The following is a 126,771-nucleotide window of genomic DNA, read 5'->3' on the forward strand; positions in this document are numbered from 1 at the left end:
AGACTATGTATGTTAAAGTGAGAAGTGTGCCCGAAGAGTTCCCCTTCTACTTGAATGAATACCTTGTTGAGAGATTCCCTTTATTTTGGTGTTTTGAACCTATGCAAGCTTTAGATGCGGATGATAGGTCGGTTGACGATCAGCTTATTATGGAATTTTTGTTTGAAAAGTTGGGCCCCAAGGGATTGTTATCCGTGTCCGAGTTGTTGAAATGGGATACAGATAGGGTGGCTGTTCTGAAATATCTAAGTAAATTGATCATTTTTGATTCACTGTTTGTTTCCTTATTGCTTGTTCTTACTTTTTTGTTTTCTTGCATAGGTGATAAGGCGCCTACGATCACTACTGCTGGCTTAAAGTTATTCTTTAGTTAGCAAAAAAAGGCTAAAAAGGAGGGATCGACGACCAATGCTGAGAAGGACTTTGCTATTTGCCCTGATCCTGCTCTTAAGGCTAAACGAAAGAGAGGCCATGTGAGGGAGAAGGTTGCTGAGACTTTGTTGGAGAAGGGGGAGTCTTCCATGGAGCTCCGAAAGGTGGAGTCGGCCTATGAGTCTCAGAAGAAACTACATGGCTATTCGGAGGATGTACATAGTCGGTCTTTATGGGGTAAGTTATATCCTTTTTCTGTTATGGCGGATGAACTTTGCTGCTTTCCGGATGATATGAAGATGATTGAGGACATCGGGCACGTAGGAGTCAGCCGTTTTCTACAAGTGAGTGTTGTGACTTATATTTTTGTATGTTAATGTTGTCTTAGGTGATCGGTGCGCGCATCGTGGTTGTTGGTCGTGCTGAAGAGCTTGCTTTTGAGAAGGAGAATAAGTCTGCTTTAGATGTCGCCAAGCTCTCCATGTCTTTGGAGGAGAAGGAGAAGACCATCACAGCGCTTTCTTCTGATCTGGCTGAGGAGAAACGCCTTCGGCTTTCATCTGCGGAGGAGGCGAAGACTACTAAGGCCGAAAATGTATCCTTGGGGTCAAGGGTTAAGGAGTTGCAGAATGAAGTATATGAGGCTTTTGCACAAGGATTTGATTGTGCCGTCTCCCAAGTGCGGGTTCTGTTTCCTGATGCGGACGTGGAGAAGCTTGATGCAACCAAGGTGGTTGTGGGTGGACAGCTTGTGGAGGATGAGGCTGTCGCTGTTGATGAAAGCGAAGGATCCAGTATTGGTGACAAAATCGAGTAGGCTTCGTGTGTAGTGTTGTGGCTCTTTAGAGTTTTCTTGTTTTGTTTTTTGAATGATTCCGAGTATTGTAATCGGTCGTGGTACTTTGGTTTCCGAGCATATAGCTCGGCTTGACTATGACTTACTTTATAAAAGCTAATATTTTGGATAAATTTATGATTATGTGTCGGAAGCAATCGTATATATGTATTGAAGATGGCCAAAGCCATTCTCTGTTTTAAGTGAATTTGAGAGTAGTTGTTCTAACGTAGTACTTGTGCTTTTGAATGAAAGCGCATTGAGATATGCTTGAGTAACTCGATGATAGTGTTTGTTTGTGTTTCTCCGAGCAGTGTGCTCGTCATGCGCATGTTGACTTCCGAGTATGAAGCTCGGATTAACTTTGAATGTGTACTGTGATAACTGTTTAGATAAAAATTGTTTTGGTTTATAAGGTATATTGGTGAATTGTCAATAAGTAGAGCTGAGGCTCTAGTGTATGGCTTGTGTTTGTTTGAGCTTTTAAGATTTCACTAGAATAACTTGGTGATTGCTCGTGTTTGTTTGTATTTGTCCGAGTATTATGCTCGGAGTGCGCTCGTCGGTTTCCGAGTATGAAGCTCGGATTAGCTTTGAATTTTCACGTATGGTAACAGCCAATGTAAAAAATGTCTTGATACAAGGTACATCGGCGTGATGATTTGTGGCGTCCGGCCTCGTTAAAACCCTCTCCGAGTAAAACCCATGTATTTTGGGAGAAAACCTTCGGAGGGGAAAAAGAGTACCATCATTCACAAATTACAGACTACATCATGGCTGATATCTCCTTAGGGAGGAGATGTTCCATGTTCCTGGAAGTTGATCTCCTTGAAGGGTTTCGAGCTTGTAAGCCCCCTTTCCGAGATTTTGGAGAACTCGGAAGGCCCTTCCCAGTTTGCCGCTAATTTGCCATGTGCCGGAGGCTTCCGGGCTTCTTCTGTGCGTCTGAGTACGAGGTCTCCATTGTTGAAAGACCTGTGAACTACTTTTCTGTTGTGTCTTTGCTCTAGGTATTGTTTTCTGGCTCGTTGCTTTATGGCGGAAATGTCTCTTTCTTCTTCTACAAGGTCCAACTCGGCTGTCCGAGCTTGTAGGTTATTCGATTGATCATAGAGCTCGGTCCTTAACGTTGGGATGCTGACCTCTACTGGGATAAGTGCTTCTGCGCCATATACCAGTTTGAAAGGGGTCTCTCCTGTGGCAGATTGAATGCTGGTATTGTAACTCCATAGAATTTCTGGAATGAGGTCGGCCCATTCTCCCTTAGCGTCGCCGAGCTTTTTCTTTAACCCCTGTAAGATAATTCTGTTAGCCGACTCAACTTGTCCGTTAGTTTGCGGGTGCTCTATGACGATCGGATTTTTGACGGTTTAGAATTTCACTAATGAATTCTCGTTGCAAGTATAGTTTCTAAACCAACAATAATCCTTTCATACAAAAGATTGTTTGTCACAAGTAACAAACCCCTAATTTTATAAACCGAAGTATTCAAACCTCGGGTCGTTCTCCCTAGGAATTACAATAAAGTGCTTTGTTATTGGTTTGAGTTATTTTGGGGTTTTGGATAAGAAACATGAAAAGTAAATGGCAATGAAAATAAACTAACAACTATAAAGCTCTTGGCAAGATATGAGAACTAGAAGTTCTATCCTAGTTATCCTTCTCAATTGTGATGAGTATTGTTCATTGCTACCACTTAGTTAACCTTTACTAAAGAAAGGAAAGTCAAGTGGATGAATTGACTTGAGCCACAAGTCCTAGCCAACTCCCAAGGAAAGACTAGCTTTAGTGCACTCCAAACCAATTAGCAATCTCTCCAATTACCAATCAACAAAGGAATTAGATAACTCAAGTGTCACTAATTACTCTACCTAGGCCAAGAGGAACAAAATCTATACTATATCTAGAAGAGGCATTTCAACAAACACATAAAAGGCAATAAAAGTAAACAACATAAATTGCAAGAATTAAAGGGAGATCTAACTACAAAGACAAAAGATCAACAATAGAAAAGTAAAGAAGAACAATTATTATGAATTACCTCTTATTGAATTGGAAGAAAATGGAAGGAACAATAGTAGATCTACAACAAAGTATAAGAACAACATAAAGGAAATTACAAATAAAAGAATGGAAGAAGAATGAATCTAACAACAAGGAATTGAGATGAAGAAGTAGAAGAAAGCAAAGATTAAAACCTAGATCTAAGAACTAATCCTAATCCTAATCCTAATTCTAGAGAGAAGTGAGAGCTTCTCTCTCTAGAAACTACTTCTAAAACTAAACTATGACTAATGGTAAAAAGTTTCTAAAAGTATATTGATTCCCCTTCAATACTTGACTTAAATAGCATCAGAAATGAGTTGGATTGGGCCCACAAGGCTCCTAAAACCGCTGGGGACGATTTCATTAAAGTGGCCATGGACAGAATCGGCGCGCGCGCGCAAAGTGCGCGTGCGCGCCCCTGAACGCGAAGCAACATATGGCAAAATTTATATCATTTCGAAGCCCCGGATGTTAGCTTTCCAACCCAACTGGAACCGCATCATTTGGACCTCTGTAGCTCAAGTTATAGTCAATTAAGTGCGAAGAGGTCAGGCTTGACAGCTTTTTGGTTCCATCATTTCTTCATGAGTTCTCCAACTTTACATGCTTTTTCTTCATTCCCTTGATCCAATCTTTGCCTCCTAAATCTGAAATCACTTAACAAACATATCAAGGCATCTAATGGAATCAAGGTAAATTACATTTAGCTATTTTAAGACCTAAAAAGCATGTTTTCACTCTTAAGCACAATTAAAGGAGAATATACAAAACCATGCTATTTCATTGAGTAAATGTGGGTAAAAGGTGATAAAATCCCCTAAAATCAATACAAGATAAACCCTACAAATGGGGTTTGTCACTCTACTGAGCTGAAATGATGTTTGATGTTAAAGTTTGTTAGAAAGGTGGCGAGCTTATGATCTGTAAATTGTCTCCCGTTATCCGAGATTATCTCTCTTGGGATACCGTATCTGCATATGATATTTTTCCATAAAAAGATCGCACTTTTTCTGCCGTTATGTGTGCTAGTGGTTGTGCCTCTATCCACTTAGAGAAATAGTCTATTGAAACCAAAAGGAACTTTACCTGGCCTGGCACTTTCGGGAAAGGTCCGAGGATATCTAATCCCCACCTATCGAAAGGCCAGCTTACCTCTATGGTATGGAGTTCTTCGGCCGGGGTCTCCGAGAGGGTGGCGTGCTTTTGACAATTATGACATGCCTTAACTTTGGAGATGCAGTCCCGTTTTATCGTCGGCCAATAATATCCTGTTCGCAAGATCTTTGCTGCTAAAGCTCGGTCGCCGATATGATTGCCGCATACTCCTTCATGTGTTTCGGCCATGACATCCTCGGCTTCCTCCCAGCTGATGCATTTAAGGAGTGGTCGGGAGTGTCCTCGTCTGTACAAAGTGTTTCCTAGCACTGTATAGAAGCTTGCTTTTCTTCGAAAGAACGGCAAGTTCGACTCGTCATTTGGCATAGTGCCTGTGTTGATGTAATCGAGAAAAGGTGTTCGCCAGTCTGGGACCTGTGTAATACTCAGAATTGTATCCTGCTCAAAACTTGGTTTGTCAAGTGTTAGCTGGGACAGTGCCGATGTGTTTTCGGCTTGCCGAGTTGTGGCTAACTTAGATAACACATCGGCCCTGGTGTTTTGTTCTCGGTTTACATGAATAATATCAAATTCTTTAAATTTTGAAATTAGATCCTTTGTTATGAGCCAATATTTCTCTAACAAAGGATCTTTTACCTGGAATTCACCTTTTACTTGATGTACCACTAACGAAGAGTCGCAATAGGCTGTTATTCGAGGTATTTGCAGTTGTAGGGCAAGCTTTAGTCCAGCGAGTAGGGCTTCATATTCTGCCTGATTGTTGCTTGCGTTAAAGCGGAACTGTAGTGACTGCTCGGCCACCACTTTGTCTCCTTCCTTTAGTAGAATTCCTGCTCCACTGCCTTCTTTGTTTGACGCTCCATCCACATGCATGCTCCAGCTGATCTCTGTATATTGTGTATCGTTAGTCATTTCCGATATAAAGTCGGCTAGCACCTGTGACTTCAGCGTCTTCCTTGGTTCGTATTGAATATCAAATTCAGAGAGCTTGATCACCCATTTTATTAGTCGGCCGGCGAGCTCAGGTCTGGTTAGTATCTGCCTTAGCGGTTGGTCTGTTCGTACTATGATTGTGTGGCTCTGGAAGTAGTGCCGCAGTTTTCTTGCCGTAATGACTAGTGCCAGTGCCAATTGTTCTATCTTCGGGTACCTTGTTTCTGTTGGTTGTAGCACCCTACTGATGAAGTATACTGGGTTTTGCTTTCTCCCTGCTTCTGTTACTAGAACCGAGCTTATAGCATGGTTAGATATTGATAGATATAAATACAGCGGTTTACCTGTCTCTGGCTTTTGGAGGATTGGTGGTGATGTGAGGTGTTGTTTAAGTTTGGTGAAAGCGTTCTCACATTCGTCTGTCCAGCTGAACCTCTTGCCTTTAGAGAATGTCTGGAAAAAGTGGTAAGATCGGTTTGCCACTGCCGGTAGAAAACGTGATAGGGCGGCTAGTCGTCCTGCAAGTTGCTGGACTTCCTTTACCGTTTTGGGACTTGTCATGTTCAGTATGGCCTTGCATTTTTCTGGGTTGGCCTTGATGCCTCGAGATGTTAACATGAATCCAAGGAACTTCCCTCCTTGCACTCCGAACTCACACTTGTCTGGGTTGAGTCTCATGTTATATGCTCGGAGTTGTTTGAAGATTTCTACTAAGTCGTCACAGTGTGACCCCTGCGTAGGTGTTTTTGCTACCATATCATCTACGTAGACCTCCATATTGCGACCTATTTGGTGCTGGAAGACTTTGTCCATTAGCCTTTGATATGTCGCACCTGCATTCTTTAGGCCAAAGGGCATTACCTTGTAACAAAAATTCCCATGTTCTGTTATAAAAGTTGTTTTGCTTTGGTCTTCTGGGTGCATTAGAATCTGGTTATAGCCAGAGTATGCATCCATAAAATTCAAAGCTTTGAAACCAGATGCGTTATCAACTAATTTATCAATGCAAGGTAATGGGTATGCATCTTTAGGATAGGCTTTATTTAAGTTTGTAAAGTCGACGCACATGCGCCATTTACCTGAACTCTTCCTTACCATTACCACGTTGGACAACCATGTGGTGAAGCGAATTTCTCTGATAAAACCTGCATTGAGGATCTTTTGGGTTTGTTCGAGTGCTGCTTGTCTTTTCTCCTCTCCGAGGTTCCTTTTCTTTTGTGCGACTGGTCGGATTGTTTTGTCAATTGCTAGCTTGTGGCAGATGACTTCTGGGTTTATCCCGGGCATGTCATCTGGTGTCCATGCGAAAAGGTCGGCATTCTTGCGCAGTATGTGAATGAGTCTTGCTCGGTCTGTCCCTTCTAACGCTTCTCCAACATATGTGCATTGCTTCTCGTCTGCTGTTAGTGTGATTTGTTGAAGGTTGTCCATTGGCCGAGGTCTTTCACCGAGATCTTCCCTAGGGTCTAGGTCGGCTAGTGTCACTGAGTTGGCAGACATGTGGATTGCTTGAACCTGGGGCCGAGCTTCCTGCTTTGTTTGGACTGGTTTTAGGCCAGCATTGTAGCATTGCCGAGCTTCTTGATGGTCGGCGTGCACCGCAGCGATCTTGTTTTCCTGCATTGGAAACTTGACACACAGATGTAATGTGGACACCACTGCCCTGAATATATTCAGGGCAGGTCTCCCGAGTATGATATTGTAAGGGCTGTAACAGTTTACTATTAAGTATTGAATATCAATTGACTTTGACATAGGGATTTCTCCCATTGTGGTCTTTAGCCATATGTGTCCCATGATGGGGACTCTCTCTCCGAAGAACCCAATTAGCTCTCCGGAGGAGGGTTGTATCAATTTTTCTGATAATTTCATTTTTGTAAAGGTAGAGTAAAATAAAACATCAGCACTACTACCTGGATCCAATAATGTTTTTCTTACCAACAGTTCTCTGACCTGGATGGAAATTACCACGGGGTCGTCGAGGTTAGGGCTTGCTGATTTGAAGTCTGCTTGGTTAAAGGATATTGTGACGTCTGGTTCTTTGTCCTTCCTTGGTTGTATGGTTCCTTCGATTGCTAGCATCGCTCTGTAGCTTCGCTTCCTTGCCGAGCTTGTTTCTCCTCCGCCTGCGAATCCCCCTGATATGTGGTTAATGACTCCTCTTGGTGGATCAGGAGTCGTCCTCTCTTTTTTGTCGTCGGTCTTTGTTTGCTTATGTTCGACCCTGTCCGAGTTTCCTCCCCTGGCCTTCCAGGTCTCGATATATTTGTCCAAGAGCCCTTGGCGTGCTAGCCTTTCCAGGAGGTCCTTCACGATGATGCAGTCATCTGTAGTGTGACCGAACTTCCGATGGAAAGCATAATGCTTTGTCTTGTCCACGAACCTTTGATCCTGGTAGTTCCCTGCTCGGGCTGGTGGCTTTATGATTTTGGCGTTGAGGATTTCTCTGATGATGTTTTCTCTTCTGGTATTGAATCTGGTGTATGTGTTGTACTTTGACACGGGCTTGGAAGGTTTCTTACTGTCCCTGTTGCCTGGCGAATTGAAAGTTCTTTCTTCGTCTCTCCGATGTGGTTGTTTGTCTGATTTTTGGGCTTCTCGGAGTTCTTCGATCTCCATTTGACCTGCCGCCCTTTCTCGGAATTCCTCTAGCGTCTTTGGCTTTGTTATGGCGATGGTCTCCCGGAATTTACCGGGCCTGAGGCCGGCCTTGAGAGCGTACAGGTGAACGGCTGGGTCCAAGTCTTGGATCTCCATAGTAGCGTCAGCGAATCTGGTCATGTAGTCTTTCAGGCTCTCGTGCTGGTCTTGTTTGATGGTGCCAAGATAGTCTGATCCGTGTACTTAGATTCTTGACGCGGCAAAGTAATCGATGAATGATCTGGCAAGGTCTTCGAAGGAGGAAATTGATCCTTCAGGGTGTTTAGAGAACCAGAGTAATGCAGCACCGTCCAGGTAGGTAGGAAATGCTCGGCAAGGGACGGGCTCGTTCTTAGGGCCGTTGAAAAACATCATTGATTGGAACTTCTTTATGTGGGCTCGGGGGTCGCCGAACCCTTTGTATGGCTCCAGTGCGGTTGGGAGAGTAAAGTTTTTTGGCATCTGATAATTTGTGATCTCTTCGGAGAAGGGGTTGTCGAGGGTGAGCTTCTCCTTTGGCGGGGCAATGTTTAAAGGGTCTGTAGCACCTTGAGCCGAGCTTTTGGAGCTTTCTCCATTGTTCTGTGTGGACAGCTCAGCTATTCTTCGTACTTCCGCCTGAAGCTCGGCGATTCGAGCCAGGAGGTCATCCTGTGAGAGTTGTGGACTTTCTTTGTCAGCCATGTTCGAGGATCGGAAATCCTGCAAAATAGGGTAGAAGACTAAACAAAGGAAAAAGTGGGGTTAGATGTACTCCGGCCCCACGGTGGGCGCCAAGTGATTCGTCCGAACACTAGGGAGGCCGAGCTTAAGCACTTCCGAGCAAGTCATCAATCGGGAGGAAGAGCTTTACGTCGGCCAAGGTCAAACACCGCGGCGGGAATACCTGCAAAAGATACTCCGACGCTCAAGTTAGTAATAATCTCAGAGAAGAGAGAGAGAGTGATTAAGTGAGAGTGAAATAAGTGAATATGAGAACTGATAGTGGAACCTGATCTTGACCGAGGATATTGGCTCGGTTTTATAGGAGTTGTTTTTACCCGTTAGTGGATAAGTCTTGGTTTATAGGTTGGTTATGATATTCTGTTTTGGTGCTATAAACTAGTTAAGCACGTTTCTTATTTTTGACTGGGTGATGCTGTTTCAGTCCTGCTCTCGTGCCAAGCTTTTCGGACGGCTGATACGGGACCGAGCTTTATGATTCACGTGCCGAGATTATTGCGCAACCGAGGATAAGGGTGACGTATCAGTTCCAAATCTAGAAGCTCTTCTTATGGCTTGAAAAGACATTATTGAACTATTCCACAAACCTGATTTTATATATATATATATATATATATATATATATATATATATATATATATATATAATTATTCGTGCATGGCACGTGATAAGATTAAAATTATAACTTTAAATTATTTTTTAAAGATTATTTTAAATTATAATAATTTGATTAATAAAAAAGTAATATATTATGTATTATTTGTTTTTTTTAATCTAGTGTTAATCGAATTAATTTTAAAATAGTTATTAAAAAATATTTTTTAAAAAATGTTATTTTAAAAAAGTGTTATTAAAATAAAAAATATAATTTTAATTTTAATAATAATCGTATAATAATTATAACTTAGCCATATTAAAATCTATCATTATATATATAAAAATAGCATCAAATTAAAATATTTTCAAAAGTTGAAATGGCTAGGTCACATATTATTTGCGAAAATAGTTGATAACTAAAAAAAGTTAATAAAAAATAATAAAAAATTATCTTACATAGTATTTATTAAAAATATTTTAAATGATTTTATTTATGAATTATATATTTGAGAAAGCTATTTAATATTTATCATTGTAAATTTTAGACTGTTACTTTTAATGATGTTTGGGTGAAATTTAAAATAAATAGAATATTTAAGACTATTTTAAAATTTTTTGAGACACTCTAAAATATTTTAAAAGTTAAAGTATTTAAGGTTGTGTTTGGTTAGTGTCTTTTAAACACAAAGACATAAACACAAATACATAAGAATACATAGACATAAATATACACAAATTTTATTATTATATTTGGTAATAATATACAAGACACAATATCTAATTCAAATGTCTATTTTACCCTAAACATAATGGTCACTACTATTATCATTATCACTTGTTTCTAGTATCAATGCTAATTTTTCAACTTCAATCCAAATCAATATCATCAAAAAACTTAATTATTAGTTTAACAATTTAAATTAAAAATTGAAATAGAATGAAGAATTTTAATAATTATATTTTAAAAATTAAAAACTAATTGACAATTAAAATATAAACAAAAATAAAAGTGAGAAGTGATGAGGGTTGAGAAAAGTGACAGAAATAAAGAAGAAAGTGATAAAAAAAACTACAGATCTAGCCAAAAAAAAAAAAGCTGAAATAGATTTGAAAAATGGTGGTGATAAAGCAATGAGACCCATGGCAGTGATGCAATGAGACCCGTGGCAACGATGATCTGCAATGGCAAGCATGGGGCAACATGGTGACATTTATGACTGCCAAAGAAGAGACACGGAGACAAGAGAAGTTTTACGGTCAAACGTAAAAGAAAAGTTTTGCTGGTCAAATTCAAGAAAAAAGAAGTTTTGTGACCAGATTCGAGAAGTCGAGGGAGGAGCAGAAACAGAAGAAAAAAGTAGCTGCAGTGGACAATGAAAAAAAAAATGGTTACAGTGAAAGATGAAAGTGCGTGAAGGAGAAAAAAAAAGAGGCCGAGACAATGTAGAAGAAGAAGAGACTAAAAAGATAAAATAAATGAGGATAAAATTAAAATTTTAAAAAAATATTAAAAATAAATTTGTCCAAAATTAAATTTTAAATTGTGTCTCATCATTTTAACAAAATATAAAATACATATATTTTATGTATTTCTATGTATAACCGTATCTTTCTATTTTTATGTCTTACAAAATAAATATTAAACGTGTGTAACTGTGTCCATAACTTTAATAGACATAAATACTAACCAAACCTAACCAAACGAGTCTAAAGAGATCATAGACTCTATCATGTCCTAAAAAAAAAAATTCAAATTCTACATATATAATTCTATACCACTTTAACATCTCTCTATGCATATTTATATCCTTGCTGATAGTTAAAAATAACCTTCTAAATTTATTGTGATATGCTGTTTGTAACCGTATAATAAATGGAAAATACCAAAATGAACTTGAATACACATATTCTCTAGTCTATAGAATGTAATGAACAATGCTCAAAGTGGATGGACTCACCTCCATACACTCTCGAGGGAAATTCGCAAGGATATGCGTGGAAATTGATCTGCGAAAGAAGATGGTTCCGACTATCACAGCCCTTGGCAAAGAGTTCAACATTGTCTATGAAGGACTACACCAAATCTGTTTCAACTGCGGTAAGTATGGGCACAGAATGGAGTATTGTAATGAGAGGACGATCAGAACAGCCACTGAAGCTGCCGCCAGGACGACGGAGAACACCTGCTCTGGCCATCGGAAATTCCCTAACGGTCAAGAGACAAATCAGGACACACAGAATCAGGAATCGAATCTAGAAAGGAAAGAAAATCTTGCAGCAATTATTACGAATGACCCACCAATCACACCTGAAGTTAGGCACCAAAACAAGCAAGTTTCTCAAAATATGGCCACCAATCAAGAAAGCATTAATGAGGAGCAAAATGGTAACCCCTTTGGGCCATGGATGATTGTGAAGAGATATCAAAGAAGGAATAAAACCAAAGCTGATTCTGCGGAGAGAGAAAGGAAGGAAAGTTTCCTAAATTCAAGGTTCCACATCCTTGCAGAGGCAAATCAAGAAGATAATCATTCCATTGAAGAGCTACCCTCGAATGAGATCCAAGCTATTAATTCAAGAGATGACAAGGACGCATGTCCAGCAGGACCTAGCAAAAAAATAGCAACAGATCAGAATCTTAGAAGCGAAAATACTCACCATATACAAAAAAATCAACAGAGGCAAAAAAGTTCCATTCCTATCATTAGAGGAAAGCATACAGCAATAAGTAAGAAAATAACACCCGCCGCTAAGCAAATCAAGTAGTTCAGTCAAAAGACCAAGATCATCCAAAGCATCCCCATAAATCAGGAAAAAAATAAAATTATAGAAGCACACCAAAGCAGCCATGAAACTTCCCAAAAGAATCAGAAAGACAAGGAAAAAATACATGATGAATATTGGAGGCAATTTTCTTACCTAAACAAGGAGATTGCTAAAGCTGAGTATGTGCAACCAACTCTTCTAAGGGGCTCTTTAGATCATACAACTAAAGCGCTCATCACTAGTATCATGGGAGGTGGGTATAATAATGAGATCAGTAAGGAAGAAGGGAACAAACCTCCAAACCCAAGCGAATCCAGCTCCAAACCAAAGAAGGACAAAAACATGAATGAACTTGATCTCCAAAAGAGAGAAGTCGCTTACCAGAATGTAGAGATGGACGCTCAAGCCATCAACAGCAAGCCAAATGAGGCTCAGTGAATCCTTTTCTTTAAGGGAGTTTTTTTCAAAACTGTTTCCATCGTATTTTTTTCTCATGAATATTTTAATTTGGAATTGTAGAGGGGTATCTGCTAAGGGATTCCCCATTATTATTAAAGATTTAACCTATCGGTATAATTTGAATTTGTGTGTCCTCCTTGAAACTCATGTTTCAGGATCTAAAGCTGAGGTGATTATCCGCAAGCTAGGTTTTGATTCTTGGTGTAGAAGCGAAGCTGAAGGTTTTGCGGGAGGCATTTGGTGCCTTTGGAACAAAAAAGAGTGGAATATCGAACCTCTAAAAGTCCATAAGCAATTTATCCACTTGAATATCAAAAGCAACGAAAATCGAAACTGGTACTGCACTTGTGTCTACGGCAGCCCACAACCTGGTACCCGGAGTAGCCTCTGGGAGGAGTTAGAAAATTTTGCAGCGACTATCCAAGGACCTTGGTGCGTTGGAGGGGATTTTAATTCTATCATTTCCCTTGAAGAAACAGGGGGCAGTTTCAATCTCTCTCAAGACTCAAGAAGATTCCAAGATTGTATTCAGAATTGTGGCCTAAAGGACCTAGGCTTTTCAGGACCCCCCTTTACCTGGCAGAGGAATAGAGTCAAACGAAGACTGGACCGGTTTCTTTGCAATTTGGGTTTCAACGATCTCTTCCCATCAGCCGGAGTTAAACATCTCCCTAAGTTGAAGTCTGACCATATTCCCATTCTTTTAGACTTCAATAACTTAGAAACTAGAAGAAGAGATAAACCTTTCAGGCTTCTTGCGCCTTGGCTCCTTCATGAAGACTACCAAAGATTAGTCAAAAACAGTTGGATCAAACAAGGAGATCTTGTCTCTAATATTAATAATTTTGCAAATAAAGCTAAGGCTTGGAATAAAGAGGTTTTCGGTCACATTTTTAGAAAGAAGCAAAGAATCCTCCTCAGACTTGATGGAATCAATCAAAGTCTCTCTTTTAACAATAACCCTTTTCTAGAGAAACTCCATAACGACCTTTGGAGGGAATACGAAAGGATTGTTGTTCAAGAAGAAAGCTATTGGATGCAGATGTCTAGGTGCAATATCATCAATTTTGGAGACAAGAACTCTAAATATTTTCATCAAAAAGCAAATGGGAGAAGAAGAAGGAACTATGTCACATCGCTCAAGAACAATGAAGGAGAATGGATTGATGATGTGGAAGAACTCAAACACATGGGTGTATCCTTTTTTAAATCTTTATATGCCCCTGATAATTACTCTTTGGTATTTCCTAACTTTCCTATTGCAGGTAAATTTCCTAGAATGGCAGAAGATAACCTTGTCCACCTAGACAAGAACATCACTTTCGAGGAAGTCAAGCACGCAGTTTTCAGTATGGGTAGCTGGAAGGCTCCTGGGAGTGATGGACTCCCAGCAAAGTTCTTTCAGCATTCCTGGGATACTGTGGCAGATTCCCTAGTAAGTTGGGTTCAAATGATTTTTAGGAACCCAGAAAACATTGCTAGAGTGAACCAAACTCTTATCTCTATCATTCCTAAAGTTCTTTCGCCTGAGAACTTTGCCCAATTCAGACCGATCAGCCTATGTAACGTTTGCTATAAGATCGTTACCAAGGTGATAGCTGAAAGGATTAAGCCGACCCTAGGGGCTATCGTGTCTAATACTCAAGCAAGCTTCATACCAGGAAGGGTCAGTGCAGACAATATCTTAGTCGCGCAAGAGGTAATACATACGATGAGGACCAGAAATGGAGGAAAAGGTCTTATGGCGATTAAGATAGACTTGGAGAAGGCGTATGATCGACTCAATTGGGGTTTCGTCATTGAGACTCTTAAAGACATTGGCATCCCAGATAATATTGTAAATGTTATTTATCATTGCATCTCCTCTCCAACTATGAATTTGCTTTGGAATGGGTCTCATTCAGAAACTTTCATCCCAACCAGAGGCATAAGACAGGGAGATCCCTTATCCCCTTACCTTTTTGTCTTGTGTATTGAAAGACTTTCCCATTTAATTAACTCCTTGGTGGAAAAGAAAAGTTGGAAACCTATTACTCTATCTAGAAATGGACCTCAATTATCTCATCTCTGTTTTGCAGATGATCTCATTCTCTTTGCTCAAGCAAACAAAGATCAAGTCCAGAACATCAAGGAGGCTTTGAGTATTTTTTGTGAAGCTTCCGGTCAAAAAGTTAGTCTTAGCAAGTCTTGCGTGTACTTCTCTAAGAATGTCAACCACAATATTAGAGCAGAGCTCAGCAGAGACCTTGGCATTCCCCTAACCAACAACCTAGGAAAATATCTCGGAGTACCCCTTATTCACGAAAAATGTGGAAAGCAACACTTTCAGCCGATCATTGACAAGATGCACGCCAAGCTGTCCAGTTGGAATATGAAGACTCTCTCGTTAGCAGGAAGGAGCACTCTTGTTCAATCCGTACTCTCAACGATACCAAGCTATACTATGCAGACTATGAAGATGCCTAAGGAAGTCTGTAATCAAATTGACAAGATTTGCAGAGACTTTCTTTGGGGGTCAGACTCAGGAGATAAAAAGATCCATCTTATCAATTGGGACTCTATTTGCAAGCCTAAAGAGTTGGGAGGCCTAGGTTTGCGTAAGGCTCAAGAAACAAACAACCTTTATCTCATGAAATTGGCATGGGGTTTAGTCCATAATGACCAAGCACTTTGGGTAAAGGTTATGAAGACTAAGTATGGCTGTGGTGATAGCCCTATCCCCAAGGTGACTAAGAGATTAAATTGCTCGAACGCGTGGAGAGGGATTGCTAAAGTTTGGGACGACTTTCAACGCAATCTTGTTTGGCGTATTGGCGATGGTAAGAGCATCAAGATCTGGAAAAGCCACTGGATCCCTGGTATTGAAAATCTTAGCGAGCTATTGCTCAATCAAATTAGCGATGATAGGGATAACGAAACTCTAGAGGCCTATGCTACGGATGATGGCTGCTGGGATTTGGAAAAATTATCTCATGCCCTCCCAAATGAGGTTGTTGACATGATACGTACTCTGAAAGCTCCAAACCACTCCCTAGGTCGAGACTCTATCAGTTGGCTACCGGAACCACATGGAAGTTTTTCTATTAATTCAGCTTATAAGGCTTATTATGTGGAAGACATAAATCCTGATGAGATTTACAGATTATGTTGGAAAGCAAGAGTGCCTCAGAGACTAAAGACCTTTTCTTGGTTATTAAGCCACAACGCTCTATTAACTAATGCCAAGAGAAGGAATCGAGGACTTACTGATAATGGGTGCTGTCCCAGATGCCCAGATCAAGATGAGAGTCTGCTCCATGTTCTAAGGGATTGTCCTTTTGCCCGAAGTATTTGGTTTAGCAGCTCAAACAGAGACCCACGTGACCCGTTCTTTAGCCAGTCTCTTCATGAATGGCTTACGGATAATCTGAATAAGGTCTCTCGCACTGACAGTGGGACTTCATGGCCCACCTTCTTCCTCACCGCATGTAATCTCATCTGGAGAAAGAGAAACGATTTAATTTTTCAACAGGAAAACAACCCATACCAACAAGTCATTCCCGAAATCAAAGGAGTAGCTAGAAATTATGATGAAGTTCTAGAACTTACTGAGATAAGTAGAATGACTCTGAGAACAACGGCGTCGGTTTTGGTTGGGTGGAAACCTCCGGAAAATGGTTGGAGTAAAGTTAATGTTGATGGATCAATCCTCCAAGCTTCTAGTTCAGGGGCTTGCGGTGGAATTATCAGGAATTCCAATGGTCTGGTGTTAGCTGGTTTTATGATGAACATTGGCAAAGTTACCATTACAGAAGCAGAATTGTGGGCAATTTATATGGGCCTTAAGATTGCAATTGATATGGGATTTAATAAGATTAAGGTAGAATCTGACTCTACCTGCGCAGTTAGGTTGATTCAGAATAGCTCAACCTCCCTCCATGGAAGCACGACCCTCATCCGTGCCATCAATGAGCTTCAAACCAAGCCAGGAGAGTTTGAAATTGATCATATTCTGAGAGAAGCCAATTTTAGTGCAGACAAGCTTGCTAAACACGCCCATAACCTACCGGTGGGTCTTCATCAATTTGTTGCTCCACCCCCTTTCATTACTCATACGCTAGATGCAGATAGAAGGGGCATGAAATTTGCTAGAGTGATGAGTGTTTAAATTTTCTTTTGTTTTTCTTGGGCCTTATGCCCCCTTTTCCCATCAAAAAAAAATAGAATGTAATGAACTTTCTGCTTAACATAAACTAAGAAATAGGGTCAATATCAGAAAAGTAAAAACTATTAACAATGATTATTATATGTATGTGGTCTCCAAGTTAAGATTAGTTCATTGAAGAAATTAAACTGCCGTAGCAAGCAAGAAAAAACATACAATATATAATACAAACTAATTAACTAAACTTCCATATACAAACTGAATCTTGTTCTACAAGCATTGGGCAATATCTTGTGTAATATACACTTCTTTCCCAAGTTATTACATTGTGTTAGATTCTTTAATTATGAAAATAGCCGCCGTAATGTTTTACTTATCATTTGACCATATCTATTAGACTTATAGATTCTTTATAATAACTATATGAATAAATTAAACTGAAATTGCTAATTATTGCATATGAATTATGATGATAGCACTCATCTCTGATTATAAAAGTAGATTCATTTTTATGGTCCTCCTCCTCCATTGGGTTTATTATGTTCATTTTGTTTGTTTGGCCCTTCAATTATTTTCAGCTTTTCATTTTTTATTGACCACAAAGAAAAAAAAAACTTTTCATTCTTTACGAGATAATAATTTAATTGGTTATTCAATTTTACAAAAATAATTAAATATCTGTTAATTTTTAAGTTGATCAAATTAATTTCTTAATTTTAAATACTAAATCAAGTTAGTCTATTATTAGTTTTAGTTAATTTGTAATTTACATAAGAATCTTGCTAATGAATAACAAGTGCTCTAAAAACACACTTTAAAGATATTATAATTAAAAAGTTCACATAAAAATATAAATCAAATATTTTTTTTAAGTTTTTTTCTGCATTAGAAAAAAATTATATATTTTAATAGGGGTGGCAATGGAACGGATAGGGGCGGATTTTTGCTCTATCCAAACCCGTCCCGCCGAACAACAACTCATATAGAACTCGTCCTACTTCTATCCGCGAGTAGTAAAACGTTAAACCCTAACCCGCCCCACCCCTATAATTATTAATCATTTACTAATTATTTTACATAAATTATACATATTATATATTAAAATTATGAATAAAATCCAAAATAGTCCCTGACAATTACCTCGAAAGACAACGAGACCCTTAACAAAAAAAAATCTAATCCGCCCCCTGACAATTATTTCGAAAGGACAACGAGGTCTTTGTACCAAAAAAAATTCAGGTTGTTTTTTTTTGCATAGGGGCTAATCAGTCTAAAAAAAATATCAGAAACCGAATTTGGTATTTTTTTGTCTCGTTGTCCGTTCGAGATAATTGTTAGGGGACAGATGAGGTATTCACTCTAAAATTATATATATATTATATATATAGCGATGGCAAGTAGGGGCGGGTATTACCTAAACCCGACCCTATCCCGTCCCTCCCAAGAATTCGTCCCACTAAAAATTCGCTCCAATACGAGATGGATAATTACAGAAATGGAGTGAGTACCCACGAGTTCGGGGTGATATTTTCATTCCTATATCTTAACTTGTTAATAAGATTAGATATTTTAAAATATAAATAAAAAGTTTTTCTCTTTATAAAATAATTTGAGTTTTTTAATTTTTTTTTGTTCAGTTGGGTTGAAATTTGAAAACGACGAATTGTATCCGATTTCAGATTTCAGAAGCTATAAATTACATATGTAATGTAATCAAATGAGGCAACACAATCACCAGACTCAGTAATTCGAAGTTCAACCTCAAACAACAAATTAAAATAATAATAATAATTAAAAAGAAAAAAGATGAGTTTTCTTGGACGAAGTTTAGCTGGGAAAGAAGCTGCATATTTTTTTCAGGAATCCAAACAGGCGGTGGGAAAATTGACCCAGAAAAACCCTCTCCCATCTAAACCCAACAACCTCGACTCCGTCGAACACGAATTACTAGGTGGTGGTGGTGGTGGTGGCAGTGGCGGCAACGCCGACGTGCTCCCCGAGGTTCTAAGGCACTCCCTTCCTTCCAAAATTTTCAGAGACGAAACCGCAAATTCAACCAATTCTTCCTTCTCTGCTTCCAAATGGGTCCTTCATTCTGACCCAAAAATCCAATCTTTTGTTAACCCTGATGCAATCAACCCTCTTCGAGCTTATGTTTCATTGCCTCAGGTCACGTTCGGTCCCAAAAGGTGGAATTTTTAATTCAGGAGCCCTTTAATTTTACTAGCTTATGTGGAAGAATGGAATTTGAGGCCAGTTATGATATAGTTTTAGTTGCATAAAGTTATTTTTTTGAGTTTGAAGTCTTAAAAGGTTTAAATTTGAGTTCCAAAACCCTTTAACTATACTAGTTTAGGTGGAAAATTTGAGGGAAATTTGTAGCTAGTTATTATAAGTTTAATTGCATAAGGTTCTGCATTTGGTTAAGTAGCTAAGAGGGCAATGAAGGTGTTCTTAGCTGTTCAATTTTGTTTTTTTGGGGGGTGGGGGCATTCCCTGTTTGTTGCTAAGCTAATACTTTATGTAATTTTAGACTTATGGTTTTGTATGTTGTATGTTGCAGATGGGAACTGCCTAAAGCAGAAAGCACGATTTCAGCTTCAACAGCTAATGACTTGCGTCAAGATAGGCAAACCACCCATGTTAATCCGGAGAAGTTGAAAGCTGCAGCTGAAGGGCTTGCAAATGGTATGCATTTCATTCCTTTCGTTTCGTTAGATTGCTTATGTGATAATCAATAATTGGTAGTTGCTCTCTCATTTGGGAGTTCTGAGTTTGTCATGGGTGCTTGTTCATTCTATTATTATCCATGTTGCGGATGTAAATGGTAGATGTTAGAAGCAATTTTCGATTTTCAATAACTGTGGATAAGAAAATGTTGTTAACTATGGAATTTATTTTTGATGCAACATTGGTGAAAGAGTTTGTTTTGCTCACTGCTGAATATGTCTGTGGATGCCTCAGTATTTACTTGACAGTTAAAACTGAAACATATTAGCTTTGGTATCCATAATCCTCCATCACATCTTCGATCATATTGTATAGAGGATTGATAGTTTCTTTCCAAACGTGTGATTTTTCATGGTTACTTTTGATTAAGTTAATGAAAGATGCCATTTTGAAGTCCCTCTTTTTTCTGATGCAAATACTTTTTTTTTATTTTGTAGTTGGAAAAGAATTTGCTATTGCCACTGCAGTTGTTTTTGGGGGTGCTGCATTGGTGTTTGGTACCGTAGCCTCCAAGTTAGATATGCACAATGTAAGTGCATGTTAGTTATCTGTTCACTCTATAACTCTCTTTAGTCTTTATTATGAAGTGATCTCTCTCTGTACTTGGCATGCTTGAATATGCATGAATGATTTCTTATTGAATGTAAAACTAGTTAAGTAACCCTTTTGAACATGTAAGTGTCCTATTTTCAGTGATCATTCTTCATTTATTATCATGTCCATTGGCAAAGTTAGGACCATAAGATTTCCTCACATAAGCATTTGAAATTTTGAATGGTAGCTCTTGTAGTTTTCTATGTTTTGTTGATGGTTTTTCAGTCGTATAACCATATAGAATCTCTCCCACTTATGTATCCAAGACTTTTCATTGTTTTATCAGGCCAATGATATCAAAACTAAAGGAAAAGACTTTGTTGAGCCACAACTGGAGAGTATCAAAGAGCAATTTGTTCCCATGAAAACATGGGTAAGCTTTAATTTGGTAATTGCATTTTGTTTAATAACTATGGGTATTCAGATCACAACTTAAAAGTTGGGGTTTGCAGGCTGAAAATATGTCAAGAAAATGGCATTTGAAAAGGGAAGAGGATGCTAAACAGAATCCTTTGGCAAAGGAGTTAGCTAGAATGTGGGGTGCAAAAACATCAGATTGAATGTTGCAAGATTCTCTATTTGTGATTGTAAATGTTGAAGCTTATGAGAGTGAAATAATATAAAATATCGGTAATAAATTAAGAATAGTTGTTAATGGTGGTGGAATATTGTTGCTTTGTATTAATTCAACAATTCCTTTGATTGTAAGGTTTTGAATATGATTAGTAGTAAAGGTGTTTGTTCTTAATTAGATGTTAAATGTGAATATTTAAGGTAGCTGACTGCATTTGATTGGAGACTTGTATTGCTGGTGATTTCAACAATAATATTGAGACAATTGTTATATATCAAACTGGAAATTGTTTTATCCATTTTTGAATATGAATATTCATTGTTTTGTATGGTACAACTCAGAAGTATATTCATAAAAAGCCTAAATAACGTAAAGAATTGAGTACCCTCCTAATCAAGACCAATTTTAGAGATTCCACCATTTTTCATTTACAAGGATCAAGAGTGAGTGAAATGAAATGCACATTCTTGACAAGCAACACTTCTGAAATTGGATGTTAGGGAAAAGCAAACAATCTTGACAACTTCATATCTGTTTTTTGCATCTTTGAAGTTACTTCAAAGCTTGTAATCAAGACCAGCTCCATATTTCCAAGCCTCTAGATGCCGCCTCCACCGGAAACTCGTCTTCGATGGTAATGTATTCAAGAATGGCCTTCCATAAAAATGGAACATGTGAGAAAAATAGCCTAAGTGGTTTAGAAGTAAACTTGAGAAGAGTTATTACCTCACAACAGGATCAGCAAAAGTGGAGAGGAAAGTATAGTAACCAAGCATCAGAAAGTGTTTGGACCAGTCAAGAAGCACAGGAACACCAACCTGAAGATAGTGTTTACTTCATTGACTAATCATGCCAATTTGATTTTAGTTTGCATAATGTTTTAGCAATATTGATAACATTTGAAAATTTCATATAATACAATCATGATTACCTGTTTAAATATTGAAGGGAGAATTTGAGGGTTAGTTAACATAACTAGTCCCAATGTCTTGGAGAGTGGCCCAAACTGAACAACATCCTGTGGTATAAAAATAAGATTATATTTCTATTAATTCTTATCTCATAGCCCAAAAATTATGTTCAAATAGGTACTACTAGGAAAGTCCACCTGTAGAAATGGTCTTAGTACTGGATCTCCAAGCCTCTGCAAAAGTGAAATATGATATTGAAGCTGAAGAGTGATAACTGATAAAGATAAGCAATTCTAAGACATTAGAGAGATAGGGTACCTGCATACAATTAAAGTTGGTATAAAGAAGTTCATTAATGAAATCTTCAGGAACATTGGTGTGTTCTTTTGCTGACATTGCTCTTTGGAACAGCCATGATGCACTTAAGTTTGGCTGTGTTGTACAAAATTTTGGTCAACAAATTCCCTACACTTAGCTTTCATCTACATAAAAAATAGTGCAGAAAAATACCATGTATGGATTCAGAAGAGACAAGTCTTGTGACTCAAGATAATCACCATTCATTGCTTCATATATTCCTTCATTATAGCAAAGTGCAAAAAAGAGTTAGATTTAGCTGAATGTTATAGCAATGTTTATTAGCCCTTCACCATTTTATTGTTGGTTGCAACAATTTAGAAAGGCATACCAGATGAGAGTCTTCCAAGGTGCCTGGTCAAGCTTCCAAAACCACCAAATGAAACTGGCGATTGTATGCCACTAGCATCACCAAACTACATAAAATAAAGCTTCACTGATTCAACATTACTTGAGACAGAAGCTTCAGAAAGTGAGAAAAATGTAATTTTACCTGTAAAACTCTATTAAAAGCTGATGGTAGCGGGCTGCTAGGTGCTCCATACAATAGAAAGAAAAAAAAGAGAGACTATTAGCAGTGTGCTTGGCAAAATATATTAGAACTAAAAGATACAGGAGTTTGTTAAGGATATAATCAAATACGTATCGATACCTCTCGCGATATGTGGGAAAGATGCCATAAATAACTCTCAGTATCTCTAAATCGTCGAGCGAAACACCCTGTCATATGAAAGTGGCAAATGGAGTTCAATCAAAATAACAGACAGTTAACTATTTGTACATATTTTCAGATACATTAATCTTAGAAAGTACCAAAAAGTGACTGACAAAAAACTAGCCTGATATTCTGGCATCAGATCCCAGTATTGTTCCAATAATTCTTCCAATTTTGGTGATCCCGGTTGAGGTTCTACATAAGTGAACATGTAAGTGGTGCGATCCAAAGGACCTGATCCAGCTGGAAATGCCTGCGAAGATTTCAGCTAAACTTCCAAAAATAAACATGGGGATACTACTAGTGTTCAATTGATGTAATAAAACTTTACCTCCCAAAAGTATTGTGCTTTTGAGTTCCCTACTTTCTTTACTGATGAACTGCTATATATGACATCACTGTTAGAGTTTTTCTCGAAGCCTCGTGCGCAAGTTCCAACAACAAGGCAAATGCCATCGGGTTTCTTCCCGCATCTTATCTGTAGAATCATTGCAGGTGACACTGGAAAGAAGCTTCAGGTAAAAATGTTCTTAATATTCACTATCAACTTATGCAGATTTCATTAAATCAAGTTGGTAGATAGAACTTCTGGAATTGCTCTTTTTTCATTTTGCCAAATGAGTATTCAATCTTATTTTAGTCTTATGCAATGCTAGAATAGTCACAGTAAGAGAAAGGAGAACATACAACATATTAGATCACAGACTATCATGTTTTGAGTGCAGCAATGAGTAAATTATGATCCTGACCTGTTTTACAACAGGGGAAAAGTTCCCCATGGCATCGATTATAAGACGAGATAACAAGATTTCGTCCTCAGAAAGTTTCAGAACCTGAAAACAAAATGTGCAAACATTTATGATTCTTGATCATTGAATAAAAACATTACATGTCTTTTAAGGTGAAAATAACATTTACAACAGGTTAAGATAACTCACTGCAGCATCCTCATATACATCAATGCCGGCAACACTGCAACCCTCAAAGATGACTCCGCCAAGAGAGATAAAACGTTTCTTTACAATCTCAATTAGCTTTACAGGTCTGAAATCACAGATAACATAAAAGAGGCAAGGTGGTTTTCAGTTGAATATTAAGCAATTTCAATGAAATTACTTCACTGTAAGTAAAAAGCATATAAAACTTTTGTAAGCATTCAATAATGCTATATCCACACACAAAACTAATCACTACTAGCGTTCAGTAAGATTGAAATTCAGGACTTTATTCTAGTTCATTACTGGTATATAGATACCGAATTAGTCTAAGGAATGAGGACTTACGAAATACCAAGATTAAGAATGTCCTCAACCCAGATGTCACCTTTCCTTTCAAAGCCACATCTATTCTGTATAACTCATAGAATTAATCACAAAAAATTAGGTTAGACATGAAATGAATTTTTTGGAAATGTTAGGTAATAAGCATAATAAGTTGTCATACAATCTTTCAGCATGTTTAGATATGTGATGTATGTTCTAAGTGATGATCCTTGCTACACAGAAATTGGCAATTGAAGTGAACAAATTAAGAAATTACTGGATTGAACTTTGCGGCTGTGGCTCTATCAATATCTTCTTCTTCCAGGACTCCAACTTCCACTAGTTCCATAAGCTCCTTTCTTGATATGTTCCATTCTTGCTCCCTCTAATGATTAAATCAACATAGACAGCAAGAAAAATTCAGCTTGATCACTCAAGAAATTTGTTGACACTTTTTCTGACCAATGACTAATGTAGCTATCAATACATACCCCTTTTAATGCATTCCTTTCTACAATGGCTACTCTAAGGCCTTTAGCACACAAGGCTGTTGCAATGAAGATCCCCAGAGTGCCTCCACACACCAACACGTCGTATGAGCCTTGTGCTTTGTTGGCCAGATTGGACGAGCGAAACAAGTTTGGAACAGTAGAGACAACTTGCTGAGGTTCTTGCACAACTGCAGTATATGTCACAAGCTAAGATCACCAATTATAGCTTCATTTCTTTTAATTAATGCAAGAATTTGAATGCCATGATGAAATGAACCTTCTTGAGCAGAGCATATGTTAGACCATAACTGGTCTAATCTTTTCAAGGCTTCATAAGAGTATGCTCCCCCAGCACCACCAACCTCTCCACTCACTGAAACACTCTCCATTATCCTCTACAAAATAAATAAGTTTCCATATCATTCTTCATTTGGACTTCTTACAAAGAAAGCACAACATTTCATCACATCCAATGTAAATTATAGCAACCTCTCTTAAGAGTATGTAACAATATTCCTTGTTTTGTCAATGTTTACAATAGAGATCGTGAAACCACTCATCCCAAAAACTAAAACTAATAGGTAGAGTCGTAGAGACATATAAATGATTATATTTAACTCACGTAAGAGTTTTTTTAGATTTAAAATGTGAATTTAGTTGGTCATAGAAGTTCTAATAATATACCATGAAACTACTAATTTCAAAAGTTTAAAAAGATAAATGGGGCATGTCAAGGATTATATTATATGTAACCATATAACTTAACCTTCTAAGAAGATTAATGTAAGCTTCTTTAAACAAAGAAGTGTTATTTGTTATATCATCTAACATTTATCAGCAATTAAACTATTGAATTAGTACCTGTGTTCTGGAAGCAACAGCTTGTGGTCTACAAAGGAAGGTTCTTCTGCCATATTTTTTTTGCTGGAATGGATTCCCCACTGCAAGCTGAGATATTCCATTAAAGGGTTGGAGCTGAAACAATGACATAACAAAAGACACTAAAAGAAAAATAGAAGTATAATAAACAATAGAGTGATCAAAGAAAATCAGCACTCTTTCACTCTATTCCTTGTATTGCTCTCAGGTTCGTTTATATCATTAACATAGAGCAAGAAAGTTTGCGAACCACAGGTGAACACGTTTCCAACCAACCACGTCAAATATCCAAAAGTAGCAAATTTCAATAAAAAAGTAAAACTTTTTGAAATTTTAAATAAAAATTTGATTTTTACTAATTTATAAATTTTTAAACTAAAATCCCAATCTTAAATTCTTAATTTCTCTTTTTCCTCGAGAAAAGAAAATTAAAAAATAAAAAAGAAAGAAAATAAAAAAGGACAACCTAGAGACCCGGTTTGAAATTTTAGTTTTTATTTTTTAATATATAAAGGTTTCAACTTTTAATTTTTGGGGATAAACCTCAATACCCAGAGAGGGTTTATCATTCTTCAGTAGGGACTAAGAAAGAACGCAAGGTCTCGCTGCATCTTCAACCCTGCACTTCATTTGAACAGGTAAAGTCTCAACTTTATTCATAAATTTCGTTTTTTTTTTCTGTTCTTTTTAGTTGTTGTTCATCAGCTTCTGGCATATCAGACTCTGGTTCTTAATGGGTGTTCGTGTCCCTCTTTTTTGTGAGCTATGGGAATTTTTCTAATCAGTGACCACGCATTTGGGTACTTAAAACTCCCTCACCCGTCAATTTGTTTGAATTCAGCCTCTATACTGTAAACAGTGAAACGTGTAGATAATTTCATGTAAGAGTGAGCATTCTATAGCTCTTAATTTGAAGAGAATCCACAACAATTGGTTACAGGTCTTGATTTTCACATTGATTGTGAGAGATAGGTAGACTACTTTGTCAGTAAATGTTGGATTTGTTCTGATTTTGTAAAGTTGGATGAAGGTTTATTTTGGTAGTTGATTTTGTAAATATAATTCAATTTAGTTCTTGACATCTTAAAATTAGTATTTTACCGGTCATTTTAGTCCCGGCATGACGAATCCGTTGATATGTCACATTAAGTGACGTGTCATTGTGGATACGTGATGCCGAGCCTAAGATGACCCAAGGAATGCAATCTTAGGGGGCCAAAATACTCATTTTAAAATGTTATGGAGCAAATGAATCATACTCTTGTTTATGTTTCTTAAATTCTTCTTGCAGATTCAAGCAATTTGATACTGAAAGCGTGTCGAGTCTAAACTCTTAATAGGCATGGCAAGCCTGTTAACAACATCAACCTTCACATATTCTCCTCTCAACAGCCACACCAAAGATTATAGTAATAAGTCCGGAAATTCTTCTACAGGAAGGAGATGTTCCATAAAAGCAATGAGGATAGAAAAATCATTGGAAGAATTATACAATGTGAAGGTCGAAAGGAAAGTGTCTTCTGAAAGGCTAGCTCAACTTGGAGTCTCAAAATGGTCAGTGTGGAAGACCGGAAAATGCAAGTTGCCGTGGGACTGGCAGGTTGACCAACTGGTGTACATAGAAGAAGGGGAAGTGAGGGTTGTCCCGGAAGGAAGCAAGCGATTCATGCAGTTTGTTGCTGGTGACTTGGTCAGGTACCCAAAATGGTTTGAGGCTGACCTATGGTTCAATGGTCCATATCAAGAACGATATAGTTTTAGAGCATATGGTGACGATTATTGATGATGATGCTGCATGATTCTCACATAAAGTTTCTTGATGTCCACCATATATTGGATTGTGTTTTATTTGGGTAAATTACAGTAGTCTTCCATGATATTTGGTGAAACTCATTGTTACTTCGCTCTAATTGTTAGTGTTATATTCTACAAAGTATAAGGTATCAGTTGTATTATTCATCTTAATATTCAAGGGAGTTCAGTGAACGATTTTAGAAATCGAGCAAGTTGAATTTTATCAAATCTTAGTAGAGGTTAGTATAATTCGCCTTTTTTTCCAATGTTGGTGGTTTCAATTTCTGTTATATAGTAGTCTTTTCTTTAAAAATTGTGATGTAAATTTTATTCTTCATCACTTTTTGAACTAACATTTTCCAAGTTTGAATGTAATTGTTATAACTGCAAATGATAGTGTATAACTCTGTTTGAGCTACCAAAAGTTTCCCTTCATATGCATCAAAGATATTGCTGCCAAGAATCTTTGATTACTGTCCCTGCAAATAATTCCTATACCATGTTTATTATCACTAAACACAGCATAGTCAAAGTTAATTTTGATCCTTTGTCTTTATTTTGTCCAAATTCTTCTCATAGCTAGCTGTTTTTGGTCATATAATTAGAAGCTCAAATATGAGCAATATTTGGAAGAAAGAAACTCTTTTTGCAATATACACAATATTATATCATTACCAAATTGATTCTAAATTAAAAATATTATATTAATGTTAATAAGTATTTCTTTACCTATTTTACTGACTTTTTAATTTATAAATTCCAAGCAAAAGTGAAAACCTAAGTGACAATTATTAAAATAAGTTTAATCTTTATGATAATGTGATCCTTGATGTCATTGTTGAATGGAACATGTTATTTGAGTTTTTTTTATTTGTGGGTTGGTATTAAAACAGGGCAAATAGAAAAAGAAAAAGAAAGCAGAAAAATAGTTTAATTGTTATTATGCATACCAATAGAAACACTCATTTTATAGAACATAGATATGACTCTCATAAAGTCATGTGTCCTTAGAAATTTTATTTTTAAAATAGTTAAGGAAACTCCATGCATGGCACTTCATTTGGTAGTTGCATCATCAACTTTGAAGGGAGAGATAATGCAGGTTAACTTCTTTCCATTCTGGTCCACAAATGTCATGTTCATATGATATGTTCCCTGCAATACATGCATATATATAGCTTTAGAATTATTAGAGATATAACTATTTATTTGCCTCCTCTTATCAACCAAACTTTTGTAAAGAGTAATTTCATGATATGATATTAGAACTTTTATAACTTAAAGGTCTAGAGTTCGATTCTTATTGACTCCAGCAAAAAAGAATTTCGGCATAATAATAGAACCTTTGGAGCAACTGCAGGAAACCTCATGTCTAGAATGAGACCATGCTTTCCAGCAGAAACAGGACATTGCTTTTCCTCACAGACATTGCTTGCATATGTATACACAGCATCTACTTCATCACTTTTAAGTCTGTATTGTGCTTTCCCACCAGTAATTGCCTCATCTGCATCAATTTTATAATCAATACATTCATTCATTACAAAGATGGAATTAAAAACAAAGAAGTTGAGAAAGAGAAGCTTCATCACCAGAATGAAATGTGGTGTTAATGGTGAAGGGAACCCCTCTCACCACAGGGTTGGATGATGCCTTCACTGCACTCACTTTCATACTATATTTTGCATTCTTATCTGCAAAGCCAGATATAAAATTCAAGTAACAAGTATTAATATGTGAAAGAAACCGAACGTATAGAATGTTATTAATTGATATAATATATGTATAGTGTATGTTTGAATAATTGAATTTAACTTGGTTTGATTTATAAATATAATAAAATACACTGGCTAGTGGCTATTAAAGTAAAATATAACTTCTAATTACCACAGTATTTGAAGGTAAGATCTTGAGGTTGAACATTTGAAGAAGAAAGTGGGAAAATGATGGCTAAGAAGCAAAGAAGGAAAGTGAAAGCTGAAGCAGAGTGAATATTCATGGTTGTTGGTTATGTCTATGGCTAGGGAAAAAATTGTGGATGTGATGAACCGCCGGTAAATGCTTAATTTATACTAGTAGCCACTTTTTTTTTTCTTTTTGGGGTTCGAAACTTTATATGTTATAAGAATTTCAAGTATATTAAGTACATCGCTGTTTTAATAATTTTAACGGTTAATTTTAATTATAAAAAATATATATAATATATATTAATTAAAATCAACTTTTAAAATTATTGAAACGTCAATATTTTAGGTATATTTAAAAACTTTAATATTATAACACATGTTAAATGCAACAACTTGTCGGTGGTTGTTGATACTATAGAATGATTGTGACAAGTTAAAATTTCAATGGATGAAATCAAAATCTTTTTATAAAGAATAAATGAAATATATTAAAGCATGGATGCATGATAGAGGAAATTATTTTTGTGTGTGAGATAACATTATTGTGAAGGAATGGCTATCTATAGTGAAGGGTCATACAACTTCCTGACATAGTTCAAACAGTTGCTTGGCTCATGTTCATTAAAATTCTATTTTTCTTTTACATTGATATGTCATTTTAATTCTTGATACATTTGTTCCCCATGAGAGCATTTTGAAATGTGGATAATATGGCACAGTCAAAGAAAGCTAAGGACTGATCTTGTGTCGGTGAATGTTAACTTAATGAATTTAATTTTCATGTAATGTTAGTATAAAAATATTTTACTTAGATAATTATTAAAAAATAATTTTTAAATTTATTACTTAAAATATCATTTAAATGTATGAATTTAATTGGATCATTGTATAATTTTTTATATTATTAATATATTAAAATTAAACTTACTTAATATGATATCATAAATATAAAATTACACTGGTGTAATAGAGAAATAAATGAATATTTTGGTTAACTTTGATTTTATCATAAGTTTTTTTATTAGATGTAAAGAGAAATTTTGAACTAACCATCTTATGTGAATATCTCTGATATTGATTTGACCATTAAAAATTTCTAATAAAAAATATTAAAAGCACCAAGAAGATTTTAATATTGATCTCCAGGCCGAAAAAAGATTGGGTTGGGTTTAAAATGCATTTACATCCTATTTCTACTTAACTAGCAGTGGATATAGGTGATTCATTAAGTGAAAGTTTAATTGAGCTGAATTTGACACTTGGTTGTAGATTTGGAGGCTTCAAGTGCCGAAAAAGTATAATTTTTGTTAGCTTTGTCTGCATAATGGGATTTCCACGGTTAAGTTTAGGTTTTATCGTGATCTTAAAACGTCTGATATCTGTTGTAGATATCAACAAGCTTTTGAATTTTTCTTCATTGCCTCAGGGACTATATTAAAGTAAGAGAAATTTTGACTCTTTTGGATACGTATTTTGTTTGTCCAAGTTTGAACAATTGATTAAAGTGGGATGCCAAGTAAAAAAAATATATTTTTTTTTGTTTTATTCAACTCTTTGATAGATTTAAAAGGATAGAAATAATGATCTCTACAACCCTGATGATGGTTAGAATACCAGCAGAGTAATTAGTATGATCCGAAACAAAGAAATTATGGACTAATCATCTTATGTGAATATCTCTGATATTGATTTGACCACTGAAAACTTCTAATAAAAATTATTGAAAGCACTCGAAGGATTTTAATATTGATCTACAAGCCGGAAAAAGATCAGGTTGGGTTTGAAATGCATTTACATCCTGTTTCTACTCAAATAGCAGTGGATATAGAAGTTTAATTGGGGTGAATTTGACACTTGGTTGTAGATTTGGAGGCTTCAAGTGTCGAAAAAGTACATTTTTTTTGGCTTTGTCTGCATAATGGGATTTTTATGGTTGAACTTAGGTTTCATCATGATCTTAAAACGTCTGATATCTATTGTAGATGTTAATAAGCTCTTGAATTTTTTCTTCATTGCCTCAGAGACTGTATCAATGTAAAAGAAATTTTGACTCTTTTGGATATGAATTTTGTTTGTCCAAGTTTAAACAATTGACTGAAGTGGGATGCCTAGTAGAAAAATATTTTTTTGTTTTATTCAACTCTTCGATAAATTTAAAAGGATAAAGATAATGATCTCTACAACCCTAATGATGGTTGGAATGCTAGCAGAATAATTAGTATGATCCGAAACAAAGAAATTATGGACTAATCATCTTATGTGAATATCTCTGATATTGATTTGACCATTGAAAACTTCTAATAAAAAATGTTGAAAGCACTCGGAGGATTTTAATATTGATCTACAGGCCGAGAAAAGATCAGATTGGGTTTGAAATGCATTTACATCCTATTTCTACTAGGGGTGGCAATGGGTAGGGTAGGGTAGGGTTTGGAGTCAACCCTAACCCTACCCGCGGGTTGAGATTTTTATATAAACTCAACCCTACCCTACCCGCGGGTTGAGAATATCTCAACCCTAACCCTACCCGCTCTTAACCCGTGGGTACCCGACCCTACCCGTGGGTTACAAAAAAAGATGCAATATTATTAGATAATTTGATGATAATTTAAAATAGAATTGACTTTTATGTAAAAAAAAATTTATTAAATTATCAATTAATGATCTTCTTTTAATAACTAAGGATCTTTTGCATTTAGTGAGAGGTCTTTGGTTCAACATCCACTTAGAACATATTTTTATATAAGTATATAACATATACATATATAGGGTGCGGTTTGGTCGGGTAGGGTTGAGGCTCAACCCGCACCCTACTCGACCCGCACGAAAACCCTACCCGCTGTGGATCGAGTTGGCAACCCTACCTGACCGGGTGGGATCGGGTTGGGTACCCGCAGGTAGAGTACATATTACCATCCCAAATTTCTACTCAACTAACAGTGGATATAGAAGTTTAATTGGGCTGAATTTGACACTTAGTTGTGGATTTGGAGGCTTCAAGTGCCGAAAAAGTACAATTTTTTTTTTGCTTTGTCTGCATAATGGGATTTTCATGGTTGAGCTTAGGTTTCATTATGATCTTAAAATATTTGATATCTGTTGTAGATTTCAATAAGCTCTTGAATTTTTTCTTCATTGTCTCAGAAACTGTATCAAAGTAAAAGAAATTTTGACTCTTTTGGGTATGTATTTTGTTTGTCCAAATTTGAACAATTGACTGAAGTGGGATGCCTAGTAGAAAAATATTTTTTTGTTTTATTCAACTCTTCGATAGATTTAGAAGGATAGAGATAATGATCTCTATAATCCTGATGATGGTTGGAATGCTAGCAGAGTAATTAGTATGATCTGAAGCAGAGAAATTCTGGACTAATCATCTTATGTGAATATCTCTGATATTGATTTGACCAATTTAAACTTCTAATAAAAAATGTTGAAAGCACTCGGAGGATTTTAATATTGATCCACAGGCCGGGAAAAGATCAGGTTGAGTTTGAAATGCATTTACATCATATTTCTACTCAACTAGCAGTGAATACAGATGGTTCATTAAACGAAAGTTTAATTGGGCTGAATTTGACACTTCGTTGTGAATTTGAAGGCTTCAAGTGCCAAAAAAATACAAAATTTTTTTTTACTTTGTCTGCATAATAGGGTTTCCACGGTTGAATTTAGGTTTTATCATGATCTTAAAACGTCTGATATCTGTTGTAGATGTCAACAAGCTCTTGAACTTTTCAGTTTTTCTTCATCTCCTCAGAAATTGTATCAAAATAAGAGAAATTTTGACTCTTTTGGGTATGTATTTTGTTTGTCCAAATTTGAACAATTGATTGAAGTGGGATGCTTAGTAAAAAAAAATATATTTTTTATTTTATTCAACTCTTCAATAAATTTAGAGGAATATAAATAATGATCTCTACAACCTTCATGATGATTAGAATGCTAGCAGAGTAATTAGTATGATTCGAAGCTCAGATAAGGAGATACATATCATCTTTAATATTTATATTTTGAATAAATGACCAAATGTACCCATGAAAGATGAAAACGCTGACAATTATACCCATATAAGACCAAAACTAACTTTGTACCCATTGAAGATGCGGTCCGTGTGACAGATATACCCTGCCTTGGTTTGACACCAGCTTCGTGCTTAAACGAACCTACGTGGCACTCCAAACCCCCCAAACCCCTATCTACGTGGATTAAACCCTTTTTTTTCTAACTGTTTGGTTTTTGAGGAACATTGCGCGGGAGAGGAATGGTGTGCCCTAGCAGAGGACTTTAGGTCGCGATTGCTTGCTTTCCCAGTCGGAGACGTGTTGTGAATAACTCCCAGGCGAAGAAGGTGAATCAAGGGGTTTCGTCATCGTCGTCCCCAAGTCGAAGAAGCCAGTACGAAGCCAATACGTCGCCCAAGGGTGTCGTGGTGGACGGCGCAGAGGTCACGACCTTTGCTGCTCGGCGAACAGAGGTATGTCATAGCCATTGTTGATTAATTTCATTTCACTCCCATTAGTTAGACATATTCTTGTACCTAATGAAATCATGTGATTACTGAAGATTGGTAGAAAAGTTGGGTTAGGGTTTGTGTTACCTGTGGTTAGATACAATGTTTTCTGAGCTTGTGTTGGGTATTTTCATTTCCAGGAATGGCCACCATCCATATAACACTCTGTATTAATCATAGAGGACGGTTTGAGAGAGGGCATGGTGGGTTAATTAGTTATACTGGTGGTGAAGTCACAGAAATCAATAGGGTGAATGTTGATACACTGAACGATTTTTTTATAACTGATTTGTTGAAGGACATTGGATATACGTCCGTTTCTAATTTTTACTGGCAAGAACCGGGCAAGGAGCTTCAGGATGGGTTGAGGGACCTAAGGGTTGATATGGACGTAGTTAGAATGTATGAGGCAACCGTGAAGAATGGTAACAAAATCAATGTGTATATAGAGCATCCGGTGGACCAGGCTGTGATTGTTGAGGAGAACAATATGACTCCGTCAAAGAGGAGAGTAAAGACATGTGCCAAAAGGACGCCAATACCAAAGAAGAGTCCAAAGAGAAGATTGGTAATAGTGGAAGATCATGATGATGCTGAAATTGTAGGTAATGTGCAAGTTGTGAAAGAGAACCAAAGAAGGGGTGAGGATAGTCACAGTGTGCCACAAAAAGAGGATACTCACAGTGTGCCCCAGGAGACAGCAGATCCACCACCAGCATCATCCCATGGAGCAGGACAGTTTTCTTAGCCTCCTCCAACCCCTGTCCTACCAGATCAGCCACCATCAAGTCAGTCACAACCCTCCCAGCTGCTTGAAGCCAATGTTTATGAACCTGTTGAACCCGAACAACTTACCCAATACACCCCACAGCCATGTAGGAATCCACTTTCCCAATCAATCCCCGATTCAGGCCGATCCTCTGATTCCAATAGGGTCCCCCAAACTAATCAAAGCAATCCTTCATTTGAGGCTGATGGAGGGCAAAAGGGGAAAAAGAGGAGATCAACCAGGAGGCCTCCTCCTACAGGGCAATCCTTTATCCCGAACCCTGATCCGGACAAGACACCAACCTTTTATGTGCCAGTTCAGGAGGATGAATTCTCTGATGAAAACCCTGGACATCATTGCTATTCTTCAGAGGACTTGCATAGCATAGCAAGTGACGATGATACTGAGACTCCGGTTTTTCCTCAGAGCAATGCTGATGCCCCGGTTAGCCAGGTGAGGTTGGAATTGGGGATGGAGTTTGAGACTCTGAACCAGTTCAGGAAGGCTGTCCGAAAGTTTAATATCCACATTGGCAGGAGCATATTCTTTGCTCGTTGTGACTCAACAAGATCCAAGGCTATATGCTATGATGAGGACTGTCCTTGGCAAATCTACTGTGCCAAGAGAACGTGGAAGGAAAGGCGCATTCAGTGGATCAAAAACAGGTGTTTCAAGTGGGAGCAGCAACTCAACTCCACTTTGATAGAAACGCATGGGTTTGGAGACTCAATCAGCATAGGAATTTCATGGTTCATTAATGTTATGTTTTCTTTTTTTAATGTACTCGACAATGGTCGTCAAAAACTGATGCTGGCATTTGGTTATTTTGTTATATTAAAGAGCAACTCGAGACTCTTGTATTGTGTAATTATCATGGTCTGGTTTAGGATAAGGTAGTTAAACTTGATTTCAGGGTGTTTTTTTGAGCAACCAAACATGGTCTGGTTTGGCTTATGTCATAAGTCTTATTTTTTGTAAATCAGAATCCTCTATTTACAATGGTTATGTTATCAGTCTTTTGACAGCACATCATTTTTTAATTTTGGATGAATCCTTAGAATAGAAACCAAAAGCATATTGTTGCTATGTTTCTTGTTCTACTTATACTTGCTTCTTAAGAGGAAGAGACAGATTCAGGTGAGTGTACAATAGCATTGTTTCAAGATAAACTTTATGTCAATCTACATGGCTGCATCAACTACAACTAAACATAACACTACCAGAGATCGAAATCTTCATGCCTATGTTAATGCATCAGAATTAATAAAAACCAAATCAAAGTTATACAATCACTTAAGCAGCATGTCATACCAAAGTTCCCAACTCATACACATCTTACACTTTCATAACCAAATACAACTCAAAAATTAAACACAAGGCAACCCCCAACGCAATGGTTGAGAGCAACAATCTCATTCCCCTAAGTTCCCCCCTAACTTCACCCCTAAATTTTTCCAATTTCCTGGACATCATCGACGATGCTGCCTGATTTTCCAGACCAGTCGTTACAGTCACGCCATCCTCATGCCTTGGATAAGACTGATCGGAATTTCTTTTTGCTAAAGCTCTTGCTAAGCCCTCCCATCCTTCTTCAATTTCATCCACCCACACAAAGCATTTGCAATCTCTTGTCTGGAAAAAATAAACCAACCGAATAGTCAACAACAATGTCAAAAATAGATTTCTAACCTGAACAAGAACACAGCGTGTACATTACCCCCCACCCAGGACATCTGATGAACCATCTGTTAGGATTTGTCATGGTGCCAGACTCTATCAACACAACATCCTTCCCACACAAGCATTTTCCGTCGAGCATCTTTCCCTTCATCCTCTTCGAACTCGATGAACTGCTGCAAGTTCCATCACTTGCAGGAGACCATCACTTGCAGGAGAGTTATATCTTCGCAACGACATGCCAGCGCTCACGAGAAAATTTCTTCTCTCCTTATGTGCACTTGAAACTGGATGAGGTTGAAGTCAATTGCATTTACTGGGGTGTGGTTCGAATTAGGGAAGATGACTCCCTAGGGTTTCCACTTCATGGGTTAATCCTTATAATAACGTTCAAATCCACGTAAATAGGGGTTTGGGGGGTTTGGAGTGCCACGTAGGTTCGTTTAAGCACGAAGCTGGTGTCAAACCAAGGCAGGGTATATCTGTCACACGGACCGCATCTTCAATGGGTACAAAGTTAGTTTCGGTCTTCTATGGGTACAATTGTCAGCGTTTTCATCTTTCATGGGTACATTTGGTCATTTATTCTTTATATTTTATCTTCTCTTTCGTTCTTTTTTTTTAGTCCATTATTTTGTAAACTCGGTTAAAATGAACTGTAGTGTCAATTAGATATGTCTTAGTGAATTAGCAGGTTTTAGTTATCTTATCTATAATTTTGATAGATAATGGGTAAAAAATTGCTCTAAAAAATTAAAAGATGCTAGTATTTTTTAAGTTGAATTTTATGCTATTTTAAGAGGTCTAATCTTTATTTAAAAATGTCATTTTTTACGATATTTTTTGTGAATAAATTGTTTTAATACTTTTTTTATGATGCATAGGAAGAAATTTAAGGATATTATTCTAAAAATTAAAAGAATCTAACAAAAAAGATTTAAGACATCACTTTAATTCAAAAAATAATTAATTACGCAATTGATCTTGTACCTAAAAATGCTGTTTCAAATTCAAAGGAATATTAGTCACCAAAAAAAAAAATTCAAAAGGAATATGTAGAACGATTTCAATCATAGAATGAATATCATTATTTGATATGCTTAAGAACCAAGCCATTAATTTGGCTTTGGTTTTTTTTTTCCTCTCTTTTTCCTCTGTTAGAAAAAAAAAACCTCAAACACATTCAAAGTTTCTTGTTAATATTGATATGTCACAACTCACAAATCTTGCAGTCATCAATTCTTTACTTATTTAAATCTTAGTTTTTCGATTGAAGGTCTGTCTAACAAATGGTTCTATATCATTACATTTTGCATGTGATAATGGCTCAATCTTTCAAATTGATATATGGATAAGCACCAGGGAATAATTTTTTTTTTACTTTTTGAATATTTTTTTATATTTTCTTTACCCATTTTTAGTCTTTTTATATGCCAAACTCAATTATTTCTATGCACTATCTCAAAGTATTTTGGTCAAACAAAAATGATAAAAGATACTATTAAAATCTGAGAGTGGGGTAGGTTCAACATCCTTGTTTGCTTGTTGATTTTTACATTAACTATGTTTTCTTTTTTCAAAAAAGCAGTGATTAATACCGGCTATTTTTAGTGCCAATGTGCCAAATTTATTAAAGATATAGAGTAAAATTGGATTTTTTTTTAAATAAATAAAATATTGTTTATTTACGAAAATAGATAATTTATAATATTTTTATCGAAATGTGTTGTATTTCTTATCTCATTTATAGTATAAATAAAATAACATTGTAAATGAGATAAGTGGCAAATGATGATGTTTACACTGTAAACGAGATATAATACGATAAAATTTCAACAACTATAAAAAGATGTGTTACCATTTGTATTTTTCACAAACATTTCACTTATTTTCTTCCGTTTTTCTTCCAAAAATTAAGCAAAAATGTTTACTAGTAGTGGATATGTGGTTGTTAGTGTGTATCTCAATTGTCATATGAGAAACAGTGACACTGTGATGATATTTAAGTGTAATAATCCCATTTTGTTGCGCATCCGATGAGTAAGCTCTTTGTCTGAGGTAAAGAGTCTGATATTAACGAGTGTTGGTGCTAGCTGGAGAAAAGAGAATGGCAGGGTTGGGTACAGGTTGCTAGCGCCAATGGAAAATGGAGTTTTTTGGTTCCATCTGTTTTGACTCCATAGCGACGAGCATGTGCGGCTCATGTTTAACATCCATTGTAGAATCATGGCGGAACAAGTGGTGGAGCTTTTTGCGGAGGTTGGTGATGTCGGTAGTGATGGATCTGGCCATTGAAATTTTGTGCATGATGACCCACCTCTTGCACCACCACTACTGCACTGCGCTAGTCCAGCGGTAGACATAGACATGAACGGTAAGGAGTTCGATAAGGAGTATGTTGCCGATAGTAACGATAGTGGTTCTTTTAAAGATGATGATGAGGAGGAGTTTGGCAAAGACGCCGATCGATGCATCATTTCGGTGTATCTTCTGCCTGTCCTGCACCCAATTCTAGTCTTTATCAGTTGTATCCAGTCACTATCATTTATTGGACCTAGACGCGATGCACGAGAAGATTTTATTTTCCAATACGGGTGAATACGATTACAACTTAGATGGTGGTGTAGAGTTTTGGGTTGGCCACAGATTCAAAAGTAGATATGCAATAATGCAAGGTGTGAAGAATTACAACATTCGTAGAAAGTGCTGAGTATCGAGTTGTGGAATCGGACTGCTTAAAATACCATGCCAGTTGATGGAAATCTGTAGCAGGATGCCCTTGGAGTCTCCATGTTGCCCTCTGACAGAATCTCAGATACTGGTGAGGTCAAGTTAAATTGTGGTATATTTTCTTATTTATCGTTATTATATTTGTTAAAAATGTCAACCATGTATATTTTATTTCGTTCGGGAGGTGTGTAGGGTTAGAGGTGCACATACGTGCTTAGCACCCACCATGTCACAGGACCATCGACAGTTGGACAGTAACCTCATTTGTAGTGTCATCCTTCCCCTGATACAGTCCAGTCCATCCGTCAATATCCCTGTTCTCCAAGGTGCAGTTAGCCAAAGTTATCACTTCAAACTCTCGTACAAAAAGGTTTGGATGTCGAAGCACAAGGCAATTGCTCAGATATACGGTGATTAGGAGGAGTCATACAATAAGGTGTTGAGGTTGCTGCAAGAATTGCAGAGTTGTTGTCCCGAAACAGTACGTGATTTCAGCGTCATACCGCACTATGATGGGCACCTTATGGTCTGCGACTGAAGCCAATTTGATAAGGTATTTTGGGTCTTTCCTGCCTGTGTGGAGGCTTTCAAGCATTGCAAGCCCTTCATCTCCATCGATGGAATACATCTGTATGACAAATATGGTGGTGTGTTGCTTATGGGAGTGGCACGAGACAGTAACAGTAATATCCTTATTGTTGCTTTTGCAATTATTGAGTCTGAAACTACGGAGTCCTGATCATTCTTCCTTACTAACTTGAGACGACATGTGACCACACAAGATGGCCTGTTGATTATATCTGATAGATCACAGGCGATCAAGGCTGCACTGAGAGCCAACGATAGCGGTTGGCATCCTCCTAAGTCGTTTCATGCTTATTGTGTTAGGTACATGCCGCAAACTTTATGTCTCGTTTCAAATCTGCAGAGGGCAAGAGATATCTCATAAATGCCGCTTATAGTCCCAGCAAGGATGGGTACAAGTGGTACATGGATGTCTTGAGAGGTCTGTCATGTGAGATGGCGGACTGAGCAGGTAGATTCAACAAGGAAATATGGTTACAATATTGCGACAGCGGTCGCTGGTTTGGTCACATGACAATGAACCTCTCTCAGTACATGAATGTAGTACTTAAGGGTATGTGTTATTTACCAATTTCAGCCATCGTGCGATGTACTTACGAGAGGCTGTAGCAGTTATTCATAAGAAAGGGCAGGGAGGTACATGCACAACTGGCAGCGACCAGCCATTGAGAAGAACAAGGAGGGAATCTCGAAGATGCGCGTGCTACTCATTGCAACAGAAGGGCTTTAGTGTTTGTAGTCGATGAGTTAGAGTCTTTCGAGGATTGGTCACATGGTTCATTCTGTATTCGGTTGACAGTAGGCACGTGTGATTGTAGACTTTTCCAATCACTCCATTTCCCATGTCGTCATGCACTTGCTGCCTGTGCCGCCGCAAGCATTGAATGGGATCCATATGTTCATCCGGTGTATAGACAAGAGACTATGTTCAAGGTGTATGAGGTAGAGTTCCCACCGATACCAGATGAAAAGCTGTGGCCGAAGTGGTACGGGACATGCTTGCGTCCTAATCCATCTATGTGTAAGAAAGCTACTGGCAGACTAGTTCCCACTAGGTTTCGTAATGATATGGATGAGAAAGAGCAACAAGAGAAACGCTGTGGTCTATACAGGCAAACTGGGCATACCCAGAAAGGCTATCCCAATCAACCCACAGGCGAAGCTTAGCAATGTCGCCACTTTGTTGGGTGTTATTTGTGGTTATACTTTTTTTAGTTCTTTCATTTGTTTGGGTGTCTTTTGCGGTTGTACTTTTTTTTAGTTCCTTCATTTGTTGGGTGTTATTTGCGGCTGTATTTTTTTTAATTCGATCGTTAGTTGGGTGTAATTTGTGCTTCTTCTGTGTTTAATTCCAACAAAGGTAAATAAAGTCTAAATGTACAAACATAAATGACATAGAAAACACAAGTTACATAAAAGATGGATACAAACATAAATAAGGTACAAAATACAAACTAACTAATACAAGAAACAAGATAAGTACATCATCGATGTTGGTCATGTGAGTAATGTAACCGATGTACGGTGCCACAGAGGGGAGGCTGTGCCTGCCGATGAGGTTCGCTAGGTCTAGGATTCGATGGAGGTTGTTCGTGATGAGAGGGATTCTGCGAGTTTGGTGGAGGCGATGGTGGAGATGGACGAGCATATGGCTGGGTCCGATACTAAGGCTGACCAGGCAGAGGACATGGTGTTGCAGGCATCTGCTGGGGGCTATCATCAAGCACCCGTAGTCCACCGATGGGGCTATCACATACTGAGCACCAGGATGGACATCTGTTCTATATGAACTGCTAGGCCCCAATGACATGTGTGGAACCCACACTGACGTAGAAACGGGTGCAGACGAATACTGATGAACCTGTCCAATACTCTGCTCCATGTCGGTGTGAAATTACTCTACGATGTGCTGCATGGTGTGCTGATTAGCGGTATAAATCTAGAATACCTCGTCAAACTGGATCTCGTCGACTAGAGAGGCCTCGTGACGACTACTCGATGGCCCAAGATCAAACTAGTCCGGGGGAAAGTATCCCAATCATCTCGAACTGCCTGTGATTATGACCCCGGAGGTGGTGGTGGTGGTGGTGGTGAGTCGTCGTCGTCTCCTAGTATTTCACTGTGCTCCTCCTGTCGATGATACTTAACCTCCCCCTCGAACTCGACATCCAATCCTCCCTGCAAGGCCTGACCCTTTCCCTCTAAGGTCGTGCAGCTCCTCCGCACTTTGTAGCACCCATCTCTCTCCTGGTCGGCCTCCGAGTGTTCTGCCGAACCTCCCTAGCACGTCGACGGTGATCGGGGACGTTCTGGAGAAGGTGAAGAACATTCCTAAATTGGCTGGCAGTAGGCTAGACATCACCCCATATGTCCAACAGTCTGGTGTCATCAAATACCTGCTGGCTGGACAGATGTCTAACGCGGCAAGCCTGTCTGTACTAGTCCCAATACTCTTGCATAGTCCGGTAGTCTATGAACGGCTGAATGGAGATCCGATGCCCCTCTTCAAATCAACCCCTTCAGAGATAATACCACTGTCAAAGCTTGATAGGCCACCACATGTCCTTGCCCCATCCTGTGGTGGTCAGAAATCTATCGACATTAACCGAGGCACCAAGCATTGGTTGCTCAGCACCAAACTGGCGTTTCACCCGATCAACATGGTGAAACTCAACAATATTGAACCAGACGAGGAGAACAACAAATATCCATGTCCCCACTCTGCCTTCTCATTCAGCCATAACAGACACAGGGCCTGCAGTGCAAGGTTGCCGTACAGCGTCCACAGGAATTACAAGATAAGATGTAGTATAATCATGAGCAATAGTTACTTACAACGGATATGTAATTCACACAGTTGTGACTGAATAAAAGAATATCACTTACCTCATGTAATTGTAACCGATCCAATGCCAGATGCCATCGGAGGACTTTCTGCTCGTGTTGGTCCCTATTCCACTGTGCCATACCTATCAACCTATGGACGTATGCAAGAATAACAGTGTATTAATTTATGGAACATGACCTTCAAATACATAAATGAAGAAGAACAAAACCATAAGTAATAGTTACCTCACAGCCATGAGATACATCAGAACCTGTCTCTCAAGTGGACACCACTGAGGAAATCTATGGTATCCAATAGGCTAGCATTAGAGCGCATCCAGCAATGTCTGTGGTGGATCGATGTGTTGCAGAACATAGGGAGTGGTACATCTATACAAGTACAGCTGATCTCCAAGACAGAGAACGACACCTCTGAAAGCATAGTTGTAAGAACCGAACCGGTAATCAAACCGGTCAGGTCACTGGTTTACTGGTTTATTGGTTCAACCGATAAACCGCTGGTTGAACCGATAAAACCGGTTTCACATAAATAAAAAATATAAAATACTAAAAATAGTCGTAAACAAAAAGTTTATCACACTTTTTTTTTTCGATTATTGTTAGGAATCTCGACCCAAAGGGGAGGATTGTTCATTGTTTAGACAAATTACAAACGACTCATAATCTCAAAAAGACTATCTCCTAAACACCTATTATACTTAATCACCTAAAGAGACATTTTCCTCAAACAATCCACATAACCATTTCATTAATCTCCGTAGTGTTTCTTCGGCATTGCCATCAAGACACTAGAAAACTAATTATATATGTAAAATTATAACTGCTAAATCATATACAACACATATTACTAGTTATACCAGATCACACAGAATTCATCACTATCTTTTGCTATTTGTCTCCAATTCTCAAGACAGTGTAGTCCTAAACCTCAATTACCAATCCAATCTATTTAAACTCAACTCCACAAAATTTTTAAACCATAATTCTGCATAAGAAAACAATTTTATTAAACACAGAAGCTATACTACTCAAAATATGCGTACACTTAAAGTTCATCACATTTATTAGAGAATGATTGGAGTAAATCCTATGTATAGGAAGAAAAGGGAAATTGCATGCCATATAGGTGAAAAATTAAATTTTGTCCTTCATTCTACATTATCTATGTATGCATCATTCTTCATAAATCAAAAATGCTAATATATGTGGGGGGAAGAGGAGATAAAGATTTAACTTTGGAGCAACGAATGGAAAATATCTTACCATGCAAATGAAACTCAAGTGTTTTATTTGGCACAAACTCATAAACAAGCATCCTTTGGCCACCTGAGACATAATATCCAACTGGGGAATCAAGTCCAGATGTATTGTACTTTTCATGTTGTAATTTGTTTGTTACAAAACATTTATTGAACAGGAAAATTTAGTTATATTGTTGCATATTATTTGAATTACTTACTGTATCTGGCCAATTTATCACTTAGGAGATGCTTACTAATTCATGTTTTCAGTGCTTTTCTTTTGCAGAAATTTTTCTTTCAGGGTAGGTTCATATTTGGACCAGATGTGAGATCATTGGCACTGACAATTCTCCTCATTGTTGCTCCTGTTGCAGTTTTCTGTGCCTTTGTTCATATTTCAACAAGCATATTCATCCCAGAAATTTTAAGTTTTCAACACAGAATAGAATAACATAGGAGAAGTGCAGTTTAAAGTTGCTGGATAAAATAGGAGAAGTGCAGTTTAAGGTTGCTGGAGAACAGAGAAGAAGTGCAGAACAGCATTATTCATAAGTCATAACAGCGAGAAGTGCAGAACAGAGGAGAACTGGAGCTAACCTGTTTGACAGAGCAGAAGAGCGAGGCAACGGCGAGGGCGACGGCGCAGCAACGGCGAGGCAACGGCGAGGGCGACGGCGCGGAAACGGCGACGGCGATGAGAAACAGGGACGAAGCGGAGCCGCGGGTCTGTTCTGTTCCTTCAGACTTCAGAATAGGTGTCCGGCGGTGAGACGAAGAAGACGACGGCGGGCGGCTGGCGGCGGTGGCTGGGTGAGTGACACTGACAGAGTGAAGTGAGGTGGTGGCAGAGAGGGTTAGCCGTTAGGGGATTAGGGTTGGGGGAAAAGTGGAAAGTGAAAGCTGGGAGTGGGGTTTGGGGGTACCGCGTATACGATTTCTTTCTTTTTTTTATATATAAACCAAAACGACGTCGTTTTGGAAAATGAATTAAAAAAAAAAAGGGCTTCCGAACCGGTCGGTTATCCAGAAACCGCCGGTTTTTCGGTTTTCATCAAAACCGGCCGGTTCAACCCGGTTCTCAACAGTTCTCTTCCTTATCCGGTCATATCACTTAACCGGATCGGTTAGAGGTCCGGTTCACCAGTTTTCCGGTCGAACCGGCCGGTCCGGTCCGGTTTTTACAACTATGTCTGAAAGTCATCCAGTAAAGGCAGTCACCTGAGATGGACCTGATTGTTTGACTTGTCAGTCATCAGGTAATCCCAATCAACAACAATATATAACACCTCATGTACTTTCGGAGGGTGACTGGATTAGCTATATCGAGCATCTGCCAGATTTGGTTCCAAAGCCTTGTCAACTTGAGGGAGAAAGACTCCTTCCTCTGCGGGCTCTACTACTGACCATGAGGAGGCCTGACACCAAGTAGCTACTCCAAACAATCCGAAGTCTCATGCTTGTACCATGTTTGAAAATAACGGAAGCACCAACTCACTGGCTCTCCATGCATGCATAATCCAAGGTGGTAGGCAACATCCTGCTGGGTGATGGTGCACTCACCCCATGGTAGGTAGAAAATGTGGGTCTTCAGATGCCAACACTCCATGAATGCCAAAATCAGGGAGTTGTCAAACATAAAGCCCCTAAGCAGCACTGTGTCGCCAAAGCCAGCCTCCCTCAAGTAAGGGACAATGGCGTCTGGTGAAACAAGTGTGTGACTCACTCGTCTATGGAGAAGTAAGCGAGACCTCTAGTAAAAAAAAATAATTGAAATAAGAAATCTATTTCAAAAAGTAAACATTTAAATGTCGAAATAAAAACAAAAAAACATATTAAACAAGTATTCCACATTTTATAACTCAATTGAAAACAGAATAATTAATTTTTAAAGGTCAACCTTTCGAAAAAACATATCAAACAATTGTAAGTCCCATTAAAACATTGAATAACAATAAAAAATATTATCGATAAAGCTATCAAACTAAAAAGATATCTACAAACAAATATTTACTGAATAAATTAATATAACTAATAACTAAATTATGTTAACAAATAACTAAAAATATTTACTTAAATAACTAATACCTACATTAATAAACTTTTATTTAATAATTTAATTTAAATAAAAACAAAATGAAATAAACATTTAGTTAATAAATTAATTTAACTAATAACTAAAATCATATCCTATCAATTACTATTTACTAACAATATATTCTACCACCTAACATATACTACATCTATAAAAATACTCTAACCATGACTAGAAATATATGCTTATTTAACTTATGCTTGAAAATAACAATACTAACCTCGAAGTCGGTTGTCCCAATGATATGCCACGTCGCGTTCAGGCAGTTGATGTCATCATCTCGTGTATATGTACGCGTCATAATCTCTGAGTACTTCGATAATATGGTTAGAAAAAACTAGAAGTGGGAGAAAAGTAGAAGAAATGGAAGAAAAGGGGGCGAGAAAGGCTTTGTAAACGACTTCAATATATAGGTGCGCTTTTTTCTTATCTTGTTTACAGTGTAAATGAAAACATTGTGTATATCTCGTTTATACTGTAAACGAGATAAAGACGCTACACACCATGTGTGCAAACCTTATACGACTACATCGTTTGTCTCATATTTCGTTTATAGTGTAAACGAGATAAAAAATATAGAACATTTCGATAAAAACGCTACAAATTACTTATTTTCGTAAATAAAAGGTTTATTTTATTTATTTAAAAAATCCAATATATGAATCTTAATTTATAATCTAATAACCTTTTCTTAAAAAAATTGTAAAATAATCCCTAAAAAAATTAGGTAAAATTTGAAATTGAGTTACATTCATGTAAGTTCCGTTTAGTGTCTCAAAATTTTGAGACACAATATGACAATTTAATAATATTAAACTTGTTTTGCTGCAAAGACTCACACAATGACTAAGTCACTCACTTTTGCCCCTTTTCTTTTGTTTCTTTTTTTCTAGTAGTTGAAAATCATCAAGTACAAATTTTATCGTCCTTCTTATTCAACATAACGGAATCAGTTTAGGATGGAGATGGAAAATTTTTCTTTCGAAAGCTAGAATCTCCTCTAAATTGTGAAATATGTGAATTACCATAATTATCTTTAAAATTTTAGGGTTACTATCAATTTAGGAATTTGAGGTTCAGTGTTGGAAAGCAGACAGGCATTCCCAAGCCTGCCTTGTTGACATCCTTAATCGAGACGACTACAAACTAGGATTTTTTTATTTAAATTAAAAAATGTAATATTTATCGATTTAAATAAACGTGTAAGTATCTATTAAAATATATTTTGAGTCACATCTCGGATATAGTGGATGAAACTACAAAACGAACGTATCTCGGATGCACTGCCTCCGTTCTGTGATACAGAACGTGCCAGTCATATCTCGGATGCACCCGTGATATGAACAAGACTAGATATTAGATACAGTGCATCCGAGATATGGCTTTAATTTGCCTTACCCTATTGCATCCGAGATATGCACATTTTTTGTAATTTGGGACAGTGCATCCGAGATACGGTCTAGGGTGTATATAAACCCACAGCATCCGAAAAGTGCGTGGATTAGAGTGAATTTTTAAAAATTTTTGAGATTTTGCACGTGTGAAAGCAAGTTTCTCCACGAGTTATGGCCCTAAGGATATGTCCGCGCGGAAGACATTAATAGACTGAATGATACTTGGCATGTAGCTGGAGCGTTGGACTTTGAGGTTAGTGTTTAATGGGTTTAAGATTTGTAGATTTATATATTTATCTTGTAATGCGTTTAGGGTGTTAGTCTTTAGTGACTTAGAAATTTATATATATCTTACATTTAATGTAAACGCATAGGTAGGTGCATTATAAGTTGTAGTACTATTTAGGGACAATTAATGGTTTAGATATAACTAATATGCGGTAATTATCTGTTTTGGGAATTGCAGTGACTACGGTTACTTTTGTCACGCTGTGTGACACTAGGTCTCCCGCCGCCACCCATCCTACTTCCCTATATAAGGGAGGCTGGATTTGGGCATGCAGTAGAGCTGAGGAATTTTATGTTTGACGGTTGCTTGATCTCTGTATTTGTTGAGCGGTGGAGGCCGGAGACCCATACGTTCCACCTTCCGTGGGATGAGACCAGCATTACGCTCGAGAATATTGCCTACCACACTGGACTACGCACTGCTGGAGAGCCTGTTGAAAGTTGTACCAGAGACTTTTAGTGGTGGCATGAGCACCCGACATGGGAGTGGGCTGGGAATTTGTTGGGTGCCAGGCCGCCAGCACCGCAGGAGGGAAGGAAGTAGGTGTTTGGGATCAGGATAACATGGCTCAGGAACTGAGTGGCACATATCCTTGATGGAGCAGCCCCAGAGACTCTCCGGTAGTAAGCCCGATGCTACCTGATGATGCTTATTGGGGGTTTTCTATTCACGAACAAGTCGGCTACACTTGTGCCAGTGAGATGGCTGCCACTGCTAGAGAATTTCGATCGATGCATGCAGCCAGTTGTCATGGGGTATGCACTTCTCCGCCATACCTACCACTCATTGTGCACGTTGGCATCCCGTAACGTGACAGACATTGCGGGTTGTTTGCCACTTCTTGTATCGTGGATATACCATAGATTCCCGTGCTTTAGCCCAGCGAGTTACGATGTCGTCAGGTTCCACTTGCATCCAGGTATATTAAAGTTGTAATTAATTTGTTGATTATTATATGGTAGACAGTTAATATATGTTAGAATATAACTAATTACAATATGTTAAACTATCGTCAATCTGTGCAGGTTGGCAGGGCTTGCGCAGCACAGCAGAGATCGTCATGATGGTAGGATACTGAGTTTGCAACATCGTATTGATGCGCTGACATTTGAGCAGGTATGATAGAGTGAGATCTATGTGTTTTTATTATTTTACAATTTAGCATTGGTTTATCGTTTAATTAATGAAGGTCCATAAATGTTTGGCAAACAGCTTTGATGTACTCTATACGACGATGCAGAGCTACGTCAGATTGTGTCAAACTGGCTCATGACTGACGCCGAGCTTTATACATGGAGGGTTGTCATCCCTATCGTATGTTTTTACTTTGTCGAGTTCCATTACATTGACATGGTGAAGAGGCAGCTAGGGGGCAACAACACAGGCCCGAGGACCCAGTGAATGTTGATGAGTATCTCTTCAAGACGACCAGGGGAGATAATGTCTAGTGGCCGGACCAGCATCGGTACTGGTACGATTTATTCAGGGGCCGTTACCAGCCACAGCACTTGGTTACCATCGATGGTCATCCGGATTTTCGTCCGACACAGTGAGTTATCTTTCCGGCGATGACATTCTGGCCGATCCCAGAGCAGCAGCCCCACCGGCTGATATCCTCCCTGCAGCCCCTGGTCATAGATCATAGGCGACGGGCGAGGAGGTGACTTCGTGATGATGTCCAGAGACCAGTGCGAGAGGCACGTGGTTCGCGTGCCAGCAGGGACGGAGGGGTTCCTCAGGATGGAAAGCAGCAGTTGTCAGACGAGGAGGCTGAGTACACCCGACAGGAGGAAGTACACGAGGATGTCATTCCCAATGCACATGCAGAGCAGCCATCTAACGCATTTTTTGCTGCCCATGAGGATGATGTTGCTACGAGGCTTATGCCAGGTACCTCAGTCCTTGGTCACCACCCGACTGATGACAGCGCTTGGGAGCAGCCCCAGTTCGACATTGGATCCGATGATATGATAACCATCGATGATATGTTCGAGATCATCGAGGCACCGAGTGATGCGATGGATGCCTTGGCCAGTCGTTATCGCCACAGGAGAGACGACACCGACATACTTGGGACGTCGAGCAGTGTTTCCATCCAGCATGGGATAGCTCCTCCACCATCGCACCAGTCAGGTTCTGCTCCGTCACCCTACTATCGTTCTCCATCCCTGCCACCACCGCCTCCACCATCTGGTTCTGTCTGGAGACCACCTCCTACTCCTCCTCCCATGATTGTATCAGCTCTTCCTCCGCTACCATACCAACGTCCACCACCCACTTCCAGCCAACCAGTTGTTCGTCATCGTCCATACCGTCTTCCCAGGGTGTCCCCCGTCCTCGTGGATGTGGGACTGGACACCACTTGGATCCTGCCGCTGGACGGCATTAGTTACCATTATTGCTATATTTATTTTGCTTATTACTTATGTTTATAGACCTCCATCACATGTATAACCCTTTTTTAGTGCATCCAAATGTATAACTCGACTTGTTTATCCATGTGAATATATGTTTTTTATAGAAAATATTGTAACGTTTATATACTAAAAATTGTCATGCACTGTCCCAAGTAGGGCTGGCAATGGGTAGGATAGGGTAGGGTTTGGACCCTACCCTAACCCTACCCGCGGGTTGAAAATTCTATTAATACTCTACCCTACCCTACCCGCGGGTTGAGAATCTCTCAACCCTAACCCTACCTGCACCCTAAAGTTCTAAACCCTACCCTACCCTACCCTACCCTACCCGCAGATATATAAAAAATTTTCAAAGTAAAAATAAAATTCAATCATGTCAAATTTTATACATATTAATGACATAAAAAATAACAAACTGGTACTCTAAATTACTAAATTAACTAACTAGTTTAGTGGTTGTTTACTTATTATAAGTCATTACATAAGAAAGGTTGTAGGTTCAACTCTCACTTCTTTAACTATATACCTAATTTTTATAAAATATGTGTTATATATTTGAGGTGCGGGTAGGGTAGGGTAGGGTACACCCTAAACCCGTACCCTACCCTACCCGCAGGCATACCCGGACCATACCCTACCCTACCCGCAGCGGGTAGGGTAGCCTACCCTACCCGAACGGGTTGGACCGGATTAGGTACCCGCGGGTAGGGTATGAATTGCCAGCCCTAGTCCCAAGTCATAAAAAATGTGCATATCTCGAATGCAGTGGAGTAACACAAATTAAAGATATATCTCGGATGCACTATATTTGATATCTAGTTTTGTTCATATCACGGATGCATTTGAGATATGTTTGTTTTGTAGTTTCTCCCACTGTATTCGAGATGTGACTCAAAATGTATTTTGATAAATATTTACACATTTATTTAAATCGATAAATATTATTTTTTAATATAAATAAAAAACCCTACAAATTACCTACTATTTATCTACTAGTCAAGTACCCAAGAGTATTTATTGTGCAGTTTAAATCGATTTTGGAGAAAAATCAATTCATCTGATTTATAATTTATTATAGTTTGGGTTTGGTTGATTTTATTTTATTTTTAAATCCAATTTAATTTGATTTAATTTATTGTGATTTGGATTGATTTGGTTTATTCAATTTTTAAAAAATAAAATTTTATAATTTTATTATTAAAAATAAAAATAACTTTAAGTTAGTAAAACAAACAAATAAGTGAATCTCATTTTATGTTGACATAATACTTACTAAATAATAATAATATATGAATGGGATGAAAATATGTAACAAATTATATATATTATATGTAAAATTTAAATTTAATAATTAAATGATAATATCATATACATTTTGCAATTTGGATGAGATTGATTTAGTTTTAAGAAATAGATTTGATCGAATCCAAATTAATGCGAATTTTGATCCGTTTTGATTCGAATAAAATTAAATAAGTAGTTTTGTTTGGATTTATTTTCAATTCTAACATTAACAGATATAAGAGAAGAGATATCTACTAGAGTATTATCATAATATTTAATTAACATATACAATAATTTTTTTATACAATAAAATTAGATAAAAAATAAAGATTTTTACTAAATTTTAAAAAAACTATATAATGACAATTTATTGGTAGATCCTTTTCTATATTAAAAAAATATAATATTTACTCTCAACCAAAACTTTACTCTTCATCCTAGCATTACCCAAACATATACAATGTAATATTGAAATTACAAAAATAACCTAGGTACATGTATGTCAAGCTAAAACCCATATACCCTTCCCTTCCCTCGCTCAGTCAGTCACTCCATCTCTTCTGCCGCCGCTCTTACTCTCTCTAAACTGTCAGCCTGCCGCCTCCTTTGCCCGGAACTCGTCCTCGCCCTCGCCCTCGTCTCTTAACCGTCACGCTATCTTGCCTCTCCCCACCAGTTCGTCTGCATCTCTGCCTGTGTATCTGTTTTTCCGTTCTGCGTCGCCCCGTTGTCCTCGTCCGCGGCTTCTCACCTCAAGCCGCCTCGACTAGACACCAATTGCTTCAACTAAGTAACTGATTGAACGTTCTCCCAATGGAGGGTTTGAAGGTCTCAAACGCTAATTTAACTGTCTACCTTCACCCTTCCAAGAGTAGAGACGCTTCCGAAGCCATTCTTCGTGAGCTCAGCTCTTTGCTCTTCACGTTCAGCGAAGCCTTGGATGGTGTTGTCCTAGCTTACGATATCAATTCGCTTGATAACAAGGCGGCCAAGATTCTTTCTGGTGTTATTCCTTATTTCGGTGTTCCGCTCAGCGTGGATTTGTTGCTTTTTTCTCCAAAGCCTGATATGCTTTTAGGTTAACTCAACTCCTCCTTTTAGGTTTTGTTTTATGAATGATGAAATCGATGAATGAACTTGTTTGCAATTTGGTTCTTGTTTTCGCAAGGAAAATTCTTCATAGCCAGAAATTTTGTTAAATTTATAGGGTTCAGGATTATATGACAACATGTGATAGGAGCAGTTTTAATTTTCTAACCACTAATAATTTATAGGGTTCATTTGATAACTGTTGCTTTCAGAGGGGAAGGTTGTTAAGCTTTCACAAGAGTCTATTCATGTTGTTGTGCTTGGATTTTCTTCTGCGATTATAACCGTGAAAGACATTAGGGAAGAATTCGTGTACAAAACTGTAAGTATCTGCCAAGAATGTTTAGTGGTTGCTGTCCATTAAATCTGATTGTGTTCGTAGTTACTAGAACTGATGTGGTTGATGTATTTACTGTGTCGTTTCTTGTAGAAACATGAGCAAGATGTGTATGCAAGCAAATCTCACAAGAGACATGTTATCAAAGTTGGAACTATGATACGGTTTTCAGTCAAGAGGTAACATGCTGCTAATATATTTCGAATGTGACTATATGTATTCAATCTAGAGTCCAGAAGAATTCGTTTGAACACTGTGCTAGTATGTTTGGGTTTTAGTAAAATCTTATATTCATGCTCCAGATTCGAATTGGTGAAATATATTTGTTAGGTAAAAACTATAGTAGCCATCTTGTACGATGATTTTCTTATTTTGTTGCATACCCAAATAGATGCACTGATGAAATCACAGTTTCTAAATATTTTTGTATGAGTATTAACTTGCCAAACTCTTTTAACTGTTTAGCTGCATCCCTGTATCTGAATATAAATAAATAGCTTGCATAGTTATGCAGCATTTGCTTTTTTCTGCACTTCATTGGTAGTATGAGATTAACAAACTCTATCCTTTCCTTTCTAGTAGATAAATTTAGGGTATTAAGTGACTTGGACACTTCTTTTATTTTATCTACTTTTGATAAAAAATGAATTTCATTAAGACAAGATTACGAGAAAGATAATACAAATTGGGGATAAGAGTTCTCCTATACAAAAGCAAAACACAACAAAAGATTTATCTAGATCCTAGCTTTCCAATCTCTCAACATGTCTTAGAGCTAAAGTCTTTTATGAAGCTTATGAGCTTTACACCAAATAAATGCTTGGCATCTAATTCTATCCCATTTTACATGCTAGGCACTTCTTTTATTGGCTTGATGAAGTTCTAAAATGAATGAGGATAAGTTTACATTATAATGGTTATGAGCTAAGTTTCTCATCACATTAATGTTGGTTATTAAACTTTTCAGCTTTGATGAGGAAATACTTCATATTTATGGCTCCTTGATGCCAGATCACACAGGCAGCATTCATTGGTTGGAGAAGCACTCTGAATTAATTTCCCATACTAACAAGTTTGTATTTCTAACTTATTTGTATACCGTTGAAGGTACATATATATATATATATATATATATATATATATATATATATATATATATATATATTTGCGCTTTACTTATCTTCAAAAACTGCACAGGATTGCAAAGAAGAGGGAAAGTGAGGGAGAACTAACAACAGTCAAGCAAGATGCTATTGATGGGAAAATATCACCCTTGGACTCTGTCCAGAAAATAAAAAGGTCTAAGAAGCAAAAAATACAAGAGGAGTCTTAAACATCACACTGTAGTTCAATTTTGTGCCAACATTTTTGTCCACGGGTAACATTTCTGTTTTCTATTGTTAACCAAAGGATTTTGCTTTGAATGATGAAAATTCTGATTATTCATTGTTTGAAAGAGTGAACACCTGAAGGAAGGCGCTGTGTTTTCGTTTAATGAATGTCTGATTCACATGATGACACCTTTCACCTCCCTATATGATTTTAATTTCCCACGATCTTATACGTTCAACTTTATTAATTATCTAGTGTCTCATAATTGGCCACAAGAATCTGATTGTTAACTATAGTTGTTCGAAATTGCCATCTGATTTCATATATGTTAGAATCTCATCTGAAGGACATCCAACTAGAGGATAGTAAACAGACATGTTTTCACTGATGTGGATGCTTCAGAGTTCTGCCGTTGAATTTCATGATTCTCGAAGTTGCCTTGGACATGGGTGCACTCTTTAGCTCCATATACAGATTACACTATCTCCAGAATATACTTGGTGGTAAATAGTAGTTTTGAGGAACATGGCATGTGCGTTTAGTGTGAATATACTTGGGCATTTAGTTTCTGATGTTGACAGCGTGAATTCTTTAGGAGTTGAGAGACATTCATGTGTATCACTGTTGATTTGATTGCCTCAAAAGTTACCATGTTTTAAATCCTATGAATATTATTTACTTCATTTTTCAACAATTGGTTTTTCCTACTGTATAGATTGGCAAATTTTTCTACATGTATAGAAACTAAATCGATCTAGACCGAATTAAACTGACCAACCGAACCAAAAAATCGAAAACTGAATAAATCGAAAATCAAAAAAATAGAAAAAAAATGCATCTTGTTGTTTTTATTGCTGTTCGATTTGATTTTCGGTTCTGACGGTGAAAACTCCAATCGAACCGAACCGGTAAGGTTAAAAAATCCTAAAACAACCAAGCCTCCTCCCATTCCCATACCCCAAATGAACGTGAATACGTGACCTAACCTCCAAACAAACTCCACGCCTCACACCCCAAAACGAAATCCTCCCAGTGCCACCAAATCTTTCCTGCCACTGTTCCCACCAGCCACAGCCAGCGCCCAGCAGCCCAGTACCACCCTCGCAGTCGCACAACACCACGCCACCCCTCGCAGTCGCACAACACCACGCCACCGAGTCAGCTATGTAATTGGACTAAAATTGCTGTTCTGTTTGTTGTTCATTTTTCAATTGCTGTTTTGTTTTGTGTTGTTCATACTGAAACTACTTCTGTGTTGTTCATACTGAAATTACTGGGTTGTTCATACTGAAATTGTTGTTCATACTGAATTACTGAAACTGCTTCTGGGTTGTTCATACCGAATTACTGAAATTGCTGTTCTGTTTGTTATTCATACTGAAATTGCTGTTCTGTTTGTTGTTATCTGATAATATTCGAAAACTTTATCTGAAACTGGTTCTGGTTTATTATTATTAGTTATTTTGGAAAAATACAAAATTACTTTTGAACTGATTTAGTATGATTTATTACTTTTGTTTCCAATTATATATATTCTTAGCAGCAGGACAAAGTAGCACAATTACAGGAACATATGTAGGACAATTCATAGGACAATTCATAACTGAAGGGTTTTTAAGGCTAAATATAAAAGAAATGGTGAAAGTCATTGATTACTAGATGTTGTGCTCTTGTTCCAACAATGATAGCTGCTATAGTTTTTAATACATCATGTCATATGAATATAAAAAATTAGTCACCAATTAAATCACTTTATTTGTGTTTGTCGATTTCAATGTTATGACTTTGTGAAATGGTATGGTAGTATTTTTTTGAATTGATTGAAAAAATCGAACCAAACCAAACCGTAGTTTAATTAGACGATAGGATTGGATTTCTCTCAAAAACCGAACCAAACTGCATTGCGAACACCCCTAATAAAAACCACTTGTCAAGCAGGAGGATGTGCACATAGGGCCCAGAAGATGATGGGGCCGCGCTTGCGCAAGAAACAAGGACTGTAGTGTTTACGTGATAATTAAAATGTCATTAAATTAATGATTACTGGTGTCATATGTGGACTTATGATTGTGGAAATGCAAATTTTGGATGTAGTATTTTCGTTTTATACAGCCCAATTTAAAAAACACGTTGTGATGGTTTTGAAATAAAGGGTTTTGAAAGAAAGGGTCTTGCCGAAGAGCCTTAGCTTAGGTGGCATTTTACCCTCTTCCCACCACTAAGGTCTAGAGTTCAAACTCTAGAGGATGTATTTAAGGGAAAAAAATGTGATAAATGTGTGAGGAGTGTGTGGATATGTTATGTACTTAGGATTGAGGGTTGTCTAATTTACTGACAAAAAAAAAAGAAAGGGTCTTGTAACTGATTTAGAGAAGATAACATACTGGGTTTCATTTTTTCTTTTGTAATGACTGAGGAACAATGGTCCGTAAGGCTTTGGTGTGATAAGAAAATAACAAGAATGGGATCAAAAGTGAAGGAGCATAAGATACCTTGTAGAAAAAAAAAGAGGGGGGGGGGGGGACATTGGCATAAGTAATGTTTATATTTGAAATTATTCCTGCATGGAAAATTGAAAGAAAAGAAGTCTTTGTAATGTAATGAAAATTTTGAAATTAATAATTAGTATTAAGAAAATACTTTAAACAAATATTTTATGCAATAAAGATAAAGAAGCTAGGTGGTTCATTGTTTAGTGATTAATTATAAATAAATTTGTTTTGAAATACTAGTCAAGAGCATTTATGCGAATGCTTTGGAAAATGATTTTGTGAGAAGCATAGGAAGAATATAAATAGAATGCCAACATGAACATACGGTAAAGATGATAATGGTTTGGTCATGCAAATGAGACAAATATAACGAAGTGGTGTTGGTTTAGGGTTCATCATTTATGAATGTTTTTTCCAGTTTAGGGTAGTTAGTTTAGGATTTAAGATTTAGTTTTAAAAGTTTAGGATTAAGGGTTTATAACTTAGGATTAGATTAAGGGTTTAGAGTGGTTAAGTGTTGTAGAGTTTTGGGATTTATATTTTAGGATAAGGTTTAGGGTTTGATTAAAAGTGTAGAATATATTGTTATTTGATGTATAAAAATTTATTAAAATATTTAAAATAATTAAAGATAAGTAAATGTTAAAATAAGTAAATGTCGTCTACTTGTGATTGTTGGTACCAAAAAATATTACTTGTGATTGTTGGTACCAAAAAATATTACAAGAATTTTTTGTATTTCTTCTTCTTATATGTCAAGTTGAACGCTAAGACATCTCTGAATTACTAAGGCTGCGTTTGTTTTCGAGAACAGGATAGGATAAGACACTGAGAGAAAATGATAGGACAAGACACTGATGGATAGAGACACAAAATTTTGTGTCCTTATATTCTGTTTGGTGATAAACTAGAGCAAATTATGAAAATCCAATTTATTCTCATTTTGTTTTCATTCAAAAAATTTGAGAAGAAAAATATAATAATAAAAATTATAATTATGAAAAATTAACAAGAATAATGAAAGAAAAAATAAAAAATAAGTTATGTCTCTTGTTAGTGTCTCTGTGTCCTTCCTGTCAGGATGGACACAAAATACACTAATTCAGTGTCTCTAGACACATTGTCTTTGTCTATGTCTTCTTTGCCAAACACAATTTTGTATTTCTGTATCTCTGTCTCAGTGTCCTGTCTCTGTAAACAAACGCAGCCTTAATAGTCGACTTTGCTCCCTCCATAGGCTCAAAACAAGTTCGTTAAAATTCCATCTTCAGTCAAGTTGTACCATGCCATAGACATTGAATCGGCCGTGGCTTTTCCTTCCAATTATACAATGGTCTCATTTGCATCTTGTACGGCCTAAAATGAGTCATAACTGGCACTTAGGAAAATAATCCTCTTGCAAGTCTAACAAACTCAAATATAAGTTGAATAAAAAAATTACAAATATTTTACAAGTTCTAAAATAAATAGTTATACATATTTAACAAAAAAAATTAAAATAATTAAGAATGATTGGATCCTATCTGTGACATATGGAGCATATATATCTAGAAATTCGATAAAACTAGATACTCATTGCAGATCGTGACTCTTAATTAGAATGTCTCACATAGTCAAGCATTCGTTCCTGAAAAATATTTTTAGAAAAAGGGATGAGTTTTACAACTCAATAACTAGACAATACATCTATAATCCACATGAGAACATTATTATCAAAGTAATTTTTATTAGAAAATAGTAGTTGATAATAATAATAAGTGAATCAATAAAGGAGTTCTCATATGAAAATCAAATCAGAAGTCCACACTTGGGTGGCTCCACCTCTAAGGGTAGTCTTTTCCTCTTGTGTGTCCTAACAGAATAATAGATTGTCAGATTTAATGTGTGGCCTACACGTTAGGCTAGCAACACCCCTGCTAGCTGGGGTCTGAGTTAGATGCATTTAAGTTAACGTCATAACTGCTGTTAACTACGGTTTTCTAATACAAGCCTCCCAAACCAATTCAAAATATATAATTTCAAATACAACCAATCATTTGACCTTTCAAATATATAAGGTATCAAATCAAATCAAATAGTACCTTCTCATAAAAAATTCCTTTCAATCATATGAATGTCGAATATACTTTAAAAATTCAGAGTATATAAGTGAGTATTAACAATATTTCAATATTCCAAAAACACATATTCAAATAAAATCGAATATTCAAAAATAATACAAACTTCATCAAAAATATATATGGTCTCAAAAATAGATATTCAAGTAAGATAAAAAAAAGTTTAAAACAATGCAAAACTTCATCAAAAATATATACAATCTCATATGCAGATTAAAAATTTAAATTTCACAAAAATAAATAATTAGTTCTAATAAATCCATTATTAAAATCAAATTCAAGTCATTGGTTAATAACTTGTAAGTATAGTCATAAATTCAAATGGCATATATCAAAATAATTATAGATGTAAAGCAAAATAATTATAAATGTAAAACCTACTCACAACGTGGTCTTAAGGGATCGGACCAAAGAGACTAAACCCGAAGTGCGAAATTAACGGGTGAGAAAGATTGATGTAGAATGAAATGAAAAGACACAGGATTTGGACCGTGGCAGCAGAAAGTTGCGGCTGCAACAACAGCAGCATCCATTTCTTATTGCAACGTCAATGATCATATAGCACCTAGAGAAAATATTGGATTTAAATTGAATGGAAGACAACAAGAAATAGTACTGGAAAATCCAAGGTAAAGCAGATGTTCAATAAAATCAGAATGACAGGATACCGAAGTGAAACAGATTCAAGAGAAAAGAGCCAACCAGAATGGCAACAATGGCAGCGGACAGCTCGATGGCAGCAAGGAGGTATGGCGGCAAGGTGGCAGCGCTGCTTCTTCTCCCTCACGAACTCGCCTCCTTCTCCCCCCTCTGTTCACGGCTCACGGCGGCGACAACAACTTCATCAACGGCGACAGTGGTGAGGGAACGGCAGTCTCCGACGGCGTGCTAGGCAGCAACCAGGCGCAACAGAGCTAGCGGCGTCCTCTCCTCCATCGCATTTTCCGCAGCGGCAGCTCTCTGCCTCAACGTCTCACTCTCTCCCCTCTTCGTCAACACTGGCGGCAACTCGTGGGACAGCGGCTCCATGGTGGTGAGGCGCGACGCCGGCATGCTCCAAGGCGACGACAGTGACAGCAGGCAGCCTCTCCTTCCTCTCTTCTCTTCTCCGTTCCCTCACTTTCCCCTTTCTCTTTTCTTTGCTTCCATTCCTTCTCGCTCTTTTTCTGAAATGTGTCTATGTGTGTAAAAGGGAGGGTGTGAATTTTATTTTGAGATTGGGGTTTGGATTTGATAAAAAGGATAAAGATAGAATGGGTATTTTGATAAAATTAGAGAGCAAATCTAAAATGTTTCAAAAAAAACCTTGGAATATTATACATCTCCAGGCTTTTTTATTAAAGTAAATAAGAAAAAAACTTTAATTCCCTAGTTACGGATGCCTAAAAATAATTTCAAGAATACGTAGTCCCATGTTATGTAAATCACCTACGAGATGGGTTTGCATACCAATTCAGGGGAGCCGCCCACGAAATGGGTCACGGATCCAATACACGGACAGCAGCCACGAATTGGTGCAATGAAAAAGAACAAAAGAATAATATTAATAATTTTAAAGCTTTTGAGAAGAACTCACGCATAGAGTCGGGCTATGTTGGATTGAAGGATGTAAGCACACCTCAAGTTCATGTTTGATCAAGTGTTTTGCATTCGCATATTAGTGTTTCATAATGCATATATCCATGGCAGCTACTCATATTCTATAGATGTCATCGTGAAAGACAACATGATGCAAAGCTTCTTCCTTGTGGAGACACTGAAGTATCTTTATCTTCTGTTTTCGCCTCCAACAGTCATCCCATTAGATCAATGGGTGTTCAATACGAATTGTGCAAAGGAACGAAGGGGTCTGTTGGGAACTTAAATGAGAAGCAAAAGCCTTCTTTTAGAATAGGTGGCAGGAAAGAAGGAAGGTCAGGTTAGATGTCTCCATATTTGTTTCTACCATTGCCGGTAGACCCTATTTTGCCGGGATTCGAGAAATGCAGTTTGATCCCTTTATAGAGAGCTTAGAAGATGCTGCTGGCATTTCCTCAATTGAGTGGGAAGGGGTTCATTCTGCTTAGCAGGTGGGATGTTATATTATATATGTGTCATGGCCCGAACCTGGCCATGACTGGCGCTCAAAGGACAAGTCCCTCAGCAAGCCAAACGACCAAATTTTAGAAAAACGGACAGAATCTCCTCTGTTCCTAGGACCTTACCAACATAAATATTAACTCCATGTATCAATAATAAACATCCATTTCCACAGACAACAACAGCATATTTCAACTACATCCACAACCACATATATCCAAAATACGCATTTCATATATGTATATATATCAAGTTGATAACTAGAGTATATAGTTAAATCCATAAGTCTTATATAACCAACTTATAATTACTATCTAAACAGTTCAAGATTCCAAAATAACATAACTCACACGAGGATCCTGCCTGTGACATATGGAGCATCGACATAATCTAAATTTTGAGCAAATGTTTCATTACATAATCACTTAGCCCTTGGAAAGAAAAAGGGCTCACCGAAATGACTAAGATCTACTGAGGGGCAGGTGGAATGGAACCTGGAATGACTCCTGTATATGAAAAATATGGGAATATAATAGGGTGAGTTTTGCAACTCAGTGAGCAAACATTACATTTATAACCCACACGAGACAATACAAAGTTTACCTTGAAAATTATATTTCTTTTCAGGATGAGAAATTCATATTAATTTATTATGCAAACAAATAAATAAGTAGTTAAGCGGATGAACTGAAATGGGAGTTCTCATTCCAGAAGTCAAATCAAATCAAATATTACACACCTAGGGCGGCTCCACCTCTAAAGGTAGCCCTTTCCTCTATAGTGCCTGTACGGTATAACAGATCCAACGTGTGGCCTACATGTTAGGCTAGCAACGCCCCTGCTAGCTGAGGTCTGAGCCAGATGCATCTAGCTTAACGTCATAACCGCCGTTAACTACGGTTTTCTAGTCAGAGTCTCCCAAACCAATCCAAACAAAATCACTTATAAAAATCTCTAATACATATAACATACTACTAAATTCCATAGCAAATCCAATATATATAAGATTGCATACTAAAATTTTTATTTAAAATTCAATAAAGTCAAATAAGAAAACATATTTACTTTACAAAATATATAAATATCGTCTCGTGTGTATTTTTATAACATTATAAGTTTCACAAATTAATATTTATTTTCAAAAATTCAAAAATCACAATAATCAAATATTTTCAAACTACAAAATAATGATTCAACATAAATATTGATAATAATATATTTAAAAATAATTATCGACATAATATCCACTCACAACTTGATTCCAAATAACCGGAAGCAACTCTGAGCGCGTCAACGAGCTACAAAATGATGTCCAATAATTCTACAACTCTAGAAATATGACAATAATGATATTTGTGAGCTACTAATATTGTCAATTAACATAATCTTACTCACCTTGACAAAAGCCTCAAATTTTCTAACCCTAATTCGAATTTTGCTATACCCACAAGTATAGAGATGCTAAAAATTTGAGATATAGCTAATTATTGAGTCAAAGAGTTACTTTGAAACCTCAATAATAATCGGAACTCAAAAGTTGAATACTTTCTTTACTAAATAGGTTGAAGCTCCATGATTTAGGGTTGTGATAAAAGAAATTTGTATGAATAAAATAAAGAAGAGAAGAGAAGAAAAGGAGAAAGAAGTAAAATGAAAGAAGTGGATTTAATGATAGTTTATGATTTCAAGAAGAAGAAAAAGAAATGAAATTGAAAAAAGGGATAAGGGTTTTGGGTGAAAGAAATAAGTGGGGTTGGGGAGGGGTGAGTCACGTGACTCACTAAGTCCCTCTTCTTTTTTTTTTTTCTCTCTCTCTCTTTGGTTATAACAATATGAATTTGGATCTTTTAAAGTTTGAATTTCACTTTAAAGAGTAAAGTGTGATTTTCTACTCTTGAATAGTTTTTATTTCGTATTTATTCTTGGTCCCACCTATGAAATTAATGGTGAGAGATCACACTTTACTCTCAAAAGTAAAATTCAAACTTTAGAAAATCCAAATCAATTATATATATATATATATAGGAAATCAAAACGTTTCATTTGTGTGGAGCCAAAAATATTCACAAGCATAAATTGCTGAGTTTTATGTATTTGAGGCATATTTTTTATACTCACATTTACTAGTGTAGACAGTTCCTTTAGCAGTTTCGCCAAATGCCAATGTCTTCTTCTTTGGTTGGACACTGTTAAGACAATGAAATATTTTTCTAACATTTTACTTTCAAATCAGATAATTAAGTGAAATAATTATACAGTCAATGGAGGCTCAGAGTTACGGTAACAATAGCATGATCAAATTAACTTGAGGTCGAGAGTTTCAAACAAAATTAATATTATTTAAATTTTCTTGAATTTGGGCTTGTTTGGTGAGCTTAAAATTATTCAAATATATGGACCATATGATTTCAAATTCCATGGAATGGTCCATATGACTTTAAAATTATTTTTATTTTTTCATAAAATCTTTAAAAAAAGATAATTCTTTAAAAAAAAGATAATTATTTTAAAAACAGATAATTTAAAAAAATAGAAGTTGACTCAAACAAACCATATTAAAAAAAACTACCAAAGTCCAAAAGAATGTATATAATGTCTCCTTTGTTATTTTGCCTTGTTTTGTAAGTAAACCAGTAACGGTAAAGCAAACCCTTTTAGTCCTATATTATACCACATTGTAGTAGTGATTGTACCCCCACGAACTTGTTTGTTTCTTTTTTCCGTAATTAATCCTACCAAAGATCGAGTCTTGAAACCCTTAATTCACTCGAAACATCAACAACCAAGCTTTTCAATGGCAGAGGCAGAGGTTGCTCCAAGAAAGAGACTCATAATTAAGCTTCGTTTGCCGCGTTCAAGAACAGTGTCATCTGAAGAGTGCAAACTAAAGCATGATGCTGATACTGAAAAGCGGAGACCAGAATTTATGGCTTTTGATTCATGCGGCCAGAAGAGGAAGAAAGATCAGCATTTCAGCACTACTGAATACTCGTGTAATGTAGTGGGAAAGAGCAATGCTGAAGGTTCCAGAACCTTGTCAACTGATGCACAGTGCAAACAGAAGAAGGACGATGATGGTGCTGATTCTCGCGGAGACAGAAAGAGAAGAAAGTTGGCAATTTCCGAAGTTTCTATTTCCACAAAATCTTCTGTGCAAGAACACCACAATGCATGTTCAAGAATCCCAAGAACCGGTTCTAAGGTGCTTGACTCAAAGAACAAGAAGAAGGAAGAGGTAGAACACCACAATGCATGTTCAAGAATCCCAAGAACCGGTTCTAAGGTGCTCGACTCGAAGAACACGAAGAAAGAAGAGGAAGAACTCCATAATTCATGTTCAAGAATCCCAAGAACCGATTCTATGGTGCCTGACTCCAAGAACACGAAGAAGGAAGAGGAGATGGAGGTTGTTCTGAACGAGCAGAGAATGGATCGTTATCAAAAGATGCAGTGTTGGGTGATCTTGAAGCGCTTCATGGTTGGAAGAGATGGCTGGGCTTTCAATAAGACTCTGGATCCCAAGAAGTTAGGAATTCTTGGTAACAACTGTGAGAGTGTGTTGTTGAAGCCAATAGGATTTGAGGAAATAGAGTCAAAGCTGCACAAATTCGTGTATTCAGGGCCTGATGAGTTTGCAAATGATATGAGGCTTTTGTTCTCTTATGGATTCATGTACCCTCAAAGGGATCAGATTCATAGAGTTGCAAGGAGATTCAGTGAGAGCTTTGAAATTGCATGGAAAGCTTTGACGGAAAAGTGGTCTACTGAAGAGAGGAAAAGGAACAATATATCAAAAGGGGAAGAACGAATAATAAAGCGGTGCACCAAAAATTTTAGTACAAAGCTCTGAAACTGTTATCAAAGGAAGAAGCAGAAAGTGAAAGGAGGCCACGTGTTGGATTAAACTCTTTTGCTAAGTACTATATTATTCTTTCCACAATTTTCTTTACCAATGTTTATCAAACAAACTCAAGCCAACTACCTTCTTTTTTTAATTCATCTTAGTGTGATGAAACTGTAAAATTCGTAGGCTTGGTTTCTAGCTTCAGTCAAATTTTGGCTTACTCATATTTGTGATACTAATGTTTTAATTTGTTCTGTTAATAATATTCTAATTGTTCTTATTTTTATGTTAATTTTTATTCAATTATCACTTCTTAGGTTTATTTATTTGGCTTTATGTCATCAATTCGTCTCATGACAAAGCATATTGTTCTCTTTAGTGTTTTCTTAATTTTCTGCAAGTGCTTAAAAGTTGTCTCAAAATTTATTAAAATCTAAAACTGTTATTTGGCTAAACAAAACTATTAATTGTTAGAATTAGTTTTGGTCAAATTTGTTATTTCAAATTGAGTTTCACTATCAGTAAAGATTAAATATAATTTAAATATATGGTCCATATATAAGATCCCATGGAATTTGAAATCATATGGACCATTCCCCTCAGCGTCAACTCTTGATTATGATCAAGCTAAACCTTTCTAACCTTCCAATTTGAGCTAGACTTATCAAGATAAAAGGATAGCTTCGCCTTACAGTTTGTTCGTGTTTCCAGCCTATGAGATATGACTTGATCAACTCTGTCATAATGCTTTTCATCTTTTAGACTAACCCAGTGTAAACGAGATACGTATTTACTTATTTCGTTTATATTGTAAACGAGAGAAGTAACGTGATCTTTTTTGGTAAAAACGCTAATAAATATATATTTTGATAATAATATATTTATTTTATTTATTTAAAAAAAACGACAATTTTATTCAAACATATGTGACAGTCACACTAATTATTCTCTTTCGGCAATTTACGTCTCATAAAACATTTCATTGATTACTATTCTAATTCACATCAAACACTTAACAACGAAGATGAAGTAGTTCCTAATAAGATCAGATTTTGAGTTTGGAAAACTAGATTGAAGACACTGATGATTCAGAACCGATTTTGAAGGGAAATTTAATGCAGGTTAATTGGTTGTCCTTATAGTCGTTGAATGTCAGCTTCACATTATAGGTTCCCTGCAAAAATAGCACAAGTTAAAATAATGCATAAGAAGAAGTTAACAAGAAATTAGTGGCAAATTATTTTTTATATTGGGGTGAGAATGATGGTTTTTATGATTATGGATTGTAAAAGTGTGAATCTTAAATGTGGCACTATTTGATTTAAAATGTAGAAATCGAATCCTTCTATTTTTATGGAGTAAAAATCAGATCCTCTGGTTTATGAACTTTAAAAAAAAATCACAACAAACAAAATAAATTCTTCGAACACCAGAATTAGTTATTAAAATCAGCCACCAATATATTTGTATATAAATATATGTGTGGTTTAATTTATTTTTAAAGAAAAATCTAGAGACCAACAACTTTTGTATTTTTTAGCTAGTATTTAACCATTAAAAGAAAAGTGAGTGATTTCTCACTATTGGATATAATCTCACACCATTAAAAACACTATTGATAGCCAAATTATGGTTACAAAATACCAAAGTTGCTGGCCCTAGTATTCCTCTATTATATATTTGTATTCTAACATATATTTTATACTGGTGGCTTGACTTTGGTGACTGATTTTAATGTACGTAACGTTTTCGTATTATATATTCGGTTTATTGTAACGGAAAAACTAACCAGTGGAGTATAGGAAGGCAACAATTCAGTGTGAATGAGGGTGAAATCGCCAGCAGGAAGAGGACAAGCTGCTTCCTCACATAGATCATGGTGAAATATAGCAGGTGCTCCTTCTGCTCCAGCATATGTAATTTCATACACTAAGTCCCCACTTGGAATTGTTTCAGCTGCATCAAACATATATAGGTTCAACACATTATATATCATTAATTATTGATGGAATTAAATTAAGAAATTTAAGGGGAAAATAAAAAGTGTTATATATATATATATACGTGTATAAGCAGAGATCTTGAAGGTGAAGGGCTCTCCTCTGACCACAGGATCTGGTAATATCTTCGCATCACTCACCTTCACAACATAGTTTGCACTCTTCTCTGCATAACATACAGTTCAAATTAAATAAATATGCAAGTCAAAAGTTATACAATTATATTATGTGTATACAAAAAATTAGTCACTAATCTGTACTGTGTATGAAAATACGAACATTTCATAAAAAATGTTAATGTTATTGTATACTACTATAAACAAATTTGGTTATTCATCTATACATATTTGATTATTCTACTATTATAATATGTTTGATTATGCTGTTAACTGATTATTTAGTTAAAAAGAATATGTAAACTAATATGCATAAATATATAGTTAGAGACTGATATTGTATATGGAATATTTTTGAAGTTATAATATTACTGTATCAAATTAACGTTAATTATTTTTTATATGATAGATGAAGTTGTGTAATATACTAATATGAATCCAAATTGATGCATTTTACAAGTGTGATATTAACACATATCGTGAATACTGATTTGTATAATAAAAGAAATTGTAATTTATTATTTTATAATTTATAATTTTTTCTTAAAATCATGATTTCTTCTTATCCTATATATTTTTCATATATATTACTGTATTACACCAAAATATCATAATATTAACAAAAATCACAAATAACATTTTAATATAAAAAAAAGTTAGCCTCAAATTAAATGTAATAACTTATTATAACTGTTCTTTTTCTTTTTTGTGGATAATAAAGTTTAGCAAATTTGATGCTAGTTTGTTAAGTTGCTAAAGTAAGGACGTATAGTGAGAGTTTTTTAACATTTATAAAGATACTTATAAATCATTGATTAAAATAATCATCATATATCAATATAGTGAAAGTTGAACTCATCACATTTTTATAAGTGACAAATTTTTTATTAACTATATTCCACAAAGAGTTAAATAACTTTAATTTAATGATTAGCAATTTAGCAGACATGCTTTATGTTTTGAATCTTTATTTTAAAATTCAGCATTATATTCCATTTTCCTAATAAAGAAAGGCCTAAGCTTAAAGAAAAACCTATCAATTTTTTAACAAGCTAAGAGGGATAAGAAGGAGTTTTATTCAATTCCAAGAAAAAAATTAAAAAAAAATAAAAGGGTGGAGAGTTGACCAACATTTACATAAAAATTATCGACAATTGGGTATAATTTTTCATGCTGGGAACAATATAATGCCAGAACTTAAGGCATGAAATTTAATTAATTGAATATGACCTGCTGCTGAATGAACCTCTCTAAGCTTATCAATCAATAATGGATATATAATCACACAGAAGAAGCTCTAAATAACATAACATGAAGCAGGATGAATGCAGAGAATGTTGAAGAATAATAAGCCAAAAATCATAGAACTCATAAAATAATAAAAAATGGTAGCAAATAAATTAATAATTAATTTTTACCGCAGTATTTGATAGTCTCAGCTTGAGCTTGTAGCAAAATGGTGGAAGAAGAAATGCATAGGAAGAGGAGTATTTTGAGCATTGAAGCAGAAGAGTGAATCTCCATGGCTATTGATGAAATCAGATTATGAAAATGCTTAGTTTATAAAGTTTCTCAACGTATATATACGACAAACTAGTTACTAGTTTTAGTAATAATTTAATATAATATATAATAATAACTCGTGCAGCATGTGGCTCAATTTTTTCTATTATTGTTATATTTATTATGTGTAGTGGTAAATAATTTATGATTTATCTTAGTGTTTAATTATGTTACTGAAGTACTTAATCATGTTTAAAATTTTATTGATTAATTCAGTTCAATTTGTTTAGTTTTATGGTATAAATTTAAAAAATATATATATAAATTAATTGGATTCTGATACAGGGCTAGGTAGGATGAGATGGGTATGAGACAAGTATATATACCTGCAGATTTGGGACAAAAATTAAGATATCCATGAATAATTAGAGGAAAATGGAATAGTGAGTGTTCATAATACCCGTTCCATCATGCCTCATTATCATAATATTTTATATTTAATATATATTTTATACTAATAATTAATTTTGATAATTAATTTTATTATAGTTGATATATTTTTTTTGCATTTTTATCCATTTATTCTACTTGTTTCATTGGATCACTCTTTATAATAATGCTGTGATATTAGTCAGCATTAACCAAATTAGGATCGATTTTGTAATAAACTTATCAAAATTGAATTTTGAAAAAATAACTGTAAATTTGTAACGTATAGAAGTAACTTTTACTAAACATAAACATTAATTATAGGTTTAATTACTCTGTTGGTCCCTATAGTTTGGCCGAATTTTTAATTAGGTCCCTATAGTTTTTTTCCTTTTAATTGAGTCCCTATACCAATTTTTTTGTTTTAATTGGGTCCTTAGTCGCAGTCAACGTTAAATAAAATGTTGACCTGTGTTAAAGTTACGAAAATACCCTTGTGTCTAACCCTACATAATCCTTGGCCTATCCTGAAACTCCAGAATCGTGTTCTGTTCATCGTTCTCCTCTTCTCCCTTTTTTCTGATTTCTTGCTGAAATTTTCTCATCTTGCATGGATTCCACCCAACGTTCTTCGAGAATATCGAGTTCAAGAACTCTCAACAAGAAAAGACATTTGTGTTACTGTGGGGAGGCAGTTGTTGTTCTGTCTTCTTCTGAAGTGGCCAGCCATGGAAGGAGGTACGTAGCTTGTGGACGAGTGCCAAGGTGCAGTTTTTTCGAGTGGATTGACAATGAAGATGATATGAAAGGTGAGTGGTTGAAGCAGAAGGAGAGGAGGAGTCGTTGCTTCTGTGGAGACTCTCTGATTCTGAAAAGTTCTAATACACCCAAGAATCTAAACAGAAGGTTCATGTCTTGCCCAAGTAGAAGATGCAAATTTTTTGAGTGGGTTGATGAAGAAAAGAAGGTTCGTGATGCTTGCTTATTGTCTTCAGAGTATCACTCTGGTCAGGTAGAGGGTGAAATTAGGGGTGAAAAAGCACAAGAAAGAAGGGTTGATAGACTTAGTGTTGACACGGAGAGGTTGAAGGTTGAGATTGGAGAAGTTGACGATTGTGTTGGAAGAATCTGTGTAGAGTTGAATTCAGTCCAGGAGGAACTTCGAAAGTTGGAAGAAAACATGAAGAAGCAGACCAAGATGCAGATGATGTTTTTTTTTTGTGTAATCCTAATAGTTGCAGTGCTATGTGGTAAAGTTTATTGATGAAGTGGTCAATGTTGGCTTTAAAAAGAGCAGTTATTGTGAAGTGTATGTTAAATTATTTAGATTGAATGGACGAATTTTTTTTTTGTTTGCTACTATAAATATAATGTGATATTGAATGAAAATATACACAACTAAAAACAACTGCTATCAGCCAATCACAGATGCATCATTAGCATAATATAATTCACAAAAGTGGTCCTTAGAGTATTCCACACATTACATAAGTTCAGTAGATCCAAGTTGCACTAGAGACAAGATAAATGCTCCACCTAAAATGAACTACCAAAAGTGGTCCACCACAAAGCAAAATAAACTAAAAAAGTTATGTTCCCAATACCAAAATACTTCCACAGTAGACTATAATTCACAAAAAAGCCCTACATAAATCCACAGTAGGAGGAGCTACATAACCCTAAAAGCATCAATCATCCGTGAGGTCTATGTGTTCAGCAGGTTTGGGTACTCCATTTGTTCTTCCCATCTTCAATCTTTCACTTCTTCTTATCCCAAAAGTTCTAATCTTAGGCAAAGGCTGTGTAACTGGTGCTACTTGTGAAGTTGGCTGAATGAGTGGTTCAATGAAGGGAGTTGGTTGAGTTGCTGGTGTATGTGGAGGATTTGCAGCAGCTCCAGTAGCAGGTGCACCAGATCCAGCAAGGGGTGAGTCATTTGCAGAACCAGATCCAGTAAGAGGTGACACAGTTGTAGATCCAAATTCAGCAGCAAAAGTATTTGGTGCAGGGGCTGATGCAACAACAGCTAAATTTTTAAATCATTTCATCACTAAATCCAAACAATTATGTAGTATCGAATAGCAAAATATAGTTATACCTGTGAAACTAGTTGTTTTTCCTCTGCTAAGTCCAACACCCCTTCCTCTGCCTCTCCCCCTTGCAGCAGATCCAGCAACTAATTCAGTAGCAGTAGTAGGTGAGCCATTTGCAGCATCAGATTCAGCAGCAGCAGTGTCATTCGTAGCAGCAGATTCAGCAACAGCAGTAGTTGGTGCAGAGGCTGATAGAACAAAAGTGTAATGGTTAATTCATTTCATAATAGAACATTATCAATCCTCTAGTACCAGCAACAAATCCTAGAAGTACCTGTTACAGTAGTTCCTCTTCCTTTGCCCCTTCCTCTACCCAGTACCGCACCCCTTCCTCTGCCTCTCCCCCTTGAAGCAGCTCCAGCATCTTGTGCACCATCAGATGCAGCAGCAGCAGGTTCAGGAGCTAATGCAAGTTCCCAAGAATCAAGACAACATTATAGAAAAGAACTGGTACAATCAACAATTATGTAACAACAACAAAGCAAGATTTACCTGAGAGAATAGGATTTGGGCAGTGTCTCCTGTTGTGTCCATACTGGCCACAGTTGCTGCAAGTCACAGAGGTACCCGTCCTTCTATACTTTGTTTGCGATCTATTTTCATCAGGTTCTCTAATCCGCACCATTCTTGGTCGACCAGGTTTAAGCCTGAAAACTGGGGGTATGATGGTATCACAGTTCACTTTTGGCCACATGTTCTCTCCATTAATTGGAGCAATTGATTTTCCATAGGTTGCAAGGTAAGCTCCTGGACTATAGTAGTTGCTGCAATACTCTTCGGGATTATCACCCTTTTCAAAGATGGCACTGCATGCATGAGGGCATGGCATGCCACTTAAACCCCAAAATCGACAGCTGCAAGTACCAGCTAACAAATCCACCATAAACCTTTCCATGATCATCCTATTTTTGTGATGTACCTCAAATTTCAGATCGCCTGCCCATCTAGCTTGCCATTCCATACTTCTTGTTGCAATGACATCCAACCTCTTTTTGGTTTAGGAAGAATGGATCCTTCATACTTCTCAGCCTTCTTCTTCTTCTCTGCAAATCTTGACATCCAGTAGCATCTAATCCACTCAAACATCGTCAGAATGGGCTTGTCTCTTGCCTCAAGAATCCTGCCATTGAAAGCCTCCGATATGTTATTCATTAGCATATCACTCTTTGCCATAAACGTGAAATGGCTCTTTGTCCACAACTTTGGGTCCACTCCCATCAGTTTATCATAACAATCTCTATTTTTTTCCTTGAGCAGATTCATTCTTCTCTCCCACTCTTCCTCATAGGTGGCTTTAGCAATGGATAGGATTAGATCCCTCAAAACTGTCCCTCCACCATATGCCTTCTTACAGTTGGCATAGAGATGCCTTAAACATAATCTATGCTCAATAGAAGGTTCCATCTCAGCAAAAACTTGCATCAATCCCTGTATATAAAAAAAAAGCAGTAGTATCCAGTATCATTATTCAATCAGCCAAGAACAATGCTTATTCAATGACATAGTTAGAATCATAATTCATATTATTCAATGACATGGTTAGAATCATAATTCATATTATTCAATGACATATTTACTATCATAATTCATATTATTCAATGACATATTTACTATCATAAGTCGTATTATCCTTACTTTTTGTTGATCTGACATGAAAACCCATCTTCTTGCAGAGCCGATATCATCCAACAACAAATCAATAAACCATCCCCAGCTGTCCTTTGTTTCCGCTTCCACTGCTGCAACCGCAATTGGAAAGTAATTGTCATTAGGATCCTTCCCTACTGCAACTAGTAGTTTTTGACCATGGTCCCCTTTCAAGTGACACCCATCCACTCCTATGATCGGCCTACAACCAGCCAAGAAGCCCTGCTTCACCGAATCCAGGCACATGTACATCCTCATGAATCGGGGTTGGTGAGTTAAAGATGGCCTATCCACCATAATATTAAGCTTGGACCCCGGATTTGCCCTTAAAATCTCAGCACAATAATCCCTCAACTTGGCATATTGTAATATGGCCCTTCCATGTACTTCTTCCCTTGCTTTTCTCCTTGCCCAGTAAGCCTTTCCAACACTAACATTTGCCATATACTTATCCTGAATTGCTTGAATAATAGTGGCCAGCCGCATATCTTCTCCACGACTAATGTTGTTCACAATCTTTTTTGATATCCACTCACTAGAAGCAAGCCTACCAGTATAACTCCTCCCACAGCTATGCTTGCCTTTCAAGGTTTTTATCCTAAAACAATCAGATCCTCCTACCTTACTTGCAAAGCAAATCCACTTGCACTTTCCTTTTTGTCCATTACACACTACTCTACACCTCAACTTGTCGTTCTTCTTGTACCTAATATCTCTCCCATTCAATAAGGCATGCTCCTTAATTGCATCTTTAAACTGGGACAGTGTTTTGAACTCCAACCCAACCTTAAACTCATACTCTCTACACATTTCTGCCTCATCATACTTAGGAAACCTTTTTTTCTTAATCATGTCATCAGAATCTCCCTCGTAACTATCTATGTCTTCAGTTTCATAACCATCCGAAATGTCTCCAATTTCTTCATCCATACCTCCAGCAGCTTCATTATCACCAGCACCCTTATCTGTTGTCCCTTCTTGATTTAGCGGGCCATTGATCCCACCAAACGCATTTGATTGCCCACCATCAACACCATCCTCTACATCGAACCCAAAATAATCCTCATGTTCACCATCATCAGCACTGTCATCAAACCTATCCTCCTCAGTAGAAGGTTCTGACTCAGAATCGACTTCTACTTCTATCAGTCTACTATCTTCGCCTTCATTTGGGACATAATCTGGATCCGTTGATGTGATTTCAACCCCATTACCTATCTGTAACCATCAACAGCATACACTATACCATGCTTCAGAGGATTAGCAACTAAAGCCCTACCCATTCTAACTGCATCCCCATCTGACTTCAACTCTTTCAGACCTACCTTCAACTCCATTCCAGGTTCGTTCCACCATATCTTTGCATAACCTTTGTAGCCTAGACCCTTCAGCAAAAATACTATCTCTTGCAGAGACCATTCATCTAATTCATAATGCAAGTCCTCCACAACCAACCCACCTAAATATTCTAGTCCACCTCCCGTGTCAATAAATTTTCCTCCGTGATGGAGCTCTAATGTGAACTCTGATTCTCCCATTGCTACACAACAAAAAAAAGAAAAATACCGATTAGTCATCCCCTAATCAAACATCACCAACAATGATAATGACTTCAACGCCATAACGTTTGGGAACTTTTGAAAGAATGAAGAATGAAAAAAAGGTGTAACTCGTACCTTTGCAACAACGACGACAGTAGCTACTCCGATAAAGAAGGCGACGATAGACAACAACAAACCTCGATCATACAATGGTGGAATGCAAACTCATTCTCCAACTATCAGAAACAGAGAGGGAGTGAAGAAACAGAGAGGGAGTGAAGAAGAAGGGTTTTTTTTTTGCCTCAGTGAAAATGAAGAGTTATTCCTTTATTAAGGAAGGGGCAATTTCGACAATACATAATAAGTAAATACACTAAAAATAACAAAAAACGTTTATAATTGGGTATATTCTATTTTGAAACAGAATATTCCGTTACTCCTAACGTTTCTTGTCACTGTAAGGACCCAATTAAAACAAAAAAATTGGTATAGGGACTCAATTAAAAGGAAAAAAACTATAGGGACCTAATTAAAAATTCGGCCAAACTATAGGGACCAACAGAGTAATTAAACCTTAATTATACTTGGCAAAATAATTTTAAAATTTAAAAAATTATAATAGACTTAAATATGATGGTAAATTTTGATATTTATTAATATTTGATATCATGTTAAATTTTTTAATTTTGAAAAATATAAATTAATTTTAAAAGATATATCTTTAAATATTTTTATATCATCTTTAACTTTTAAAAATTACGAATATAAATATATATTTTTTATATTTATCAAATATAAAATAAAATATTTATACTTTTAAACATTACAAACACCTATTTGAAAACTGTAAATACTAAGTATTAATTGAATTCAAAAGTTTTGGAATATCAATAATTTAGATGAGATGGTGAAAAAAAAGGAGAAAATATTTTCTCCATTTAAATTTTAAATCAGTATTTTTTTTTAAGTATTTAATTTGACATCAAATTTATTAAATTGTACAAGAAAGGAATGGCGTCTTTTTTTTATTCCAATATTACGTTTATATAGAATGCATTTTGAGTTGAGATGTGCATGGTCCGACTCGACTCAAAGACTCGGTTTGGTCTGGAACACTTTAGAAGTTATTTTGGTGTTTACCAGGTTTAAGTTTAAGATCGAGTAAGAATCTCAAAAATAGACTCGGTCATTATTTTGGATCAGATCCTGGTCATGACTTAGGTCACCCGAACTCGGCCTGGTGGTCCGGTCATCATACACAATTAATATTTTGTGTTATTAGTGATGAATGATGGCTATTTTTATGTGGAATTTAAGTATTGTAAACCTTAATATTTTGTGTTATTAGTTATTGATGAGTTTGAAAAATTCTATTTTTAATTAAGTGATGATCAAACATTATTAATATAATTAATTGCAAAATTATTAAATTGATTTTGGATTAAATGTTGATTAAAATAATTTTACAATACAGGTTTTTATTGGGCCGAAATGAAAAGAAGAGATTCCAAACCCAATAAAATCAAAATTCAGCCTTATGCAATTTTTGTCATATGAATGTTGGATGAAATATTTTATTAGATGGACCAGTTTTACTTATTATTGATACAAGCCCAAATTATCTCTCATCCATGATCCGAAACCAAGCTTGAAAGAAAGTAAATGTATTGCGTCTAACTTCCAACAGAATTCATTTCTAGTAAAATTCAAATTTCATTAAAATGAAGTTAATACATGCATTGAAAACATGAGAGAGATTGTCATTTATATGATTGATGGCATTAAGGCTATACGCTACTCAGGGAAGGAAAAGCAACTTCTTTTCAATTAATTTGTTTAATTCATTTAATTGCTTCTCTTCCAATGGTTTCTTCTCTGTCATTCTTTCTTTCTTCTCTTTTGGTCATTACCCAGCAAACTATGGAAGCCATGACTAGACACCGAAGAGAGGAAGAAGCACGCCAAAAGACCATCCCAATGATGGCAAGAAAAAGCAAACAAAAAGTATGCTGTGGCTAAGATTCTCATTCACTTGTGGTAAGATTTTGTAATGAGATCTTGACTCCTCTATACCAAAAATGGTAGAGAAGATCTTGGCCAGCAAAGAGAAGATCTTTGGAGGGATGACTTGTCTCTGATCTTGCTCAACCACTACAGGAGGTAGCTACAGTGGCTACGTGATGGAAGAGGCAGAGATAGGAGCAGATGAAGCTATCATCATCATGAAGCATCAAGGGCTAGAAGTTCATCTTGGAGAGCAAGAAAAGATGAAGGGCTCGGATTGATGAAGATTGGTGACCAAGGAATTACTAGAGGTAATTGCATGTTGGGTTTTGCATGGGTTATCTCTTCTCTCTCTCTCTGGCCGAACCGGTTCTATTTTGAAGAAGAAGAAGTTTAGCTTGGTTTGTTTGGTTTCAACCGTGAAGGCTTCTCCCTATAAGTAAGGGTGAACAGTCAGGGTTTGAAATAAGGAGAAAGTGTGAGAGTGCAAGGCACAGATTTCTCAGAGCTACCTGAGCTAACAGATTTTTTTCTCCTTCAATGTATTCTATTTTGTATTTTTCTGTTTAATTTTGTCATGCCTTGAGTCTCATGGAAAAAAGCCAACAGTGAGGTTTGTATGAAAAAGCCATAGAGCGGAAAAAGACAGAGAGTGCAAAATTAAAAGAAAAAGCCATAGATGTCCTTAGAGTTCCTTTGTTCATCTATGTTGTGTTTCATGATTTTGTGGGAATCCCCTTGTAAGTTGGGTTAGCACTTTACAGTCTGTAATAAAGAAGATTATAGTGAAATTCCATCATTGTTATGATGGAGACTGGATGTAGGCTGCACTGCACTTAGCAGCTGAACCAGGATATATTTGGGTGTAATTTTCTCTCTCTTCTACTCCATTTCTATTTGCTACTGCACAGGAGCTAAAACTGAAAAAATATCTCGTGTCAAGTGACGAGACAAAAATAAAAGTCTCGTGGCTAGGAACGAGACAAAAATAAAAAAGTCTCCAAAAATTGCTTCAAAGACCAGCAAGTGTTACTAAGTAAAAAAGGGGGCTAAGATTCAACCCCCCTTCTCTTAGCCACTGAAGACCATCAGTTATTATAAGACTATAAGTTAATGTTTTTATGTTTAAAATGCATAAGATTTTAGACTAATCCATAATATTGGGTTATTTGTATTGATTTAAATATTTGGTGTTATTAGACAATAGTAGTATTGATTATGCTTATGCTTTAATTTTAGAGAAGAGTTGGTTCTTGTTATATTTTACTAAGTGAATTTTACCATGTCAAATAATGGTTGGAGTATTAAAAATTTGGATATTTTCACATGCTAACTTATAAAAAGGTATCAAGGTAACGTAATGTTAACGGCCCAGTTTTCACCCGATTTTTACCCGGTATAATCGTGGCCCGAAAGTGTATAGGTTTCATCGGGTTTAGGGTCAGATTCGGGTCTAATAAATAGGTCCGGTATATATTTTGGGTCGGATCTGGGTCACATCAAACTTAGTTTCACTCGATCCATGCACACCCCTAATTTTAAATAGGCTAAAAGTCAATCAAATAAACTCATAAGCCAATTTAAACTCGATTAGTTAGCAGGTTAATAAGATGCGCTCATGAGTTACGCAATTTTAAATTTGAATTTAAACTCGAATCTTAAATGAGTTGAGTTTGAAGTTAGATAACCTTAATTTATTAACTTTTGGATTATTTAATTATACATATAATTTATTATAATTATTTGTATTAATATATATTTTATATTTTATACACATATATACATATATAATTTTTACATATTATTATGACAAAGGATATAAATTATAATCGATAAAAATATAAGTTTTTATTTGAATAGAATTATAAAATGTGTTCATGTTATTTGAGTTTGTTTGTAAGTTTTTAAGGAGTTGAGCTTAAACTTTATAAATAAGCTCGATTATTAATAATTCGTAAGTCGAATTTAAATTTAGTCCGACTCAACTCGAGTCACTTCTAATATTAATTAAAAAAAATAGTAAAATTATTTTTAATTTTCACACCATTTATTAATTTTTTAGGATGCCAAATTGTATTCATTTGATCACTTCCTATTTTATTTGTTTTTGGTTCAATTATAGAAACTTATTTAGAAAATGCTAAAACTATAAAGAGGTTAGTTAGAAGTTAATAATTAATTTAGCCAAAAGTATTAAACTAAATTAAAATTTTGAGCAATGCTAGGGGCCAGCAACATTTGTGATTGGTAGCCATCAATTAGCCATCAATGATGATTTGATAGTATGAGATTGGTGTGAGATTTCATCCAATGGCTCACATTTCTCTGTTGGTTACATGCTGGCCAAAATGCAATAAAATTGCTGGCCCCTAGACTTTTCCTAAAATTTTTTTCACAAAATAATTTTTACATGCACAAAAAGCGAATAGCTTTCGACAACGCAGGTTCTCTCAGATCTCTCTCTCTTTCGCATATCAAAAACGAAGTGTAACTGCAGATTGAGATTTGATTCCAAAACCATGGAGCTCAATCCATCACTCTCACCCAACATAATAACCTTCAGGTTCCATTCCCACATTCTCCCTCCTTTTTCTCACCATTTCTCTGTCACTGTTCTATTTGGATCACACCTTAATCGATTCAATTTTCGAGTTTCAATTTGATTCTGTTTATCGTCATCTGTTGCTGTTCTGTATGATCGCGTTTTTTTAAACGAAGAAGTTTTCTTTTTGTTTTTGTTTTGGGATTTTGTGGTGCATGCACACATGTCTTGTAGCCCAAGCTTTAAACGTTATGTTAGGATCATGCCATGATCAAGAATCACGATTACGTGAGTGTCATGTTATCGTAGACAAAGGCGTTGAAATCAAATTAATAGACGTTTGGACGAGAAAATTGTTAGAAAACTAGGTTTGATTGGGTATATATAGATATATATACCGATGTATAGTCAGCTGAAGTGGCAGATGCTTAGCTTCTTCACTTAATCGATTGTCTTGGGTTCGAGTCATGGAAATTGAGTAATTGATACTGGGGAGGACTTTGTTGTGTCTGAGATCTTGTTTTCTCGAATAGGACTATCTACTTATTGTTCCACCAAAAGAAAAGAATCAAGTATAAGCAGGGATGATAACAGGAAGAGACGAAAGGGGGAGTTGGGACCAAAAGATAAGCAATATAAGTTCAGATTTAATGATATGAAAAACCAGGAAGTGGGGAATCAAACCATAGTCCCATGGTTAGGTAGGAAAGTGTGTGATGCTTGTTAGAATTTTGTATTCTAAAAAATGTCGTCCAATATGTTACATCAGAAATTAGTCTGAGTGTGTTGTTAATTACCGCGTAACTGTCTTGTGACCAACTGCATTGGCGGTTATTGAGACAGTTTGTTCTCTGATGGTGAGAACATATATAAAGCATCTTTTGGTTCCCAATTCTGATCATCAGAAACACTCTGGTTCCATCTCGGTTGGTGTTTCAAGAATTGGAAAATTCCAAATTGAATCAAGGATTCTCAATTAAACAAGGCTATGGCTGGAGGTATGTTGATTACTGTGATTAAGAATTTTCTAACAATGTTGTATGAGTTTGTGATGTAACTTTCAAAGGTTGTCTCAGCTCCTGTAATTTCATTGTCTGCTGCTATAATTTCTGTCATGAACTTCAGTTACATTATTCCAATTCTGTTGCAGTCCTGTATGAATAATTGGTGGGCCCTTCCTCTCTTTTGAAATGAGTCTCATGCTAGTGACATGATGTTTCATGAGATGATTTTCTTTTGTTGAGAGGGTATTTGGATTATTGGTGAACGTGAGCTTTGTATTTTTTTTAATAATTTTTTTTGTGATAGAAATGGTGGAATTGTTGTTGATTAATGGGGGTACTGGGAAAATGCGGCGTGCTGAGGTGACAGTTGAGGAACTGCTGGTGGACAGAGCAGTCAAGGAAGAATGCACATATGAGAATCTTCCCAAAAGGCTGCAAGCAACTGTGTCTTCCAAAGATGAATGGCACAAAAGGTTAGGAAGAGGAAATATACCTTTGTTCTTCTCCTGCATGTGTCTTCTGTAGTGGACTAGTAGTATAGTATTGCTTAAAATATATTTTTTTTAGGGGCTATAATATATATTTTAACCAGTTAGTTATCTCAGCTGAAATGGCAATTGTTTGACAAATCTTTACTGGTGAATGCTGATTCTCAATGAGTCATTACGATATTGAGCAAAACTGAGCTAGGGCCTAAGTACTCATAATTTAAAGCCCCATAAATTTGAGATAGCATTTTGCTGTGTTGCACTCATATTCTTGTGTTCAAAGGGGATGGAGAACTCTTTTTAACGCTTTCATAAGTCTTTTCTCAATTCCTTATATAAATTAGTTGTTTTCCTAAAGTTATTGTGCCTTATTTCAATAATCAAATCACAATATACTCCTAAGAAAAAGCAACTTTTGAGTTTGATGGATAATTCTTGTTTACGAGTTTTTCAATTAGATTTTCATGATTGTGATACTTCACTCTAATTTTAGGGCTCATCCGTCAACTATCATTATTGTTTTTCTTGTATATATATAATTATAATGTTGCCTTCTCTTGTGCTTGCCATGGAAATTTCATTCAGGATAGTTCAGCACTGCATAAAGAAGAGACTTCAATGGAGTAGTTGTTATGCCCGGAAAGTCAGTAAAGAAAATGAATATTATGACGAAATGATACCGTACTTGCGAAAGCATCTTGCTGTATGTGGTCTTCTAATGTCTGTTACTCCAATTTGAATTGTATATCAATTGTTAAATATATGCATATGTTCTTTTATGCATTTGGAGAAATCAATTTTGATGATTATGTATTTTATGAAGAAAATTGAAGTTTAATTCCTGAAAAATTTAAAATACTATATTGTAATTGTTATGCCTTAATTTAAGGGTCTGGGTTTTGATCAATAATTTAATCATATTATGTTGTCTTTTTATTTAAAAACATTTCATTTTTGGGCTAATACATTTGTTTCTAATATGCCACTTGCAGCTATTTCCATATCACTTGTCAGAGTACGTGTGTCGTGTAATGAGAGTATCAGCTTTCAGATATTACTGTGATATGCTTTTTGAAGTAATGAAAAATGGTACTTGTTACTTGCTTGTTTCAATCCCATATGAATATACTCCGTGATGTTCATGCTTAATTTTTGCTGTATATAGTATGAAATCAAGACATTTTTTCTTCTTGATTTTTTCTTTCAAGTAGGGAAGAAAAATGCTATCACCATTATTACTAGATACTTTTGTGGCATTTGCTTTTGCCACTAGACCTTTTGGCTTTACATTGTTACCATAGTCAATAAGATGTGGAAAATATAACTTCTTGTTTGATATTGTTTCTAGTTGTTATAATATATTACATCATTTATAGGAACTTAATCAATTTATGACTTATTATTGACTTAACAAAATATTATAGGTACTTTTATTGTCTTCCTCTTTACTTGTTTGATATTCTCCTTGAAGATAGATATGTGAAATTGTAAAGGTTTGTTTGAATAAAAGCTGGCTTCCAAATGTTTTTTTTTTTTTTTTATGTAGAGCAACCTTATGACAGCATCCCAAATTTTAGTGCCGCAGATGCTTTAAGACTTACAGGAATTGGGAGAAATGAATTTATTGATATAATGAACAAGTGCAGATCTAAGGTACTTCAAGGATTCGCCTATATGTTAGATTTAGTGGCATTATATGCTTCATAGAAAAACTATCCTTTAGCTTTTATTTCCCTGCAAAACAGACATTTCCATGCATATTATATCATGCATGTAACATCTCTTTTACAGAATAGGATATATGTGTAATGAGGGAGGTAGTAGAAAGAGAATTGCAAATTATAATGGAAAATAATTTTAAATCCTTGAAGAATAAAGGCAATTTCTTTGATATCAGCAGTTTTATGCCTTTGCCTAGACTCATAGCAATTGTGATGAACAATCTTGTATATATGTATTTATTTTTGGATGACTTTCAATTTTCCCTCATAAATTTGAATTTTGTTAGTCCATGGACTTTATGCCCATTGTCCGAATAATGATTTGGATTTGATAAAATTCTCAACTATATTTTGGTAGCCGTTATGCTTAAAGGCAGGCTGGCAACGTTTATCAGTACTATCTCACCCATCGTTTTATCTTTTGGAGTATCCAGAAAATCATGTGGAAAATAAACAAGTCAATAGCAAGAGAACATTTGCCTACTCAACCTGTGGATTTTCCAATTGAACCATGGTGGGGAGTTTGCCTTGTCAACTTTACATTGGATGAATTTAAGGTGGGGACTACTTGTCAACCTTTTGAAACAAAGGAACTTATAATAGCGTTCATATAGTGTTATTTTGTCAATGAGAGAAACTATCATGTTCCTTTTTTCTTTTACTTTAATAGAAACTCTCCGAAGATGAAATGGCCACAATAGACAAAGTCTGCAAGGAAGAGGCAAATTCATTTGTCATGTTTGATGCTGCTGTTGTAAGGGCTCTTAGCAAACGAGGACTGGTCTACTTTGACATTCCTGTCTATCCTGATGACCGACTCAAAGGTATGTTCGATGTGCATTTTGATTGGAATTTTAAAGAAAAAAGGTGTAGGTTGATGCAAATGAGGTTTTCTTATTTTTGTAACTTAATCTTTCAATGATTTCACCTTTTATTTTGTTAATTTTCAAGCATGTTGATAATGGTGTACTTCTAAATATATACCAGTTCCTTTTTGAAGAATTACATTTTTCTACCCATCATTTAGCATAAGATTGTACCGGGATCATGCTTAGGCTTTGTTGCTTGGACACATGACTAGTAATATTTAAAAATATTAGGCTCGGAGAATATATATACTGGGTTTAAATATGCATTGTTTTATAATTAATTGCATAGTAAAAACATAATACACAAATTGTAAGGAAGATCCTAAGTGCATGTATGACTTTAAAAACACTATTTTCAATGTATATGTTTCTCTAAATGATTTCAGTAATATTTATATTTATGGTGGTTTAGTTTCCAGGCTTGAAGGTTTTGTTTCTAACAGGGAGCAGTCTTTTGAAGATCCTATTGAAGAGTAAAGCAGTTATTTTATGCATTTCTTTAAAATTTTGTTTAAATTTTTTGTTTGCATATAATTTGAATCTAATGCTAAACCTTTTCTCTCAGTTTGGTGTATGCAGTTTTTGTTGTTTCAAATGAAAATGCAACTGTTAGTGAGTTGGCAACAACGCTACAGGCTGATTTGTCACATCTGCAGGCAGCTGCTGCTTTTATGTGTAGATTGGGATGGGCAACAAAAGCAATGGATCCTCAACCTGTTGTTCTAGATACAAGTATACCTGGTTCTCCTAAGAGTGTAAGTGGTGACGAAGATGCCTTTAGTGCTTGTTTGGGTTCAGAGAATCAGCTTGTTGATGGTGAATCCATTCAAGGGGATACTCCACGTTCAAAGAACCATGGCCATCGTTCTTCTTATACTCGTGTTGCTTTCATGGTTGATGCCAATATTACTTCATATCTTATGATGGGTTCTGTTTCACCAGGTTTATACCTTCACTCTCCCATCCCGAAGCATAAAATTTGTTTGCTATAAATTATTTTTTCTGAATTTGTTTTTCAAGTATGGACTCGAAGTTAGCTGCTGTTATAGAAAATTTTGTTATAACCCAAACTAAGGTTCCTCATTGTTTTTTTTAAGTGATTGAGTGGATGACTAAGCTACCAATTTTTGTTATATCTCATGTATATATTTCCTAGTCCTACAATTGAACTTTGTCCTTTAGTCTCAATAATTTCCAGTACAATTGAAAAACAATGCTCCTTTAAGTTTCCAAGTACCAACATTTGTAAATGTTTGTTTTGCTAGAGAATTGAACAGTTTGGCAGCAATCTGGTTTTGTGTATAATTGATTTCCAGGGTATGATAAGCAATGAAGTCGACCTTTCAAAAATAGAGTTGATCACCAGTTTTACAAGGTTATCGAAAGAATTCAGTAAAAACTCGTGGTGCTGTTTTCTTATTTGATAATGTGTTGTTTAATGAGAGAGAAAAGCAATCATGTAACCACTTTTGGGAGAGAAAAATTTGATTATCAACTACAGCATTATGTTGTTACTTCATAATCTCCCCCCATTTTCGGCTTTTGCTTCTTAAGGAAAATGATTATCCTCTTGCTGCTTATGGTGCCAACTTATGTCATTTATTTTTCTTTTCTCTTGCTATTTCTTACTAAGTTCGTCCATTAATGGAAAGCACACTTTCTGTCGAACTTTTCAGGTCTGAAATCTCATGCAGTAACACTATATGAAGCGGGGAAGTTGGGTCATGCCAGCATTGATGATCTTTGCAAGGATCTTAGTACTATAGAGGGTGTAACATTTGAGGGAGAACTACAGGAATTCGCAGATCATGCATCTAGTCTGCGTTGTGTATTAGAATGTCTACAATCAGGGGGAGTACTAACTACTGTAGCTAAAGAAGAGGAGGAAATTGATAAGACGAGTGTGGTTACTTCAAGCAATGATGAAGCTAAAGAGGAGGAAGGAAATGGTAAGACGAGTGCGGTTACTTCAAGCAATGATGAAGCTAAAGAGGAGGAAGGAAATGGTAAGACGAGTGTGGTTACTTCAAGCAATGATAAAGCTAAAGAGGAGGAAGGAATTGGTAAGACGAGTGCAGTTACTTCAAGCAATGATGAAGCTGAAGAGGAGGAAGGAATTGGTAAGACGAGGGAAGTTACTTCAAGCAATGATGAAGCTGAAGAGGAGGAAGGAATTGGTAAGACGAGGGAAGTTACTTCAAGCAATGATGAAGCGGAAGAAGAGGAAGGAATTGGTAATATGAATATGGTTACTTCAAGCAATGATGAAGCTAAAGAGGATGAAGGAATTGGTAACATGAGTATGGTTACTTCAAGTAATGATGAGTCAAGTTCTGTGATCACAGCAGTATCTTCTGCAGAAAAGTCAGAAAACTCTCGTATTTCAGAGGCTGATATAAACAATGATAATTTATTAGATTCAGAAGAGCATGAGGAGACTTCTATTTCCTCTGAACCTGTTCCTAGTAGTATGAAGGATGAAACCCATCATAGTCCATCGGAAGATGACAGTGGTCACATTCATAAAGCTAGTAAGTCAGACACACATATCCCGGTTGTTGAGAATCCATTAATACTTGGAATAGAAAAGCTAAAAAAGAGAAAGAAATATCGTGTAGATATCCTCCGCTCTGAAAGTTTGGCTTCTCTTGCACCAGCAACTCTTAATCGTCTATTTATTCATGATTATGATATAGTTGTGTCCATAGTGCCTCTTCCTAGTTCATCAATTCTTCCTAAACCCACAGGTCCAATTCATTTTGGTCCTCCTGCCTATTCTTCTATGACTCCATGGATGAAATTGGTATTATACTCAACTATAGCCCGTGGTCCTTTATCAGTTGTTCTGATGAAAGGACAGTGTCTGAGCCTACTTCCTGCTCCATTGGCCGGTTGTGAGAAAGCCCTTATATGGTCTTGGGATGGTTCAGCAATAGGAGGGTTAGGAAAGAAAGTTGAAGGGAATTTAGTGAAGGGTAGTATACTCCTACATTGTTTAAATTCGCTTCTTAGATATTCGGCTGTGTTGGTGCTTCCTCTCAGTAGGGCTGATCTTAGTAAATCCGGAAATGTAATTACTTTGGATATTCCTTTGCCCTTAAAGAACTCAGATGGGACTGTTGCCTCTGTAGGAAAAGAGTTAGGACTGTCTGAAGAAGAAAATTCTAAGTTGAAACCTCTCTTAACTGAGTTGGCAAAAACGGCAGAACTGTCATCAGTTGGTTACATTCGCCTGTTGAGATTATTTAGTGGGCGAGAATCAAATAAACTCTCTTCTGGCACATATGATTGGGTTCCATTAAGTGTGGAATTTGGGATCCCGCTATTTAGTCCAAAATTGTGCAGTAACATATGCAAAAGGATAGCTTCATCGGGATTGCTTCAGTGTGACTCATTTAGTGAACACCATGATGCAATGGTAAGCTTAAGGAAAAAGTTACGCGACGTTTGTGCCGACTATCAATCAACCGGTTCAGCCGCAAAGCTTCTTTACCATAAAGAGCAACCCAGGGACTTCTCTGGACCAATAACAAACTATGCTAGCGGAAGATGGAATTCATTTAGGGATGCTGCTTCTCCCATTTCAGGGACATCAACTCCACAACAAAGGGTTAAACTTGCTAATCGACAACGCTTCCAAACCGGAGTATTGTGCTTCGATGGAAGTAACATCAGGTTTGCTACTGAACATTTTATGAATGCATAACTTACTTCTTAGATAGAATCATAGTTAATTTCATAATTTTGATTTCATAATCGACTCACATTCATTGAATGGTGCATGCAGATCATATGCATTAGCTCCTGCTTATGAAACTTCCACAAGAACTATTGCAGAAATGCAGCATACAGATACAACTAATACTGAACCAGAAGAAAATGATAGCAAAGAAGCAACCCTCCCTGGCGTTAATATTATTTTTGATGGTTCCGAGTTGCATCCATTTGAGATATGTGCTTGCCTCCAAGCTCGCCAACCGGTTTCCTTAATAATAGAGGCTGCAACTGCTTCAGCATCTACAACAATCAAATAGTTACGAAGTCATTCCTACACATTACTCCTCTTTGATACACATGAATGACAATGCTGTGTGCCATGTGCCAATGTTAATGCTACTTCCTGTTTCATGGTTGATGATTGTGCACAAAGTTGGCCTCAAGTTTGAAGGTAAGGTTCATTATGTTTTGGTAGACACTTCAATGGACTTGGTTTCTTACTCCTTATGAGTTAGTAATGCCTGTTGTATTTGCTACAGATTTCTTCTAAATCAGAATATTCAAACCAGTTGGAGAGATGGAGCTCTGGAGACTAATTATTTAATGGTCTCTAAACAATGTAAATACATATATGACATGAATTTTCTTACTCATGTCACATAGTGCACTATATTGTAGGGATTCTTAATTAAAATAATAAAAAAATAGTACTCTACCCAATTGTCCTCAACAAAAATTTCATTATACTTTGTTCACTTATTAAATTTTTTTTGATATGGTGGTAGATTGTTGACTTTTTGTAAATTTGTTATACAGGTAAAAAGATTTACGAGGAGTAAATATGCCGAATTTGTGCATAAATCATAATAGGATATTTTCATTAAGTTTAACGCCTTAAAAAGGATTATGAATAAACGAATATCCTTAAATTTGAATATAAATTGTTACAAGCTATTGGATTTTATGGTTTATTCATATACTGTATCAGTTTACAGATTGATGAACAAACAGTGACTCGTAAATAATCACAAATAATAAGTTGTATTTTATGGATTGAATGTAAAATCCTTTTATCTATATCTATAACCAAATAGTCAAATACACATACACAACATAAACATATTACCTTCAAAATTATACCCAATATATTAAAACACATAATAAATTATCACAAACTCAATTTATAATCCACTAAACATAAAAGTAACAATTTTTTAATTACTATGTATAACATCCAATAAGTTCTGTCCAATCAACAAATTCAAAATTCTATCTAAATCATTTGCTTAAAGAAGTGGTTAGGTAATATGTTAAATATTAATATGACATGCACGCAAGATCTTTGTTTAATGTGGTAATAAATTAATGATCTTTGTCTTACAATATATAAGATTTAATAATTACCTGAGACCAATATATTCAATATGCGAGTGTATTAGTATAGGTGAGTATTATGATATGTACTGTTTAAATTTGGATGCTTTCTAACGCATTCTCTTTAAAAAAACAATACTAATATGACACGGCTTATCTTAGACAGTTATACTTATAGCATTATTGCATTGACATGTTAATTTGTGATGTATTAGTATTATCTAACCTGCAATTTCCTCACTTAAACATCCAAACTGGTGATGACTAAAATTAAATGGATGTGGGACCCACAGTGTTTCATACGCAAATCACACTTCATCTAAAAGACTAAAAGAGAGTAGTAGTAGCAGCTGGTCCTGGTTGCGTGGCTCATCAACTCAACAAACCGAAACAGAAACAGAAACAAAAACTGCGATCCCAATCTTGCGAATTGCAATGGAAACGACGAATCCCGATAATCCCGACGCCACCGCCGCCCTAGTCGACTCCTTCTGCGAGGTCACCTCCGCCACCAAGCAAGAAGCGCTTTTCTTCCTCGAATCCCACAACTACGACCTCGACGCCGCCCTCACCACTTTCCTCGACAACGATGCCAACAACAACAACACCGCTGCCGCTGCCGCTGCCACTGCAACTGTCGCCGCTAACATTTCTCCTCCAAACAACGCCGTTGCGAATCCCAACGCCCTTTCCGAATCTCCTTCTCCTGCTTCCGAGCCTCACTCCCCTGACTTCTCGCCCTCTCCCTCTCGCTCCCGTTCTGCTTCTCCTACTCCCTCACGCGCTCCCTACGAGCTCCGATCGAAACGGGCCAGCGGTAAGGAACCCGCCGCTAAGTCCTCAGGAAGCCAACGTGGCGGAATCCGCACGCTCCGTGATCTCAAACGCTCTTCTACCGATCAAGGGGACGAAGACGACGACGATGATGATTCTGATGAGGGTCAGTACTTCTACGCTGGCGGTCAGAAGAGGTAATTAGCGATCCATGATTCTCTTGTTTCTAGGGTTTTGTATATTCGTTGCTTTGGTCTCACGTAGTCAATGGAAATCCGCAATATTATTTTTTATTTAGGATTTAGGATTCAATCAAGAATTGGCTTTGTTTGCATCTGCTATAGCTGGCTTAGTTAGTTAGCACACTGTGCCAAGAATTTTGCTCTTTGTGTGTATATCTAAGTTCAGCACCTTTGATTACTTTGTGCAACGTGAGTTACGAGGTGCTGTTGTATTAGTCGGGTTCCCTTTCATTGTGAGTATGTCGCTGAAATTTGCAACCTCCATTGATGCACCATTTTGCCTATGTGGCACGTCAAAGATTAGCAACTGTTAGTGCATTTTGTTGGAGAGTGCTAGTCTTTGGGGGGCATGATGTTATTTCTTTCTTTTGGGGGGCAATTTTGTTGAAAACCGAAACTTTGGGTGGCGAAAATGCTGGTTTACTCAAAATATTAATTGTAGGCATTAATGCATTACTGTATCTGTTTATTCTTATTTGATCAATTTGACATATATTTGACACTGAATTTGAACTAATTTTGCTGTTTTGAAATCTGTTTTTTGACTTAGTTCTTTTTGCTTGTCTTCTAATTTTGTTACGTGTTTAATACGATCTTGAATGTCTCTTTTCGGGTTGCATGATTATCTCCTTTGCCTTCATTCTGTGAACTTTCTCTGATATTACTTATTAACAATTCTTTTTGGCCTTGACCAATTGCATGCACAGTTAATGGTATTTGGTATTATTTAAGAGGAGTTTGCTGTTTTTGGCACCCGTATCACTAAAAAGAATTTAAAAAACAATCATGTATGTGGAGCTGAAAGTGAGTGACATATTGTTTTCATGGTTATAGTAGCATGCTTGTCCAAGATCCTACCAAAGGTACCGATGTGGATGATATTTTTGATCAAGCGAGACAGTCAGCTGTTGATCCACCTTCTGAAAATACATCAAGGTCAAGGAGTTTTACTGGCACAGGAAGATTGCTTACTGGAGAGACTGTGCCATCTGCTCCTCTACCATTAGAGCCTATTACACATGCAGTCACTTTCTGGAGGAATGGGTTCTCTGTCGGTGATGGTCCTTTACGGAGTTTTGATGATCCACAGAACGCATCATTTCTGGAGGTAATCTAACTGCCATGGTGTTTGATTCAAAAAGTTCTAGATAAGCCATATATTCGCATACTTCATACTTTAATTCATTGAAAGTTATTATTCTCACACCTGCAACATGTGAAAATTGTTGATCACTCTTTCCATTTGAATTGTTATATTCTTATCATCATTTATTCCTCGAACAGAGCATAAAGAGATCCGAGTGTCCCAAGGAGCTTGAACCAGCAGAGCGAAAAACTTCTGTCCATGTCAGCCTCACAAGGAAGGATGAAAACTACCCTGTATGCTCTTCTTATCTCACCTCATGTAGATTTGTTATCTATAGTTATCTGTGTATCTATGTGTTATTTACATTTCCTTTTTCTTTTTTGCAAATTATCTACAGGAACCAGCAAAGCCACGTCATCTCCCTTTCCGTGGTGTTGGAAGAACTTTAGGTAGCAGCTCCTCCAGTGGTGAAGCAGCTGGTGAATCTCGCGTAGCAGCTCCAGTGCCAACAATGGGTTTAGTCATAGATGAGTCACAGCCAGTAACATCAATCCAGTTAAGGTTAGCTGATGGTACACGCATGGTTTCTCGTTTCAATCACCACCACACTATCAGAGATGTCCGAGCATTCATTGATGCATCAAGACCCGGTGGAGCAACAAGTTACCAACTGCAGACAATGGGTTTCCCTCCCAAACAACTCACTGAAATGGACCAGACTATAGAGCAAGCTGGTATAGCCAATTCAGTTATCATCCAAAGATTGTAGGTTGTTTTTTCACATTCTATATTCAGGTCAACTTGAGATACCTGCATTTATGGTTAAACATTGATTGATCAACTTACTTTGGTGAATTTCATATGACGTGCTTGGTTAGTATATTCTCCTTCCAAAATGGAGTACTTTCTTGAAGAGAGATTGAATATTATGAAACTTGATGCCAAAAGAATTCTTAGGTATTAGGTCATAATTCTTTGTTACCCTCTCGGTATTAAATTCCTGAAACTTTTTTTTTGGACCTGAAATTCGTGAAACTTTGACGCCATATGTCATCTTTTATTTGGTATACAACGGGGCCTTAAGCCCAAGGAGCCATGTTTCATCTTAAATGGAGTTAAATAAAGGTTTTGATCTACCAAAAAAGAGAAGGTTTTGTTCATAGTTTAATAGCGTTTTTCTTTCATGTTTCATTTGAAGTTGTTTTCCAACCTGAATTCCTTGCAATTAGTGTTACTACATTTGGTACCCAAAAATAAAATTCATACGAGAAAGGATCCTAAGGTCCAACTCAAGTATAAAGAAAACCCAAGGTTGAATCCAACGAAGTAGGCCCAATCTTATAAAACGTGAGCACCGAAAGGGAAAAAAGAAAACATATCCAATTGGCGATCTACATTACCATGTCGAATCAGCCACACTATCAGGTAAAGATGTATTTCCATTTAATATTATATAACGCTAAACGGTAAACTTCTTAGTACTATTTATTGTTGTGTGTTTGGGACATGGGGGTACATTCTTACTATTTACTTTAAATAATTTGGAAGATTAAATAATTCGTTGTAAGTTTATTTTTTTTATAAGTATATAATTTTATATATTTTTGCTCTAGTATTAATAATTGTTTACCTGGATAAAAATTAACGTTGTCACTTTTTTATATAAAATAAAATATTTGAGCTCATAAAAAGTGGGAAATGTATTTAAAAAAATAAAAAATACTGGTTTTGAGTTCTTTATGTGTTATAATTTATAAGGACTCTTTGGATAAACAACTATTAAGCACATTTGTTAAAATTTATTGAATATGAAAATATGTTCTAATTAGTAAAAATTGAATATAAAAAGTGTATATATATATGTAACAAATTTTAAATGATAATATATAATTAAAATTATACATTTTGAATTCAATAGTGCATGTATAATTTTCTTCAAAAAGAAAAAAAAAAACACAACACAACATGTCAAATTGTCAATCATCATGTAGGGCAAGGTTGCATCTTACAAATTGCAATAGTAATAAAACTGTAATGAAGAGACATTAGGTGTGTCCCACAAAGAAGGCAACAAATTATATAATATGGGTTTCTTTTGCTCTCTTTTTCCCTCTCTTCCAAAAAAGCTTTTTCCCCTCTCTCCATATTACTATTTGATTAGATTGACATGACTCCTCTGATGACCTATGTGTGTCTTTGCATGAATTCCATTTCTACAAAACGGTGTCGTCTTCTCTCCCTTTTCAAATCCTTCCTACCTACTAGCTAGTGTAGATAATTATGTTCAATACATTCATTTTATTAGCCTTAAAAATATTTTTTAATTAATAATAGTAGAATTAATGAATTTCTTATTTCTAACGATATTGCTTTTTCTCTCTAATAAATTTTCGTTATCTATATTTCAGTATTATATCATTTTTCTAAGCCATTTTTCATGCATTTAGAAAATAAAAAGTGAAAAATGAAAGATTTCTCATTATCATATATGAAAGGCACAAGTCACTTGTGAAAAAGCAAGAAGCCAAGGTGTTTGAAGAGTGATAAACCAATGCAAAGATCCGAATATATATCATCACAAAAGGGAATATCACATGCATATGGCAATACAATACACTGATGGGTGATGATGATGATGATGGAGAGGTTTGGATGGACGGTTGATGTTTGATTCTTTTCAATCACAAACATAGCCAACACATATGCCACTATACTTACTCAAAGCCAAATCAAAGAAGAAAGGTAAATTGAATATTTGATTACCAAAAGGAACATACATGCTTTCATTTTTCACTTTAATTTGCTTTATCACATGCCACTCAGTTTTACAATGTTCCCCATCAAACTTGTTACAAATTAGTGTCCATTTGTGCTTGTTTAGTGGTAAACATTAGCAATAGTAGAGATTTTAATTTAAAAAAAAAACACACAATGTTTTGTCTAATAAAGTTAAGCATAGAAAAATATCATTATTATTATAAATTTAATTTTGATACATTGTCAGTATTAAATAGTTTTATACATGTATTCAATTACGTAACATCACATCAACACAAATAACTACCTTTTACATTGATTAATAATCACATAAATAGTCATTTAAAAGAATAATTTTTTTTTGGTTTCCTACAGTATCCTCTAACCCGACAGGTCAAGGACTAATCCGTCGCGATACTGAGCTCCATTTAAAGGTTTGTCGCTGGTCAATGGATTACTGCATGCATAAGGTAGGATTCGAACCCCATTCAAAAGAATAGATATGTGTGATTATATGACTGTATAAAATATTTTACACTATCAATGACTAAGTACATTAATTAAACTCATTATTATTTGCTAATGTATGTTTCAACAAAAATTACTAGCTAGACCGCGTTCTATATATTTATGTTGGCTAATCTTTCTCTCAAGTATCTAACATATATTAGAAGATCTAAGATTAAGGTACATTAGAAAGCAAACTAACCCTAATCCCCAAAAAAATCAATGTTGAAACCCTAAAAGAAGATATATAAACCAAGCTTAGCTTGTTTGGTTTATAATTTGTAAAACACATAGTTTGGTTTAATTAGAGTAACTTTTGCTTTCTTACTCATAAGTTTTAAACTGTATGTAACACAACATAATTTTATCAAATTATACATATTAAAACAAACTAAAATTTAATTCAAAACATTATATATAATATGCATACGCAATAAGAATGTGTGCTAGAAAAACTATATATGGAAAAATTGGTTCAAATTTAGGCCACATTTTGAGAATATGCATCAAATCTATTAAAGACAATCCCTACCCTAGTTCTTACAGCACATTCCGGGCATCACAATTTTATCTGTCTACTATTTTTCAATAGAAAATATTTTTTTATTATTATTAGATAACTTTCATAAATTTATGATGTCGTCACCATTGTATTTTAGAATAAAAAAATTTTCAAGTATACTGTGGTACCGATGTTTCAATAATTTTTAACTGTTAATCTTAATTATAAAAAATATATATAATATATATAATTAAGATTAACAGTTAAAAATTAATGATATATCGATATGAGTATATGATGATACACTTAAAAATCTTCCTTTAGAATAAACTGTAAATTTCATTTATTAAAATGAGAGCCAAATTCTATCTAATAATAATAAATTTTAATACAATAATTACATAAAAAAACTTAGCATTATTCTACATTCCTCTTATCGTAGTTATGTTTAATTTAATCTTTTAGATTAGAGAAATATTATATTTATTCTCTAACAACTAATATCTTGTTGACGGTCATATATAGTGGATTTTACATAAAGAGGTATAGTTGTGTTGAAAAGTAGAGATACAATGGATTAAGATTTTTAATTATATTTTTATTTTTAAGTTTTTATAAAAAAATAAAAGATATTTCTTTATTTTTTATTATTTGTTGCAAAAAAAATTAAAATAAAAGTATAAATAAATAGATCCTATTAGAGTTTTAACTCCAAAATAATAATTTAATTATATTACTACATTTTATAATCATAAATCAAATTAACCTCTTATACAAATTATATTTTAACGTTGCTAATAAAATAAGATATCAACGTATGAATAATTAAGTGTTATATATGTATTACAAAATTACAAATGAGCAAAATATTTTTTTTGATATGTGATATATAAGGCTGCATGAATTTAAAAGGAAACTAAGACTGAAAGATAAAAATTAATTTAAATTTTTGTATTGTATTTATTGTAAAATATATATAATTAAATTATGTATCATTATTATGTTTGATTTATAATAAATATGAAGATTGAAAAATATATTTAGAATTAAAATTAAATAAAAATATTTTAAAAAAATATTATTATAATTTCAGTTTTTATTCTAAAAATTTTAATTTTTTGTATTTTTATTTTCTAAAAATGCTAAAAAGATTGAATTTTTGTGTCTCAAAATTTTAATTTTAATTTCAATTTCAATCTTTAATCGTTAAACACAACACATAATTTTAGTCCTCCAATAATCTTAATTTTAATCCCAAAAAAGTAACACAACCTAACTGACAATGTTAGTATTTCATGTGATACTTAATAGTTCAAATTTAATTTGTGAGAGAGCCTATAAATTGATTCATGGTTTTTAAAACTATGGATTAAGTTTATCAAGTAGAATGCTCGAAAATCAAATTAATCAATGGATTTGTTTATATTATGACATGATTAACATGCACAGTGTGACATAGCAAGAGCAATACATGTGTAGAGTAGTTGTCTGCAAGAAATGAGTTATATGAAAAATCCTATTTGTCAAACTATCAACAGTAGTAGTACACATACATGAACAGTGCTATTCCAAAGACCAATGCAAGGCAAGGAACCTGAGACTAATTAAGATAGTGTGAGATTGTGACTTTTATAACTGCGTTTGAAATAAAGACTAGCAGATACAGATTAGAAAACAAAAATTAAAAAATAAATTAAATTACATTTTTATATTATATTTAATATAAAAATATATAAAATTAAATTATATTTTAATATTTTATTATATTTATAATATTAAAAGAATTAGAATTTTATATTTAAAATTAAAATTTTAATTCCGATCTCAATTTATAGAATATAATACTGATGATACCACTTTTTTCCGTTTCTAAGGTTCTATTTGTTTATAAAGACTGGACACTGAGACAAAGATACTAAGATACAGAATTGTGTTTGACAAAGGAGACATAAATAGAGATAATGTATTAAAAGACATTAAATTAGTGTATTTTGTATCCATCAAAGAACACAAAGATACTAACAATGGACACAACTTATTTTTCATTTTTTTATTATTCTTGTTAATTTTTATAATTATATTTTTTATTATTATATTTTTCGTCTCAAATTTTTTGAATTAAAAAAATAAAAATAAATTAGATTTTCATAATTTGTTTTAATTTATTACTAAACAGAACACAAAATTTTGTGTCTCTATCCTTTTATATTTTGTTCTCAGAAACAAATGTAACCTAAAAATTAAGTTTGTTTATAGAGTCGAGACATTGAGATAGAATACAGAAAAAAAATTATATTTAATAAATAAGACATAAATAAAAATATTATGTCTTTAGACACTAAATTAATATATTTTATATTTATTTTAATAAAAAAATAAAAATATTATAAAAAATATAATTTATTTTTTATTTTTTTATTATTCTTACTAATTTTTTATAATTATATATATTTTAAAATTTTTAAAAAAATAAAAATAAATTAAATTTTTATAATTTATTTTAATTTATTATTAAATAAAATATAAAAATACAAAATTTTATATTTCTATCTGTTCCATCTTATTTTCAGTATCTTAACAAACACCGTCTAAACAAACATTAGGTTGTAGCACACAGAAGACAAGACATAGATGAATGAGTATGTGTATGAGATGAGTATGTATGTAGATGTATGGTGATTTCATTGGGAAGGAAAACTGAGTGTGTTGTTGCAGAGACACACGTTATCCCTGTGTTGTAGCCCCCCTCTCTGTCCGCACCCTCCTCTCTTCACAAACACAAACTCTCAGTCATACAAAACAACCCACTGTTCACCCCTCTCTGTTCCTATCCATTTTCCAATGAACCCAAACACTTCTCTCTTCTAGTACTCTTTCTTCTTTTTTTATTGACAGACCCAACAGAACTCGTCCTTAAAAAACACGGGTGGTGTCCATAATTTAGGGTATGTTGGATTTTTGTAGGAATAAAGTGAAATAATTAATTTGTTTCAAGCTTCATTTGCGGGAGTCCTTTCTGATCTCATCTTATCTGATCTCTGATCTCCCACAATTATATGCAGCAAAAAGCCACCTACTATTTTTTTTTATTATTAAAAAAATGAAAATGGTTTGCTTATTATTATTATTTATTTATTGTTAACTGATGGAAAGATTTGTTTGATTGAGAGTAGGGTTTCTTATCTGCTTCTGCTTCTGCTACTACTTCTTCAATGGACATGATGATGAATATTGACGAATCCAACAACAACAACAACAACAACAACATGATGAATAGTGATAGTAATAAGTTTCTTTCGTCTATTATGGCTACTGTCATCAACAAGAACACCAACAATTCTTCTTCTTCTTCACCTTCTACCTTCAACATGCCTCATCATCATAACTATACCAGCCACCACCAGCAACAACAACAAACCGCCACAAACACCAACAGCAACGGCGCCGGAAGTAGTAGTGTACAAGTTAGGGATAAGATCATGGCACATCCTCTCTTCCCTCGTCTCTTATCTTCTTACCTTAATTGCTTGAAGGTCATCATCATCATCATCATCATCATCATCATCAATATATCAATACTATTCTTATAACAAACTACATATGTTCTTTTTTTCTCATAATGTTATTATTATTTATTTAATTTGATGGTATTAAAGGTTGGAGCACCTCCAGAAGTGGTGGGTAGGTTAGAGGAGTTATGTGGAAAGTGTTCATCATCATCATCATCAAGAAGATCAGATAGTAATTCATGCATAGGTGAAGATCCAGGGCTTGATCAGTTCATGGAGGCATATTGTGAGATGCTCATTAAATATGAGCAAGAGATTTCTAAACCCTTCAAAGAAGCCATGCTCTTCTTCTCAACAATTGATTCCCAGCTTAAGGCCCTTTCTCTTTCACCACATTTTGGTATATATCCATAAACATTCATTAATTCAATTACCCTTTTAATTAAACAATATCTAAAGTTTCTTTATATAACATAACATCCATAATTATATATTTATTTTATTTAAAATAATAATTATTAAGTCTTAAATAAGACAATTTTGAAATGTTTGGACTGGGTTTTTTATTTTTTATTGTCTTTGATAATCTATATGATCATCATGTGTGACCTATTGAAAAGAAAGAGATAGAAAAAAAAACCCTAGAAATTAACCCTCCTTTGCTAGTTATGCCCGTTTAGCCATGGGAATCTTCAGAAGAAATGTCCTTCATAGTTTATAATTAAATTTGTTGGTATTAAATTTAAATATTAAAAATTGTTAGCAAATAGAAAAGTAATAATTATATATATACACATATAAATCACTTGGAAAAAAAATTAATACTAAGGAAAATAGTAAATGATTGTTTCATATATATCTAAAGAATGTTTATGAAAATAAATGATAGATTGTGATGATATAATATATTTTTCATTTAAAAATGTTCATTTGAATATCTCTTGAATGAGTTGCATATCAGTCAAATGATCATTCTCATCATAAATAGTGTCACTAGAGTTTTACATGAACTTGATTAAAAGTTCGAATCAATTATTTAATGGGTCCAATGTGTTTGAAAAATTGTATTTTCCCCCTTTTTTAGTTATTATTCGAATGATTGAAAAATTTATTCTTAATGCTTCCCAATTAAGTGATCAATTCATTATAATTTTCGTTTGGTCATGGTTTGCCGCATTATTATTAGTGCTTATTTCTTCTTTTTAATTGTTTCTTCACTTCATTTAAATATGTAAATGATTTTGTCTTGGTCAAATTAAAGTCCTTTAAGGAACAGTTGGTAGAAAAGGGAAACTTCTTGTCTTGTTTTCTCTTGTCATGTGTTTCTTTTATCAAATTGTTCCCTATGCAGTAGTTTAATTTGTTAGTTTCTCAAATTAATTGAATCTGTCACTACTGTTTTTTATGTGTGGTTATTTTTCGTTCTTTTCATCTCTTTCTGTATGCACTTTAATTTATCAATGGTCTTGAATAGTTTTTATTTATTTATTTATTTATTTATATAACAATAGCTTCTTTTATGAAATTGACTAAGTGCGATTAGATCATTGATTAGATGCATTAATCAGGCTTTTAGCAAAAGGTTATTGTCTTTTGTAAGTGTTGACATTCTTAATGAAGACTTGCAAGTCACTTTTGCCATGTTATGCAAGTCTAACTTAACTTAAATAAAGAAAATGCTAATCAAATCTCTTTTGACGTTTTTTTTTTATTTTTTCCCCACTTGGTGACCACTCTTGGCATATAATCTTTAGGTTATCTTGGATGTTATTGGATAATTCAAGAAATATTCTACCTAATTACATAACTAATATAATGCACCGCCTTTCAGATATACAAGAGCATGCTAATTTTAAAGAACATTCTTAACCCCTCATTTTTTATAATATTTAGTCATTATATTTAAAAAAATACTTGAATAAATTAATGAGTGTATTTGGAGTACTGAGTACATATAAAATGTGTATCAAAATTATGCATTTATATATTAAAAAAGTTTTACACTATCATTTAATTAAATTCATTTATTTAGATAATTTTTTTAAATAATAAATTTGCAAATGAGCTATTTTTGATAATTTGACAACTTACTATTAAATATTTATGTAAAATTATTTTATACATAATCTGTGAATGAAAATTAAATTTTATATATATAGTCTTCCTTGGCTAATGATGTAATATTTTGTGATATATGTCATGCTATATATATAGACACATATAGTCAATAATGATAAGGACTAGCAAGTGCATGCAATTTAATTAATTACTTGGTGCGACATATTCTACCTGCAACATTTATTGAAGGTTTTTAAGATTATTCCATATTGTTGTGGTAATTTTATTTGAAAGGTACTAATCATCAAAGTGAATCATCATCATCTTTACTACAAAATGAGGTTGATGTGCTTGATGAGAACAACAACAATAATAGGAACATGGATACAAGTCAAGCTGAAGAAGACAGGGAACTAAAGATCCAGCTTCTGAAGAAGTACAGTGGATATCTTGGTGGACTCAAGAAGGAGTTTCTCAAGAAGAAAAAGAATGGAAAGTTGCCAAAAGAAGCTCGTCAGCAGCTTCTTGATTGGTGGAACAGACATTACAAATGGCCTTATCCTTCGGTATGTATATATATATGTCACAACTTTCTTAATAACTTGAATAAATCATTTTACATATTTACATCTCTCTACATATCTAGTTTATGGATAGGTTTAATTACTTTGTCAGTCCCTGTTGTATCACAAATTAGGTTCCTATATTTTTTTTCTTTTCAATTAAGTTCTTATACGATATCAAAATTTGTAATTAAGTTTCTGCCATGACAAAAACATTAGAATTAACAGAATATACTGTTAAATAAAATGAATACGTCTAATATTTAACTGAATATTCTATATATTTTAACAGAATATTCTGTTAATTTCAATGCTTGTCACGGTAGAGACTTAGTATATGGTATAGAGACCCAATTAAAAAGAAAAAAAAGTATAGGGACCTAATTAAAAATTAGATAAAACTATAGGGATTGACGGAGTAATTAAACCTTATGAATATTGAGAATCGAGATGTAGACACAAAATATTTGGTGATGATGTATAAAATGCGATTTGGTGTCTTTTTAAGTAGTTATTTTAGCTGATGTATAATACACTATTGATTGTCTGTCTGATCTAAAACTTTTTTATACTCGTATAGCTAGCATGGAAATTAAATTCTTTTTTTGCAAGAAATTTTTACTAAAATCTTTTACATTTATTTGTCACTAAAAATTTTTTGGTATAATATATTAATGATATGTGCCACATTTTTTACTTGATATTCCTTTGCAAGAAGATATAACATTATTTGAGATCATATTACATACTCTTTTTGGTTTCAAATAATTGTTTATTTAGATAATTGATACATTAATAAACATAATAATGTGCTTAGATTCAGATACAATAATTTTAAATGGTTTACACTATTAATATATCAAAATTAAACTCGAGAGTAATTAATTAAGCTTGATGTTGATATTGGGTGAACATAAATATATTTATGTATAGGAATCCCAGAAACAGGCACTAGCAGAATCAACAGGGCTAGATTTGAAGCAGATAAACAATTGGTTCATCAATCAGAGGAAACGCCATTGGAAGCCTTCTGAGGACATGCAATTTGCTGTTATGGATGCAACTAACCACTACATGGAAACTATCATGTGCAAGCCATTTCCCATGGATACCATGCCTATTCTATTTTAAGTTTTTAACTATGCAAATGCATATGCTATATATATAATATATAGTATTTATAGCTTGTATGAACTTTTAACTGTTGAGCTGAAACCCTTTTTAGATCTCAAGTTACCTTAGGTCTTGAAGCTGCTTTAATTATGAAGCTAAGCATGCAAGTTTCCCTATTATATATATGTATCCTTCAATCTCTTGATGTGTTATAGCCTCTTGAATTTTTTGTGGAACATTAAGGAGACTTTTGTATGATATTCTATTTATTTAGTCAATTGCACAAGTAGAAATCCTTTAACATTTATCATGCTAGGCAGTGGTGGAGCTTGAAATAAAATTTTGGGGAGTCAGATAGAAGATAATTGTCAAGATGTTTTTAATATGGACTCCATTTAAAATAAGCTTGTCTAATCTTATCTCTCTCATTTGGGTGATATTGTCAAATTTAAAGCCATTTTTTAGGGTCTCAGTTCCAAAGAATTAAGATCAAACTTATCAGATGCAACTTTTTAAATTTTTGAAGGTTGTATTTCATTTTTTTCGTGATTCATTAAAGTAAAAAAAATTATCTACAGGTGTTAATATTGTAAAAGTTATATGTTTTTCTCTTTGAATATTAACATTTCTCTTAAAAATACATCAATTCTTTGATTTTTATGATTATTTTATATAAAAATTTAAATATATATCTTGTAAAATATGTAAAAAAGAAGTTAGAAGGACAAATATTAAAATTTATAATATTTATTGAATTTTTTTATCAATTTATACAAATACAATAATATCAATACTTATTGAATATTCTAATTTTTTTATCATATATAAAGTTAAATTAAATAAACAGTAAAATATAAAATAATATTAAATTACATAACTAAAAAATACCTAATTTTTTATATTTGAACTCAAAAATAGAGGTAATGTTGCTTATTAAATAGAGATATGTGAAATGCGAATACACTCAATTCAGTTCAAATTCAACAAGGTTTGAATGTTTAAAACTAAAAATTATTGTGTAATAAAAGTAAGAGATGAAGATTAAACTTTAGTATTTTAAGTCATAGTAAAATATTTGAGCTAACTGAACTATTTTTTATTTTTTAGAAAAATACTACTAATATTTTTGACAAAAGTTTGGGGGTCATGGCCTCTTATCTTAACTAAGTTCCGCCCCTGATACTAGGTTAAAGGATCCATAGTCTTGCATGATTATTTATCATGCATAGTTAGAATTTAGTAGAGTGAAAACAATAGGCTATATGTATATCCGAATCTAAAGAGAGATTTTTTAAATAAATCATTATGAAACATATGTAAGCTAAGCTTGCATTGCCTCTCGTGTTGAACAATTTAGGGCTTTGATGGAAATGTTATGGTGTATGTTTTGTTTACATACCTTAAAAGTGTAAGTGTATAATCATGTCTTTTAAACCTTCCTCGGATAAATTATATTATTGATTAGATGGTTGGTATGGTGTTTAAGAGTGTTTGTCTAACTTATTAAAAAAATTAAAAATTAATATTTAATTTTAAAATATAAAAATAAATAATTATTAAATATTTAAAATTTATTATAAAAATTAAGTTAGACAAAAATTAAACATCAAATTATAGGTATTATAAAATTTACCAATTCATTATGCGCAATTCATACCCTAATAAGTTAAAAGCAGTGTTTTTTTTTTTTCTTTTTGGACAGAGAAAGCAGTGTTAAAAGTTAACCTATCTAGAATCCAAGCTTTCTCCACAAATTACACCATCATCATTTGAAGCAATTCTCTCTCAAAATCCAGCGTAATTTGCTATGGGCCCATCATCACTCGTTATAGTATGGTCCATATATATATAAGCCAAGTCTGTGGTGGCTATGCCTATGGTAATTAGTGGTGGCTAGAGTTACACTTTTAACTTAAAAGTGTAACTCTTCACAAAGAAAAGCGTCACCTAATGGAAAAAAGTAAATTAGAAGATTTAAGAGAAGAAATAATTAAGTTATTAAAATTAATAGATCAAAAATTAATGATTTTAACTAATGTTAACTGTAATGACACCGAATTCTTAAAATCAATACAAAATGATTTTTCTCAAAATCTTTATTTTACTATAAGTTTTATTGAAGGACTTCAAAAACCTGAAAAAACTTATTTTTCACACGGAATTTCTAAAAAATGTTACCATGGAAATGATTCCCCACATCTATATCATACTTTTAACCCACAATTAAATTCTATAGTAGATATGCTTGAAGAAATATTAACATCCATAAAATTTCAAAGAAATAAGGAAAAAGAGAATTCCAAGGAAGAAAAATTTCAAAACATAATTAACATAACAGATTTAAAAGTAAAACCACCACTAAAATTATGAATATTGAAGAAAAATTAGAAGAAGTTACAATGCTTTTTAAACAATTAAAAATGGCTCAAGAAAATAATATTATGGAACATGGTTTTCAAATAGAGGAAGAATTAGTAAATTCTGAAAATATAGAAAATGAAGAACACATTCTAGATTATTCAAGTGACGAAGAACCAGCTATTCCAATACAAGTAAAAAATGAAGTTGGAACATCTAAGGATAATCAATCTCAATTTAAATGGGAAACAGGTTTTGATAATTATGCTTTTAAAAAAGGGTTTATAAATAAAGATTCAAAATATACAAAATACCATCAAAATACGTTCCTAAAATCCAGGAAATGGAAGGAGAGAGAATGCTCGATTTAGACTGCAAAAAGAACGAAAAAGAAATTTTCGAAAATTGGTTGAATTCCTTCTTATTAGAAGCCTTTACTAATCCAAAACTTGGTGAATTGTCTGGAAGGGACATTTGGAATTACATAGGGTTTCATACTAAAGGAACTATAAGAGATTATATGACATCAATAGAAAACCAAATAATAGAAGAATTAGAAACAAAAACAACAGCTTATGATAAGATATTATATATAATGATGATTCTATATAAAGAATTTTTTGGAAAAAATATTATAGATCATAGACAAGAAGTCTATAATAAAGAATATCAAGAAGCAAAAAACCATTTAGCTAATATCCAGATATATGATTTATGTAATGTGGAGTCTTATATATGTGAATATAGAATACATTATTACAAATTAAAAGAAGAAGATAAAAATCATTATCTTAGTATGTACATAACAAAACTTCCATATCCTGCTAATGAATTTATAATGGGAAGATTTATAAGAGAAATAAATAGAGGAACAATTGAAAATAATTTTGGTGGAGCAACCTCTGCTATAAGAGAGGAAATAAAAGAACGTTGTATGCAAGAAGCAACTCAAAAAAGATTTGTAAATATAATCAGAATTTGCTGTCAGGATAATGAGGAGATACCTCAAAAATATAGTCTTAATAAAAATCTTCATAGAAAAAGAAAATGTCAATTTAGAAAAAGAAAATACTATCCAAACTGGAGAAAAAAGAGATATTTTAGAAAAGAAAATAACAATAAAAACAAAAGACAAAGAAATAACTATTGCCCGAATAAAAAAGAAAATTGTAAATGTTGGTATTGCCAAGAAGAAGGACACTACGCAAATGAATGCTCGAAAAAGAAGGATAAAAAGGATCTTACTAAACAAATAGAAATTGCTAAGTCTTGTTTCATGGAACCATTAGAAGAATCTGATGATAACTTAGACTATATTTTTGATTATGTCTCGAAAACAGACTCAGAGACTGAGTAATAATGCTACATTTATTACTATAAAAATAACATAAAAGTTTATAAATGCTTTCATAGATTCTGGGGCAACACAATGCTTTGCTAGTTCAAGTATAAAACTTGATTGGAAAAAATTAAAGAAACCATTAAGAGTTAGAATAGCTGACAAATCAATACATAAAATTGACCAAAAAGCAGAGATGGTTGAAATTTTTATTCAAAATTATAGGTTCATTGTTCCATCTATATATATGTTAGACTCTGGAATGGATTTTATCATAGGAAATAACTTTTTAAAGCTATATCATCCATTCATTCAAGAATTAACATATATAGTTTTAAAAGCTCCACACGATTCTTCAATAAATCAAAAATCAAAACGTATAAAAATACCAACTACTACTATAGATAAGATCTTAAAATTTAAAATATTTTCTATATTAGAAACATGTTATTTAAATCTATACTTTCAGATAAATATTCCAAAAAATAATCTTGAAATAAAGATAGAAGAACTCTTGGATGAAATTTGTGCTGAAAATCCTTTAGATATTAAAAATACAAATAATGAATTAGTAAGCATTAAATTAAAAGATCCCACAAAAGAGATAAATGTTCCAAATAAAATTCCTTACTCCGCGAGAGATAGAGAAGAGTTCTCATTAGAGTGTAAAGATCTTTTGGAAAAATGAATTATAAGATCAAGTAAAAGTCCTCATGCGGCTCCAGCTTTTTACGTTGAAAACAATAATGAAATTAAAAGGGGAAAACGAAGAATGGTAATAAACTATAAGAAAATGAATGAAGCAACTATTGGTGATGCTCATAAACTTCCAAGAAAAGATTCTATTTTAGAAAAAATTAAAGGAGCAACTTGGTTTTCATCTCTTGATGCAAAATCAGGATATTGGCAACTTCGTTTAGACGAAGAAACAAAGAAATTAACTGCTTTTACTTGTCCAACAAAAGAATCAACAAGTGTGTTGCTTTATGAATGGAATGTATTACCATTCGGTTTAAAGCAAGCCCCAGGTATTTATCAAAGATTTATGGAAGAAAATCTAAAAGAGTTAAATGAATTTGTTTTAGTATATATTGATGATATACTAATTTTTACAAAACAAGATAAAGAAGATCATCTTCAAAAATTATTAATAGTTTTAGAAAGATGCAAGGAAAAATGATTAGTTCTTAGTAAAAAGAAAGCAAGAATAGCAAAACAAGAAATAGAGTTCCTTGGATTAATTCTATCCACTCAAGGAAAGCTAAAACTTCAACCAAATGTTATAGAAAAGGTAAATTTATTTCCTAATAAAATAGAAGATAGAAAACAATTACAAAGATTTTTAGGGTGTATAAATTATATTTCTGATCAGGGATTTTTAAAGAATATAACAGAATACACTAAAAGCTTATTTCCAAAAATAAGTACTAAAAAAGTATGGAAATGGGATGAAAAAGATAGTATACAAATTCAAAGAATTAAAGAATTATGTGAAAAACTTCCAGAACTTTATATTCCAGAAGAAAATGACTACTTAATAGTAGAAACAGATGCTTCAGACATAACCTGGTCAGGATGTCTAAAAGCTAAGAAAGCTATAAAAAGTTTGGAACAAGAAAAAGAATCACTAGATTCTAAATATCCCCCAAAGGAATTACTTTGCAGATATATTTCAGGGACTTTTACTCCAACAGAACAGAGATATACTACTCATGAAAGGGAAACTCTAGCAGCAATTAAATCTCTTAAGAAATGGAAAATTGATTTACTACCCAAAGAATTTACATTAAGGACAGATTCAAGTTATTTAACAGGTTTCATACGATATAATTTGAAAGTTGATTATAATCATGGACGATTGGTAAGATGGCAATTATTTTTGTTACAATATCCAATAAAAATTGAATATATTAAGGGTGACAAAAATGTTATTGCAGATACATTAACAAGAGAATGGAGTTCGTCTACAACGCATTAGATCAAGAAATTCAAAAATATGAGCAAAAACTCGAAAAATGCAAGCATTGCCAGCAAATAAGGACACAAATCCAATCCCTCAAGAAGGCCATTGAAGCAATGAAATCAACACAACAAGCAAAACCATCAGAGTTCAGCCAGCTAAGCATGGTGGACAAACCAGGTGAAGAAAAAATTTCAGAAAATAAAACAATTGCTGAAATTATCAAAAAATCCACCCAAGATAAAAAATATTATGTAATTTATAATGGCCCCATGAAAGGAGTATATGATGCCTGGGAAAAAGCAGCACCATTTACACATCAATCAAGGATAATTTATAAATGAGAGTTTTTAAAACTGGAAGAAGCAAAGGAATCCTTCAGAGAATATGAAGCTCTTCATCCAGAGCAAACCCTAAAAAGAGCAGATAAAACTCCAATTCAAACCCAGAGAACAGGGATAATAAGAAACATTCCTACAAGGGCTGAAATCAAGGAAAAGAAAAGGGTCTGTAGATCAAATCTCAGAGAAACCCTTAACATAGTCCTGAATTGGACTGAAGAAAAGAGGGCAATCTTGGGATATTATCCTATTGCCAAAGAACAGCTAACAAAGCTGGTTATATTTCCAGAGGCTTCCCCATCTGACACCTATCAGTTTTTCCAGTATGGATTAATTGATACAATTTTAATTTTTAATGATTTGAAAATTATTAGTGAGTTTCCTGCAGGATTCATTGATGTAGTAAAGAGATTTAAAAATATGATTGACAACGTAAATCCAAGGGATATATCCCTAAAATTTACGAATAGTCAACCTATTTTTAATGAAGAAGAAGAATGCTTGGTTCCAGCACATCAAGTAATCTTCATGTCCGTCTTCCCAGGAAATTTTCAACCAATTGATCAAGTTCAAGATCTAACAATCTACAGTCATGAAGGAAGACTAGCCAGTACACTAGCAAGGGTCTTCGAAAGAACTCAAAAGATAACATGGGAATCTCACACAAGAATCAATTATAAAAGCAGAAATACTTTGCTTGTGTCCAGTAAAAGGAATGAAATTGAAGAAAGAGAGATGAGACTCTTAGTGGAATTTGAATCAGCATTCTACAACTTATCTGGACTCTTAGAAAAGCTCTCCGAAGGGATAAAGAGGAATCTCTGCTATTTGATAAAAGACAGAGAAGACCACAAGTGCCAGCTATGTGTCTCAGAGTTATTTGAAGAAAGCAATAATAAAACGGAATCAACCCACATGATAAAGGAATAAGACAACGCATCTGAAGGTCACATGATGAAAGAGGAGGACAACACATCTGAAGCATCTCTCAACATTATTGCATAGTGACGTAAGCGCTTAGGTCATAGAGCACCAACAATGTAGCTGGTGCAAGATAATAAACAATGACGTATGCAATGACGTCATAAGAAGGGTAAGGATGGGAATTGTCCATCAGACCCAACCATTATAAATAGGTTGCTTAGGCAATTGTAGAAGGTATCAAACAATAGAAAGCAGAAGGCTAAGAGTACTCATATGCTAGGAGAGCAAGGAGGAAGCGGCCGAGGTGATTCTATAGTTTGAAGAAGAATTCCCTTAGGAAAAACCAATTCTAAACTCCCCTCTGGAGTTAGTATCTACAATCTCCCCTCTGGAGATAAAAACATCTTATGTAAAATATTCTAAATAAAGGAAGTTTTTCTCCAGAAAGGTACGCCTTTATCTTAATCTCATAGTTATGAATTATTTAGAAAGTTTAGAATTAACGGAAGAATCTGATTATTATAGATTATCTGCCTTATTAGATAATGAAAAATAGGCTGTTCTAAAAACAGAACTAAATCTCAAATCAAATGAAAATTTTAATAAACAAAATCTTTTAAAAGAAGTTTTTAATAGAAAAAATATAATATACTATGGAAAAATTCAACTTGAAGCCCCTATAAAGATAAAATCTGCTAATGGAGAACTTGAAATAGCTCTGATAAATGATGAAGAATTGAGTAAACAGATTGAGAAAATTAAGGATCAACAAAAAAGATCTAAAATTGGATGGATTCATATTAGTACTATACAAGTCTTAATCAAATCTACATATATGAAAAGAATTAATTCACCAATAAGCTTAGCAATCTGTGACAAAAGAATTACTGATGACCCAATAGATCAAATAATTGGAATTGTTCATGGAAACTTGGCAAACGTAAATGTTAAATTCAATGCCCATCTTGGATATGCTATACCTTTATCAACTGAAAATCTTGGAAGATCTATAAGTTTGGCTTATAAATTTCACAGAAAGAATTTAATGGAACAAGACGATGAACCATTTTCAATTACATATGCAATAAATTATGCTTTAACAAATAGCCATCATAGTATAATATTTAAAAACAGAGAAAGAATTTATGTCGATGAATTATTTCAGAAAATTGTAAAAACAGAAATACCAAAATATAAAGCTATTGAAAACCCAGTTCTTTTACTAAAAGAACCATCAGGAAAATTAGTTTCATCGAATTTTCAAATAAGAGAATCCAAAATTAATAGCCCCTTAAGTTTATCTAAGTTAAAGATTAAAGAAGAAAATTCTGAAATAAAAGAATTAACAAAAAAGGTCGAAAAATTAAATGAAACCCTAAACACTAAGTTATGACAATAAATAAAGAGAAAATATATGTAACCTATCAAGACAAGAAACAAGAGCTCTTTGAAAGAGAAAATCGGTTGAATTATTTACAGTTTTCTGAAATAAATCAAAGAGCATTTGAAGCTCTAAAAATAATCTATGACAAATTGAAAGGAGAAGTTGAAGAGTCAGAAAAATTAATAGAATCTCTAGAAAATAGTGATGAATCGATGATAGAATTTGCAGAAATTCTAAGATAAATAATGAAATATACAAAGATTGAAAGACCAGAAAACAAAATAAAAAGAAAAAGGGCGAAAAAATTAAAAAGTAAAATAAAGGAGTATAAAAGGGAATTAAATAATCTTCAGTTCGAAATTAATGACCTTATAATAAAAAGGATAGAAATAAGAACAAATATAAACAAGTTGGAGCTAAACTTATAAAATTTATAAATGCCTGGAACACCATATTATGACTTAAAAGAATTAAAGCTGTTGAAAGAAAAAATGGAGAATGAAGTTGAAAAATTAAAAAGATATTTAGAAACAACAAAAAGTGTAGAAATAAAAGAAGTTTTGGAGGATTTGAAAAATTATATTAAAGAAAAAGATAAACAAATAAAAGATTTTATATACAATAATCAATATTATAAACTAAAACAAGATTGAAAAACTATAAAAATGAAATCAGAATTAGTAATAGTAGAAATGCTCAATACTTTTGATTATGAAATTACAAATTATAAAGTACCACCAACCAAATCTATACAAATTATAAACTTAGCAAAATATGAAGAGTTAATAATTTTGAAAAAGAAATTACATTTTAAAAATTGGTATCAGAGCCAAGTTAACGATTAAGGGTAACACTTTCTCTTTAAGCAACACTTTTAGTGATACGTTAAAAAAAAAAATCAGTTACCAAATGTCCACAATTAATTGATAAATTTATTTGTAGTCACCATAGGTACAATAAGATAATAGGTACCATAGAAGGCACCATATATATATATATATATATATATACCTTAAATAAAATTTATCCTTTTATATGTTTAAAAGTAGTGGGCTTTTTGAATAAAAAAGAGTAGTGGGCTTTTAGGCCCCATTTTAATTACCAAAAAAAATGTTCAAGAGTAGTTATGTATTAATTCTTTTTTAAAAGAGCACGTTTGCTTTTATTCCAAAGAGCCAAAAGGATATTAGCAAAAATTTAGTCAAATATCTTTGGGTGAATTCAAAATTTTTATGAGTTAATATATATGGATATTTCTTCTGCTAAGTATCAGAATGTTTTTTTTCATATTAAATGGATGTTCTTTTATATATTTTTCGAATTTTTTTGTATTGCAAATGTGAATGTCTCTATTTTTTTAAGAATTTCATATATTTTTTTAAATTTTATAGATATTTAATTATTTTTACTAAAATATAATTGGATGTTTCTTTTGTTAAGTATTAAGATATTTTTTTCATATTAAATGAATATTTTTTTTATAATTAAGATTGCTTTTACATTTAATCCAACATGCACACTAACACTAGAGCCCTCCAATGGTCTATCTTCATGCACTGTCATTTAACAAGAAAGCACTTTTCCTTTTCTCTTTTCTTAGTTTGGCATGTAATCTTCTCTCTCATTGACGAAGGAAAAGAATGATTTGAGAGGAAGAAGAGCACGATGATGATGCTACTATTGCAGTGCCTCCTAAAACGGTAAGGCATGATAATAACATAGCAAAGGAGAGCAGCTCGTGAAGGCTGAGTTCGGAGACTCTCACTAGCTCCTTCTTCTTGCTCATGCGCTTCGAAGGAGTCGCGACGGTCAACGATGAAGATGGCAGAACGGGAACCAAGGCGCGTGAATCCACTTCGAGCGTTGCCTCATTCGGTGACGAGAGGGCGTCGCGGAGAGCATGGAAGTCGCCAGCGCTTCCAGCAGTATTATTGAGAGAGATAGGTATGTGTGTGTGATTGTTAGAGGTGGGTAGGTTAATGTGAGAGAGAAGAGGAAGGTTTTTATAGGTTTTAATTAAGTTTACTTAATCAATTTTAAATTTTTAAAATTTTGAATTTAAAAAATTTAAAATTAATAATTAATATAAATTAATGTGATTTTGTTTAGTTTTTGGCTTGTAATCTCTTGGTTCCATATACTTTTCCTATTCCAAATAATCATAGTTTTTTTTTTGTTGCCCACGGTATCCCTCAATCCGACAGGCCAAGGACTAATCCATCGCGGATTGGAGCTCCATTTAAGGGTCTGCTGTTGGCCAATGGGTTGCTGCATGCACAAGGCGGGATTCGAACCCCGACACTTGCTTAAACGGACGAGTGAACTGACCACTTGACCAACCCAAGTTGGTTCCAAATAATCATAGTTAGTACGAATAAATTTTCGTCTTATTTTTCATAAGAAAAACGAATTTGTAGAAGTTTTTTTTTTTATCAATAAATTAGACATCCTCCAATCCTACACTCACACATACCACACCCACACACACACGATATTTTCTTTTTTTTTTGTTTTGTTAAGTTTGCATTAGATGAGGCTTAAACCTGAAATTTTTTAGTAAAAAAGGGGAACATATGCCACTTGAGCTAAGGCTCATTGCATGTCGAAGTATTTTTTAAACCAAAGAAAAAAAAAACCCTATTATTGGGCCAAAAGATACCCTCTTTTGTCCAGCCCAATCTGATTCGTCACTGCGATCAATTATAAAAACCGAAAAATTTATACCAAAAAAAAACCGAAAAAGAAAGTTGTTCGTTTCTTTCCAAAATTGTACGTTATGACTATTGTACCCTTGTATCTTCGGAAATTTACAATCTTGTCCCAACCTTTGAAAAGCAGGGTTCATCTTCTTCTAGACGAGTTATGCAGCTGCCACTTCCAGCTTTGCACCTCAGTGCTGCTACTTCCATCTCCATCGCCATCTCCACTCAACTTTCAGGTCAGTTTCTCTCTCTCTCTCTCTCTCTCTCTCTCTCTCTCTCTCTCTCTCATGCTAGGTTCGATGTAGTTTTGTATGTGGATGGTAGGGTTTTTTTATGAATGCAAATTTTGGGTCTTTTTTCAATTAGTTGTTTCAAAACTTGGAAGATTATAGGATATAGTAACGAAATCACAGTAAAATTCGTCCTCAGTGGATCAAAACTCGTCACATTCTCAAGTTCTCAGTGTGCTATTAGCTGCAGAATTATTATATGTGCCTCCTTTCCGAACCTCTTCCTCCTCTCTTCTGTCTTCTGTGTTCTATTATTGCTGGAATCTGTATATATGTTAGTTTGTTAATTAGAGCACATTTTGGCAAACTATATTAGGGAAATTAACTATTTTTTTAAATTTGATCTCATATTTGCAAACCTGCTGGATCTAAAGGAATTTAAAAAAAAAGGGGACTCATAGCATTGTAGTTTTCCTGGTCAATTATATTGATCTTGATCCTCGATTACACAATTCGTTATTTTGTTATGGTTTTCATGCTATATGCACTAAGGTTTTTTGAATGATTTTGATAAATGCTAGTCTTTTATGCACATTTTTATTACTTATTTGTGTGTATTTGTAACCAATTAAGCTGCCATTTTATCTAGTTAAAGAGATATAATTACAATTGAATTCAAAATAATCATTTTTTTTTCTTCTCTTATATCAATTGATTGCCTTCAAGTTTTGTTTGAATGTAACTTAACTACCTTTATGCTTGTAATGTCAAATTTGGAGATCATGTTAGAAGAAACGGTTACATGAACTTGATTCATACTTATTGCAGTTCTGACATCAATTTGAAGTCATGAACGCATTCAAGGCATACAAGGCATGCGTCCCGATTGCTTGGAGCCCCAATATTTATATAACTCTGGTGAGAGGTATTCCTGGAACCAGGAGGCTCCATAGACGCACTTTGGAAGCACTACGCCTGCGCAAATGCAATCGAACTGTCATGCGATGGAACACGCCTACTGTTAGGGGAATGCTCCAGCAGGTTCTAAGTTAATCTCTATAGGAGTCCATTCTCTTTTCAAAATGCACTTGTTACTCTGTGTGCTAACATTGATAAGCTTCATAATCCATATAGGTCAAGAGGTTGGTTGTTATCGAGACAGAGGAAATGTACAAGGCACGCAAACAGAAGGAAGAAGCGCACCATGCTCTGCGTCCTCCATTGATAATTAGTCATCAACCAGCTTCATCAGCTACTGGTTCTTTATAATAAGGCTTCTGTTTTTCTTTAGAGAATATCATCATCTTGGTACTTAAACTATCAATGTGAAAGTTAAAAGCTTTGCTTTGGTTACCAAGTGATTCAATGGATCAATCCTTACTTTGAAGATCATGTTTTAATTATTTAGCTCTATAGGTGGAAATTCACATACGGTTGTCTTCATGTGAAGTTGCTGGTTAAAAACCATTAGATGATTTGACATGTTCGACTAAATTATTATATAACGGCTTTCAACTTTCAACTTCCCATTGAAAAAAACTGCATATGAGTGTTGACCGTAATTTTGTAGTCTTTTTAACATTAGTCAAATTCATGCCTCGAATGTATGAAACATGGCTAGAAAGGGGTTCAGTGGTTTTATTCATCTTCTATATGATTATCACTTTTGGAACATAACATAAAATGCAGCTTGAGCATTTGATATATATTTCACCATACATAAAAGTACATGAAAATTGATATAGTTCAAACGAATATTGTGCAAAGAATGTTCTGCGAATCACTCAAATTAACAAAACATGGTGTTCTTGCACACTATACATATAGGGCCAAATAAATTGACCAACTACTTTAAGGAATATATACATATATCCCTAGGCTTCTTCTTTTCCATCAACACCAATGATCACATCATTTGCACTCACCAGTTCCTTTTCTCCACTGACATTATTAGGCTTCATGTTGTTCTGAACTTTGTATTGATGCCTCATGGCCAAGACAACAAAGAGTATGAAATTCAATGCTCCTAGTATAGCCAGCATCCAATAGAAATAGTCCAATTTGCCCTTGTTCATGTTGCTCTTGAGCCATCTTTTATTAGTTACCTTGTCCACTATTGACACCAATAAGCTGCTAACAAAGAACCCCATTGAGAGGGTAGTTAGAAAAAAACCAGTGCTGAGAGATTTCATCCTCTCCGGTGCCTCCCTGATGAAAAACTCGAGTTGTCCTACATAGGCAAATGCTTCGCCGGCACCTACGAGAAAAAACTGAGGGACTAGCCAGAACGCGCTTATAATAGTGTTATTCTTAACAGCATTCTCCCTTCGTTCTCTCTCAATGTTTGCTGAAACCACCATGGCGCAGATGGAGAAAACGAGTCCAATTCCGACCCTCTGAAGACTTGTGAGCCCTTGGGTGTTGTGAGTGAGTTTCCGAGCCAATGGCACGGTGACTTTCTCGTTCAGGGAAGTGAAAAGGAGAATGGTGATGAAGAGAAAAGCTGATAGTGATCCTGAAGGGACAACAAAAGAAGAAACTTTTCTGTCCATGAATGTAGCTTGCTCTATGGTGAAGGTGTTCATTTGGGAATAGATTGTCCAAAAGAGAATGCATGTTGACCAAATTGGGATGAGCTTAATTACCATCTTAACCTCCTCAACCTCAGTTACTGTTGAAACTAACCATACATCGTTCTTGTTTTCATCTTTTGAACAGTTCTCATCTAGGATAGCAGCTTTGTCAAGGAACCTATTAAACAGAGCATGCAGTTAAAATCCATAATTTGATTCAAGGTTGTAATTTAGATCATTGTCACAAGAGCTTTAAATCTTTCATTTTTGTTCAAAACACTTGGAAATATATAGTTTTTCTTTTCACCCAAAATCAACTATGCTTTAAGAGTGATTGATAATTTATAAAGATTTAAGAAGGATTGAACAAAAAACAGCAGAACAAAAAGTTAAACTCACCTACTTAGTTAAGAAACATCTTACATCTACATCAAATAGGAAAACAGTTAAAGTGGTAATGAATCTTAGCTTGACATAAGATTACAAGGTGTGAAAAAAAGTGGTCACATATGCAGGTGTGCAAATAAGCTCTGTCTACGTGTAATTCTTTTTCCAACTTAAATTCCTCTTTTTATTTATTTATTTATTTGATCTAATGACTTGCCAATCAAAAATTGAAAAATATGTCCTTTTCTACAAGGACAACATAGAAGACAATGAAAACACAACACATTTAAGTTTTTAAAAACAAAAGTTTTTAATAGTCCCGTGATTATGAAAGTAACCACCATGTCTACCACAACCACAGACATTATATCATACAAATCTTTTCTAATTGGTGTGCAATAATTGAACAACAAAATAAGCAAAAACAACCTCATGTCAAAATTTTACACGATTTAATCATGTCTAATCTTAGACCAGACATGATTGAGTCGCGTAAAATTCCGACGTTAGCTTATTCAAAACGATTTAAAACAACTGTAATTGCGTACCTAAATTTCTCTGTATATGGTACATTAGCTTCATGGTAGCCATTGAGAAAGCTAGGATCTGATGGCATAGAAAGATTCCTCTTGTTCCAAGCCAAAATCAAAACCCTCCATATAACAGTTAAAGGGCTACCTTGAGGCCTCTTGAATCTATAGAATGGTGTTCCACAAAGCAAAATAGCAACAGCAAGAACCATTGTCCCTGCTGAGATTCCATATCCCCAACTTCTTCCTACATTATCTTGGATATACACAAGTACCACCACAGCAAATAAGGATCCAATGCTGATGAAGAAGTAGAACCTATTGAAGAAAAATATCATTTTCTTTTCCTCCTTAGGATCTGTGGTATCAAACTGATCCGATCCAAACCCAGAGACATTGGATTTTATTCCTCCTCCACCTAATGCTATGGTGTAAAGTGCTACAAATAGAAGAGCCAATTGTTTTCCACTGGCTTGAATGCATTCATGGTGTTGTTTTCTTACTTCATTGCATTGAGGAGGCCTCATTGAAGGAATGGCTGTTGCCACAGTTAACAAACACACTCCCTGCAATAATTATACAAAGTGTGGAATTTAGTTAATAATACACTTGATATTATTATATATTGTTCTTGTAACCATAACACAAGAAATTGAAAATGAAACTAAGTTACCAGAGCAGCTATGGTTGCAGATATAGCAACAGTAATGTATCTGCCAAGTTTTGCATCAGCTAAGAAGCCACCAAGGAGGCCAAGAAGGTTGAGAGTTCCCATAAAATTGGTCAATATTGTAGCAGATTTAGCTGATGGAAGATTCAAAGTTCCAACCAAGTATGTCACCAAGTTCATAGATATTCCCATAACACATATTCTTTCAGCTAGTTCAGTTCCTGCATAGTGGAAAAAAGTATGCAAATTTAGCATTCAAACTATGACTCAAATTTCTTTGGATTGAAAAATGGAAAAAAAAAAAATGGGGTACCTAAGATGAGCCCTGCTGCTAGCCATCCTCCGGTTTTCGACTTATCGGCCGGGTAGCCTCGAAAATCGAGCGCAGGAATGCCTTCAGAACCTTCTTTCTCACCATGGTTTGCAGCAAGAACCTATTCATAAGAAGTAGAAAGATGCAAAAAGATAGAAATTAAACCATCATAAAGGTACTACTATACTGAAATACTGACACAAATTCTTGAGAATCAAGTTACTATATACCATGTCTTTATCTTTGTTAGAGAATCCTACAATGAAATTTCAGCTCCAACAAGATGATTGAAGAGAAGAAAAACTGTGAAAAATGTTTTTCTTTTGATAAGATGTTATATGCTGAAGAGTAACTCAATAATTTTTTGGCTCCACTTTTTGATGTGATATTGAGAAATGAATATGCATATACTTTGTGTCCTTATGTTTTGGAGTTACATATATAGGGCTATAAAAGCTGTGTTACTTTGGCCATACATGACTTATTGATAACAAGTAACAGGACTTGAAAAGTGATAGGATTTGCATTCTTAACTTGCCACCTTAAAGTAACGGTTATCATGAACAATGTGGAATCATATATACATATAGATTCCCTATAATAAAAGGCATCTTATTAGTAGCTTCATTAATTACAATAATCAATATACTTCCAGTCATATCTGTTGTTCAATCTTGTTCACTCTTATTTATCTTTGTTTTTGTTCCTGATTTAATTTGGAAAATTCTAATTCATCAACTATCAACCGGGATAAAATCAGAATATTTTTGTAGTCAAAATTAAAAATTCAAATTTTAGTCAGAGAATAAATGAATAATTTAACCGTCTTTAATTACCAATACAATTACTTAAGAGCATTTTCAATGCTACTTTTAATCTCAGTTTTATTTTAGGTCCTACAAGAACATTTATAGAATCATATGTCGTAAATAGTAATTTAAAATTAAAAGTAAAATTATCTCCTCTAATGCTTAATTTTAGTTTATTTAAAATTTTATATTATTTTTAATTATTTTATCAATATAATTATATGAGTGTCAAAATTTTATTAGTTTTTCATTAAAATGATACTATATTTCTAAAGTAATACCGATTTCATTTTATAAATCAACTTCAATGCATATTTTAATTTTAAATTAATTCATTTTTTTAAAGTATAAAAAATGATATTTTAAAAATACTCTATTAGAAATGTTCTAAACTTCTAGTATTTTTGTTTAAAAATCTTGTGTTACTAATTTCAATTTATTCTTCTTGATGTAGTAATGATAATGATAATGCGTTATGATTGATGAATAATTGAATCTAGGTGTATTAATCTGCAGCTAACACATGATGTCAACTTTATCTAAGATAAAGTTATTTTAAAGTGAGAGAGTGAATGAGTGTTCATTCTTTGATCAACAAAGTATGCTTTTATTAACAAGAATGAAAAATCTTAGTCTAGAGATAAGTCCATTTTAGAAGATATTTCTCTCCTTTTTTTTTTAATGAAAATAAGGAGGATTTCAGTCCGTTAATACTATTTTAAGGTACTCTTTTTTCTTTTTAATTCTTTCATAAATATGTTTGAATTAAGAATAAATAGATTTACCAACATTAAAAAAAAAAGGCTAAGTAATACTCGTTTTTCCCTATAGTTGGAAATGTAGTTAGGGCAGGGGTATTAGGGTTAATCTTGACATATGCTTTTAACACGTTTTTATCTTATTTTTGAATCAACATAAGTTAATTTATTCTTCTTTCTAGGATACATGTTAACTTAATAACCCTAATATTTGTTATAAATAGATTTCACCTTAATTGTTAATTATACTCCATTTATATAGGATATATGTTATGGGAATAAAATTCTTATACAAGAATGTAAAAATGTATTTATAGTCATTAGATTAATTTAAATTGTTAAAGTTAAATATACATAATAAATAATATACAAGTAATATATTTATAGTCATATTTTTTATTTTTATTAAAATATAGTGAATAAATAAATTAAAGTAATTAGATTTCACATAGCTGTAAAAAAATAACATAATTAAAAAAATCATATACAAGTAATATTTTTTAAGAAAATTGAATCAGATAACTAAAATAAAATGTTTCATTTCAATATATATTACAACTCTATTTTTGAGTTAATTGTTACAAGAATAAATTACATGTTATAACTAGTAAAATATAATAACTAGAAGATGGATTGTGAACTACTATGAGTTATGAAAACGATTATCCAGAGACAAATTATTCAGCTTTATTATTTAGTAGTAATAGTAATTAATAAATAGATTTAGCTAATATGTATTTTATTAAAGGTACTTGATAAATTTATTATTAGAGAAAAAATTTTAAATATTTATTTAATAAATACAAAACAAATACATAAGAAATTTAAATTTTTGAGTAAAGTATCGTTTTTGTCCCCAACGTTTGGGATAAGTCCCAAAATTGTCTCTAACGTTTCAATCGTTCTATTTAAGTCTCTAACGTTTCAAAATTGACTCAATGTTGTCTTGCCGTTAGGGATCCGTTAACAAAATTGACGGCAGGACAAAATTGAGACGATTTTAAAACGTTAGGGACTTAAATAGGACAAAAACGTTAGGGACAAAAACGATACATAAAAATAAATTTTAATTTAATTTTATCTTTCAATAATATTAATTTTTTACTGTACATAGTATCAATTATTTTTTAATTACATCTAAATAAATTACACTTAATCACATTACTTTCATTTTAAATAAATTTATTTTTTTTATAATTTTAAAGAATTTTGATACATTAAAAACAAAAGGTATAATTTATATTTTATTGTATATATATATTTTTTTCTGCAAGTGTATATACTAGTCATTCTATAAATATTTCATGATAACTAAAAATCTTTAAAAGTAAAATTATAAAAAAATAATTTATTTAAAATAAAAATAATATGATTAAGTGTAATTTACTTAGATATGATTAAAAAATAATTGAATACTATGTATGGTAAAAAATTGATATTATTGAAGGATAAAATTAAAATTTATTTCTATGTATTATTTTTATCCCCAACGTTTTCGTCCTATTTAAGTCCCTAACGTTTTAAAATCGTCTCAATTTTGTCCCGCCGTCAATTCTGTTAACGGATCCCTAACGGCAGGACAACATTGAGTCAGTTTTGAAACGTTAGGGATTTAAATAGGACGATTGAAACGGTAGGGACAACTTTGAAATTTTTTCCAAAGGTTGGAACAAAAACAATACTTTACTCTAATTTTTTTTATATGTTTAATAAAAAAGATTTTTAATTTATAAACTTATAAATAAACCCTTAATAAATTCAGGAAAAAGCCTTTCATTAATATTCATACATCCTATTGGCTTTCCTACAAAGCAAATTAAGAGCATTGTGGTTTAATACGTTAATTATTTTGTTGGTGGAAATAATTAACATAATTATCAAAAAATCATATACAAGCCATACTTTATAAGAAATGGAATCACATAATTAAAAATCTTTCGTTTCAATATATATTACAAATTTATTTTTGAGATAATTGTTATAAAAATAAATCACATGTTATAACTAGTAAAATATAATAATTAGATAATGAATAATGAATTCTGATAAAAAATTAAAAACGATTATCTAATATCTAGTGACAAATTATTCAGCTTTGTTAGTTATTAGTAGTAATAGTAATTAATAAATTTGAGGAAGAACTGAAGAAGTCTTTAATTTGCGCCGCTAAAATTAAAAGAGGGTTTTGGTTTTTCAAAACCAAAAATTTGGTAATACCGTCCATTATTATTGATCCATTCTATTGGCTTTCCTACTAAGCAAATTAAAAGCATCGTGGTTTAATTAATGATCTTGTTTGGTTCATAATTTGTGAACTCTTATCAAATTGAAGCGTTCTGGCAATTTGCCTTGACAAATTGTAACCATTAATCTTAGACTAAGAAAGAGAAAAAAAAAAAAAAACACACTCTATTGAGTTAAATACTCCTCATAAAAAGTTAATTACCTTAGCTAATTAGTTCTCGTTCCCAGTTCAAAATTCTTCACTGATAATCTTTTCCTAGAAATCTTGATTGAAACTCGGTATTTTTCACATATATATTTTATGTCAGAAAAATCATAGTTCTGTCCTGTCTTTTTCTCATAAATCTTTTTCATTTTCTTTTTCTCTTCTTCTTCTTTTATTTATTTATTTATTATCTATTTTTCTTTTTTGTGGTCAGAATTTCCTCCTATGTTCCGTAAACTATTTTTGTATCTCTTATAACCAGTTATTCTTTTGAATAAGTATAATAAAAAAGATTTAAATTATTCATGGCAAAGAAACACATTTATCATCATTGTAAGCTAGCTCTTTATTATTTTTTTTTAATTTACGTAAATTGTTGTGTGCTGCGTATATGCATAGGCTACTAGCTTAGCCAATAAGAGAATAACTGCAAGAGAATGTCTCTCAGATTCTTCAGCCACATCGCATTTCCATATATATATATATATATATATATATATATATATATATAACAAAGAGTTTTAAGTATATCAAGAAAATCGGTGTTTCAATTATTTTATTGTTAATCTGAATTATAAAAAATATATATAATATATATTAATTAAAATTAATATTTAAAACAATTGAAATACTAATATTTCTGGTATACTTAAAATTATATATATATATACACGCAATTTTACGTACACTCCTCTTTGTCTTATTTTCTTCTTTCAGATGAGAATTTCATGAAAGCTTTTTTAATTTTCTTTTCTAACAAATTCGTAAATCATAAACAAAATAATAATAATAATAACAATAATTAAATTTAATAATATTACTGCTACTAATATATAGAAAATAGATATAATCATATTATTTAAAATTATATGTAGTTTAAATTAGATATTGATTGAAGAAAATAGAAAAAAAACTTTACGTATATTATTTAGTGTCCTTATCTTTGCCGTTTGTTAAAAAAAGGACACAGGCTAAATTGTAAAATTTATTATTATTATTATTATTATTATTATTATTATTATTATTATTATTATTATTATTAAACTACCTAAAAATAAATTAATTTACTAATAATATCTCTTCCTTTTTATTATATATTAAAATTATTTTAATTTATTTATCATATTTATTAGTATATTTCTTATTTTTGCTTAGTGATAGTATGAGAACCAATTAAAAAGCATATTATTTGAAAATGATATATTGACACCATTGGAAGCTTATTACTACTGTTATTTGCTCAAGTTAAAATTGTTAGGATTTGGTTGAATTAGTTCCACATTGCTTAGGATAGCAAATGGAGTGGGTGGCCTAGGCTATAAATTTGAGGCTAAGTTCTTCATTTGTTTTTGCACCAGTCAGAAACACTTTAAGCTTGTATCTGATTTTTCTTTTCCTCTGTACTCTTTGATTAGAGAGTGTTGTGAGGTGTAGTTAGATATTTGCTTTGAAAGAGTGTGGGTGTACTGGGGTGCCGGTGAGAGAAAGAAGTCTATGTGTTGTAACAATTTTCACATAGTGATATTCTCTGGTTGTCATTTGACAACGGCCGTGGTTTTTTCTCCGGTAATTGGAGTTTCCACGTTAAATTCTTGTGTTGTGATTGTGTCTATTTTATTTCTCTGTCAAAGGTGTTTTCTCAAGGGGGAATTGTGTCTTATTCCCAACAAAAATTACTCCCAAAGTTAGGCATAGGGGATTTAATTTGATTTTGCCAACAAATTTGTAGGGCCATGCATGCATCATATGTAACGTCCAAAATGTCATTTGTAATAAATCACACATATCATGCATTGTGGGTCCTACTTTAACTGTATGTTTGGATGCTATATAATAATAATTTAATGTGCACACAAACACAGTGCATACTTACGAATTTCTCATCATATATTATATTACTAGCTATTTATCATCGTTTTCAATAATTGTTCAAATGGCCCTGAATATTGGAAGCCCCACACCCACTTGTTAATTTCGTGACCAAATGGGACTTCAGAATTGGCGCTGTACTTGATGTTAGATTTTGTCGGATTTATTTGAGAGAATATATATAATATCAACGTAATTTAAATATAGATCAATAACAATACGTATTTGTAGAAGAAATTCATATATAATATGGTACTTGCAAAAAGTCTATACCTCCATTATATTGGTACTCAAAATAGAGATGGCATAAGATAGATTTGTTAGTTATTAAAAAAATTAGATTAGAGTATAGATACTTTTTTTTCTTAAAATATGTATATATAATGTTTAAATTTTAACTAAAAAAATTTAAATAATATTTTATATTATTATCTTATCTTATTATGTACACCGATTATAAAATTTTAATAAAAACTAATTAATAATGCATTATGGTATTCAAAACTCGAAATGAAATCTCAGTCGCTTCATATATTTACACGAATATAAATTTAAATATTCAACTTATTTTAATAAAGACAAAAGTCAACAATCAATTCGTTACGAAAAATTCTAAAACCCGAGACAAAAGGATAATGATTCTATCTTTTCATCATTTTCCTGAATATTTTTGCAACATGTATGAATGAACCACCCACACGTATACAATAATCATATATTGATGAATTATAGTAAATTTGAAAGCAAAATAAATTAGGTGATGTGTTAAATTATTTCGAAGTGTCCAAACAACTTTGTTTACATGATTGTTGAAAGTGCTTATGAGTTATGAGTATATTTCTGATTTTAACCACTTTTATTTGTTGGTCCAAATTGAAATGATAGGCGTGTGAAGAGTGGGGTCTGTGGCATATGTCATATGGCATAATGCTTAGAAAAATATTTATTGCATGCACTTTAGTCTTTTACCCTTCAAATACCAGATCTTTAGGCAACTTTCTTTTTGGTTAGACAAATCTTGAACAGCTATAGCAACTCTAGAACATACTTCATTCATATCCAACTTTTATGATGATGGCAACGAGATATTTTCAGGTTAACTTTGTAGTAGTTATGATTCTTATCAATAAAATACAAATTGTTAATAAACAAGTGAGATGTGTGTGAATCTTTCAGATACGTTTATGATTATGATTTCTATAGCCCCTCTCTCTTTTTTCCATTGTTAATGTGAAATTGTAAACGGATTCAAAATGTTGAATTTCACTGTTGAAAGAATGGGAAAAATTCTCTAAAGTAGGAAGATTAATACAATGATAGAGTAAAGGATTAATTATTATTAATTATATCATTTTTATAATGAGTGAATTATAATATTTTGATTCAAAGGTAATGAAATTTTTAGTTTTTTAATTTTACTATTTTTTGTGTGTCTACATATGAAAGAAAAAAAAAGAAAAAAAAAAGAGAAAAAGAGAAGCCAACTTAATTGGCTTAGTTTTATCTAAGCATATGAAATTATGCGAAAATATTTAATAACAAAAATAAAATTAGACAAAATCAGTTAAAATTTATTTTATTTAATATTTATTAATACACTAGTTTTTTTTTTTTTTTGTCAGTGCCAAGGCCCACCAAAAACCCAAAACATAAAAAGTGGATGGACCCCAAGATCCACCCAACCCAAAAAACAACTCCATGAGATCCCTTGTGCACCATTCTTTCCAAGGTTTCCAACGAAGTCAAACCTTCTCCACTGTTATCCCCCACTTGCAGACGCGTGAATCCTGTTCGAGAACAGCGCAACATCGTCGTAGGGATTAAGAGACTTGTGCACTATGAGGTTCAGGTCAGATCTCAGAAATTTCACCTCCAGATCAACAGTTTGAGAGCTAAGTGGCTTCATGCATATCCACTACTACACAGGTCTTGTTGGAGGCCAACAATAGTGGAAGAGAAACCAGCAACCAGAGCTAGGTAAGAAGTGAATCGTCGGAGAGCTGTTGTTGGGCTCGAGAATGTTGTTCTATGTTTTATCATGGTACTGATTAAGCTGCTTCTTCTTTTTTTTTTTTTTTTAGGGGTTGGAATCGGAGTTGTACTTCATTTGACACCCCGCACCACATCCTTCCAATTACATACCTTTCCTTCAGATTAGTTGTCAGTAGATGCACCCGTCGTAGATCAAAGTGAAGAAATCCACCGTAGCTAGTTCTTCCGGCAATGCAGCATCTTCAATCTCTGCGCTAGCTTCAGCACTTACTCCTGGAGCGTCGATATATCCACCGGAGTAGCCTCAACCCCCTGTCTTCCCAAAAAGCTCCTACCTGTAGTCAAGAACTGTTTCCCAACCTTGCGACGGCCAAATTATCCTTGCAGAGGACATTCCTGATGGAAATTGGCTTATGCATGACCCAATTTTGGTGAAGAGCTCCCTGATGTGTGAGTCTTGCCACTTCACGTGCTAATGAATTTGCTTTTCTGGGCACCCAGGTAAAACCACAACTTGGAATGCCTCTTGCTAAATGTCGAATATCATCTAATACAACCTGAATTTCTGCAACTGATGCATGTGACTTTAGTGCTTGAATGAGAATCTGATTGTCTGATTCTATGATAACCTTTTGCATTAGAAAATTCTGTGACATAATTAACGCTGCCCTAACCGCTAATGCTTCCGCAGCCAATGGCGAGGCTGCAACTATGGTGGAGTTAATTCCTGAGAGGAGGGTTCCATTATGATCTCTGAACACTGCAGCCGTAGCACCCACAGACTGAGCTCTAGTGAAAGCTGCATCAACATTGCATTTGATCCAACCTTGCAGCGGCGGTCTCCAGGTAACCCTGCCTAATCTTGTTACAGTAGTTTCATGCTTTACTGGTTCTTCTATCATTTTCGCAAATTCTAGCTCCATTAGTTTAGCCTTCTGAATGACCATTATAGGATTAGGATTGATCTTCTGATATATTGCTAAATTTCTCGCTTTCCACACCTCCCAAACTAGAAACCCAACCTTATTGCTGCAAAGATCATAATTAGCCCCTGCATTCAGCTTCATTTTTCCTAGAAGTTCCATCATCCACTTCCCAAAAGAAGAAACTGTTAGGGTCGTAGGACAGCATTGAATTTGTGCTCCAAACCAAGCCGCTCTAGTCCAGGGACATAGTAGCAATGCATGCTCAGGTCTCTGGTTCCTGCAAACAAATAGGGCACATAGGAGTATTAGTGATTCTTTTATCAAAAAGATTTGCGAAGACAGGAATAATATTATGCGACGCCCGCCATAAAAAGGTTCTGATTTTTTTGAGGAACTCTTAAATTCCAGATCTCCTGCCATAAGAACTTTAAGTCAACACTGGTGGATGGATTATTGTTCTGTAGGCTCCTTTCATTCCGAGCAACATGGTATCCCGTTTTGATGGTGTAAATGCCATCCGATCTGAAAGGCCAACAAAACCTATCCTCCCTATCAAAAAGACTTACTGAGGTTCTAAGGATTTTATCAACTGAAGCTTCATCAAAATACAACTTTAACTTATCCATATTCCACCCCTCTCCTTGAATAATTAGATCCTTCACAAACTCAATATCAAGGTTTCTAACAGCAAGATCATTGTCGAAGTTCATTATCCACTTATTCCCCAGAATTCTTACTCGCTCTCCATTCCCAATCAGCCATCTACCATTTCTCAAAAGAAAATCCCTACCATGAATAATACTTTTCCACATCCAAGATGCTGCCCTTCCCACCTTAGCGTCTTTAAAGTCAACCCTTGGGAAGTAAAATAGCTTTTAGCACCTATACCCAAATTGCTTTAGGATTTTCAAAAATTCTCCATGCTTGTTTAGCTAAATGTGCTATATTCTGACAAAATAAGTCCTTAAACCCAAAACCTCCATCCTTTTTACTGGCACATAACTTCTCCCAACTCTTCCAATGAATACCTCTTTCCTTACCCGAGGACGCCCACCAAAATTTGGCAATTTTCTTACTAAGCCGTTCACAAAAACCTTTAGGAAAAATGACCACATTCATAGTATAAGCAGGGAACGCTTGAACAATTGATTTGATGAGGACCTCCTTCCCAGCTTGATTAAGAAGTTTTTGTTTCCACCCTCCTAACTTATTCACCACTCTGTCCTTAATCCAACTAAGAGCACTATTTTTATATCTTCCCCAGTGGGCAGGAATCCCAAGATACTTACCTGGATTATCCCAAGCTGACAAGCCCAAAATCTCCTCTATTTCTACTCTAGTCCTGATAGGAATTAGGTTTCCAAACGTGATCCCAGACTTGTCCAAGTTGATTCTCTGCCCTAAAGCTTCGGTGTACAAATTCAAGATGGTAATGAGCTGGTAAATTTCCTCCTCATTGTCTCTGGAGAAGATTATACAGTCATCTGCAAAGAGGAGATATGAGATGGCTGGTGCCGTAGGGGCGATTTTAACTCCTAAAATTCTACCATCTTCTTTAGCCTTATCCATAAGAATGGTAAAAACCTCAGCTGCTATTATAAAAAGGTACGGTGATAGGGGATCCCCCTGCCTAAGACCCCTCCCCGGCACAAAAGTCGTCGATAACAATCCATTAATCTTAATCTTATAACTTACTTGGCTCACACACTTCATCAACAACTTTATCCAATGCGGGTTAAACCCAAAAGCCCTCAAAGTTGCTTTTAAGAAAGACCACTCCACCCTATCATAAGCTTTGTTCATATCAATCTTAATAGCTAAGTTCCTGGAAGCCTTTGTCCCTTTCCTATTCAGATCATGAAACATTTCCTAAACTATAACCAAGTTATCTTGGATTAGGCGGCCACCCATAAAAGCACTCTGGATGGGGGAAATGATCTTATCTATTATTTTCCTAAGCCTAATAACCAACATTCTATAAATAATCTTATATATAAAGTTGTAGCAACTAATCGGTCTTAGCTGATTGAGGGTTTCTGGGTGATTAATCTTAGGAGCCAAGACTATAAAGGTTTCCCCAACACTGCTTGGTAGATTACCATCATGAAAAAACCTCTTAACAAC

General features: G+C 34.5%; 12 protein-coding genes and 1 long non-coding RNA gene across 18 annotated transcripts; 8 read left to right on the forward strand and 5 right to left on the reverse strand.

Moving 5' to 3' along the window:
- Positions 1–1,995: 1,995 nt before the first annotated feature.
- On the reverse strand, positions 1,996–8,083 carry LOC140174265 (uncharacterized). Its single transcript, XM_072198657.1, has 4 exons — positions 6,398–8,083; positions 5,006–6,163; positions 4,406–4,807; positions 1,996–2,499 (listed from the first exon to the last, which is right to left on the reverse strand). The coding sequence occupies exons 1-4, from the start codon at positions 8,081–8,083 to the stop codon at positions 1,996–1,998; spliced, it is 3,750 nt and encodes a 1,249-aa protein (XP_072054758.1).
- A 10,091-nt stretch (positions 8,084–18,174) lies between these two features.
- LOC112702235 (uncharacterized) lies at positions 18,175–20,808 on the forward strand. Its single transcript, XM_025753193.3, has 5 exons — positions 18,175–18,820; positions 19,195–19,319; positions 19,799–19,890; positions 20,242–20,328; positions 20,408–20,808. The coding sequence occupies exons 1-5, from the start codon at positions 18,438–18,440 to the stop codon at positions 20,513–20,515; spliced, it is 795 nt and encodes a 264-aa protein (XP_025608978.1). The 5' UTR covers positions 18,175–18,437; the 3' UTR covers positions 20,516–20,808.
- On the reverse strand, positions 20,771–25,603 carry LOC112702234 (uncharacterized). 4 transcript variants are annotated; one of them, XR_011863604.1, is made up of 18 exons: positions 25,127–25,603; positions 24,543–24,660; positions 24,266–24,453; positions 24,052–24,159; positions 23,796–23,860; positions 23,451–23,556; positions 23,262–23,345; positions 22,844–22,990; positions 22,637–22,765; positions 22,450–22,517; positions 22,291–22,324; positions 22,129–22,213; positions 21,951–22,018; positions 21,759–21,872; positions 21,638–21,673; positions 21,461–21,547; positions 21,256–21,372; positions 20,771–21,183 (listed from the first exon to the last, which is right to left on the reverse strand). XR_011863604.1 is itself a non-coding variant. In XM_025753190.3 (18 exons), the coding sequence occupies exons 1-18, from the start codon at positions 25,253–25,255 to the stop codon at positions 21,087–21,089; spliced, it is 1,755 nt and encodes a 584-aa protein (XP_025608975.1). In that variant the 5' UTR covers positions 25,256–25,603; the 3' UTR covers positions 20,771–21,086. The 4 variants fall into 4 exon arrangements, 2 of the variants coding, with proteins under 2 accessions (XP_025608975.1, XP_025608974.1); XR_003153951.3 differs by having other exon boundaries at positions 22,291–22,327; XM_025753190.3 differs by having other exon boundaries at positions 21,256–21,347.
- LOC112702236 (uncharacterized) lies at positions 25,391–27,204 on the forward strand. The gene is made up of 2 exons (XR_011863605.1): positions 25,391–25,782; positions 26,436–27,204. It is a non-coding gene; the product is annotated as an uncharacterized lncRNA (long non-coding RNA).
- A 647-nt stretch (positions 27,205–27,851) lies between these two features.
- On the reverse strand, positions 27,852–29,020 carry LOC112702237 (uncharacterized). The gene is made up of 4 exons (XM_025753195.2): positions 28,826–29,020; positions 28,531–28,632; positions 28,282–28,445; positions 27,852–28,093 (listed from the first exon to the last, which is right to left on the reverse strand). The coding sequence occupies exons 1-4, from the start codon at positions 28,935–28,937 to the stop codon at positions 27,995–27,997; spliced, it is 477 nt and encodes a 158-aa protein (XP_025608980.1). The 5' UTR covers positions 28,938–29,020; the 3' UTR covers positions 27,852–27,994.
- Positions 29,021–51,172: 22,152 nt separating this feature from the next.
- On the forward strand, positions 51,173–54,135 carry LOC112702238 (DNA-directed RNA polymerase I subunit rpa43). The gene is made up of 6 exons (XM_025753197.3): positions 51,173–51,761; positions 51,985–52,094; positions 52,203–52,288; positions 53,077–53,181; positions 53,307–53,487; positions 53,774–54,135. The coding sequence occupies exons 1-5, from the start codon at positions 51,497–51,499 to the stop codon at positions 53,440–53,442; spliced, it is 702 nt and encodes a 233-aa protein (XP_025608982.1). The 5' UTR covers positions 51,173–51,496; the 3' UTR covers positions 53,443–53,487; positions 53,774–54,135.
- A 5,388-nt stretch (positions 54,136–59,523) lies between these two features.
- On the forward strand, positions 59,524–59,973 carry LOC140174266 (mannosyl-oligosaccharide 1,2-alpha-mannosidase MNS2-like). Its single transcript, XM_072198658.1, has 2 exons — positions 59,524–59,658; positions 59,740–59,973. The coding sequence occupies exons 1-2, from the start codon at positions 59,524–59,526 to the stop codon at positions 59,971–59,973; spliced, it is 369 nt and encodes a 122-aa protein (XP_072054759.1).
- Positions 59,974–64,837: 4,864 nt separating this feature from the next.
- On the reverse strand, positions 64,838–67,652 carry LOC112702239 (uncharacterized). The gene is made up of 4 exons (XM_025753198.3): positions 67,508–67,652; positions 66,038–66,139; positions 65,763–65,929; positions 64,838–65,147 (listed from the first exon to the last, which is right to left on the reverse strand). The coding sequence occupies exons 1-4, from the start codon at positions 67,611–67,613 to the stop codon at positions 65,040–65,042; spliced, it is 483 nt and encodes a 160-aa protein (XP_025608983.1). The 5' UTR covers positions 67,614–67,652; the 3' UTR covers positions 64,838–65,039.
- A 9,967-nt stretch (positions 67,653–77,619) lies between these two features.
- Positions 77,620–86,482, forward strand: LOC112702240 (uncharacterized). 2 transcript variants are annotated; one of them, XM_025753200.3, is made up of 12 exons: positions 77,620–77,869; positions 79,157–79,325; positions 79,926–80,043; positions 80,333–80,429; positions 80,887–80,993; positions 81,496–81,618; positions 81,732–81,885; positions 82,343–82,403; positions 82,496–82,872; positions 83,607–85,605; positions 85,718–86,098; positions 86,187–86,482. In XM_025753200.3, the coding sequence occupies exons 2-11, from the start codon at positions 79,159–79,161 to the stop codon at positions 85,962–85,964; spliced, it is 3,450 nt and encodes a 1,149-aa protein (XP_025608985.1). In that variant the 5' UTR covers positions 77,620–77,869; positions 79,157–79,158; the 3' UTR covers positions 85,965–86,098; positions 86,187–86,482. The 2 variants fall into 2 exon arrangements, with proteins under 2 accessions (XP_025608985.1, XP_025608984.1); XM_025753199.3 differs by lacking the exon at positions 77,620–77,869 and adding an exon at positions 78,743–78,846.
- Positions 86,483–87,189: 707 nt separating this feature from the next.
- Positions 87,190–90,071, forward strand: LOC112702241 (plant UBX domain-containing protein 4). Of its 2 annotated transcripts, none has more exons than XM_025753202.3 (4): positions 87,190–87,992; positions 88,872–89,145; positions 89,322–89,417; positions 89,522–90,071. In XM_025753202.3, exons 1-4 carry the CDS (start codon positions 87,457–87,459, stop codon positions 89,891–89,893), a joined length of 1,278 nt encoding a protein of 425 aa, XP_025608987.1. In that variant the 5' UTR covers positions 87,190–87,456; the 3' UTR covers positions 89,894–90,071. The 2 variants fall into 2 exon arrangements, with proteins under 2 accessions (XP_025608987.1, XP_072055127.1); XM_072199026.1 differs by having other exon boundaries at positions 87,227–87,992; positions 88,875–89,145.
- A 5,439-nt stretch (positions 90,072–95,510) lies between these two features.
- LOC112702242 (homeobox protein SHOOT MERISTEMLESS) lies at positions 95,511–100,411 on the forward strand. The gene is made up of 5 exons (XM_025753204.2): positions 95,511–95,835; positions 96,064–96,423; positions 96,547–96,799; positions 98,752–99,023; positions 99,954–100,411. The coding sequence occupies exons 2-5, from the start codon at positions 96,103–96,105 to the stop codon at positions 100,149–100,151; spliced, it is 1,044 nt and encodes a 347-aa protein (XP_025608989.1). The 5' UTR covers positions 95,511–95,835; positions 96,064–96,102; the 3' UTR covers positions 100,152–100,411.
- A 10,761-nt stretch (positions 100,412–111,172) lies between these two features.
- LOC112702244 (uncharacterized) lies at positions 111,173–113,055 on the forward strand. Its single transcript, XM_025753206.3, has 3 exons — positions 111,173–111,377; positions 112,200–112,412; positions 112,506–113,055. The coding sequence occupies exons 2-3, from the start codon at positions 112,221–112,223 to the stop codon at positions 112,638–112,640; spliced, it is 327 nt and encodes a 108-aa protein (XP_025608991.1). The 5' UTR covers positions 111,173–111,377; positions 112,200–112,220; the 3' UTR covers positions 112,641–113,055.
- LOC112702243 (protein NRT1/ PTR FAMILY 6.4) lies at positions 113,046–116,572 on the reverse strand. The gene is made up of 5 exons (XM_025753205.2): positions 116,075–116,572; positions 115,845–115,965; positions 115,535–115,752; positions 114,880–115,427; positions 113,046–114,122 (listed from the first exon to the last, which is right to left on the reverse strand). Exons 1-5 carry the CDS (start codon positions 116,075–116,077, stop codon positions 113,246–113,248), a joined length of 1,767 nt encoding a protein of 588 aa, XP_025608990.1. The 5' UTR covers positions 116,078–116,572; the 3' UTR covers positions 113,046–113,245.
- Positions 116,573–126,771: the final 10,199 nt, after the last annotated feature.

The sequence above is a fragment of the Arachis hypogaea genome, chromosome 7 (assembly GCF_003086295.3).
Source record: "Arachis hypogaea cultivar Tifrunner chromosome 7, arahy.Tifrunner.gnm2.J5K5, whole genome shotgun sequence".
In the NCBI taxonomy this organism is placed as follows: domain Eukaryota; kingdom Viridiplantae; phylum Streptophyta; class Magnoliopsida; order Fabales; family Fabaceae; genus Arachis; species Arachis hypogaea.

Bases quoted from the DNA above. Each gene is read 5' to 3' on its own strand.
- LOC112702244 (XM_025753206.3), top strand. From the start codon at position 112,221: ATGAACGCATTCAAGGCATACAAGGCATGCGTCCCGATTGCTTGGAGC. The intron at 112,413-112,505 runs GTTCTAAGTTAA...TAATCCATATAG, and splicing joins TTAGGGGAATGCTCCAGCAG to GTCAAGAGGTTGGTTGTTAT.
- LOC112702240 (XM_025753199.3), top strand. The intron at 80,430-80,886 runs GTACTTGTTACT...TTTTTTATGTAG, and splicing joins TTTTGAAGTAATGAAAAATG to AGCAACCTTATGACAGCATC. The intron at 81,619-81,731 runs GTGGGGACTACT...TTACTTTAATAG, and splicing joins TTACATTGGATGAATTTAAG to AAACTCTCCGAAGATGAAAT.
- LOC112702243 (XM_025753205.2), bottom strand. The intron at 115,428-115,534 runs GTAACTTAGTTT...TAATTATTGCAG, and splicing joins CTGCAACCATAGCTGCTCTG to GGAGTGTGTTTGTTAACTGT. The intron at 114,123-114,879 runs GTACGCAATTAC...TCTGTTTAATAG, and splicing joins CCATATACAGAGAAATTTAG to GTTCCTTGACAAAGCTGCTA.
- LOC112702237 (XM_025753195.2), bottom strand. From the start codon at position 28,937: ATGAATATTCACTCTGCTTCAGCTTTCACTTTCCTTCTTTGCTTCTTA. The intron at 28,633-28,825 runs GTAATTAGAAGT...CTGGCTTTGCAG, and splicing joins TCTTACCTTCAAATACTGTG to ATAAGAATGCAAAATATAGT. The intron at 28,446-28,530 runs GTGATGAAGCTT...AAATTGATGCAG, and splicing joins TAACACCACATTTCATTCTG to ATGAGGCAATTACTGGTGGG.
- LOC112702239 (XM_025753198.3), bottom strand. From the start codon at position 67,613: ATGGAGATTCACTCTTCTGCTTCAATGCTCAAAATACTCCTCTTCCTA. The intron at 66,140-67,507 runs GTAAAAATTAAT...TATGTTATGCAG, and splicing joins TGAGACTATCAAATACTGCG to AGAAGAGTGCAAACTATGTT. The intron at 65,930-66,037 runs GTATATATATAT...TGTTTGATGCAG, and splicing joins CAAGATCTCTGCTTATACAC to CTGAAACAATTCCAAGTGGG.
- LOC112702241 (XM_025753202.3), top strand. From the start codon at position 87,457: ATGGAAACGACGAATCCCGATAATCCCGACGCCACCGCCGCCCTAGTC. The intron at 87,993-88,871 runs GTAATTAGCGAT...TCATGGTTATAG, and splicing joins TACGCTGGCGGTCAGAAGAG to TAGCATGCTTGTCCAAGATC. The intron at 89,146-89,321 runs GTAATCTAACTG...TTCCTCGAACAG, and splicing joins AGAACGCATCATTTCTGGAG to AGCATAAAGAGATCCGAGTG.
- LOC140174265 (XM_072198657.1), bottom strand. From the start codon at position 8,083: ATGACCAGATTCGCTGACGCTACTATGGAGATCCAAGACTTGGACCCA. The intron at 6,164-6,397 runs GTAAGGAAGAGT...TTTTGTTACAAG, and splicing joins GGTTGTCCAACGTGGTAATG to GTAATGCCCTTTGGCCTAAA. The intron at 4,808-5,005 runs GTAAAAGATCCT...AGTTTTGAGCAG, and splicing joins AAGTAAAAGGTGAATTCCAG to GATACAATTCTGAGTATTAC.
- LOC140174266 (XM_072198658.1), top strand. From the start codon at position 59,524: ATGGGTCACGGATCCAATACACGGACAGCAGCCACGAATTGGTGCAAT. The intron at 59,659-59,739 runs GTAAGCACACCT...TATCCATGGCAG, and splicing joins GCTATGTTGGATTGAAGGAT to CTACTCATATTCTATAGATG.
- LOC112702238 (XM_025753197.3), top strand. From the start codon at position 51,497: ATGGAGGGTTTGAAGGTCTCAAACGCTAATTTAACTGTCTACCTTCAC. The intron at 52,095-52,202 runs GTAAGTATCTGC...CGTTTCTTGTAG, and splicing joins AAGAATTCGTGTACAAAACT to AAACATGAGCAAGATGTGTA. The intron at 53,182-53,306 runs GTTTGTATTTCT...AAAACTGCACAG, and splicing joins TTAATTTCCCATACTAACAA to GATTGCAAAGAAGAGGGAAA.
- LOC112702242 (XM_025753204.2), top strand. From the start codon at position 96,103: ATGGACATGATGATGAATATTGACGAATCCAACAACAACAACAACAAC. The intron at 96,424-96,546 runs GTCATCATCATC...ATGGTATTAAAG, and splicing joins CTTACCTTAATTGCTTGAAG to GTTGGAGCACCTCCAGAAGT. The intron at 99,024-99,953 runs GTATGTATATAT...ATTTATGTATAG, and splicing joins ACAAATGGCCTTATCCTTCG to GAATCCCAGAAACAGGCACT.
- LOC112702235 (XM_025753193.3), top strand. From the start codon at position 18,438: ATGAGTTTTCTTGGACGAAGTTTAGCTGGGAAAGAAGCTGCATATTTT. The intron at 19,320-19,798 runs GTATGCATTTCA...TTTATTTTGTAG, and splicing joins AGCTGAAGGGCTTGCAAATG to TTGGAAAAGAATTTGCTATT. The intron at 20,329-20,407 runs GTAAGCTTTAAT...TGGGGTTTGCAG, and splicing joins TTGTTCCCATGAAAACATGG to GCTGAAAATATGTCAAGAAA.
- LOC112702234 (XM_025753189.3), bottom strand. From the start codon at position 25,255: ATGTCATTGTTTCAGCTCCAACCCTTTAATGGAATATCTCAGCTTGCA. The intron at 22,991-23,261 runs GTCAGGATCATA...ATGATTCTACAG, and splicing joins TTTCCCCTGTTGTAAAACAG to ATAAGATGCGGGAAGAAACC. The intron at 21,873-21,950 runs GTATTTTTCTGC...TGTACAACACAG, and splicing joins CTCTTCTGAATCCATACATG to CCAAACTTAAGTGCATCATG.